Here is a 144179-nt window from a genome sequence, read left to right as displayed (position 1 = left end):
GAATTTAATTATCTCTTAAACGTGGCCAATACTGGTAATGTTAGCAGCATGGACAGGGTTAGCTTCGTTGACAAGGTTAGTAGCATGGATGGAGTTGGAAGCATTGACAAGGTTAGCAGCGTGAACGGGGTTGGAAGCATTGACAAGGTTAGCAGCATGAACAGGGTTAGAAGCGTTGATGATATTGAATATGATCAACAATTTGAAAATATTAGAAAATTAGAAAAGTATGTTAAGAATTGTGAAGAAGAATATAAAAATATACTTTCCAAAAATTCTTTTATTGGTAAGCAATCAAGTAGTTCCAACATAGTTCAAAGAGAATCGAATGTATCGAAACATGTTATAGATGAGAAAAGAAATCTTCTCAACAGTCTAGAAATATATGATAATTTATCAGAACCAAACAACATAAATGTTACAAGAAATAGCTCTGAACAAGGAGAAAAAAAAAAAGAAAACGACAAAAGAAATGGAAATAAAAACGACGCACTAATAAATAGACAAATTACTCAAGTTGATTACAAAGAAGAGAAAAAACAGGGAGACGAAGGCGACTTTAATATATGTCATAGAAACAAGAAAAGTTTATATATAAGCATTTCGGACGAGACGGACAAGGACAATATATATACAATCAATAAAAGTAACCTTACAGTCCTATATAACAAAAACGACAAAATACCAAATAATGATCTTCATGGTGATAATAATTCCTGTGATAATTATAATTTAACACATTTGAATTCTTCCGAAAAAAGAAATACAAACGATCTGGAAGATGAAAATTATGAAGATCTAGAAAATATTATGTCTACTATATTGAAACTTCGAAAAAAAGGATAAACAAACGAAAAATATGAGTAAATATATCATTTTGAAGGTTCTTAATTATTTATTCTATTTTTACGTTTCGCCCGATTTTACCATTTTTTCCTTCAAAACGATTTTTTACCCTCTACTTTGTATTGAATCTGAGTTGTGTTTCCCAAGTATTCTTCAATGGAAAAAGTTTAAATAATGGCTTCATGCATATGTACATGCATTTGAATACATAATTATATACATGGATAAAAATATGTACACATAAATATACGTATACATAAATATATATATATACATACATGTACCCATTTCTACATACTACGGCATAAATGAATAAATTTGATACAGACTTTAACAATGAGTGAAAAACGGAAATCTTTGCTTTATTATATTATCCCATTTTGTAGCTGAAATATTTTATATATAACGACTGAAAAAGGAGGTAACAAGAACATTACAAATTGTGTTTGTATATTCTCTTATTTCAGATTTATCATCAGAGTGAGAAAAAATAAAATAAACTGAAATAACAAAAAAATTAAATTATATAAAAAATGAAATTAAATTATATAAAAAATGAAATTAAATTATATAAAAAATGAAATTAAATTATATAAAAAATGAAATTAAATTATATAAAAAATGAAATTAAATTATATAAAAAATGAAATTAAATTATATAAAAAATGAAATTAAATTATATAAAAAATGAAATTAAATTATATAAAAAATGAAATTAAATTATATAAAAAATAATAAAATAAATATATAATACATATGTACCCACAAAACTATTATTCAATTTTATTTAGCACTTTTTTATTTTATCTTTAATATTAAACCACAAACATGAAATATTTTGAACAAAATGATACATACTTAAGAAAAATTTTTAAATTTGCACTTGAAATATTTATTGTATTTTTATTTTATATTATATGTCCCGCTATATAATTCATATATTCACTGCTATTTGTGTTACTGTTACTGTTATTGTGTATTATATTTTTTTTTTTTTTTTTCTTTCATTCGTTTGAGTTGTATACACATATTTATTTTTAAGTATAAGAGAGATATGTATATAAATTTATTTGTCATAATATAACGTAGATTTGTGTTCTTTTGATTTTTTTTTTTAAAGAATTTATTATCTTTCATATTCTTAATGAGCAAAATGGAATGCTTAATCAAGAAACTCAAGGATTTATTTCAGAACTCAATTCAGAAATGTTTTCCATCAATTAGTGAAGAAGTGGTTGTCACCTATGCCAACGCAAAGTTTGGACATTTTCAGTGTAAATAAAATAAACGTGAAGAAATATATTTTTATACTTATATACATTACGAATGTATAATGAGCGCATGCATTTTTTTTTTTTTTTTGCCATTTTGATTACACAAAACTGAGATTATCTCTCTTTAGATATGTTCATACGTTTGATGTAAAATATTCAAATAACGTATATGCTTTACCATATTACAAATGTTGTATATGTAAATATAGTGTATATGTATACGAGTGTATGTATAGATTTTTTTTAAAACCCACATTTCCGTTACCATGGAGAAATGAAAAATATTGATACTTATAGTAGTATTTGGATATGTGGATATTTCCTTAAAATTATGAGAGGAAAAAAAATAAAATTAATTTGTGCATATAGATGATTACTTCACTGGTTATCTGTTTTTTTCCTTTTCGTGTGTCTATTATTTTCCTCGTTCACGTTGTAATTTTGATTTTTGTCGACATTTCTCTGTAGGTAACAATGCCCTAAATATATACAAAAAGCATGGAAAGAGTTTAAATTTAGAAAACGCTCAAAAAGTATCACAACTTATAATAGAAAATATAAGTGAACATTTTTTCGAGGAAATAAATTCGTCTGCACAAGGTTTCATAACAGTAAAGGTATCAAAAGAATATATAGAAAAATCGTTATTAAAATTATTTAAGAATAACAAAGTAGATATAAGAGTAAATATAAACGAGGTTATAGATGGAAATATTGGAAGTTATGGAAATGTGTTGGTTGATTTTTCTTCTCCAAATATAGCCAAAGAAATGCATGTAGGTCATTTAAGATCAACTATAATAGGTGATAGTATATGTAGAATTTTCGAGTTTTTAAATGTTAATACGAAAAGAATAAATCATATTGGTGATTGGGGAACACAATTTGGAATGATAATAAATTATATAATTTCAAAGTACCCAAATTTTAAAGACAACATGCCAGATTTAAGTAATTTAACTGCCCTGTATCAGGAATCCAAAAAATTATATGATTCTGATAAGGAATTTGAAAAAAGTTCTAAAGAGTATGCTATAAAATTACAAAATAATAATGAAGATTGTAAATTTATATGGAAAAAATTATGTGAAAGTAGCATAAAAGAATTTGATAAAATATATAAAATATTAGAAATTAATATAGAATACATTGGTGAATCATTTTATATATCTATGATATCAGATGTTTTGGATATGCTAAAAAAGAAAAATATACTAACGAACATTGGAGAAGCATTATGTTATCAATCTGAAAATTTTAAATTCCCTTTATTTTTACAAAAAACAAACGGTGGGTATGGTTATGATTCCACAGATGTTACAGGTATATATTATAGATTGAAAAAATTAAACTGTGATTCTATTATCTATGTCACAGATAATGGACAATTATCTCATTTCGAAATATTATTTGATCTAGCCAAAAAAGCTGGTTGGACACATAATGATACCAAATTAATACATGTTGGCTTTGGTTTGGTTTTAAATAGCGATAATAAGAAATTTAAAACAAGAAGTGGAACAACTGTTAAGTTAATTAATCTGATTAATGAAGGCACAGAAAGAGCAAAGAAGGACTTATTAGAAAGAATTAAAATAAAAAGCGAGGAAGAAAAAAACTATTTTGAAGGTTTGTCAGAAAGAAGAATAAACTCTATTAGTTAAAAGAAGTATCATATGGAGGCTATATATATATATATATATATACGCACATACCGTGTACCAGTGTTTGTGGATATGTTTATTGCGTTCAAGTGTTTATATGCCAATATTTTCATATGGCAATTTATAAACAATTGTCAAATAAATGTTTGATAGTTATACGATAATTGACCTATTCATGCAAAATGGATAAATATTTTCACGGATTTCTTTCATATATGTGAAATAGGGATAAATTTTTTTTTATTTCCTTTTTTCCATCATGTCCTTTCACTTTTTTCATCTTTTCATTATTTTTTTTTTAGGTGTAGATATAGACAAACTGAGTGAAGCGCTATGTGTTAGTGCAATAAAATACTTTGATATTAAGCAGCACAGAAATACCGATTACAAATTTTCATACGATAGTATGCTAAATGTGAAAGGTACATCATCAATATATGAAAATTTTAAAATATTATTATTATTTCTCTTTTTATTTTAAATTTTGCTCATTTGTTATTATTCTTTTACTGTAGGTAATACTGGATTGTATATTATTTATGCGTATTCACGCATATGTTCCATTTTTAGAAAATCAAATAAAAATGTAGATGAGTTATCCAAAGGTACTAATATTATGCAAAATACACAACTGAATTATAAATGGTGGATGTGAATATGTTCAATTTTGTAATTTCCTTTTTTTTTTTCTTTTTTATACTATATTTTTTTATGTTCATTTTTTCCTAGATGAGTTAAATTTAGTTAACCAGTATGAAATAAATTTAGGACTACATATTATAAAGTTTCCCGATGTTTTTTATTTTGTCCTAAAAAATATGCTAATTCACAAGTAATGATAATATTATGACGTCCCCTGAAAAAAGAAAAATATATAAAATGAATAAATAAATATATAGATAAACAGATAAATGTATAAATAAATAGATAAATATATAGATAAACAGATAAATATATAGATAAATAGATAAATAAATTGATAAATAGATAGATAAATAAATAAAGAAAATAAAATATAATAAAATATAATAAAATATAATAAAATATAATTAAACATAATTAAACAAAATAAATCACAATAAAATAAAAGAATAAATCGAAAAAGAGCAAGTTTATACGCATAATTTAAAGAAAATGTAAAAAATATGAAACATGTGTGTTTTAAAATACACATGTTATTTTATAAAAACCAGTTAAGTATAGTTACATTTTTCTTTGTAAATTTTAAACGAATAATGCAATCATATATATTAATATAATAATTCATCATTTATTTTATGTATTTTCCGATTACTTACGTAGGCTGGCTGAATACACGTATGACTTAACGACAATATTTACAGCGTTTTATGAAAATTGTAAAGTTTTAAACAGTGAGAACGAGAATTCAAGACTGCTTTTATGCCATGTAACAAAATCATTGCTACACGTAAGGAACAAAAAGGAATAAAAAAAAAAAAAAAAAAAAAAATACATATATGTATATATATGTATCCCAACGGTATATTTAATTCTTAAAGTGACATAAAGTGGCACACCCACCTCACAGCCTTGATATAATATATACTTATGTTTAATACTTTGTCATTTTTATCTGTTATAATTTTTCTTTGCGCGCGCTACAGATTTGCCTGGAATTGTTGGGTATGAAGGCAATAGAAAAATTATAAATGCATAAAATAAATAAAAAAAAAAAAAAAAAAAAATTGTTTTATTGAAACCAGAACTCCATATGAAATAAGGGGAATTAGTTTAACCATAAATATTTTATATAAAATAATGATACTCAAGCTTTTAACCATAATCAATGGATTACAAAATTAAGTTTTAAGAAAGAACTCTTTAATCTTTTACAATCTTTTTTTTTATATGTGTGTACTACTATTATATTTGTTATTTCACAATTATTTATTTTTGGAATTTATATATTTTACCACTTTTTCTTATGAAAATATGTATCATTTATTTTTTTAGTAATTGTATAAGTGAAATTCTATTTGTGAATAATTGGTACAACATATCTTTACCGGCTTTTTGAGGATGCATGAATTTTTTTAAAAATTGATACTTCTGAAATAAATTTTTGTAAAATATAACCTTTGCTTATTAAGGGGGAGAATTTATATTAATAATAATTAATTCAAATATAATAAAATAATAAAAAAAATAAAAATTCATTTCAAACGTGTTTGGAAAAACTGTGAATATGGTTTTAAATTAATTAACTTTTTCTCTACTTAATGTATTTTCTGATTATTTTTTTGTTAAAGAGATAACTCACATGATGTGCAAAATGGTTTTATATAGTTTTCGTTTAAAAATATTTTTCCAATGTTGTAAATATGCAAATATAATTTAAAAAAAAGTTCTCTAAAAGGATTAAATTTTACCTACTAAGAATGTATTCAAATGAAATAAACGTTATAACGAAAAAAAAAATATAGCAAAAGTATATTATATTATAATGAGGTTAATATAAGGAAAAATATATATATATATTTCCTTAAGTTAGGTTTCAATGCTGCTTTCTGTTAGTATTGCTAATTTTATTATTAAGACAAATTCAATATTGTACTATTATCTTCTAGAAATTAAAAAAAAAAAAAAATATATATATATATATATATATGCTTATGTATATAGTACACACAAACATATATGCATATACATACACTTAGTGTTTTCTTCTTTTTGTACTTAAGTTACATATTCATTAATGAACATTTTCAACGGTTTTAGGTAAAATAATGGGAGAATAAAAACTAGAAATGTTTTACTATCTACAATAAAATAAAATTCTAAATAAAAAACAACGTCCACATAATTTTTATAAATATTTACTAAGGTCTATTTTTTTACTATTATATGTTAAAGAAAAAAATTTTTAGTAACTACAAATCATTTTAACCCCAAAATATTAGCATTAAATATTTCTTTTTCTATAATTCTCTTATTATTCACGAAATTATTATTGAAGAAAATTATTTTAATAATTTTTAATGTAAAATTTTTTCTATTTAAATATAAAATTTTTAAATAATTTAAAAAATAAAAATAAAGTACTTCAAAATGCAAAAAATATTAAGCGCGAAGTGGTAAAAAAAAAATTGCGTTCAAATTTTTTGAAACAACCTATAACAATGGAGTTATATATATTATATTAAATATATCATATAATTAAACATGGCATTTATATACATAAATATATAAATTTTAAAATATATTTTTTTTCAAATACTTTTTTACCTACCATAATCTAAAAAATTAAAATAAATCAAAAAAAAATATGTATATATATGTATATCATAATAATGAACAGCAAAAATAATTTTTTCAACAACTTTAAAAAAAAAAAAAAAATAGTACTACATATATGTATATATATATACTAATATTTTAGTATATATTTGAATATATAATATTGGGTATAATATACTATAAATTATATGCATGTTTTATAAAATTTCCTAGTGTATTAAAATTTAATTATATGTAGATTTTCCTTTTTTTTTTTGCAAATGTATGTATTTTATATGTATATATTATATATATATATATAATATATTTATATAGGGAGAATCAAAACTGTTAGTTTATGGACTTTTCATTTTTTAGTTTATTTTTTTTCTAGTATTTTTTAATAACAATTTCTAAAATGTTTTTTATAAAGTAAAACTACATATGTATATGTATAAATTGAATGATAGAAATATATTTCGACAACGCTGTTTTTATATGTATATATTTTTCAGGTTAATAAATTTAAGCAGGCGTATAAGAAATTCGATTTGTTTATGTTATTAACGAGGTTTTAAATTTTGTTTTTAATGCGTATTACTGCATAATTTTCAGTTATCGCATTTTTAAGTGTTTTTTATAAATATATTTTAATACGTATGTATTTGTATACGTATGTATATATATTTATATATGTAAATTTTTTTTTTTAAAGAAAATTCTTGTTGTTCCAACTTTACCCCGGTCTATTTCTCCCATTTTTGCCTTATTCTTCTGTTTAAATATTTATAAAAATGGAATATGGCAATGGGGGCGATAAGATATTCGACTTGAATTCAATAAGTCGAGAAAAATTGGAGTTAGTTGAAGTCTTTTATGACAAAATGAAAGATACAACAAACGCAAATGCGTTATATTTATATGCTTTACAGATATTTAAAATATGTAATATACATAATGAATTACCTCGTTTAGTAGTGTTCGGTCAACAGTCTATGGGTAAGACGACACTTTTAGACTTTATTATGGGTGGACCGATGGGGTATACGAGTTCGGATACAGGAACAAAGCAACCAATAGTTATTATACTAAAACCTAGTGATACAAATAAAATAGAATGCTATTTAAATAAAAAGAAAGTAAATATTGATGATTTGCATGAGAAAATGAAAGCTATCATGCTTAATCTAAACGAGTCTATTATATCAAAAGAATTAGAAGTAGAAATATCTATACCAGGTGGTATTTATGCTACTTTTGTAGACTTACCAGGGATAAAAGATGATTCAAAGGCTGGGTCAGAATTAACAAGAAAAATTGTTCGTAATTATGTTCAAAATTTTCCAAACGATATTTATATTTTAGTAAAAAAAGCATCTGATGATCCAGCCAATTGGCCCTACCATTTAAGAGAGTTCATCATGAAACCGAAACCTTTAGGTAATTATTCTGTGTGGGTGAATGTTAGTGTGTCTGCATGTACTATATTATTACCGTACATGTGTGTTAGTATGTTCTTGTGAACCATTTTTCGTGTGATAGTAGGTTTTTGTATCATCATACGCATGCACATACATATATACAAATATATATACATTCATACATGTGTATACCCCCTGCTTACATATGTACTCATTCTTGCGCGTTAATTTCCCCGTATTATAGGCCTTGGACTGCAAACTAAACAGTGCATAGTCGTAGGAACGAGAGCATTAGAATTTTTGAATAATGAATTAAGCACAATTAAAACATTAACAGAACTGTATGATAGGGTAAAAAAAAGAGGAATTATGGATAATAACGATAACATTTTATCACTTTATTTACTAGAATTGTTTTCTATACCCATTGAACAGAAGGAAAAAAATGATTTTTTAACAAATAGAATTTCAATGTATTCGAAAATTTTAAATGGAAGAAAAAATGTGTTAGATTTATTATTAAATAAGTTTGAAAACGATTGTAGTGATTCAATTAAAAAAGAACTAATAGATTGTTTTGATGTGGAAAAATTCAAGCAAGAAGTAAATAGTAAATTTATGAATATATTAATACAACAGTTACGAAAAGTAGAAGTGAAATTAGAAAAAAAAAAGGCCAAAATGGATTTTTATAATAAAAAATTAGAAGAATTATATAATAAAGGTAATATATTAAGTATAAGAGAACAAGTGAAACTTTATATACGTGAATTGGTTAATATAATATCTAATTTATTAACAGGAAATTATCCTATTTTAAACCTACCAAAAAATGGTGAAGATTTTTTAAAAAAATATGGTGGAACTTTGATGGAAAATTTAAAAGATGGAAATGACTTGGCTATGGAATTATTTGAAAAGCAAGGATTATATGATGAAAATTTTTTAAATTATTTAAATGAATATTTAAATAGGTATTCTAATGAAAATGAATTAAATAAATCCATGTCCTCTGAATTTAACTATAATATTAATGATGGATTAAATAATTCAAATATTAGTATGGATGATAGGAATAATGTTAATAATCATAATAATAATAATAAAAGAACTGATACGTATGATAATTTAGATAATATAGAAAAGAAGAATTTTTATGATAAGCCAGTTTTAGTAGAGGGACAAACAGTACGGTTTATATTAGCAAAGGAAGAAAGTAGTATGTTTGGTGTAGTTCAAAATACTCCAGCTGATACAAAAAGTAAAAATATTCTAGTTAGCTTTTTCTTTAGAAATAGTAATACTGAAGAACAAGTACAAATTAAATCAGTTGAAAAAGATAGATTAACAGTTATAAAAGCTGTGGAAACTTTAAATACTGGTCCATCCTTTTTAAACGGATTACAAGTTTGGTATAAAATGGTAAGAGATGATGGATGGGTAGGTTTTGATAAAGCAGAAATTATTAAAGTGTTCAATAATAATAGCAAAGTTAAAGATGTTCTTATAAGAAATTTATCAAAAAATGATGAAGTAATATCTATAAAAATTAATGATTTATATATGGATTATCACAATGATGAAAATAAAGAAAGTGAAGAAAATGAAGAAATGAAAGACAATGACGAAGATTTACTTAAAAGAATAGCAGGACCACATACAGATTTAAAAATTCTTAATCAGCTTGCAATTACCTATATTTGTAAATGGCTTAAGTACAATATAGCAAAGATTGAGCCTGAAAAGGATTTTTCGAATGAAGTATTATTACAAATGATGAGGAGTATTCATAATATTGTTGATCAAAGTGATTGGAAGCCTCTGGTAGTTGATTTACTTCAAGCAAATATAAGTGGAAATATTTTACATTTAACAAAATTGGCTAGTTGCAGTGCTGCTGTAGCATTGAAAAGAGTATTCAAAGCAGGTTTAGGAGAAATTAACCGAAAAATTAAGAATAATTATATTGATGAAAATATTTATTTATTAAGTACAAATCCGAAATTTCTAGACGAATTAAATCAAGCATTGCATAATTTTTGTAAAGAAAGAGCAATTAGTTGTGCTAGCGAAATGAAAGATATAGTGTTTGAGCAAACATATGCAGTTCATTTTGAAATTATAGAGGAAATATTTGATGGATGTAAATTATTTGAAGATAATTTTCTTACACCTAGTGGTGTTAAACCAACCATGTCTATAATTACAAAAAATGTTAAACAAAACCTAGCATATAGAAATCATCAATTATCATTAACTGATGTTAAAATTAATAAAAAGTCTAAATCAAAGGAATTAATTCAGGAAGAAGTTAAGCTACAGTTCTGGGCCATAAAAATGTTAATCTCCGTTCCCTTTGCAACCAAAATTTATGCCCACTTCCTAAATAATATTCTGCCAAAAAATAAGCATCTAGCAAATGTTCTGGATTACTCAATTGACTGCGAGAGCACTTTGGAAAAGTACATTCAAAGTAAACTGCTCAATAGGGAGGTAAACGGTAAGCTCGCTTTCATAAAAACTGGCAACTATTAGAAAAAATTGGGAATATTTTGGCGGAATTTTTGCCAATATTATACGGGGTGTTTTTCCCAAACATGATAATATCATTATCCATTGACCAAACGCTTCGCTGTCCAATTATGTGAACACATTTGTTTAAATATATATATATATATATATATATACATGTGTATATACACTGGTACATGTATACACATATATTCACCTCGTCATGTGTGTCCACATTTACAGAACTTTTATGTGTTCATCTTCATTTTAGGTGTCCTAGTACCAATAGACGACAAGGAGCTGATGTCGCATTACAACATCATTGATAACAGAGACAACATTTTAAGGAAACTTGAAAATCAGAAGAGGCTAAATCAATACATTACCATTGTTTCAAATTCGATTAAGATGCTAAAAAATAACGTAATAAAAATTAAAAACAGCAATTATTACATAAGGTTGCTTATATTTATAGTACCCTAAACTTTTATAATATATTATTCAGTTCTTTTTTCTTCATTATATGTGTTGTTTATGTCTTATTCCTTTTAGCATAATGTGAAATGATATAAAAATGTATGTTTTATTTTACTAAAATTTTTTTCCCCATTTTTCATTTTCAGTTATCAAAGGAGAGTACATTAGATTTTGTGACCAAGTTAGATTTTGGCCAAGAAAATAAAAAAAACTGGCATAGATTAGGTTAATAAAAAAAAGAAAAAAGAAAGTTTATATATACTTAAATTTTAACTTTAAATATGTTCCTCCTTTGTGCATATATATATATATATATATGTATAAATATATATTGATATATGTGCATATATACATTGATATTCATATATTTATATATATATAATTCGTAAACTTTTTTATTTGTAGATTCATATGAGGACTAGCGCCCAGATTTTATTAACCTAATTTATTATTTTTTTTTCCGTTAATTTATTTTAGTGTACATGTGGATGGAGTTTATAATCAAATAAATTGCACTTACACAAAAACACAATACACATTTTTAATTTTTTTTTTTTTTTTTTTTTTTTTTTTTTTTGTTTGTATATATTAATTTGTCAAAATTTCTTTTATATATATATGAAAATATATATCAATATATATAAATAATGAGCATATGCCTTAATGAACACAGTATGGTCCGCTCTATATATTAAAAAATTAATGAAAATGAAATCTTTATAATTTTATGGTTCCATCATATATATATACATTAATTTAATTTTTTTTTTACCGTCGTTATAATGTTATGTAATTAACGTTTAAATTACATACTAATTTTTTTTTACATTATATAGAACATTCTAAATATTAACTTTTTTATATGTATATAATACAAGTTATACATATTACGTGCATATTTATCATCATAATTAAAGTTTATTTTTTAAACATTAGCAGTACATATCCCTATACTTATACCCTATGAAATAGTGACACTTCTACATTTTAATTTTTGAACACTTAAGAAAATATAAATTATCAAGATTAAAAGGCCACAAGGCCAATTCATTTTCAAAATTAAGGCCAAAATTTACAATTAATACTTTTAAAGCTAACTTTTATTTTTTTTTTGTTTTTATTTTTCCCTTCTTATTTCATCTTTTTCTATCATTTTTTAGAGTAGAATTATATTATATAATTCAATGAAAAATAATTATGTTGAGAAAAATGCCTCTTTAATTTTAATAATTATTATGTAATTCCGACTTTGTTTTTCGTTCATTTTTTCCACCACTCATTTAGTCTTTTTCAAATATTATTTTAAAAGGAAAGAAAATACACTTTGCACATTAAATGTCATAAATAAATAAATAAATATAAATGTATATATAAATATAAATTTATATATGTAATAATTTTATTTTATTGGACATGTTATAATATTGTATAAACCCTTTTTCGAATACTTGTAATATAACACATACATACATACAATCACAAAAGCATACGTATTTTTTTTCCTAAAAAAAGTAAAATAAAAAAACACTACGTGAGTTAAGAAATAATGAATGATTTCTTAGCTTCAATTATAATGCCTCTTTTTTTTTAATTATATATATTATGAGTTGTTTTATTATATATAATTTTTTCATATAAAAAGGGGAAGTCATATTTAATATATTTTTAAAATAAATAGAAGAAAACAAGTTTCATGTATTATATTATTTTTATTAAGAACAATTTTTTTTATTTACTAATAACCTATTTCAGATTTCATACGTCCTTTTCTTTTTCTTTCTTTCTTTCTTTCTTTCTTTTTTTCATTTTTTCATTTTTTCTTTTTTTCTTTTTTCCTTTTTTTCTTTTTTCCTCTTTTCCATTTTTTCTTTTTTCCTATTTTTCTATTCTTTTTTCCCTTTTTGCTTCTTTTTATTATCTCTATTTTTTAGTTCCTACTTTAATGGTAGAGTTTAACTTGAATATACATCTTATAAAATTGCTTACGTATATGAGTATATCTTGTGTGGTGATTTTTTAATATAATAAAAAAATGGTATTTATATAGTATATTTTTAAAATATTCCATTTTTCTCTTCTTATCCTTTTTATGTTAACGTTTAAGTGGATTTTTTTTGATCTATTAAATTTTTTAATGAATGTATTAACTCGTAATATATATATAAATACATATTTATATATATGTAAGTATAAATGTATGCATTAATGTATGTATTAATGTATATATAAACCTATACAAATATTCGTATGTATAAGTATTTATGTATGTAAATAGTTCCTTTAACTTATTGCATACCACACTTTTTAATATTAATAAATATTTGCTAAAAAATTTATAAGTTCTTCCATGAAATATATTTATTTATTAATTTATGTATATATTGAACAATTTGTACCTCTTGTGCAATTTGTACATTTGTATCATTACTTAGGAACGATTGCACACAAAAATCTTAGTTATGATGAATGATCTTAAACAGAATATCAAAAAAAATGAAGAAAAAAAAAAAGATGATATTACTGCAGAGAGTTCAACTGTTAATGGTATAAATATAAATGATATAAACATAAATGATATAGAAGAAAATATAAATGATGACAACGAAAAAAAGACTAAAAAAAATGGGAATACTATAGAATATTATTTATTTGATGTAGAATCTTATAATAGTAGTAATAACAGGGGTGTGGACAGTTTCGTAGATTTAAGTTCGATAAGATCAAGTTATTTATCAGAAAATAGGAAAAAAAAAGCAAAGAAAAAAAGAGGGAGTTATCTGAAGAAACAACTAAAGATTTATAAAAAGAAATACAAAATATTACCTGAACATAATTTAGATCAAGATACGAATTATGAAAATTCAATGAAAAATGATATTAAAGAATATAAAATATATGACATGAAAGATATAAAAGAAGATAATGGAGTGAATGATTCTGTTCCATCAAAACGAAAAGATTTTATTATAAAAAAGGATGTATTTGTAAATGTAATAAAATTTATCATACTTGTTTCTTCAATTTTTTCATTCGGTACGTTTAGTACATCTATAACAAAATATATTATTTTTGTGAAAAAATTTAATTATACTCAAATTGTAACCCTATTCGAATTTCTTGTTATGTATCTTATCTTAAGAATAGTAGGAAAAAATCAGACCAAAATTTATATGCATGCATTTAAGGATGTATACGTGTATTATGTATATGCCTGTTTGTATGATTAAGCGCAAAAAAGAACGCATGTACTTGTGTGATATCAAAATTAGTGGAAAACCATTTTTATTTTCGTCACACACACACATATATATATATATATATATATATATATGAAAGGATACATATACCCATATTACGCCTCTCCTCGTTGATATGGTTCCCCCTAAAAATAAATTTTTGTATGAACTAATTTTATTTAGGTAATTTTCTTTTCGAAAGTGAAAAGTACAACAAATTTAACGCGGAAGGAGTATATAAAATATATCATTTCGAGTAAGTATCATAAATATTTTTTTGCATTACTCATGTTAAAATATATTGTTGTATTACCATTGCCTTGTTGTTACTTTTTTTTTTTTATTGTTATTTTTATTGTCAACAATATATGGCATGTTTTATTTTTTCAGTATCTGCGTTATCAGGACTGAGTGTTGTAACAGGAAATAGCGCCTATTCTTACTTAGAAATTCCAGTCATTTCTGTCATTAAATCGAGTTCCCTAATATTAATATATTTCTTATCAATTAAATTTGGTTCGTTTATTTATAGAAAAATTCAGCAATTTATTTTGAGAAAAAAAATAGTTGTCATATTATTTTAATTTTTTTTTTTTTTTAATTTTACCAAATTTATTTAGGTTTAAAGGAGTTCAAATGCTCACTATTGTGTTCAATTGTTAGTAAAATAAATTATATATACATATTTGTTTACTTTATATATAAATAGAATAGTTTTTTATAATTTAAAACACCTTTTTTATATCGTTTTTTGTTCAGCTAACAATATTATTGGGCGTTATTATGAGCATTACTACATTAAAAATAGATAGTTTATTTGGGTAAAAGAAAAAGATAAAAATGGAAAACTGCAAAAATGAAAGAATAAAAAAGTGAAAAAATACAATAAGATATGCAGAATTTATTACTTTTTTATGATTTTATTTTAATAAATGCTCTTATGTTAAATTTTATTATTTTAGAATTTTCTTGTTGGTAATATCTGTTATCGCATCATCTTTTAAGTGGGTCTTTACAAACGTTCTTTTAAGATCTACAACAATGAAGCCACATATAATTCTTTTGCACATCTATCAAGTAGCATTGTTTATTATAAGTAAGAATGTATATATATATTTATAAATAAGTATATATATATATATGTACATATATATTCTGGTGCATATCACAAAAATTTCACCTCGTGTCTTTTTCTAATATATATATTCAACTGAACATATAATTTTTTTATTCTTAATTTTATGCAGTAATCCCCACACTTCTCATTGATTTAACCTGCATTATTAAGGGTGAAGCAAAAGGAAAAAGGAAATTTCGATCATTTTATTTAATAAAAAAAATTTCAACAGTTTTACATATAATGTATTAATATATATATATACAATATGCATCATATTAAATTTCAGTATTATCCCTTTTTCTAATTAGATTACAACAGTAATCTTTTAACTATTGAGCAGATTTTTACATCACTGTTCCTGGTATCTGTTGGTGCATTAACTAGTATATTTTTAATTTTAGCTGAATTCTCCTTGATATGTAAATAATTTAAAAAAAGATAAAAATATATTTTCTGAACATACGTTGAAAAAGTGGAATAGTTCAATTAGAACATTTTTACTTTGTTTGGATATATGTAAACTTTATATTATATATATATATATATATATATATATATTTATTTATTTATTTATTTATTTATTTATTTATTTATTTATTTATATTTATACCCATTCTTATTCTCATTTGTTTTTAGCTTGCACTTCATCAGTAACACTGAGTATAGTCTTTATTGGAAGAGAAGCAATAATTTTGATTATTGGATCGGTATATAATACATAATAAGTATATGAACACACGGATGTACTTGAGCATATACGTGCAATATATATATTTATTTATTACTTTTTGTTGCTAGTGTAGTGCATTACACAGTGTATTCCAATTACATATCTTTATATACATATATATATATATATATACTTATTTTGTATATATGTACTCTAACCTTTTCAGATATTTTTTGGAGAAAATGTTAATTTTAGCTCATCTATTGGCATAGCCATATCCATGATTGGTACCATCCTATATGGCTATGCGTCCAAATAAAATTATAGGTTTTCATCAAAATAATACAAGGTTACATACATTGTATATGTATACATACGTAATACTCATATATATATATATATATATATATATATATATATATACATGCTTACATTTCTTTTCATTTTAAACCTATGCTGTTTTAGTTATTTGTAATACCTGCCATCTGTCTATACACGAAATAATATGATAATAAAAAAAAATACTCTAATAATGAAAAAAAAAAAAAAGATAAAAAAATAAAAAGATTTCCTTATATTACAAAATTATCGTTTTTATTCTTAAAGTTTATAGCATATTATATATTTTTTTTTTTTGGTTAATTTTTTATTTAAAATACATGTTAATTTTTTTTATATAAGATATAATTTAAAAAAAAAAATCATCTTAAACCTTATTAAAAACAAATGCTATAAATATGTTAGTCAAAATATTTATTTTTATTAATATATTATATAAAATATAACAATAGCTTGATAAACATATTACTAGTAAAAACTGTAAAAATTTCTTGTAAAAATAAAAGAAAAGATTTAAGCAACATATCTATTAACATTATAGGATAATGAAAAAAAAAAAAAAAAACAGTTCATTGGAATATTTTCATGCATACTTAAGTTGCATAAATATATGTAAAAAAGATTAAGGAGAAATTAGCAATGGGTATACAATAATATGTGTTAATCATATAATTGCGTTCACATTGGGCATGAAATAAAAATTAAAGTGAAAGGCACAAATACAAATACGCAATAAAAAAAAAATTGCTTTAAAAGCACAATAATGTTTTTTAAAATGAAAAATTTTAAAACGGTAATTTTATGCATGTATACAAACATATGTACATAAGTTTAAATACAAATATATATATATATATATATATATAAATATTTAGGCATATGTATATGTACGCATGGGTACACATAACTCTGGGTTACAATAAAAAGAAAAAAAAAAAAAAAAAATTGCAATGTATATCATCATAAGTAGTTATGTAAGCTAATTTATAAATTTAAGAATTTGCTCACATTTATAAATATAAGCACATACACATGTTTACAGGAATGCAAGATTACACAAACATGTATATAATACATATGTATTTTACATATATATGTATATTTACATAGGTGCAACTTGCTAACCACGAAGGCGGAAAGGCAAAAAGAGGAGCGTTCTAATAATGGTGGCACGCTCTCACATGTACAAACAAACGATAAAAATACATATATATATATATGCATATTATTAAAATGGGGATGTAGGTTTACAAATGCGTTTCATTTATATTGATATATACCCGACTCCGTTAAATATTTTATCCACTTAATTATTTTATAATTCGATTTTTCAAAAACCTTTAAATACCTTATATACATACCACTGGAGGTAAACATAGGAATTTTAAAACTTAGTGTTATTGGTAATTTGTACGTATTTAAAAATTTCACAGTATTCATATTTTTAACTTTATGTACTTGTAATACTACTTTGGAAAGGTCATCTACTTTTTGCGTATTATTCATATTTGAGTATATTTGGTTTTGATTTTCTAACGTTAAGTGTATTTTGATATGATGCTCACTAGAACTAGAAAATTTTTTAATTCTCCAAGTGACAATACTTTCAATATTATTAAATTCAGTTTTTCCAATTGATTTATATTTAACTTGTACATTTTCTGAGAATTTATAAATCGGTATTTTTATAACAACATCAGCAGCATGCATATTTCCTTTATAATTTGATTTAATGGTAACAGCATATTCATATCTGTTTGAATTTTTATATTCTCCATATATATTTTTGTTATTATTTGTTAACATTTTCAAGGAAAATTTCCTACCTAATGATTTAGAATATTGAAGTATAGGATTATAAATAGCAACAATATGAAATGGTATTTGTATATTTTTAGTAATTGTATATCTCATTAATTCGAATGAACCGTCAGGTGGTGTAAAAGTAATAAGTTTACTATTTTCATATTTAGAGAGTGTTACACAATGATGAAATATGCAATTATCAATAATAATATCCTCATTTTCTTTTTCATCATTCGCATTTTTTCTTCTACTATTAGTTTGATTTGACTTAATTTTCATTATATTTTTACCGCTACTCGTGTTATCGTTTTTGTTGTTCATACTGTTGCTGTTAAAGTTACTATTATGACTATTTGTTAACAAATTAATTTTATTATTTGTACTTAGCTCACATATAGGCATACCGGACAAGAAACACTTTAACGTCACTTTGCCATTTATGTGTGCATACATCAAATTATTGCTATTTATTGTTACATTTAATATCTCCACTATGTCTATATATATTTCATTTTTTTTATAATATATATTATTGTTTCTCCAAGTACAATTACCTGTTATATAATTAAAATTATTTGTGGGTTTATTATTATTTATAATTTTGTTTTTAATTCTATTTAACGTTTCTTTACCTATATATTTTAATTTATTTTTCTCATTTAAATCATAGCTCTTTGTATTTTTTATACTATTTTTTTTATAACTATCTTTGTTATTTGCATTGTAATATTTCATATGTAGAGTTTCATTCTGGTTTTGTATATTTGTATCGTGTACAATATCTTCAATTAAACTATTTGCGTTTCTAAGTTCACTTGATAATTTCTGAAAATATTTCGAAGTCCTACTATAATATTTCACTTTATTAAGTAAACTATTTTTTAAAATATTTACTTCTAACGTTTGTGGATATCCATAGTCTATTATTTCATCGCATATTTCATATATAAGAACAAAATTATTGACAATGTTTATTCCTGATATTTCATTATTAAAAAAATAATTTAATATTTCTATAAATTTATATATAAAATTAAAAATCAAACATATATTTGAATTACTTCTTGTCGAAACGGTTATAACAATTTCGTTAATACTCACATTTAGAAAAAATACGTTATTTATTTCTATTATAGGATGTTCAAAAAATCTTTTTGTTTTAATATATTTGTTTATATAATAACTTAAATCATTTTTTCTTGTTACATTTCTATAATTTCTCTGTATTAATAACTGCCCACTTATAAAAAAAATATATAAAGCATCTATCATTTTTCATCTACACATCAAACTTAAAAAAATTTTTTTACTTCTCTAAAGTCCATACATACATCTATTATTAATATTCTTTTGAAAAAGTGTTTTAGTACAAAAGGAAAATGAAAGAATATGTCAAAAAAATTTTAATACATTTATTATTCTGGAGTGTGTTTACTGGGCTTTCACTTCAAAAACGACCGGATACATACTGCTCCATATATGTATGAGTCGTGGACATTTGATGTGTACATGCCATATACATTCGCTGTGTACATTCCATATACATTAGATATGCATAAGCTTATATACACGCTATTCACTTTTATATATACGTTACACACTTATCTATATAAGTTTTAGCTAATATTTCTCAATGTGTTCACTAAAAATAGTGATTTATAACTAGTTGAAATAAAATTATAAAAAAATAAAATAGATGATATATGATAAATGATAAACAGAAACTAATAAACTCTTTATAAAAAAGTAATAAAAGGCTGAACTAATATCTAAATTGAATAATCTGTTGGTTATATGATTTGAAAAATAAACTGGGAAATAATAAAACGTAAGGAAATTTAGTTGTAATAACATTTTTATCTATCAGTTTTTCGAAATTTTACTTAATAGTTAAAGTTGTTTCTTCCCGTACATACATCCCCACGTATATATACACACACCTGACCGCTTATGCTATTTTTTTTTCTTTAATACTATGTTACTCTTATTTCGCAAGCTTCTCTCCCTTGTGTTAAATGTCTTCCTTTGTAACATTATTTATATGTATGGTTGTGTATCTTTTTATATGATATACATATAAAAACACTGCATACATACATACATAATACATACATACATACATAATACATACATATAATGTGTAATGTATTTTTTTCTTTCTGACTGCTTTTAAAAAAAAGTGCATGGATGTGCAGGAAAACAGTTAATCAGTAGGTTATATGAGTATCTTTTTATGATATTATAATATATGTAACATTTCTTAAATTTAATAAAAAATTATGAACATTAAAAAAAAAAACAAGAGTTTTAAACTAAAAAATTGTTATTACATTTTAATAAAATATATATATATAATTTTATTATTACTAGTGTTTAGCATTTTTTTAAAACTATAATATTACTGCATTTTTGTATTTTTTTTTTTTTTTTTTTTTTTTTTTTTTTTTTTTTTTTTGTATACGTAATTATTACTACAAAATTTTAATGTTTCTTTTAATTTCCCAAAATGCTACTATTATATTATTATTTATGATAAATTTATTAACATTTTTGTTATTCTTTATACTAACATTTTTCCTCATTGTTTTTGCTATTATTTATCATTTTATTTTTTTTTAAATTTAGTTATTGTGTTGAAATTAAGTTATATTCAAAATGAGTTTTCTCGTTCATTTTTAATATCTAATAAATATACTTTTTTCTTTTTCGTTTTTTTATTCTTCAATTAAAATAAAACAAAGTAGGGTATAAAAAAAAATTTGCTTAAAGATATTCTAAAATTAATGATAGCTAATAAATCTGAAAAAAAAAAAAGAATAAAGAAAAAAGAAAAGAGAATTAAAAAAAGAAAAGAGATTTAAAAAAAGAAAACAGAATTAAAAAAAGAAAACAGAATTAAAAAAAGAAAACAGAATTAAAAAAAGAAAAGAGATTTAAAAAAAGAAAACAGAATTAAAAAAAGAAAACAGAATTAAAAAAAGAAAACAGAATTAAAAAAAGAAAAGAGAATAAAAAAAAGAAAAGAGAATAAAAAAAAGAAAAGAAAAGAAAAGAAAAAAAAGAAAATACAATTAAATTCTTATTTTGCTTTTTCCTCCAATGGGTGTACAATATTTTTTCAATACAAATTCCAAAGGAACGCATTTTATTATACATTTTAATTCTTTAAATGTACAAATTTTAAAAATAAAACAATAACATGAAAAATATTCTATATAATCCCAAATTTATAGCAGAAATTTTTTCTATATAACACATTTATCTCATAACTTTTGTTCTCATTTATTTTAACATATATAACTAATTAGACTGACTGATGAACTTTTTTAAGTTAAATGTTTTTTGATTAAAAGGCATACTATAATATAATTAAAAATATAATAAACAGCGAAAGGGAAAGAAAAATGAAAAAAGAGAAAAAATATATTTTGAGGATGTTGAGGATGTATATATATTAACCACCACCTCCTAAATTAAAAAAATGGAAAGTACTGTTATTAATATAAAATTTTAAATAGGTTCGTCGTTGTCCATTTATTATTTAAGTGAAATATAAAATGGCGGCTTTGCATATATATACACATACAAGTAATACCGGTATTGTGACTCATATATATAGCAATAAAATTTAATTCATTTTGTTCAAAATAAAAAATGTAAAACGAAAATAGCCTATGATATTTTGAAAAGCAAAGCTTTTTTTTTTTTTTTTTTTTTTGTGCTCATTTAAAATTTTTACATATATACTTAAATAATAATTAGAAGGAACGTCAAGGCAAAACATTGTAACTCTGTTATTAAGTGTATTAAATTTTTAATAAAAGAAATATTAATCAGTTATTTATACATAAATGTAAGCCTTGACATTGTACGATATTTATAAGAAAATGATGACTTAAATTTTGAATTACTCTCAAAATATAAGAAAAATAAGAGAAAAAATTTCCCACTTTCGTGATATTTTAAAAGCCAAGCCATTTATTATTATCATTATTGTTATTACTATAAATATAAGCACGTAAAAATAGTGTGAGGTAAAATTAAGGAGCTGATTTTTGCCTGTTTTTCTTCAGTTATACTCTGTAGCAATTTTTATGTTGATATATATTGTATACACATATATGTATATAATTATTATATATGATTACTTTAATTTCATAAAAACTAAATGTTAAAAAGTAAAAAAAGCAGAATTCAAAAGATCATACAAGTACTCGAAAACAATGAAGAAGACGAGAAAACATTGATTATGCATATAAATGAAATAGAACAAATATTCTTCGAATGTTTTAACAATGAAAATAAAAAAAATAGTAGGATAATTCATATTTATGTTATTCCATATGTCAATTTATTATTAGAGCGTGTTCATAGCCATGATGGAAAAAATAATACTATATCATTTAAGGAAAGGCTCATTACAAGGATTTTAACCTTTTGTTGTTCTATTTTGAGAATTAATAAAAGTTATTCTTATTTAGTTATATCTTACTTTGTTAATTTATTTGAGGAAAAATATTATATAGTAAAAATTATTGAATATTTGAAAAAGATTATTATTTATTTGTTAAAAGGTTTATTATTTTCAAAAATTTGTTTATGCGCAAAAGATGATGATGATGACGATGATAATTATAGGAATAACAACCTCAATAACATTAAACAAGGATTTCATAATTATGTTATATTAAAATCAAAAGTTTTCAACGTGTTAATGAATTTCCACTTCTATAAATGGATAACGGATAATCCATATAAATATGATCTCATTAAAAATTTAATGTTAATTTTAACCAAGGAAATTTTATTTTTTTTCCATGTTTTAAAAAATAAAAAAAATATATTTAAAGAAATATTAAGGGAAGATAAACAAATTCACCATGTTATTAACGAAATATTTGATATATCTTATTTAAATGATGTTACTGATAAGGTGGACTTAAAAAATTATGATGAAATTATACTAATCTGGCTCGAACAAAATATTAGACTGCTTAACGATTTAATTCTTTTTAATCTTAGTAACAATGCAAATAACATTTTCCATCATGCAAAGGACGAAAATTTTATGAACGAAAACAAGGAAGATGGCAACTGGTCAAACGATAATTCTTCTTCAGCCAAAATAAAAAAAGCAATCGCATCAACATTTGCAAAACCAAGAACGACAATAAAAAAGGATATAATAAAAAAGAGTAAAAATAATAAAATAGAAGAAGAACAAAATATTAAGAAAGAACATGTAACTAAACAGGATAAAGTTGATGAGGAGGTAAAAAACGAAGAAGTAAATAATACAAACAATGACAGAACCAAATATGAAATTTTTAATAAGTTAATATATCATTTTAATTCAAAACATGAATTTCAAAATATTACGAATGAAAATGTGGTAATCACTGCCAACAGAAATGATTTGTTAACAGGTGAAAAAATTGTTCAGGAAAGGAAATACAATCAAGCAGAGCATTTTATGGATAATTATATGAATTATTATACGAATGATACCCATTATAGGAATTGCATGAATTATGTGAATTTCTTCGATAACTCCTTTTTTGATAATACACACAATGTAGGACAACAAGATGATGCTAGTCAAAATGCAAGTAAATATTTACAAAACTTGGGGTGTTTAATAAATAACATAGATCAAATAACAACAGATAACATTATTTTCCTTACGCATTTGATGAGAAATATTTTCTATTTAATTCGTGAAGTTCCCTTTGTACTAAATTTTTTTCTTGAAAACATTTTCATAATGATAGAAAAATTAATGCATCTAAAAGGAAATATAAAGAAATGGTTGAGATATCATGGAGACAGAAATTGTAATATTCATGTGGAAGATAATTTAAATATGTCTGATTCTCTTGATGAAGATATAGAAAAAAGAAAGGGGCGTGGCTCCAATTCCTTTGATAAAGGAAATAATAATTATAAAGAAAAACTTCTTCATTGTATGTTTTATTATATTAAAAATGAATTGTATATATTAATATGTAGAAAAAATGTAAATTTTTCATTCTATTATTCATATATTACTAGTCTATTAAACTTCATGGGGGAAGAGGGAACGACGGATGAACTAACAAAAAAAAAAATACAATCATTGAACAATGCGCTTTCAGGAAAAAAAAAGGAACAAGAAATAGACATAGACATAGAAGAAGAAGAAGAAGAAGAAGAAAAAAAAAAAAGAAAAAAAAAAACCAATGAAAACAATTTCAATTGTGAACATATGAACAAAACAATTCTACGAAAAGAGGATTATGGATATAAGAAGTTAAAAAATGAACAAGTAGATATTATGTCGTACTTGAAAGTAAAAATGAATGAAAGCGAAAATGAAAATCAAGATTTTAAAAAAGAAGAAAAGGAAAACATTTTTATAAATCAAATTATTAAAAAATTATATCTCACTAATTTTAAATTAGACAAAGAATTTTATGAAAATTTTGACTGTTCCAGGAAGAGTAACTTAATAGATTTTATACAAAAAAAAAAAAGAAAAAAGAAAAACACAGATATTGTAGGGGCAAATACAGGTGACAGCAATATTTGTGGTAGTCCTTATGGTTATGATTTTAATTCTAATTCATATGAACAAGCAGTTATGAAAATTGCTGAGGGGGGGATGGACCTTATGCACAACTCGAATCATATCGTTACATCTTATCAGAATAATAGTAACATGGAAAGTGGTGTAGTAGGACTAAATAAAAATAAACCCATTTTAAGGGAAAATTTTAAAGAGATTAATGATGACAGTATAGTGTATGAAAAAAGGGGCGATAATAAGGATTACAAAATCAGTGATAGTCAGTGGGAAGAAGAAATGATTTATTCAACGGATATGCAAAATAATATGATTGAACAGATGAATTACAAAAGTATGTATTCCAAATTTTTGAATAATGATTTAAAATATTATGATAATGTTAAAAGTAATGAACTTATACTAGGAACGGTTGATTTATATTTTTTTCTTATATTTTCACAAATACTTAATAACAATCTTGAAAACAGTGTTCAAGTTCTAGGTGAAAATGTGTTTATTAAAAAAATTAATAATCTTAAAATTATTAATAATATTATTAAAAGAATTATTATAAATAGCATGATGAAAGAAAGGCTAAAGTTTTTTTTTCTTACCTTATACTCTATAAAAATTAATTCTATATGTGTGTTCACAGGGGACACCCGTAACGATATTTTTCTAAATTATTCTACTGTATTTAAAATATTTAACAATTTGCTGTTTTACGCATATATCGATGAAAAGAAAAAAAAAAAGAAAAAGGCCAAAAAAAGGAAAAGATTAAATCAGTTAAAACGGTTGGAAGCGAATACGAGCTGTGCACATCTCTATTATGGTAACAACTACGACAATGACATTTTGGGCTACACAACCGTTTGTTACAATTACTTTTATAAATTAAAAAAAAAATTGAAGAAGAAGGATTGTGTGTACAGATATGAATTACAGAAAAGGAGTTTCAAAATAAAATGTAAATATGACGAAATTTTAAATCTTCTTATATTTTTTTTACACAGTGATAAACTCTTAGCAAATCATCGAGATCAATACATCAAAACATTTATAGAACAAATATTAGAAGCTCCTAAGTTATCCTTTTCGTTTTTTATTTATTTAATTATTTGGCTGAATAATATAGATATCCATATTGATTATAAAGGATATATTAATAGCACACATAATGATAACATGTCTTTTTTAAAAAATGAAGAGAAAAGAAAGGAAATAATAGATGAAAGAAAGAACAAAGGAAAGTTTTTAAAAAATAAGGAAGGTAAAATCGAGCATAGTTCTTTTTTACATTTTGTTGAGAAGGAATCGCAAGAAGACATGATAAAAAAAAGATATACTGATGAATTTTCAAGTAACCAAAAGAGAGAAAAGACTAGCAGACATAAAGAATTAGAAGAGGAAGAACAATGCTCCGAATATAATATAGCAATAAAAGAAAAATCTATATATGGTAACTCTTGCAGTACCCTTGAAAAAAAGAAGAGAATTAATAATGAACATGTTACTGGGGAAGAAGTAACTGATCATAACAATAATATGTATCTAATGTCTTCACCAAATGTTAATTATCATGATATCCAAAAATATTCTGATAAGGATGGTGAAAATAAGTATATTTATGATAGTCTTACATATAATGAATCGTCAGATGCGTCTTTTTCCCATTTTGAAATTGAATTAAGTGAAGAAGAAGATGAAGAAGAAGAATATAATAATGGCTGTATGAATAAAGAAACCAATAGAGAAGTGGCGTATGATGATAGTCCACAGAAGAAAGGGAGTAATAATTGCCATAACGAAACAATGGAAATGTTGAATTTTAACTATAATGATAATAATACCGCTTATGTCGATAATTCATTAAAAATGCCAAGAAAAATTAGTAATTCTAATACGTATCATATGAATGAAGAGATAAATAATGAAGCGAATTTGTACAAATACAGTGCTGCAAGTGCAAATATAAGTGTAGGTGTAAGCCAGAGTGAGAACAGAAATACAGATTTTAAGTACAATGATAAAGAAGCTATTAGTACTGCTAGCAATGAGGATGATGAGGATAATACTATAAAGGTTAGATGTAAAAAAGAGAGCGAAATGGAGGAAGAACTTTTTAATATCAATTACTATATAAAATATACCACAATGACTCAGAATTCGTCAAACTATTATATATTTAGCTTTTCACTAATTTCTAATTTACTTAAGAAGAATCAAAACATTAAGGCAAAAAAAACCATACTATGTATATACATTAATACATTATTTAAGTCGAGTAATGAAATAAGAGCCCTTTTAAAAAAACTAATAACTGCTTCAAAAGGAATTTATAATAATACAGTAAACTTTTTTACATACACGAAAAGAATATATTCTTTTTATCACAAAGTTTTTATTTTATTTTTGTTATATATATGCAGTATGTACATCCCAAATTTAAAAAATGATATTCTTTTTTTTTCACCCTTTGCATTTTATTTATGGCCAATAGAGTTAATTAATTTTGTTCATAATTTTTTGTTAACAAATTTTTCCTTTTTTTACAATGACATATTATCAATTTTTGTGAATTATGAACAAATTACGTTCTACGAAAAAAGGATGCTCTCTTTAAAAAATTATGCTGCAATTAATGAAAAATTAAATGAATATATAAAGGGTTTTCATCAGCCAAATATTTTCCAATCAGTGGAAGCGTTTCTAAAAGAAACTGATTTTTTTAATAATAGCAGTAGTTTTGGAAAAATTAATGATAAGGAAAATGAGCAAGCAATTAAAGGTAATAGAATGAATAAGTCGAATACGAAAAGTCATATGAAGACAACAAATGAAGAGGATCGAAATGGAGGGAGGCGAAGCGAAGAGGAAGAAGTTAAAGAAAGGCATAGAGAAGAGGAAGAAAGTGAAAAGAAGCATAGTGAAGAAAAAGAATGCCTACAGAGGAACGAAATATCACAGAAAATATTACTAGAAGAAATTTTCGTTGTCTTGTTCATAAAAACAACAGATTTAATGGAAGAAAAAAAATTGCTTGAGAAGATGAAAAAATCAAATAGATTTCTAAACTTTATAAGTATTGATTTTGTTGATGAATTGTGTAAATTTGTTTTATTCAATATTGAAAAAGGGTATGAAAAAAATAAAGATCATTTTTGGTTACATTTTAATTTACTTTTTAACGAAACGTCAGAAGATGATAAAACAAAAATAATGGATAAGTTTAAATATATAGAATTACAAGATATTTTGAACTTTTTCATAAATTCAGTTGATAACTTTTTGAGTATATGTGTGAGATCATCTATATTTTTTCATTTATATTTATTTGTATATAGTAATTGTCTAAAAAAAGAAGTAAGGACAATTTTGTTGAACAAGTTTATAGAGACATTACCTTTATTGAAGTCTTTATTTCATGAAGAGTTTTTCAGAATTTTAAAATATAATAACAAATTAAATGATACCAGTATTGAAAATACGAAAAGGCATGAGGAAAGGGAGAATGAAAAAGGAGTAGATGAAAAGGAGAATCAAAAGGATGATCAGGTGCAGAGAAACGACACAAATGATAGTAATACGAATACCGCAGAACATTCTACAACAGAACAAACGAAAACAGAACAGACACAAGATCCTACAGGTGGTAAGGAGCAAGCATTGGTAAAAGAAGAGGTAGGAAGTACAGAAAACGAAGAACAGAAAAATAAAGAATTATCCACAAAAGAAACAAATACTGTGAATGAAAATAGTGCATTTCAAGTTAATATAGAAATAATAAAATATATAAGCAAGAATTTGTATGATTGTCCTTCACATCCTGTAAGGGAGAGCCACTTTAATTTTCTAAACTTTTGTTATAATTTATACCTAGAAAATCAAAATATCCATTTTATTATTGAATTAATTGGATTTTTGAAAAAAGACCAAATTTTGCATATATTTAGTGAAATAATTAAAAATGAGATGGAAGAAAATATAAAAATTGAAATTTTGAAATGTTGCATTAACAATATTATTCAATTGCCTTATTCCTATATTCTAGAGAAACAAAACGAAAAGGAAAATGAATCTTATTACATAACAAATATTGAAATATTTTATTTTTATTATAATTTAAATAAAAATAAAAACATTCAAAAAATTATGTTAGATTATTTTGTAACAAAAGTTAATTTAAATACAGTTGATAATCAAGAAAACATTAAAATGTACAATGATATAACAGTGAAAGATATAGCAAATATAATTCAACAAATAGCGGAAAATAGTAATCCTATATTTCCTATATATGGAAGGTTTTTGTGTCAAATAACAAAAAATATAAATATATTAAGAGAATTTATTAGTAGTATTATTATGCCCTTACTGATACAGAAAAAAATATGGACAAATAAATTCATATGGAAAGGCTTTTTAATGTGTATATCTATGTTATGGTCCGATTTCAAGCACTCCCTTTTTTATGTTTTTTTTATGTTACCAAAGTAAGTATAATATATGGAAAAATAATTCTATCTTCGCATGTCAGAAAAGGCGCTCAACTTGTGCCTATACCTATTTATTTATTAGTACCTTTATTCACTGTATTTTTGATAATTTTTTTAATTCCTTTTTTTTTGAAGGGACGAATGCTTGATGCTTTTTAACGCTTTACAACAGAAACATTCCATACAAAGCGACTTAATGGAATTGATATCTTTAAACGAGCAGGTAAGTTCTAAATGCGAAATTTATTCCTATTTTTTCTGTTTTTTATCCAATTTGTGTTTATGTATATATATATATATATATATATATATATTATATATATATATATATATGTATATGTATATGATTAGTATATTTTCCGTTTATCTGATGTATATCAAGCTTAATTTAGTTTTTATTTTAATTATGTTTTTGTTTTTCTTTTTTTTCCTTTTTTCCATTTTTTTCTTTTGTTTCCACACTGTATAGGCAAAAAGAATGTGCCCAGATTATTTGAAGAACTTATTAAATGCTTGATAACATAATACCAAATTGAGAAAAAAAAAAAAATTATAAAAATTGTAAGAATGTACCAAAATTATTGCAAATATAATTAGGATTTGAAGTTATTTTAATTCGTAATTAAGAATTTTTATTAGTGAAAATTATTTTATCATACTCATTCAATTTTGTTTTTTATTCTTTTAACATAACATTTGTTGCATTGTGTTAATAATGTACACGCTGTTTACTATAATTAAAATTTTTAAATAAAACATTATATGTGTTATGTGTACAATGCACATATACACATAAGGAATAAACGTTTCCCTATTTAGTGTTATGAAGATAAAAAAAATTTAGCAATTTTCCAGTAGGAGTGCATTAATAGGTAATTCATTCTGTAGAGCATATTTGTGAATAGCATTTATCGTGTTTTGACAAAAATGCATGTTACAACTAAATAAAAAAAAAAAAAAAAAAAATTAAAAGAAATAAAATGTAAATAATAAAATAGGAAAAACGTATTCCTAATGTTTTTATCTACCTTTAAAAATTTTTAATTAATATATAAGAATGTTTCTTTCAAAAATATATATGAAGAGAATAATTAAAAAATAAAAAATTTTAACTGTATAACTATTGCTATCTATAATTTGATACGTAATATTCTTCGTCGTTATGAAAGCCTAGACTGGAGCTGAAAAGAAAGAACGAAAAATATTTATTCCAAATATATGCTTTTTTGCTAAAATAAAAATATAAAAAAGCAGAAAAAAAAAGTTACTTTACATAGCAATACAGACATCCAAGTATTATGACAACGATAAAAAATATTAAAAGACCAAGGGAAAGCTTTTTATCTAAAAATTAAGGGAAGGAAAAAAGAAGTTTCAATCGACATTTCTATATGGGTATATTCAAAGTGTGCGTATTTAAATATATATTGTATATAGACACATATATATTTACAGTATGTATATACATATTTATACATATATGTGCATTTTTTATAGTATTTACTATTTATTATCCACATGAAAAAGTTTGTTTTCTCATGTTTTCTTTTCCCTGACATTGTGTCATCATCTAATAAATATCCATCCTCATCCGTCGTATTCTGTTCACTGGATGAAGAAGGTTTTTCTTCTTTTTTTCCATCTTCATTTGGACCTATATTAAAATCACGCAAACAGAAAAAAAAAAAAAAAAAATGGAAGGAATTTAATTTAGCTAATTTTGTAGCTAGGTATTAGCATATGTATTTCCACTTCCATTTTTATTTCCATCTATATGTGTATTTTTTTTTTTTTTTTTTTTTTTTTGGATAATACCGTTCAACTCATTTTTACAAGTCTTAGGTTCACACTCGTAAAAATCCAAAAGTAAATGCTGATCGCAAAAAGCACTTTCATCATTCATACAATTATTATATCTGCACTTGTAGGAAAAGTTATCACTACATATGTTGTAACAGGGGGACCATCCAACCCAGTCAGTAAAATTTTTTACTATTTCTGCAATTTGGGGGATATAAAGAAAAAAAAGAAAAACATTATATTTTTAGTACAGAAGGAAAATAGATTTTATTTTTAATCAAAAGAAAAATGCTAAAAGAATAGCACAAAAAGAGATAAATCTTTTCTAATTTACTTTTTTTAATCTTTACAACATTCTTCATATTTTTATAATTTTTGACATATTCTGCATTCATAATTGTTGATGGGAAAATAATAATATCACTCAACACATGCGAAGTTATAACAACAAAATTTATTATTTTTTTTTTATTTTGGTTATCCTTATTATTATTTGAATTTTTATTCTCATCAAATGGCTTGCGTATTTGATCAGATGAGGAATTACATACTTGATTTAGAATAATATTTGTGAAGTCAAATTTTATAATATCATTTTCTAGTATTCCTTTTTTTATAATATATTCATTTTCAGAAAATGTAGGAATACTTTTATTCAAATCAAAAGATTGAGGTAATTTTAAAAATAAAAATCGTCCATGCAATAATGCAGTTTGTAGATGTTCAATTTGTACATTTTTTAAGTAATTAATATATAATGTATAATTATTATATATATCAAACTCACATAGGTCATTAGTAATAGCAATAGAAAATATTAATACTTTATTACATAACTCTAATCCCAAATTTTTTAAAAGATTATTGGTATAGTGGTATGTGTTTTCTTTATTCCTTATTTCGATAGTATACTCTCTATTTTCGAGTTTGTACCTTTTCTCTAATGGAGAATTAAAATTTTTGTGATCTTTAACTAATTTTGCACATATATTTTTTTCATGGCTTATTTTATTTATTTTATTATCTTCAAATACTGTTGCTTCCATAGAAAAATAAGGCAATACTCTATGGAATACAGTAATCTTCTCTTCATTCTTATGTAGTTTATTTCCTGACTCTATGGGACCTTTTCTTATTTTAAGTGTATTTATTTTTATTAACAAGAAAAAATAAATTAATTTTGCAATTCGAAATTTTAAAAATTTTTTATTATAGTCCATTTTAATTTCCATTATGGACTCATGAAACTGTGTTGAATAGATATCTAGATGGCTATTTATAGATATAATGTTTGTACGAAAAACGACGCTACTGTACATGCGAAAATGTGTGTACAAATACATGCATATATTCCGCTATACATTACTGTAAAATCATTAATATAAATAAAGATAACCACATGAAAGAAAAATAAAATATACTTTAATATAAAATGGGAAGAAATTTTTTTATCATTAGGAGTTAAATCAAGGCATTACGTTTTCTTTTTCATTTTTTTTTTTATAATTTTATTTCAAATAACTTATACAACAGTACATAAATAGGACAGAACAAGAAAAAAAAAAAAAAAAAAAAAGCAAGCAAAAAGAAAAACAAAAACAAGAACAAAAATAAGAACAAAAAAAATTAAAGGTAAAAAAAAAATACAAGTTGTCTTATTTTTATATGAAAAAATCACATACATGCTAATGTTTTGAAAACATTTATTATTAAGGATGCATGCACCAACAAAAAAAAAAAAAAAAAAAAAATTTTATATAATTCGCACTTTTTTTCCGGTTTTTATATAATACATAGATCAATTCGTTTTATCTATTTTATATCACTCGTTTTTTATAATTATTAAGAAAATTCGTGAGTTATTACACAAGTTTTTAAGTTTTTTTTTTTTTTTCCGTAGAAAGGAAAATGTGTAATTTTTAAGGACTATTCAATCAGTAAAAGAATAAGCATTATGATGTCTTAACAATAAGAAGTTCTTATATATACAGAATTATTTCACAAAAAAAAAAAAAAAAACTATTTAAAATATGTATTTTTTGCTTTTAATTTAATTATATACAATAATACTCCTGATTTAGTTTCTCGTGTTGCTTCCAATCAATTCCAGAAGTGCATGTAAAAATTAGTAGGTTCAAATTTAATTATATCTTCTCTATTTTCTTCTCTTCTTTTTCATGTTTTTTTCTCTTTTCTCCTTTATCATTTCCCTCTTTTTTTTTTTTTTTTTTTTTTTGGATTTTTCATTTTTATTTTATATGTTAAATAATTTTAACGAAATAATTATGATAAATATTTTTAAAATAAGTATTTCTTATACTTTTTTTTAATTTTTTTCGTGTATTTAGTAGTAAGTTCAATATTTACGCAACAATTTAGCCTATATAATGCTAGTACGATAAAGTATGTACACATACATACATATTTATATGCGTATGTAACGATATATAATCATTTATGTAGGAAGGATAAATTATAGTAGATGATACAAGCAGTTTGGTCCCCGTTCTTGCTATATCACATTTATACATAGGAGTACTTTGCAAATGTTAAAGGAAAAATACAAAAACAGTAATTATTGTTCATTAAAATAAAAAAAAAAAAAAAGATTGATAAGATATATTTGCTTACAGAACACGAAAAAAATTGAAGCGTATATTCTTGTGTATATCTATTTTGTGCCCACAGAAAAATTAAATAATGAAACACACATTAGAGTATGAGTGAATAAGTATTCAACATTCATCATTCTAAATTTTAAAATTTAATCATTCGTTATGTTGTCATTCTTTTTTTAGTCATCCATTATTTTGTCATCCATCATTTTGTGATTCATTATTTTATTACTTATTTTTTATTTTTATCACTTTATTTTCTATAATTAACAACTTAATCTATTTTTTTCTGTTTTTTCCCATTCCTCTTTAATTATGAAAAGGAAAGAAAAAAATAAAATAAAAAAGAGAAACCAAAAAATATATAAATTAAAAAAAAATTTCGTAAAGCTAAAAGTTATAATATTAAAAATAAGTTATCAAAAGAGGATAAAGAAAACAAGAGATATAATAAAATAAATAGTAAATGGATTAAATTTTGTGGAATATACATAAAAAATTCAAATACAAGAAGCAAACACAAGCATGCATATTTATACTATTTAATAGTTCGATAAATAAGAAAGAAAATGATTTAAAAATTAAGAACATTCCTTAACGTAATAGTATTGCTAAGGTGACAAAACATAAAAAACAAAAGGAAAACAAAAAAGAGTAATAATGTTATTCCCAATTTGCAACCATCTATATGGGAGAAGTGCTTGAAAATAAAGAAGGAAAAAGTCCCCCTTTCATATGGTATTATATGCGTATAAGTATTCGAGTTATATAATATGCACATGTATATATATATGCGTACGTTTGTATGATTATATATATACATACATGTATAAAAGTACGGATTTGTGGGCATATAACACTAAGTGCATATTTACATTTTAGGGATGATCCTCCAAAGTATTGTTAAAAAGATAGGATTATATATTTGGTTCGACGAACTAGCTATTTTTTCTTTTCTTACTCATACATAAATCTTCCAGCTACATTTTCGTATAATTCCTTTTCAGCTCCTTTTCTTTTGTAAAATATATGGTATAACACTCCTATTACCCCTATAACGAGAGCTACAGACAAAAGAATCATAAAAATTTTAAAGGCTGAAGATTCTTTATATTCAAATAATGAATTACATGGAGGTAATGGTATTTGACATGGCCTTGTTTCTTTTAAGTCTCCTTTGAAGCAGTCTCCCGTTGGATGTGCACATTTCCTTTCTCGAATTTGAATATTATCCTGATGTTCACATTCCATAGAGCATTGAGACCATTCACCCCATTCGGTATAAAGCATAGTTTTCTTTTCTATAATTAAAGCAGGTTTATTTAACTTATTTTCTAATACTGTGTAACAGTTATCTTCTGGTTTTAGTAAAAAAGAAATCTTATCTTTTACAAAAGCTCTCCATGTACCATTTTTGAAAAAATCAGTTATATTAATTCGAACACTTCCAGATGTTTTACTTATGGTAAATCTAATTGGACCACCTAAAATTTCAAAATCAGCAGGGTTCATAACATCACACGATTTTAAGAAAACAATATTATAATTATTATTATTACAAACACTTTTTGTATTTGATGGTATTATACTTAAAATCAAATTTACTTCATATGGTGAATTATTATCAACAGAGAAATTAAAATCTCCTATATAAAATGTTAACACTAAATAACTTTTACTATTTTCTTCTTTTAATGAATATAATTCTAATGATTTGTCATTCGAAAATTGAGAATTTTTTATAACCATATAATTATGCATTAAAAATTCTTTTCTGTCAAAATCGGAAAATTCCGGAGCTTGTAGCAAGTCCATATTTCCGTTACGTGTACATTCCGGTTCTAATATGATAATATTGTAATTTCCATTTTTTTGAAGTAGTTGTAAAACATAATCTGTACTTGGTTTTCTAAATTTTGCGATCAAATTTTGCGGAAATTTTCCTGATAATTTCCCCGACAAATTTTCTGACAACTTTCCTTTACAACACATGGTAAAAAGCAAAAAGATTAAACATATTAATTTACACATTTTACAAAAAAAAAAAAAAAAAAAAAAGAAAACTATAATATAACATATGTTACAATAGTGGCCAATGGTGTAATAACTATATGAACAAACAAAAATTATATATATAAAGCAAAGGAGGAAATAGTTATAATCGAGGAAGTGGCATTATAATATAGCTATTTCCTGTATCTTGCTTTTTAGGAGAATAAAACCAATAAATAAATAAATGATTATATAAATATATAATTATATAAATATATAATTATATAAATATATAATTATATAAATATATAAATATTTAAATATATAATTTAAATATATAATTATTTAAATATATAATTATTTAAATATATAATTATTTAAATATATAATTAAATAAATAAATATATATATATATATAAGAGAAGCATTAAATCTTGAAATACTTTAATTTAAAAAAAATTTATTAAAACAAAAAAAAAAAATATTGAAAACAGAAGATTCTTCGTAATACCAACATATTTCATAGAACAAAAAAATAAATTGGTGTATTTTAAAAGGTGGAGAAATTTCTTGCTAGTTATTTGCATTCTTATGTCTTAGCTTCTACTTGCTTTGCTGCTTATGTTGTTTTTTATGTTCCTGCTTACAATGTTACTTACGATACTGTATATTCATTTTTTTATCTGTTTTCTTTATAATGTGTAGTAAAATTAAATTTACCTTTTATATAGCTTTTCACACATTTCATATACTAAATAATTGATATTTGCAATAAGGTGTGTTCAGAAAATATGCACATATGTACATAAAAATGTACGTACATTTGTATAAAGGTAAAATTAAAATAATTGCTAGTTTTATGTTAAGAACCAAAAAATAATCAAAAAAAAATAAATGAAACCTTAAGAATGAGCGCATGCACGGCAAAAAATCAAAAAAATAAAATATAACAAAATAAAAAATAAAATAAACAAAAAGAATGGGCCCAAAATAAAATTCTTCTGAGTTAAGGTTCTATTGAAGTATATTTCGTCGAACCCCAATTAACAAAGCAATATATATTTTTTACTTTAATAACTCTAAATTATACACATATATATATATATAAAGCTCTACAAACAACAACCCAACAGTTGATTAATGCCTTAAATTATGAAAAAATGCAAAATGTGTAATAAATAAAAACAAAACAGTGGAAACATTAAATCATAGTAATTTCATCTTAATCTCTGATAAATCCTTAAATAAATAGAAAAAAAAAGGTAAAAATGTAATACAATTACGAAATTTTTTTTTTTTTTTATATACATTAGTGTGAGGATATATTCATTTTTAAATTGGAACAACAATTGAATATACAACTGCAACACTTTTTTTTTTTTTTTTTTTTTTTTTTTTTGCTATTATATACTTGTATATTAATATGGTTCAGGATCGAATAAAACAAAAAACTAGTTTATTAATTTTATTATGTAATTTTTTTTTTCTCTTTTCTTCGCCTTTGTTTCTTTTGTAAAATTGTAATAAGAAATATTATTCAGTTAATAATTTTTCTTTATATATTAATTGAAACTAAGAAAAAAAAAAAAAAAAAGAATAAGCACAGTAATAATAATAATATAAAATGATTTATGGTTTTAATAAAAAGAATAATTTCCACTAGGAATATATTATTTGTTTTTTAATTTTGGGATATACAATATATGCATTCTACGCTCCTCTTGTTCTTTTTTTTTTTCTTTTAAATAAACTTGTGCAATATTAATGATTTTACATTTTTATTCAAACATATTTTTCATTATTAATTTTGCGTTTTATGCGTAAAAACAGGTTACAATTTTAGTATATGTATAAAAAAATGTACACATATACACACATACACAGTTATGCACGCATATATATATATATATGTATACGCGTAATAATTATTTAACAATTTTGAAAATTTTCGTAATAGTTCCTTTATATCTGTTTTCCCCTTTAAAAATGTATGATTTTTTCCTTATAATATTACACTGGCACTTTTGCTTATTTCCTATATTTTTTTCTTTCATAGAAAACCCTCTTTCACCATCCAACCGATTTTCGTTCCTTTCTTCTTTTTCGATTCAATGGATACAAAAAAGTTCTAATTTTCTTTGCCAAGTCGTTAGTTTTATTTTTTGTGCATTCGTCCGAAATTTAGTTTTTCCCTAATGATTTTTTTGAATAACCACGTACCGCTATATATGTTTCCTACAAAGGTGCTAAAGAGTTTATTCGTGCATTCAATAGGTCTGATATGTTTGACAAAAAGTCTTTTTCTATTTGTGGATCTGAAATGATCCTATCTTTTATAATATTAAAAAAATTGAGATTATTTTTTTCATTCGTAGTATCTATGTTATCGTTTATGAACATTTCTGATATAAAAATAAACACATCATTTGCGTTACTATTTTTTTTACTGGTATATGAAATGTATTCAGATACATCCTTAAAATTCAAGGCTTCCATTTTAAAAATGGAACTGTCTTCATTTTTTAAAAAAAAATTTTTATTTATAAATAAACCTAAATGTTCAGAAAAGGCATGTTTATTAATATTATTTTTATCAATAAAAATTGTTAAGGTTTCTAAATTATTTATTTCGTCATATTCAACAAAACCTTGTAAAAATCCAAGGGAATTTAACATTTTATTATATTCACAAATAGTTAATTCATTATTAAATAAATTATAATGTTTTTTGTATATATAACGATTTTTTAATATATTTGTATTTGTAATTAAGTTATCAAAAAATATTTTTAAAGTATTTAAAAATAATTTTTTTTCATTTAAATCATATTTATCATTCTTTAAATATTCTTCTAATAAATTTTCTATTTTATTTTCATTAAAGAAATTATCTAATGATACACTTGGTAGTTTTGAATATTCTTTTTTTTCATCATTTTCATTATTACTTATACTTTTATTATCTCCAATACCTCCTTTACTGTTTATTGTTGATTGAGCATCTAGACCTGGTGCAATGGACGTTTGATAAGACTGCATCATGTCTAAGATTAACTTCCCTTTGCTAGTAGACATAACTTCATAAGGTGTGTTCAAAATATACTCAGGAATATTTTTGCCAACTAAGAAATTACAAACTTCATTTGTAAAATTATTGCAATTCCAGCTAATTAAGTTGTACTTATCAACTGTAAAATTTTGTTGAATACCATTAAGATATTCGTGAAAATGTGATTGTTGTAATTCTGTTGTTCCCATGCTTATTACGTTCACGGGTTTTATGTCGTAATAAGACTCAAACTCATTTGGAGCAAGACATAATATTCCTCCACCTGTATGGGTGGAAAATTAATACGTACACATACATATATATGCATATGTATACACAAAGACGTATATACACGTGCATATATACACATATCTTCACGTTCATTTTAACCAAAATGTGGAGCATATATGTACTAAATTCAATGTCCTTTTTACCGTAAAAGTATTCCATATCATATACCAAAACAGCTGTATGCCATACTCCATCTATTTGTTTTCCTATTAAAAGGGGGGACCATGCTTTTACCCTTCATTATAAAAAATAATGGAAAATATAAAGTACATAATTTAATTATATATTTTTTCTGACTAATACAGAAAAAATAAATTTCAGTGATTTATGGAAATGTAAATGTTACTTTTTTAAATATAACAAAAACTACCTTTCATATCATTTGCAAATTTGTGCAGATAGACAAAACTGTTATATGCAATGCATATCTGCCCATATACATATACGTACGTACGTACAAAAATACTCACGTACATACATACACTAGCGCAAAACAAATATAGATCTGCTAAAATGTTATCTCTCATGAAGCTCATTGAAAAAGGTAAAACATAAATAATGATTCTCTCTTTAAAACTCCACGCAGTAATAAACCAGAATGAAGAATAAGCGGCTTGTAAATACATAAACGGTAAAATATGTTTATATACTTAAAAAATTTATATATCTTATTTTTATAGATTATTACATTCCTCTGGATAAATCATATATTTTTAACTTAACGCTAAATGTTGAAGCCATGATAATTTATCCTTTTAAGTATATAAATCCAATTTAAAATCTCTAATTTACACAATTTTTTTTTATTGTTTATTGTACAACTTTAGTAATTATTAATGCTTAAAAAAAAAATTTTTTTTTTTTCCTTTTTTACACTTTATTACGCTTACAAAATTTGTAAAATTCCAAAAAAGAAAAAAAAATATATATATTCTTTCAACTCTTTAAGCTTTTGCAGACACGCGTAACAACTATGTATGTATTACTGCTCATTTAATTATGGTATATCAATTCACATAAGTAAATGCACACATATATCACATTTAATTAATATATACAAATTAATATATACATTTAAAAAAAAAAAATAATACATACATATATATATATATAACTACTTTTCTGTTATATTGTTTGGGATGTACTCTTTTTTTGGTTTTACAATTCTGTAAGTTATGTCTAAGCAGCTTTGGTTAAAATTTGGTAAAAGTAATTTTACAGTCTTTTTTTTTCTTATAATATATATTTATTCATAAAAAATTTGGCACAACACATATATATATATATATATTATTATGAGGACGAATTTGTTTTCCTATGAAATGTATAAATATATATTATATTATTAAAATCAGAAAAAAAATACGGTAACAAAATAATAAAACGAAAAGGAGTACTAAAAACATGTACACGTCTCTATTAGAGTTAACTTTTTTTTTTTTTTCCTTTATAAAATAATATTCTACAGTGTTTTACAAACAAAAATTTTTTTTTTTTAATTCTAATGAAGTCTCATTATATTTTCTTTAACTAAAAGGATATATACATACGTATGTAATGCATGTTACATAAATAGATACATATATATGTTTATATGTATAAATATGTACGTTTGAAATAGTGTTTCTTTTTTTTACATTTTAGCACTATAAATTTAGTAACACTACAGAAATCGCCCAAATGGAATATTTTATTCGACAAAAAAAATTTTGTTACGTATTATACGATTTGTACAAATAAAAATTATGAAAAAAATAAGCATTTCAACTTGTTAATGCTTAAAAGTACAAATAAAACACTCACATGTATATATTCATACATACATACAAACATACATATACGCACAAACTTATACATACATGCCATATCATACTCACATTTGCACTACTGTAAAATCGTCACTCCATTTTTATTGTTAAAACTACTGATTATGAAAAGAATTTGGTGTGCACATTTTCAAGAACGTTGGTAATATGAAGTGAAAAGTTTGAGGAAAAAAAAAAAAAAAAACATATATATATATATATATACATACATATACATGTATGCATTATGTATATTTTATGCAAACATATTTATTGTTAAATATATTTTTTTTATATTCAAAGAATAGAACAAACTTATTTTTTGTTTACGTACGAATGTAAATTTTTGTAAGAACAGCATACATTTTGAAAAATTGTATATAAAGTTATATTAATAATCATTTGTAACATATATCAGTATTTATTTCATTATATATTTCAAAAGATGATAGTTGAAAATAACAATTACGAGATTAATGAGTCATATAATGTTATATATGAAGAAGTAAAATTAGAAGATTTTGAGTTTGATGAAACAAGTAAAACTTTTTTTTACCCATGCCCATGTGGTGATATTTTTGAAGTAACCTTAGAAAATGTTTTGAAAGGAGAAAATATTTTAAGATGTCCAAGTTGTTCATTAAGAATTAAAATAATATACAAATCGAAAGATTTGTTAAAATATGTATAAAATGTGAGAAGCAGTAATATTTTTGTTGTAACGTTATAATAATAATTCAAACAGGTAAAAAAACAAAAATAAAAAATACATACATACTTATAAATACATACATACTTATGTATGTATATGTATACATATACATATCTTTTATTTTTATATCAAAAAGGAAAGGCATATTTGTTAATTGATTAAAATGAATAGAGGGATATTATAAATGTATTCGCCCTACGTGCAGCCCATCTGTTCTTATGTAGATATATATTATTATAATTGTTGAGACGAACCAATATTTTTCGTTTTGTTTTTTGATAAAATGACCTGTGGTTTGGAAAAAAAAGAACATGTTGTTTATCTGTTCCATAAATATATATATGCATATACGTATTACTTCTCATCTTTTTTGTCATTTATAAAAATTATTAAAAGCAATTTTTTTTTATCATTTTAAGATCGTAACCATTTGTTATTTTCTTATTTTGTATTTTCATGAAAATGTACTATCTATTACGCAATGTATGAAGAACTGTTTACATTTTTTTTTTTTTTTTTGCTTTTAAAACATATAAATAACATCACATGACACAAACAAAATAAAATTAAATGTGAAGATATGAAATATTGAATAATATATATATATATATATATATATATATATATAAGCACATATACTGTGGGGAAAATCCGTGAGGTTATATAACAGACCCAAATGGCATTTGTATTTTCTGTGAAAATTTTTTATTGTAGTTACGTAAAATGGATGCTTCGTGAAAGACATAAAACATTGAAGTTATATGATTAATAGAAAATTATTTGATTTAAAATTAATCACTATGTAAATATGTGCAAAAGGTAATATAAAAAATATTGTTTTAAAAATTTGTCAAAAAGTCAGAAAAGTTGTATATACATTTTTCAAAATTATTTTTTTTCCAAATTCACCTTTTTTCAAAAGAATTAGAAAAAAATGTACAAGGACACTGAAAATAAGGGCGTTGAAAAGAAGCAGGAGGAACAAAATGAAAAGATTATAATAAGAATAAAAAGAAAAATTGATGATACAACCATTCCATCCATTTATGTGAAGAAGTCAAATAAAAAAGTATGCAATGGTTTATTCTACAAACACATTGATACTGTAATTCCAGAAATAGATGTTAATAAAAAAAATGTTGAATGCATTAATATATTTTTAAAACACGAACAGTTTAATTGTAGTAACAGTAGTAGTGATTTATCATTTTTAGAAAAAAAAAGAAAATTTCATTCTATGAGAGGTTGTGAAAAGGATTTAAGGGAAACTATAAATAATTTAAAAAAGTATAAAATAATAAATCAAAATATTCAATATGTCGATTTAGACAATAAAGAGAAAAAAGGAAAATATAAAATAATTGATATAGATTTATTGCATGAAAAAGATAATAATGATAACAATAATAATATAAATTCTATAAATGAATTCAATGAAGAACGAAACGAAGACGAAAAAGAAGAGAAACAACATAATAAAACGGACAAAGAAAATTACGAATATGATTTGTATATTATAGACGATCAAAGATTAAACATAAATGATCACATAGATTATTTATATGACATTAAAAACAGTAACATTGATACATCTGAAGTCATAGTGCTAGAAGACGTGTATGAAAACAATACAAACGAATATGAAACCAATTCTTTTTCATCTTCCAGCTCTGACAGAGATACGAAAAAAGAAATGTCGGATTACCCTGACGAAAGTTGGAGTAGTGCAAATGATCATAGTGCTTGTATTGGCGATGATGATATTATGAGCAGCTACAGTTATAATATAAATTCTAATAGTGATTACTATGATAACAATGAGAATGGTGAGTGCTACGAGGAAAATATGCGCAGAGACGGTTATATCGAGAATATATCAAGTGACTGTTATGACCAGAATTTACCAAGTGACTGTTACGACGAGAATATACCAAGTGACTGTTACGACGAGAGAATGCACAACAACCTTTGCGACTCAAATTTGTGTAATAAATTTAATCAACACAGTGAGGCTGATTCTTTGGGGGAAAACATACAAATTGTTGATAAAGTTAATAAGAAAGCGTTTGATAAAAATAAAGAAAATTATTTTATCAATTTTGAAAGTTATGTAAAGCAGAAAAATTCTTTGAATAATAATAAGAATAAATACAAAAATAATGAAAAAAAAAAAAGTGCGAAAAAAAAATATATGCGTAATCAGAAAATTAATTCTTTAATTTTTGAAGAAAAAATAAAAGATGAGTTGGAAAAACGTTTAAAAAAAAAAAATGAAGATTTATTAAATGCAACATTGTCAGATAAGTTAAAAATTCTTGAGCAAATGGAAAATGAATATTATGACAACTGATAAAAAAAGAGATCAACATTTTGTAAAATTTCACTTAATGAACAACTAGCAAAAAAATGTACACACGCATATATGTATATATATATATATATATATATATATATATATATATATATATATATCGTATAATTTTAAAAAATTTCTAAAGTGGCGAAATATTGGTAAATAATTACACATTGCAAATTTGAAGAATGAATTAATTTTTCAATTATTGTATTGTTTTATGAACTAAACATTTTGTTATTTTTTTAAAGTGTTACTGTTTTTGTTTTAATTTACCTACACGCATTATGGAGCATGTGGGATTTATTATATATGAAGTATTAATACATATTTTTCACAAAAAAGTGTTGATATTAGGTAGTTTTATATATATATATATATATGTGCACATACATATTTTATTACGTTTTGCATTTCCAACTATGCTATATTTTTTTTTTATGTAAGCATTTTATCATATTTATAAAAAGTATAATTTGGACTGAAGACTTTGATCTGCCTTATGCGCGTATCTTTCCCGTAATGTTGACTAGATAATATACAAATCTGTAAGCAATGACAGTATATAAAATCTGTCTTTTTTAAAACTTTTTGGTTAAAATTGTAAAGATATGAAAAAAAATGGAATTTTTTTAAATCAATTATAAACCAAAAAGGATCATTAAAGGGATATTTATTTACATCACAAAAGGTACTGCAAAGAAACTCAAGATGATTTTCATCACTTCCTACGTTTATCGTTATTTCATATGGTGTATAAGATTCATCTAATGAGTAATTAAAAAGTAAACAAATTTTAGAAATTTTAGTAAGCTTTATAAATTGTATTGTAATTGTATGTGGCCCTAGGCTAGATGATTGCCAGTACGTATTAGCATTGTTGTCTTTTAAATTTTTCATATCAGATTTATATTTGCTACTTGATAATTTCCAAATACCTAAACGTCCAACTTCAACATATTTTTTACCTACTTTTATTTTTGGCAAATTATTTTTAACCATTTTAATATTTTCACCCAAATCCTTAGCACAGACAATATCATTTTTAAGAGACATATTTAGCTCACATATTATGTTACTTAGAAAATTATTTTTCTTATTTTTTATCGCTGTATTTTCCATACTATCAGAAATATCATAATCTTCATCATTTTCATCATAGCTACAATTTTTTTTTACGTGGTCATAGCAAAAGTTGCTCTCTTTATCATTTGGAATTTGACCTTTACCTTTAACAAAGAAATCATACTTACTTCTTAAACGAACTCTATCATTTTCTTTACCCTGGACACTTGAGCGGACTTCATAATTTTCATCACCCTCGCTATTTGAACTGACTTCATAATTTTCATCACCCTCGCTATTTGAACTGACTTCATAATTTTCATCACCCTCGTTGTTATCCTTGCCTCCTCTTCTATTGTTATATTCATGACATTGTACGAAATGTCCTACGTAGTTAACCTCTTGACTCTTGCGCATATTTTAAATTATTGTCTTGGTATGTTTTATATTGTATAGAACCACACATGTTACAAAAGACTAATAAATACATATGTATATAAAAAAAGGTTAAAAAATTAAAACTTACCTAAACACTGCTTACGTGATATGATATAAAGCGATCTGAATGTTTGTAGTATACGTGTTTACGTTAAAAATATATGTATCATCAATATGTTAAAATGCGTAAAATTTCAAAGGAGACTAATGAATAGATAAGACATGCATGTAAGTGAGCACATCAGTGTTATACGCACGCACATCACGTATATGATGCTGCTCTTTTTTTTTTTTCTTCTTTTCTTCCTTTTTTTTAAAAAATTTCATCATCTAATCTTATAATAATGAGAATGCAACCTATAATACATGTTAATGTGTCGTTAAAAAAAAAAAAAAAAAGACATATTTTTTATCACTTAACTATTACATATATTTCGTATAAAGAATTAGGAATGGGAGCATAAATTCGATAATTGAAAAAATAAAAAAAAATGAAGCAAAATTAAATGAAATAATAAATAAATTAGACAAGTTATCTTTGTTTTTAAATTTACAAAAAATTAAAAATATGATAGAAGAACAACAAAAGAAAAAAAAGTTTATAGGCATTTGTCATCAAGAGAATACCATCATATGTGGTTAATTTCTCATTTTATACATTTAATTGTTACATGAAAAAAAAAAACCTGTAATGTTTTCCTTATTTCGCCAAATTATTTTAATTTATAAATTTTCTTAAATGATAACACATACATTTTTATACAATTCAAATAAGACACTTATTATTTATGCGCACATAAACAAACAAGTATATCATATATGACCCTTAGCATAAAACACACATTATTTACTCCTAATTTCCCCCCTTTCTTTTATTATTTTTTAAGGTTGTATTATTTATAAAAACACCAAATAAATTTTACAAGAAATATTCCTTATATATTTCTTGTATTTATGAATAACGTGCCTTTATTTAATCAAACTTGTTGAAGAGCTTATATTCTCAAGCATTTGTTGAGAAGTTTAACAGATGTACTCATTATGTATGTTATACGTTAGCACACTATGCAATGCTCTTCACATTATAAAATGCACATTTATATATATATATATATATTATATATATATATATAATATATATATGTTTTTTTTTTTTTTTTAATTACATGATTTTCTTTGCTAAGGTACGTATAGCATATCCCCATTTTCCAATATTTAAATGGGGATGTATAATTAAAAATAATATTTAATAATATATATTTAACTCAATCCAATATATCGAAATAATATATTATATAATATTATATAATATACATCATTCGTAGGTAAAGATATGTCTCTATACTAAAAATCGTAATTGTTTATTTGTGGGCACTATAAAAAAAATTATATATCCTATTTATATATATATAAATAGAATATATACATATAAATGTACATATATTCCCTTTAAGGTGAATATTTTGTTAAAAAAAAAAAAAAAAAGGATAAAAAAGGAAAGAAAATTTTATCCCTTAAAATATTTTATAATAAAAGCATTACACGTAATAAAACATTATATATATATATAATAATGTATTATTATATAATAAAAATGTTTTAACTATAAATTTCGTGAAAAATACTAATATAAAATAAAACATTATTTTAAAAAAAAAATTATTATTTTAAAAAAAATTCTATAAAATTTTTAAAATAAAAAAAACTCATTTTTATGTTATATATCCAACTCACAAACTACTATATTATTTGATACTCATTTTTATTTACTATAAAATTAAAAGGAAATAAACAAATCACTAAATATAAACACTTTAAAAAAATAAAATAATATTACATACATTTTCAAAACAAATTTAAGTATTCTGAAAGAAGCTTCAATGACTAAGTCTATATTTTACGATAAGAACGTAAAACTAAAATATAGAACATAGTCTTTTTTTCTCTCAAGATAATATAAGGAAGTACTACCGCGCTATTAAATCTGGATATATATTATATAAATATATATATAATATATATTACAAAAATTGTTATTTTACATTGACTCACTCGGCTCTCATTTCACTCATATTTTTTTATCATACAATGGTTAATGTCTTTCTATTTCTCATTCTAATACTCATTATTCTCATCTCTTTTTCTTTCTCTCTTTTTTTTTTTTTTTCAAAATATCCATGCTGAAAAACCTCTTATTCCATTAACAGTAGAGTTTAAGACACAATTTTTAGTATACTTGGAAGGACCATCTATGTTATTATTTTTATTTGCATCTTTATAATTCGAGCACACGGACTCATTTAGATATTTCAGACTTTCTTCCATTATATAATCTTTCTTTTTTTTTTCCCTTAATCTAAACCATTTTGTTTTTTTATTTTTCTTTTCAAAGCATGATTTATAATCATTTATACTTTTGTTTTTATAATAAAAAAATTTACTTCTTTTATCTTCATTATTCATATCCTCCAAGTCTGTAAGGGAGCAGAACGTTTGATCCCTTTCGTAATCATACTTATCTAATTTTTTTTTATCATATGGGTAATATATTTCTATTTTATTACTACTATGCTTATATAACTTCAATCTGTGACAAGTTCTCATTAAATTATTATCATTAAACTCCTCATTGTCATCATCAATTACTTCGTTTTTGATTAACGCTGTTTTAATATTTATTTTACTATCCCTATAATTATCGTTATTCTTATTCCTTCTTTTTGTGAATCTTGTAAAATTCAAGCAGCAGTTATATTTTCTTTTATTTTGAAAACTATATATTTTTTGATCATTAAAGTTATCTAATGTAACAGTCATTATATATGCCCTTGTTTATATATGTTATTTTTTGCATAATTTAAAAAAATATATATATGATATATAATATACCTATTTTATTCTTATATATATTAAAATAAGATAATTATAAGCACTAAACTATACAGTGTGTACTGTTTTATATAAAAAATACATATGTGTTTTATAGTATAAATATATTTATTTATACATATGCACACATACACTTTCTGCTTAAAGTAATATGAAAAAAAAAAAAAAAAAATGCGTAATAATGAAATAAAAAATCAAATGGGAATAACACATATAATATAACAGTATTATATTTTTTATCGAAGATAAATGTATGTTTTAAAAACACAGAGATATCATTTTCAACAGTATATATATATACTGTGGGAATAGCGTAGCGTTTTTAAAACATGCTATTTTGTAAAAAGTATATATGTATATGTAAAAAAAATATAAAAACATATAATAATATCAATAAATGTTTAGGGATTTATAATATTAATTGTGCAATCAATACTGTAACACAAAATATATATACATATATATATATATATGTACACATAATAAGGTATGCGAAAAGTATTTATAAAAAGCACAATTTTATAAAAAAGCTGTTAATAAATTATAAAAAATTATATATATATTTTATATATGATGCAAATACAATTTTGAAATGACAGAAAAAATTCATTACATATATATATATATATATTTATATATTTATAATTTGATTGTGCTTTTTTATATTTTTTTAAATAAGGAATTAAAAAGCTATTGTGCATTATATAAATAATAATACAATAGATGTGGAAGTGATGAATATGTGTTAACATTTATGTATTATTTATATATGTAAAATTTTTTTTGCAATGAATATAATGTTTTTTAACACTAGCTTTATATATACCCTGGTGAATCCAACAATATATATATATTATTTTATATATATTTTTGCGCTCAAATATATATAATAGTAAAAAAACATCTTTATATATGACTATTTTTATTTTAAACTAAATTTTCACTAGGTAATTTTTTACAATTATTTATATATAAATGAAATAAGTATATTATGTTTTAAATTGCATTCAATTTGCATTTTTAAAAAAACAATAAGAAAATACTGTTTTGCAAAATTTAAATTATTATATATATAATTATAAATAAATATAAAATTTAAAACATATTAATATAAAATTATATATATATATATATATATATAATAAATTTTTTAAAATGAACGGTTTTTCAATAGAAAAAAATTTTTTAATATTATATAAAAATATAGTATTACTATTTTATATATATATAATCCCATTATAATATTTTTTTTATTATAAAAAATAATTTTTTTTACAATATATACTAGCAAAATATCCTTTAAAATTAATAGTAATATACATATATATATATAATAATATATATAAATGTATGTATTTATTTTAATAATACAAGATGTTTTAGAACTTTTTATTATATTTACTCTACATGTTTATGTACTAAAAATGGTTTTTCTATAGAATTTTTATTAATATTACAGAAAAAAAAAAAAAATTACTACTGATACAAGGAACATGCAAATACATGCAATTTTTTTTTTTAAAAAGAAAAGTAAAAATGCTTTATAGTGATTATGGAACCCCCTAATAACCTCCTTGAAGTATTTTTCAATAGGTATTTCAAAAAAATTTTAATTAAAAAATATTAAAATAAATTCATATAAAATATAAAAAAAAAGTTAGTTATAAGAGGGTATTATACTCATTTTTTTTTTTATAGTAATTATTCTTTTTTTGCGAGTTTTTTTTGAATATATATTCTATATACCTATAAATTTAATCGTCGTATTAATATATATAGTATCAAATAATAGTATATAAAATAATAGTATTATGAAATAAATATATATAAGGATAATATGATATATTACATAATATTAAAATAAAAGGGAAATATGAAAACATATAGTAAGAAAATGTAGCAAAAAGAAAAAAAAAGTGGGAGATAGGTTAAAAGTATTAAAATAATAGCATATTGCTCTAGTTTAAAATTATAGTTTTATGTACTGTCGTTTTTTTTTATGCTTTAAAAAAAGTATACTAATAAAAACACTATGAGTTTTAATACTAAATAATGTGTTCATGTATGTATTACATATATATATATATATATATATATATATATATAGATAGATAGATGTGGAACGTATAATATATGACAAATGCGTTAAATATGAAACCTTTTTAAAGCGTTTGCTACAGAAATTATGCTTTTTTTTTTTATATTACAAAATGGGTTCATTGAAAACAGTGTGGTAATTGTAAAAATGTATTTTATAGGTCATTAAGTAAAATGGAATAAAATTTTCTATGTTTGAATGTTATGTGGTGTGTTGAAAAATATTAAATAGTTTATATATAAATGCAATATGTACAATATGTATATGTATATATTATATATATATATATATGCATATATATGAGTATGTTCCATTTGTACTTTATAATGTTTTATTAAAATTAAAATGTATGCATTGAAATCTTTTAGTAAACGTTCTTTCGGAATTTAGAGCTCTCCACTGTGTACTTAAGTTTTGAAAGTGGCCTTAGATTTTATTAATTATTTTACATATGTTAAAAAAACCTTTTTTTATTTCTTTTTTTGTATTATTCTTATTCTTTATTGATGTGAAATATTTGTTCCTTAATATATTTTATTTTATAAAGAAAGAGTTTTTTTTGGTTAATAAGGCACAATTTTTATTAAAAATAAACTCTTAAAAAATATTAAAAATTTGTAAAAATATATATATACTGGTGGCCTTAAATTCATTTTTTTACGTGTATTATTTGCATGTTTTTTTTTTATAACTTACAAAAATATTTTATTACATAACAATTACAACTAAATTGTTATCAGGAAACGTAATAATTAACAGATTATATATAGTAAATTTGTTTTCATATTTAAGAATAATTTATTTAATCCAACGCTAATATTTTTGTTATATTTGAAAAGAAGGAAGTTCTATAGAGTTCATTTTTGTTCTTCTGAACAGATTAAAAGACATTATAAGAAATGACGTTAAATTTTGCGAAAAAAAGGTGTTAATTTGGTATTAAATATGTACATATATAATTACATATAGTATTACATAAACATATATATTATTTTTGTTTTAATTAATGTCCATTAGAAAAAACTTGTTTATGGAATATAACCTTAAAATATACGTATATAGATCAATTTAATCATACAAACTAAAAAATATGGGGGAGGGGAAAAGCTGTACGACTATTTTTTATATAAAAAAATGGCTACTGTTTTTTAAAAAAAATCAAATAATAATTGATTTTTGTCAATTAAATGAGTACTTGCGTAAAAATATTTATCCCCCTGTATATATATGTGTTCTTATTTATGTACATTAAAAATGTAATAAGAAAACAATACCATGGCTGATTAGTATCCTTTGGTTACAAGCGTTCAATGCAACCGTTACCATTAAATAGTAGATACACTAATTCAATTATTTTTATTGTTCGTTTATCAATTTATTCCTTATTTTTACTTCTTTTTAATTCTTTTTTTTTTTTTTTCATATATTTCCAAAGGAAACATATCTTTAAGCTATAACATAAATTAACTTTTTTCCATTGTCTTTTTATATGTAAGGTTCGAAAGTATAAGGAGAAAATGCATAAATATATTTTGCTTATATTTTCAAAATTGTAAATTGACTCATTGAATGGGTATGCCATAAAAAGTTGGTAGAACTGTTTTCAAAAATTATAGGAGTATACAAAAAAAAATGTCTTTACTTTTTTGTATTTTATAGACATTTTTTTTTTTTTTTTTTTAAATCATATTTTACAAATTTTCCATGTTAAATTTGTTTTTACATAAAATACATCAAAACAGAGCAAAAAAAACAAAAAATCAAAAAAACAAAAAAACAAAAAAACAAAAAAACGAAAAAACAAAAACAAAAAAAATATCATAATATAGTATAATTTTATATGTACATACATCCAGTGACGAATAGAAATTACAAGTGTTATAAATTCTACTATTTTTATTGAAATAATGTGCAAAAAGTACAAAAAAAAAAAAATTATATATCATATTATACGTAAACAAATATTTGTGCACACATACTTTAAAAAAAAAAAAAAAAACATCAAAAAAATTGTACTATATAAATAGTATGTAGGTTAAAAATATACAACTTATGAAATTATTCTACAATATATTTTTTTCAATTTTTGAAAAATAAAATAAGAAGAAATATGCATATATTTGTTGAAAAATATGTAAATATATAAACAAAACAATTGTATAAAATTAATAAAAAATTTTGGGAAATTTTTTCATTTATTTCGATATCTTAATTTTCCGTCTTTTCTTTCTCTTTTTTTTTTTTATAATTTTTTATATTAATATTATTATAGTTATTTTATTTTATTTTATTTTTTTATAACATTTTTTCCTCATCGCATAATTTTCTATTTTTCTTCATTGGCTTGTCCCCATAACAAGACAGTTGTAAATAATTGGAAAGCGAATTCTCTTTAAATCACCAAGAACGAATGGAGAATGAAAAATGTTTAATTTTGAACAGAGAAACGGTATTGAAAAAAAAAATGAAAAGAAAATAAATTGTTTCGATTATTTGAACAAGAACAGTGAAAAGAACAATGAAGAAATAAATAAAATGTTAAAAAATTTGAAAAATGAGGAAAGAGAGTTACGATTTCCTCTATTAGACTTTTACTTTTTGAATAAACAATTTAAATATCATAATTTAAAAGAGAGTTTGGAGTTAAAAAATAATGTCAATGAATACATTAACCTTAGACTTCTTGCGAAAGAAGTATACCCAAAAGACTCATTTTTTAAAAGGGAACAAAAAAATAGGGAAAATGCAGTATACAAGAAATTGATATCAAAAGGTATATGGACTAATGCGAAGAAAGATAACAGTGGTATTAAAAACGACTGCAATACTAACAATGGAAACAGCAATAGCAACAGCAATAGCAACAGCAATAGCAACAGCAACAGCAACATCAACAGCAACATCAACATCAACTACAGCAAGAGGTATAGCAACCCAAGTGATTACTTCAATTTAACAAGGGAAAAAAAGCGGGAGAATGAGAAAAAAGAAAATATAGTATTACCTGATTATATTCCTAAAATATGGAAAAAAAATGATATCATTGGAACATTTAACCCTATATATAACGCAAGAGACAAAATTGTGAATGATAATTATAATGATTCCATTCCTACCATTGATATATTTTACAATTCCTCAAAATTGCTTACAATACAAACTATTTTCGAACCAATTAATAATTATATATATTTATTACGTCTTTTACCAAAATTTTGCTTGCCTTTATATGATTCAGGTATATTACAATATGCATGTGAAGATCCTATTTTAAACCCAAAATTAAGAGGACTTGAAATTTCTTATAGATTATTAGTGCATGATATTTTATTTTATGCTTTTTTTTCATACTTGTCTGATTTACCATTTTGGGCAAAACCACCAATAGAACTTCTACGAATATATAATTATGAAAGTCTTTATTCCTTTAATGACTATGAATCTGAACATACAGAAAGATTAGTTTTTCATAATATAAAAAATATCTTATACAACTTCTCGGACACATTGAATAAAATTGAACTACTTTATCCTAAAAATTATTACATCACTATATTTCCAAATATTTATTTTAAAAATATTATAGATTTTTTAAAAAGTGAAAATTTTAAGCTAAAAAAAATTGTAATCATTTTGAAGGGGAAAAATTATATTGATGAAAAAATGATCAATCATATTAAAAGTAATCTTGAGAATTATAGAGGAATGACAACTGAAAGTGTAAAAAAAGATATACCCCATAATTATTCTTCCATTAAGAATTTTAATCAAAACAGTAATGAGGGAGAAAGAAAAGACACTAAAAGCGTAATAGACGCTATAAAAAAATGCTATGAGTCTAATGAAAATTATTTACCTTCTATTAAATGTGAATATTCGCATTCTCATGAGGATTCTATGAAAATAAATGGAAAAAAAAAAAAGAAAAAAAAAAATATAATAGAAGAAACAGGTAATGAAAAAAAAGCTGACAAAGTAAAATCTAACGTTTTAGAGAAAAAAAATAATGAAAAAGTGAAAAATAGTAACAACAGCAAACGGAGTGAATCGTGCGTAGAATCAGAGAACAAAGACAATCATGTAGAGAAAAATGGTAAAGAATATAATAGATATTACACGAGTAATGAGGAAAACTCGTTAAATTATAAGGGGATATGTAACACACTATGCAGTATCCCCACTAATGATTTAAATACAGATCTAGTTAATGAGGAGAAGCAAAACGATTGCAGCAGTGTTAGTAGTAGTTGTTTTAAGAAATCTTATTTGGAAGATAAATACAATAACGATGAAACTTACAACAGTGATAATAATACAGAATTCTGTAAAATAAAAAACAAAGAAAATGATACTAGTGATAATTCCTTTAAATTAAAAGATTATGTAGACATATCAGATAAATATAACATTGACACTAAAGTGTACAATATGTATTATCAACAAAATGATAACTACAAGAAGGAAAATACATCTATTTTTGAAAGGAAAGAAAAAAAAAATTCAGAAAATAGTAATTGTAATAACTCTTCCCACTCATCATATAGTGAAGATGATGATACAGACGATGAAAATATTGATGGTTTCTTTAAGACAAAAAAGTTAAGAAGTACAGTATATGACCAAAACAATTTTTCCTTTTCAAAATTTATGAATAAAATTATAAATTATGAAAAAATAATTGACTACTTAAGTAATGACCCTCAACGTCAAGAAAAAGAAGATTCAAAAATTAAGTTTTATATTAAATTATTGCTATTTGAAAAATCGAACTCAACCTATGACATTAATGAAAATACGAATAACACAAATGAAGTGAGACGTCTATCTTTGGATACAGTTAATGAAGAAAACGATGCAGTAAACAATGAGGAAAGACAAGAGATTGATATAAGTCCAACACACCATGAAAATGAAAATAACATGGAGGATATTGAGGTAACAGAAAAGGATGAACTTTCCCTTGTTGAGGATGTCACTGGCATAATTCCTAGTATCAATAATGATATGAAAAGTGACCAATCCATACCCATCGAAAAAAACTGTGATATATGTTCAAATAAAGAAGAAGAAAATGTTTTTAATAGGGGTATATATAACAGTACACAAAATTCATCTGATTACATTGGTAATCTAATAAGGAATTTAAGGGAAACATATGGAACTACTAATTTCTTATCATTTCATAACGATGCGGAAGAGACACAGGAAAGCGAATTCAACCTGGTCGACGTGCCAGATGCCCAATCCAGGGTGACCTTTAACTTTAACTAGTGTATCGAGGTGCATATATATGTATATATATATATATATATATATATATATGTATGCACGATTACATATGCGCTTATAAATAGTTATTTATCTTTCCAATGTATTAAGTTTTACATCTTTTTTTTAATATTTTTCATTTCCCCTCTCTTCATTTTTGTGGTATTCTATTTTTTAATTTTTTTTTTTTTTTTGCCTTTTTTTTATGTGTAAAAGGTTTTGACAAGCATATGGGTACATTTTATTTATTTTTTCATCTTTTATTAATTACAAAAGAAAAGAAATACCCTTGTTTTATACTTTTTTAAAGAATGTTTATCGATTTATACATAAATATATAGAAATTTTGGATGTTCTACTTTTTTTAAAACTTTGTATTTATAAACAAACGTATTTTTTTTATTAGATGTAACTGCTAATTGTTTTTGTACGAGTACATACACATATACATATATATATACATATGTATATACATGTTATAATTTTGATCCTCTTTTTCTCACAAAAAATAGAAGCTATTTACAAGATCACCCTTTCTGTTTCTCAGACTGCATTTTTGTAAAATTTTTTTGAATAGCTTCGATATCTAAGTTGTACTTATCTGGATTCTTGATTTTCTTTATAAGATTTCTTTTTCTTTTTTGTTTGTAATAAATTTTAATTGGAGTACCTTTTAAATTGAACGTTTCTCGTATCCTATTTTCTAAATATTTTGTATAATTCACATACGCACTTTTTTCAGAATTACAAAAAAAAACAAAACCTGGTGGTTTAACATGTGTTTGAAAGGCATAGTAAATATTTAAGGTTTTATTCTTTACAGGAATGGGCGGTCTAAGTAACAGTGCTTCTTTTATAATAGCGTTCAAGCTATTTGTATTTACTCGCCTTGTATAATTTTTATAAGTTTCTTCTGCGTGTTCAAATATATTAGGTAATCTCTGTGATGTTTTTGCTGAGATAAACAAAATATCAGCAAAATCAATTGGCTTCAAAAGATTCAGCACATAATTTTTAGTATCGTTAAATATATCATTTTTGTTATATATAAGATCCCATTTATTACAACATATTATACAACTTTTATTTTCCTGTAATATCTTTCTTGCAATATTTATATCATGTGAACTAATCCCATTAAATGAATCAATAACAAGTACACACACATCACTTCTTTTAATTGCTTTTTCAGTTCTATTATATAATAGATATTCAAATCTTGTTCTTTCATTAAATGATATATGCTTCTTTTTTTTCTGTATTCCAGCTGTGTCAATAAGTCTATATATTCTATCACTATCTTTTATTTTTACTAACACATCAATTGAATCAACAGTTGTACCAGCTATAGGGGAAACTATAAAACGATTACAATTTAAAATTTTATTTAATATACTAGATTTTCCTGTATTGGGTTTTCCAATGAAGCTAATATTTATTGTGTTTTTTTCATTTAATTCTTCTTCCAATTCATTTATTTCCACTTTTTTAATATATTTTATGCATTCGTCTAAAATTTCGGATAGGCCATTTCCATGAATACCACTGCATGCAAATGGGGTATCGAATCCTAGCTCCCAAAAATCCTGAGCTTTAAATTGACCATCTTTATACGATTCACATTTATTAACACACACAATAACTTTTAGCAGAGTATTAGTCTTATATTTATTATGAGCCTTATGTTCATCATTCAGTTTGTGTGCACTTTTATCATGATAATTTTTCTCGTCCGTTTCGTTACTATTTTTATTTGATATATTCTCATGAATGGAGTTATTTAATGGGATATTAATTAACGTATCATTCGTAGACTCATTTTTAAATAATACATCATGGGAACTAGTATTTTGGTTTCCCATTTTTTCTAACGTATTATAATCTATCTTTTTTACTGGACTTGTTTTTATCTCTTCATTTACTACGAATTGTTCATTAGATAATGAACAATTAATCTCTTCATTTTGTGTTATATTAGACACTTCTTTTTTATATTTATTTTTAAGATACTTCCTCAGAAATCTACAAATTTCATGATCTACTGGATGCACCCCATGTAACCCATCAACAACTAGTAGAACAACGGAAGACTCTTCTAGTGCTAACATAATTTGATTTCTGATTTCTTTTGTAAATTTATCATCTTCAAAAAGAAGACCACCTGTATCCACCAATTCAAATTTGTATCCATCCCATTCCACTTCCCCATAAAATTTATCTCTTGTACTACTTTCACTTAATACAATACTACCGTCTTGAAATTTTCTAGTTAATCTATTAAATATGGTAGATTTTCCAACATTTGGTCTCCCTATAATTGATATTAAAGGTAAATTTCTTATTATCTTTAAATCCATATCGATTTTCTTTTTTTTTTCTGTTTTTCTCATACCTTGGTTTTTGCATTCATAGCTATTTTCCCCCTCCTCTCCCTCTTTCCCTGCCTCTTGCTCCATTTTACCATCAATTTGACTACTTTCCTTGTAATAATCGACATCTTCCTTACTGTTACCCTTACTTCCTTCAACAGTTACATGGTTAATATCATCTTTTTCGGACTTATACACATTACTACCTCGGTCATGCTCGTATATGGATCTATTCTGTCCATTATTTTTGTCCTTCAAATCACCATTACAATGGGCGTTCAAAGTTGTATAATTCACTTTATGGGAACTTTCCTTTCCTTGCTCCTTCCCGAGGATATTATTTTTTTTTATGGAGTTATCTTGTTCATAAATAATTAGTCCACTATTTTTATTATCACCACATCGTTCGTTTTTCTCTTTTTCGTCGTTGCTGTTTCCGCTGCTGTTATATCCCTTCTCAGCACGTACTTCATCTGACTGGTCTTCTTTTAATATATTAACTACTTTTACACTCTCTCCATTTTCGATATTACTTTTTTCTTTTAAATTTTCATTGTTTACAAATATTTTAAAAGGATATACTTTTTTCTTAAGCTTGTTATGTTCATGTAAAAAAGGATTATAACATGAATAAATGAGTGAAGAAATTTTGTTTTTTTGGCTGTACGAAAAAAAATTGTTTTCAATTTGGACACGAAAGTTTTTAATAATGTAACTATTGGAAAGGGATAAAAAAAAACAAAGAAAGGAAATTACTACATGAAGTGGGAATTTATAGTTCATAATAAAAATTTTTTATTATGAAGCTACATTGTGTTTATTTTTTGAGTGAATCATTATGCTTGTATAACACTGCATATATATATGTTTATACATATATAATTTTACTTATATGTTATGGTACATGTAAAATACTTCTAATATATCAAAATAAACATAACACAAAATTATTTCAACATGGAAGATATAATCCACTTAAGGGAAAAACTTTACATAGTAAAATAAGCAGTCAAATATGTAATAGATCAGATAAAAATATTTTTAGAAACTTTTTTTTTTTTTTTTTTTTTTTTTATGTGTGCATATTAAGTGGACACTTAAATGAATAACATGGGAATAACGAAAAAAAGGCAAGGAAAACAAAATTGAATAATAATATAGTAACATAAATAACATTTAAAATAGAGTGCAAAATACTATTCTATAAAAATACATGTTTACATGTTCTTTTTAAGCTTTTAACTATTTGTGTACATATTTAAATTTTAGCAAAAAGAAGAAAAAAACAAAATAAAAAAATACCATAAATGGTACAATTTAAAAATTGTTATAGTGATGTATGAGCAGATAAAGAAAAATAGCAGTAGCAACTTTTTTAAGGTTCGTAAATGTCGTTATACATTTAAAAAAAAACAAAAAAACAAACATAATGTAGAAAAGTGCGAAAAAATAATATTCAAAAGGTGATAATTTTTTCTATTTTTTAAATTTAAAAAAAAAATTGGTTTTAGCAAGTTCATTTTGAAAGTATATTTAGCAAGTTTACCCATTCAGCGGCAAAACCAATATTTTAATTTTTTTTTTTTTTTTTTATTTAAACATAACATATTCATAGATTTTTGGTTTCACTGTAGGTGCTCTTTTTAAATATAAAAAATCATATCTGAAATAAATTGATAAGCTGTGAAAATGTAAAATACGTGTAAAAGCTAAAGAAAAAGTGAACATTTAAGGACATAAAATTATACTTAAAAGTGGGGAAAATAAAAAATGTGCTTTAATTAATGTTAATGGTATGTGTTATATATATTAAATAAGAAACATAAATATAGGTGCCCATATACACATGCATCATAATATAGGTGTATATAAATAAATGTACAGTACATACGCTTATGTACCTATGTAAATGTTCCATTACAAAAGTCATTTTAATAAAACGTGTGAATAAACTATAATTATTGGGATTGTTATTTTAAATATTTTTGCAATTTTTATTTTATACATGGGGATATATGCTCTTTATATGTTCTTTCCAAATTGGTTTTAATAATTTTCGACAGTTCATTTTACTTTTTTCACTATTATATTTCAACGATATGATCTTTTTTTTTTTTTTTTTTTATTGTGTGTTGTAATAATGCATTCCATTTGAGTGTGTATAGGTATAGCACAACTCCGTTCACAATTCTACCTCTATAACTATTTTTTCACATGAAAAAAAATATTTTTAAAATAGTCTAATCGAAATATGACATATATATACATATATATATATGAAAATATATATACATACATACGTGTATGTATTAAATATTTTCCAAATTTCCCAGAAGCTTCCTCTTCTTGGATTCACTCATTTCGTTGCTTTTTTTCATCTCAAACAGGGCTTTTCTTTTAGCTTGCTCTGATGTTATTACATTTTTGTTGTTTTTATTACTTCCCCCTTTGTTTTCCTCCTCTTTTAGTCTATCAAATTCGTTCATGTTTTCTTCAAATATGTAGTCATTTGCAAAATCTATAATGAGATGTCTTCCATACAAATGCGTATGTTGTAAGGAATCAATAGCTGCAAGACATTCATTCTTTGACATATATTCAACAAATGCATAACCCCTACTTCTATTGTAAGCATTTTTAGGAATTCTAACGCTTTTAACATTTCCAAAAGTTGAAAATAATTTTCTTAATTCTTCTTTAGTCACTTGAAAAGCTAAATTTTTAACAAGTAATTTTTTCGTAATTTTCTTTTGTTCCTTAATTATTTTTTTTTCTTGATTATTTTTGTCTGATTTTTTTTTAATTCGATTACGAGATAAACTCAACTCCAAAATATGATCATCCAAACGTGTAGCCGTTAATTTCTTAATAGCTTCAATTGCTAACTCTTTATTTTTAAATTCTGCAAATCCATATCCTTGGGACAAATATTTCTGTTCTGATAAAACTTTATTTTTATCATTCCCTTTTTGAGATACAGCTTTTTTACTCTTTACAATATTGCAAGTAATAAAACCTTCTAATTTTTCAAATAATTTTTTCAGATCTTCTTCTTTTGTATTAAAATTCAAATTCTTGATATAGATGCTGGCATGGGTAATCTCTTCTTCATCACTAGATTCATTTTCATATAATTCATTCGTCACATGTTCATGCAATTTCTTCGTTTCATTTTCTGCTGTTACATCCTCTGTAATAGTAGTATCATAATTATTTTGCACTTTACTTATGCTACTACTAATTTCATTTTCTTTTTTTTCAAACAAATTCAAAGGAGCCCATTCTAAATACAGTGGTAATTTTTTATATCTTATATAGGAATTAGAAATGAAGGCTTTTTTTGCATTTTCCGAATTTTCAAATTGCATTATGGCTATATTATTATATGGTGAGAAACTAAATTTTCTCAAAATTCCATACTTCTTAAATAAGTTAATTATATCATTTTTATTTGTATGCATAGATAAGTTTTTTACTATTATAGTGTCATCGCTTCGTTTATACTTTATGACTTTCTGTGAATCGTTTAAATCGTTTGAATTGTTAGAAGCACCATTTGGAAAATTTTTCCCCTCCTCTGATTTTTCTTTTTCTTTTTCTTTGACGCCTCCATCCTTGTTGTCCTTTCTATGTTCTATCTCATTTTCTTCTACATCTCTTTTCTCATTTCCTTCATCATTTGCATCCTTTTTTTTGTAAATTTGCTCAAAGGCTTCCAAATATATCCCCTCCTTCTTTATCCAATCTTTCATTTTATTAATTATGTACGTCTCAGTTAAAGAGACATTAACTGCTATGTTTTTATCCTTTATATTTAATACGGATTCGCGACTACAATTATTTTCTTTACAGAAATTGTAAATGCTAGCATTAATATCAGTGTATAGAACGTTCCAGATGTTTTCATTTTGACAATTTCTCTTTTTCTGAATTTCTAATATTTTCTTATAAGACGTTTTAGAGTCATTGGATAATTTAATGAATATGTTATTTTTATTTTTTTCTATATTTTCATAATCTCCTAATTTTTCTTTTGCATATTTGACACGTAAAATCTTCCCTCTGTAGATTGCATTATTTAAATTTTCCTTAGCCCTCTTACATGAGCTAGGAAACATAAAACTAACAAAAGCGTATGCCTTTACATTTGTAAGGTCTCTCTTTATTATTATATCTTTATGGATATCATTATGGTTATCATTATGGTTATCATTATGGTTATCATTATGGCTATCATTATGATTATTATTATTACTAATATTACTGTTAACTAGATTTCTTTTTTTTTTTTTTTTTTTTTCATCATTCTTTTCGTTTAACAATTTTATAAAGAAGTCATCATTCTCTTTGTTGCTTCTCTTCTCATTTGGATTTATATCAAGAGTTTCTTTTTTCGTATTCTTAAAAATTTTTACATCTACCGTAGGACCATATTTTTCACATAAACTTTTTATATCATGTTCATCTACAGGTGGCAAGTTAAAAATTAGAATTTTCCCTGTATTCATATTTTCGCTATCGTCATTTTCTGTGTCATTGTCCACCTGTATGTTTTTCTTTATGCTGCTTGCTTGTTTATTTTGATCGTTTTTTTCTTCCTCCTGGAATAAACTCTTTTTCAATTCCATTTTTCTTTTATCATTTTCATCTTTTTTTGAAATTTCTTTTAACCAATCAAGGGCATTTTCCTCCTTTACCATAGGGTTTATACATCCGTTGCTCTCAGCATTTGTTTCGGCGTTGGTTGATTCATTTGCCCCTACATCTGTACAATCATTTTCTGTGGTTTTCTGCTCAAGCTCCTTTTTATTTCCCTTTTGGGTATCATCTTTCGCATTATTTGTATCCACCTTTTCCATATGTGCCATTTTTTTTTTCTTCTTCTTATTTTCATTTTTCTTTTTGTTTTTTTTCTTCTTTCTATTCTTTTTTGCGTCGTTAAGACCTTCAATTGCACCTTCCCTCGTATTATCGTCTAAAAATAAAACATGATTTCTGGTGGTATTCATACCTGCCTTTGTTTTTTTAACTGGAATCTCTTTATTAATATAATTTTCGTTTTGTATAGTTTTTGCAGATGTGTTACCTTTCATTTTCTTAATATCTTCCAATTTATTTCGCATATATAGGAGTAAATTTTTATTATCATGTTTTGCATTATTTTTTGTTAAAAGGGGGGAAAAAGCATCTTCTATAATTATTTTACTAGTATTAATATAACTATTATTAAAAGATTTCTTAAAATTTTCACAGTCTATATTGCTAATAAATCCTATAAAACAGATTTTTCTGGACTCAAAATGTTCTTTATTCTTTACTATTTTTTTCCTTTTCATTATTTTTATATCTGTTATTTTAAAATCGTAATTTCCTTTCATTTTAAAAAAATGCTTTTTTAAATCAATTTCATTCATGTACTTTGGAACATTTTTAATAATAAGTCTTGTTTTGTCATAAGTTAATTCATTTTTAAAACGTTTGTTATTGTTCTCTCTAACTACAACTGTGTTACCACTATCGTTGTTGTTCATGATGGGAATATTCTGTTCAGTCATTGCTTCTTTCGCTGGATCTCAAATTATTTGTTGATTAATCAGACGACGTTTATTATTGCATTCATATATACATGTTTGCTACATATGCGTACATGTAGGTATATCTACATAAGCATATATATATATATATGTATACATATACTTTTCAAGAATATATTATTTTGTTATTTCGCTATAAATGAACACAATTCTTGCTTCACAATACTATATACATATAACTGATAGGGGAACATTTGACTCTTTTTTTTTTTTTTTTCCCATTTCTCATTATATATATATATATATATATATATATATATATATATTTCCTTAATTCACTTGTTCGCTTATTAATTCGAATGTTCACTTTTCACGTACTAATTTTCTTATTAAGTTTACTTCTTTTGATATATTCCTTTCAGTTTTTACATTTTTGATTTTGTTCCTATTTTAACTATATGTTCCCTAACACGTGCGAAGTGTTCATATGTTAGCTGTATGTACTAATATTGTGTATGCGTACAATACATGTATTTATTTATGAATGTATTCATGTATCTATTAAGTAAAATGAAAAAAAGGAATTTTCATTCAGCTTAAGTAACCTCCTTTATATATTATAAACATAAAAGGAATACTATTCTTTGTTTTTGAAAATTTAAGCTTGTCAGGTATTTCGAATAACAGAAAAGAAATAAAATTATTTCATTTTTATTTTTTTTTATATGTTACCATTATGTTACACTGCCATTTGATGAATTTGTTAACCAGAACAAATTTCAAGATAAACTTACTAATCTCTTTCATATATTAGCTTCGTAAAATAAAATAAAAAGAATTGCACTATATTTTCCATCTATGGTCTTTATACAAAAATATTTTGAACAATTGACAAAAGATGGCAAGAATAATTATAATTCAAAAAGAAGAAAATTGCCTTTTCTTTTTTTTTTTTTTTTTTTTTTTGATGTTGCACTGTTGCAAGTACATAACATTTATAGGGGGGGGAAAAAAAAAAAAAAAAAATGCGTTCTCACGTTGTCTGAATAGATAAAAATTATTGGAAAAAAAATTTTTGATTTTATATTATTTCTTATTTGTATCGTTAGTTTGAAAAAATTATAACAATATAATAAAATATAATATTATATAGTAAAAAAGGAATGAAGGATAAAATACGTATGTAATGGTTAAGTTGAATTATTCGCAACATTTTTAAACATATAAGACACATACGCTGCTATATGAATATATATATTTACATATATATTTATTTATTTATATTTATATTTATTTATATTTATTTATTCATTTTTATTTTTTTTGCTACCCTTTTTTGCTAATTAATAATTCGTTTTATGGTGCTTGCGGGATAGAAAAAAAATGGGATACTTGTGATTATGTGTCTTCACATTTTCACCAATTTTTTAAAAAAATTATGAAATTAATTTACCTCAAGTATATTATATCTCACGAAATGCATCCCAATTTAGGCGTAATAAATTTATTAGAAAAATATATCTTTGATTTCATTTTAAAACTAGTTGACAAAAAGAAAAAAAAAAAAAATTTATCAAAAGGAAAAATTATTGAAACAACAAGATTATTTTATATTATAGAAATAATATGGACAAATATAAACGACAATATCTATACAACATTAAGACAGATATTTTACATAAATCCTCAATTATTTATATCACAAGAAGTATCAAATAGAACTATTGGGAAATTAACGAAAATTATTAAAAAGCCAAGAGAGCTACTAAATATATACAATTCACCTAAGGGAATAATTAGAGGAAATATTCTCCTCAAGGAAACAAATTTTGGTTACCACTTTTGCAAATTGATTTGTGTTCGCACGTTCACATATACATGCTTTTGTACAAGTGCACATATATATATATATACACATATACATGTACATATACATATATAACTACCAACGTTCCAACTATATGAACATGCTTCTATTTTAGGCACATGGATTGACTGCATGAACACTTTTGAAGTCTGAGGAAAAAAGATAATTAAGATAACTTTTCTCCATTTTGAAGCATAACGTGTTTAAAATTTAATATTTATTTTTCCCTAATACTAATAATTTGAAAAATATACATACTTTCTTAGCTTATTTTCACGTTGCATATCTTTATGATTTCTATTTTTGTGTTTACATTGTTGTACGTTATATATTCTATTATATACGCTCTATTATATATGTTCTATTCTACACAATCCTATCCTGTTTGTTGTACCTTTGCAGGAAAGGGGCCATTTAATATGCCCATTTGGCGTGCCTGATATAGTAATTTCTCCTGATGTGAAATATGTTTTGATAGTAGAAAAAGAAACAATTTTTTATAAATTACTTCAAAGTAATTTCATAAATAAATATGGACCCTCAATATTAGTTACAGGAAAGGGGTTTCCAGGTCCTTTTTCATGAAACAGCAGAACGAATAAATAGAAGTATATTGCGGTGCATGTACGTGTATGTAGCTATATTAATGCACACATGAAAATACATATATATATATATATATATATGTATGCGCGTATGCGCATATGTGCATACCATTTTTTCAGACATTAACACGAGACAACTTATATCCAAAATTTATAGAAGAAATAAAAACCTCAAGTTTTTTTGTTTAACTGATTACGATGCTTATGGTTAATTGATATTGAAAATAGGCATCAAGAATAACAAAAAATTTGTTACTATATATGTATATATGATATATAAATAATTTTTTTTTTTTTCTACATTGAAAATAAAGAAGTATAAATGTTCTGACATGTTAATATGATATACATATATATACAACTTCAACTTCAACTTCAACTTCAACTTCAATTTTTTTTTTATTTTTTTTTTTTTACCTATGTCAAGGTCTTAACATCGCTTTCACCTATTCCTCAAAATATGAATCAAAAGTTTACTGTTAGTAACATCAATAAAAAAAAAAAATCGCTTTTATTTTTGTAAATACGAAGATATTTATCTTTCATTACTTTTGCAGCTTTTATTATTATTAATTTTATTATTATTAATTTTATTATTATTAATTTTATTATTATTAATTTTATTATTATTAATTTTATTATTATTAATTTTATTATTATTATTATTATTTTTTTTTTATTTTTTTTTTTTAATTATATGTAGATGTAGATGATATATCAATTGACAATATATGCTGGTTGAATCTTTTTGCCCCAGACGAAGCCATTAAAAAAAAGGTTTTAAAGGATATGGATCTTACTAAATTGACCCCAAAAGATATCCAAATATTGCACAAGTTAATATAATAATATTTGCATTAACGCGATGTATATGTATATATATATATATATATATGTATTTATATTTGTCATAATACACATATACATACACACTTGAGCGATAATGTGTTCCGTTTCGATTATATCTTTTTTTATATAGCATTAGCATGAAATTAAAAAATAGTACCAAATTATACACAGCTGAGATTAATCGTTGGATGTAAGTGAACAAAAAAAAAAAAAAAATATTTGTTTATATGTTATGTGTACCTATACATAAGTATAAAAAAATAATAATAATAAAAGACGATAATATACACATTAAAATAGGTTGCAATTGTGTAATTTTTTCACTTTTTTCTTCTTCTTTTTTTTTTTTTTTAAATGTTTTAAGAGAATACGCCAACAATATGAAAGATTCAGGTGTAAAGTATGAAATAGATGCAATCTCAGATATTGAAAAGCATTTGGGCTCAAGAATTAAAGAGCTTTTATAAATATATTTATGAGAAAAGTGTACCACTGTGAATCTATTTATGTAGACCTGAAAATAAATGTACACAGTTTTACTGTTTTGTTTATTTAAGTTTTTTTTTTTTCTTTATTTTATATCAATTTATTTTATTTTTTTTAAAAAAAATTATTATTTTAAATGTTCATTTCTCACTCAATGGTTTAATAAAAGCTAAGTTGTGATGAATTAATTTTTTCCATAACTCACGTGAGTATATACCCATTTATTCCTCAAAAAATGTATCATACATGTGTATATTTAAATTGTACACCAAAAAAAAAAAATAAAAAAAAATAAAAAAAATAAAAATAAAATAAAATAAAAAATTTAGCATAAATAATTCATTCCTTAATAATAAAGTAAAATATGTAAACTGGCAGATAAATAACTAAACAAAAGATAAAAAATTAAGCACACAAGCCAGTGATAGCTTCAAAAATTTAAACTTGGAAAAAAAGTATAAATATTGAAGAAAAAAAACAAATTATAAAAGCAGCTATTTTAAACATCTTATGAAGATTTATTAACTTATGACGTACTAGAAAGTGTTAATATTTTCATCAATATATAATAATTTTTTATTTTCTTAATTGAGAAAAGCAAATATTGTGGCATGATAATAAATAAAAAATAAATAAATGGTTACACACATATTTATATATATGTAGAAATAATAATTAGTGCGAAAAACTATAGATTCTCTTTTAAGCAATTAATATATTGCTTAAAGTGCACATATTTCATTTCATTTTCTTTTCATTTTATATCTTCTCATTTTCCTTTTTCCGCCTTTATGTTCATATTATGTTGAAAAACTGTTTCGAAAACCTATTTATATTTTCTCAGCAGTTTTTAAAAAATTATTATAAAATTAACTATGAAATGCTAATCATTAAAAGACCATGTTTTAACAGTAATATAATTCATAAGGAACACTGGGGGGGGTATCATCATATTAATGATGTACATCTGCATTTTTTAAAATATAAATTTAGCTTTATATTAAATAATAGAATAAGTACAAAGAGAAGAAGATATTTTAAAATACGGAAACATCAAAAGAAGAAGTACAAAAAAAAAAGAATGGGCTTATCTACCATCCCATGGATACCAACAAAAGAAAAAATCAGAACATATAAATTACCAAGACAGAGTAAACTAATCAATAAAAGATTCATGAGAGACAATAAAGGAGGTCGAAGATATCGTTTGAAAAAGCAGCGATGAAACGGACAAGGTATCATACATGTGTTAAGTACCATCATTTGAGCACGCTTTTATTTTGTTTTGATTTATTATATACATGTTTATATATATTTATGTATTTATTTTGTCATTTATTTGGTTGTTTATTTGGTCATTTGGTTGTTTATTTGGTCATTTGGTTGTTTATTTGGTCATTTGGTTGTTTATTTGGTCATTTGGTTAATTATTTGTTTATTTAATTGTTTATTTAATTGTTTATTTAATTGTTTATTTAACTGCTTATTTAACTGTTTATATAAATGTTTATTTATTTGTTTATTTATTTGTTTATTTATTCGTTTATCTAATTGTTTATATATTTGTTTATTTGTTTATTTATTTTTTTTTTTTCTTTTTTTCTGCAAACCCTTGAACAAATATGACTCTTTCCGCCCTTCTTCCATGGAAAACAAAGACGGTCTTTCCCTATATGTCCCTTTTTACTTTTGTGTACACATTTTTCTTTTTCTTTTTTTGTTGTTATTAAATTTATATTTATATGTATCTTTTTTCTATCTTTTTAACATCTAATTTGTTTTATTTATAATTTATCTTATTTTAATATTCAAATTATACTTAAAACTGAAAAAAAAAAAAAAAAAAAAAGTTGAAACTTAATATCTAATAAAAAGTATGAAAATTCTGTTCTAATAAAAAAAAAAAAAAAATTTATAATATGATATGACAATTTTAATTATGAAAATATGAAAAAAAAAAAAAAAAATGAAAAAGGAAAGATTAAATATGAATTAAAAGTTATAAAAGGTGTATAAATAAAAATTTAAAACATGTAAAAGTTTTACAAAACGTTTAAACACGTAATTCATAATAAATAAATAAGAAATGGTATAATTTTTTAACATACATTTCGGATAAAAAAAATGAATAACAACGCAAACGTGCACATTATACATATATATATGAACATATTTAAGCACATGTAATATATATATATATATATATATATAATGCTTAATTTATAAAGAATGAATCAGAGCTTGTAGTCAACTTTCGCTATTCAGCTATTTCAGAAGTGTGCAATTTTTCCCTTTTGGTCATTTACAATAACAATTATGAAGATGTATAATATTTACATGGTTATTTTACATTATCCTCATTCACCTTATAGATATTCCACACTGTTTTTGTCGAATTAATCATTTTTATTTTTTTTTCCCCTTCTACGTCATACATGGTTACGTTATCCATAATATTTATATAACTCCCCTCATACAGAATATTAATAATAACAATGGTAACATGCACATTTTAAAAAAAAAATTATACATATGCGCAAATGTTTGCTTATTAAAGCAGATAAGTAACAATAATAAATAATATATATTAAAAAAATAAAATCCTTTTTAAAGTGTCCTAAAAAACTTATTTTGCAGATTTCTTAGCTAATATCTGAGCTCTTAATGTTTTCATTCTAAATATAACTTCATCAATTGATCTAGTTTTTATTTCAGAAGAAACTAATCTTAATCTTTCTTTTATTGGTATGGATGCAGGATATTTCATTAAAGCTTTTTCTAATAAAAATTGTTCTTCGTGGGTCCACGGTTTTTTTCCTTCAATATTATTATTTCCATTTATATTATTATTTAATTTTTTTCCTTCTGTTTCTACTTCTTCTTCAGCGTTTGCTTCTTCATTTTCGATTTTTGATTCTCTTTTATCTAAGTTATCGTCAATTTTTTTCATTACTCCCTTATTCTGATTCTTGAAATGATCAAATGGCGTTTCTTCAATTTTTGTACTCAGATTTTTTAAAGTTTCATTCTCAAACATTTCTTTTGCTTTTTTTAAAACTTCTTTAACATTTTTGGTTTTTATCGTATTTGTTATAAGAATCCATCTGTTTTTGGTACCTCCTGGGTAAGCTTTCAGAGCTTTGGTAAGTAAGGAAATTTCATTCGTTGTCCATTTGCTATTTACATCTAATTCTTTGTTTTTTTCAAAATTTTCATTATTCCTTTTTTCATCATTTGTACCGTCCTTTTTTTCAACATTTCCGTAATTATCTTTTGAATCATGGTTAACTGCATTCATTTTTTCATCTACATCTGGTTTTGTTTTAATAATATTATTTCTGATCTCCATTCCTTCCGAATAAATATTACTTTCAATATTGCTTCTTAAATTGCAACCCTCTTGGGTGTTTACTTTTTCTCTCTTTTTTATAATACAATTAAAATCCTTTATATATTTTTTAAATATTTGTATTAACACTTCTATATTCTTTTCATCTAATTCTACACTTTTTAGATGACCTATGAACCCTGTACCTTTACTACTACTATAAATACCATCTGTGTTGTTAGAGATATTATTTTTTCCAACAGCTTTTTTATATTTATAATTTTCATTATTGTTCTTCTCCTCAGTGTTTGTTTTAGAATTATCATTTTCATAAAACGGATGTTCCTTTTTATATTCTAAATTGTTTAGTGTTTTATCCGAATACGATAAATTGCTATCCTTTATCTCCTCTTCTTTTTCTTCTTCGTTTTTGATAATAAAGTTTGATATGCCACGATCAGTTCGATCTACTCCTGAGTTACCATCCCTGTAATACTGCGCACTACTATGTGTGTACATATCACTACCATCAAAATTATTATTATCATTCTTCTTATTATTATTATTATCTCTACCAATACTACTACTATTAAAACCACTGTGATTCTCCTCTTTATTATCATTATCTCGTTTCAGCATAGTTACATTTTTACTACTAGTTATACCATTTTCATCTATCGTATCAATATAACACATATCACTATTATTTTTTACATTGTTTAATTTGTTCTTCTCATTATCGTAGTTATTCATCTTTATGTTGTTAAGCAGATTTCCGTTTATACTGTTAGTAATAGGTATTTTATTATTTTCATTATTTACCGCACTCTTTTTTGCATATGAAAAATTATTTAATTTGTCGGAAGATTTATTATTCAACTTTTGAATAGGAGATAATACATCCCCTTTTTGAAAATTAAAATTTAAGAATACATAAATTTCATATATAAATTCACATAAAGTTTCAAATGACAATGTAGCTAATTTTTCCTGTATCAAATCAGAATTCACAAGATTTGATAATTTAGTTATACATACAGATTTAATATGATGTTTCCATATTTTTAAAGCAGCTTTATTATCCTTATTAATCTTTTCTTTTGAAGAAACAACCTGAGTATTTGTGTTGTCTTTTTTTAATTCATTTATTAATAAAGAGTCGTTTCTTTTCTTCTGTTTTTCTAACATGGCTAATTCTTTTTTTTTTTGTTTTTCTAATTTAATTCTCTTATTTTCAGCAATTATTCTAGGATCATTATTATAAGCTAAATCGACTAATTTGATAATTCTTAAATTTTCGGCTCTTGAGGCTTTTTTCTGAATCTTTTTATTTTCTCTTTCCATCCATCTCCTTTCTTCTCTACATTCAGCCTCCTCATAGTCATATTCATTTTGATATGAAAAATCCCTCCAATTAACAAAATTATACCAGAAATCATAAAAATATTTTACACTTTCTATATGTGTATTTTCATCTCCTATATCGGGTACAGGCTTTTTAGCCGACCATTTTGCATTTCTTTTAAAAACTGGTCTTAGAAACTCATAAAAATTTGAAGCTTCTTCTAATTCAATTAATGTTGGTATATATTCATCAAAGGGGACAGAACTATCATATTGTTTTCTCAAAATTTTATCTGATAAAATAGTATACGAATCTTGAATTTTTAAGAACATTAATTTCTTTTCTTCTTCTGTTAATTTTTCTATATTATACTTTTCCATATAATATACCAAATCCTTTTTTGTGTCTGTATTATTATCATTTTTATTATTTTTTTCTCTCTTCTTTTTTTTTTCATTTTCATTTAAAAAAGATGTACCTTTATTCTTATCTGGGTGAAATATTAAGATTAATTTTTTATACGTTGATTTAATGGTTTCTAAATCATCCGATTCATCTACACTTAATATTTCATAAACATTTATATTGTTATTTATACATTTTTTAACCAAATTTGAGCTTTTTTTTAAACTTTCTTTTTCTTTTCTTTTTTTACTGTTTTTGTCATCATTTACCATGTCATTGTAGGTATCATCATGTTTTTTTCCTTTTTCATTTTTCATATATCCATCATCCTTATTATTATTATTATTATAGTTGTTACTACAATTATTGTTGTTGTTACTGTTATTGTTATTACCGTTATCGTTGTTATCACCGCCTTCCGCCTTTTTAATTTCATTTATGTAATTTATTTTATCCTTATATAAAAATATTTCATCAATATGCGTATATCTATTATTATCTTTTGACTTTTTCCTTTTTTCTTTTAATAATGCAATTTCATATTTAATATAGAACATAAATCCAGCTGCTTCAATTTTTTTTTTTCTTATGCTTACACTGTATTTTTCCGAAACATATGGAAGAACACTAAGTTCATTTGCATATTCTACATCATTTTTTGCATTAATGTTTTTTATACATAGCATTTCTTCATTTTTTTTTTGGAATTCATTATTTGATAATTTATTATCAACCATTTTGTTCGTTGCACTACGTACATTAAACGAAGGAAAATGGACTGATTAAATGGTGCCAATAAAAATAACCAAATTTATTTTCTCGAAAAAAAAATTACTTCAGCTTTTATGTATATATTTAAATTAAAAAGGAATGTAACACCATTAATGTATGCATTAAAAGGGTGTACATATATATATGTATATATGTTTACCTGCACATTAATATATACATTTGTTCATGTATGCGCGGGTTAACATATATGTGTTCCCGCATATATCTGTTTACGTGTGCTCATGAATTTCTTTATTCTTTATAAATAATAGTTTTCATCGATTTTAAGTGAAAATGTGCACACAAAATTAAACATAAACTTATACATAAAATTAAAAATAAACTTATACATAAAATTAAACATAAACTTATACATAAAATTAAACATAAAATTGTAATATAAAAATGTACTATAAAAATGTACCATAAAATTGTACCATAAAATTGTACCATAAAACTGTACCATAAAATTGTACCATAAAATTGTACCATAAAACTGTACCATAAAATTGTACCATAAAATTGTACCATAAAATTGTACCATAAAATTATACCAAACAATTAAACCATAAAACTGCTTAATTCACTAATACGAATTTAGTGTATGAACATTTTGTGCTTCCATTTCACGTACTTACATATATGTGTATATATTATTTTATGTATTCACATGTTACCCTCCATCTGTATATCATCAAAGAAAATATGCATAGTAACAATGACGTTAATATAATGAATATAATTATAGACTCAGTTAAAATATATAAATAAGTGATATACATGTAAAGGATTATACAGTAGGATGCTTTAAAAATGTATATATTCAAATTTTATATATAATAGCTATAAATTTACAAAAAAAAAAAATTAAAAGGTATTTTCTTTCTTACTTTCCAAGCAATTTAAGAAATGAATAATGTAAGGGAAATACCAATAATGTACATAAAAAGAGTTAAATAGTTATGAAAATGTTATAATTACGTACATATGAAGTACATAATTACGTACATACGTAGTACATAATTACGTACATATGTAGTACATAAATACATAGTATGGGCACAAATACGTACATATGATGTACATTAAAACGTATATAGAAAATACATAATATACATATGAACCTATTATCACTAAATTTTTAAAATATGAATACAAGGTTCATTACAAGATATAAAATATAACAGGATAAAATTAAGAATAACGAATATTGAAGCATATTATAAACAAAATATATGTATTATATACATATATATGTATATATATGTACTTGCGTACGTATATTAAAAAATTCCTTTTGTACGTAAAAATAAAATGTCAACTGATTAAAGAGATAATGTATTTTATTTTGTAAAAGAAAAAAAAAAAAGGAAATAAACCATAAATAAGAAAAATATAATATTAATATATTTAATTTTTTATTACTGTACCATGAATGGGCGATAATGCAGATTATTTTAAGTATTTTTCTCATTCTCTTTTCTCGTTTATGTATTTTTTTGACATAACTTTTATTATTTATCGTTGTTATTTATGTATTTATATATATATAATTAATTTGTACGTTTTAATATATGCATATTTTATGTACGAATGTTTATATAATAAAATCTACATTTTTATAATTTTTAATTTTGTGCAATTTTTTATTGTTATTTTATCGAAATTTCTTTTTCTTTTCTTTTTTTTAATACCTTGGTTTTATAGGTTTTTTTTCTCAAAATATAAATACATTTTTTATTAAATTTGACATAGGATCAAAAGAGATTGATGAAAAAATGGTGTATACGTTTTTATGACGTGCATATAACTGATATTAAGAAAATGTATATCTTGTAAAACATACAAATCATAATTATCGTCTAAGAAATAAAATTAAGTAAATTCAAAATTAACGCTGATTCTTCATTCTTGTCATTTATGGTGAATTTTATTAAATGCCTATATGAAACATTCATGTAAATAAATAAATAAATATATATATATATATACACATACATAGTGAAAATAACGAATAATTGAACTGTTGCTTACACAAAGTCAAAGGACTCCTTAAATATCATGTAACTCTTATTTTTTTTACGAATTGAATTTTCAACATGAATTTTATCTGTTATTATTAATATTATTTTTATTTTATTTTTTTGTCATATAGGGTTTGTAGAATGTTTTCATTATTTATGTTTCATTATTTATGTTTTATTATTTATGTTTTATTATTTATGTTTTCCTTAAATGGTTTATTTTAAAACATATTGAGTTACATAACATTTTGAACATCACCAAAGAATATTAGTGCAACTTGTAAATAATTACTTTGATAATTTAACAAATTTATGACCACTTATATGTGGAGAAGCATCTTTTTTTTCATTCTCATTTTATGTGTACAGTACATTATTTATATGCCCATACAAACTAAAATTATAAATGTTTCCTTTTCATTAATTAAATAAAGAACAATAAAAGTAAAAGATTAAAAATATAAAAAAAAAAAAAGGAAAAAAAAAAAATATGTAAGACAAACATTGGCTGAAAATGTCCATTTTAAAATATACTGCAAAACATTTTGTAAGCTACTTACGAATAAATGATTTATATATTTTTTTTTTTTGATCACCTTATAGATACATACAATAAAAGTGGAAATCATTTTTCACAAATTTTGGTTATAGAAGGGAAAAAGATTACGAACGTATTAATACAACAATTCTTTAGCATAATTTTATTTTAAACATGTTTTTTATTTTTAAGGAAAAAATTGAACTCTTTCTTATTTTTTTCATCCTAATGAATGAGAAAAAGCCTTTCCTTATGGCACTTTTGTATGTATATGTATATGTGAGAACGTCCATATATATATCTATTAATTTAATACGGTTAGATACAAGTATATTAAAGTAATACCCTCTTAAAAGCTGAATTTAATCTACTCCCTTTCTACCAAGTGTACTATTTCATTTATGTTATTTTTCCCCACACAGGAAACAAAGCTCATGTTTTCGTTTATAAATGGTATTGTCTACATAAAATTCTTTTAATAGTTATTAATAATATGAATAATATATATTAAAAGTAATTATTAATAATTATTAATAATTATTAATATTTATAATTATCTTTTATTTTCCTACTTGTACATATCTTTCAATTATTTTGTTAACAACTTTCCGTTACTAGAACAAAAATGTGCAGGAGCATATATTTACTGGACAACTTAAATAGCGTTAATGTAGTATTCGCTATATTTGCTGCAAACAGTTATGGTATATGAATAGTTCCTTTTATTTCATCTAACACTATAAATACATTACTTTTTAAGAGTAAACATACAACGGAGGAATATACAATATGGGTATATTGAAAAACAATCAAGAGTAATTAATTTCATCTTTTTTATTCGTTACCTTTATCCTTATTTTAAAGGTCATAATTGTATGCAAGCATACAGATGCACACACATTTATGCATATGTATATGTGTCTACAAAAATTAGCAAAAGGCAAAATGTAATTTCTTATATATAGTAAAATCCTTGATAAAAGTAAATCATATACAACATATATTTTTTATATATAAAGTTCCACTTTATTTTTTTGTCCTCCATATCAGTAATATTTTGTTATTCTTGGAACTAAAAAGTAAAATTTCATTTTAAAGAAAACAGAGTATTCTTTTTGATGCGTTCTTCTAATACTTCCATTTGAGACGAAATAATTTTTTCTATCCATATTTATTATTTATTCCGTTCGTTTTCTTGTATTTATTTATTAATTAAAAACTTATATATATTATAACAATATTATGTATATATATACTATAAATTATACCTTAATTTTGATAAGATGGCGAACAACAGCTATATTAGGAGTACACAATATAAAACAAAAAATATTTTATTTATTAATTTTCTAAAGATATTCTTAATTCGGATGTAGTGTTCATTTCCCATTACCATAAATATATATATATATATATATTCATACGTTAAATATTTAAAGGTAATTGATCTTTCCTCTCTACACCATTTTACAATAATTAATAAAAAATTAATATCAATATTTTGTAAATTACCCTTTTTATTTCAAAGTTCTATAATTAAAAGTTTGTTTATTTTGTTTATTGTAAATTATATTTAACTACATATTATATATTAAATTTGGCTACTCCGGGAATCGAACCCGGGACCTCTTGCACCCGAAGCAAGAATCATACCACTAGATCAAGTAGCCTAAGGCATATTTGTGCACAATTATACTTTAAATAATATAAAGAAATGTATACATTATGAAGTACAATTTTACTTGCGTAAATCTACATGCAGTGGCATATGAAACTCTCTTTCATTTTTATATTTGCCCTTTTTTCTCTTATTTGTAATTAGCTGCATACAGAATTCTATATATAAGCGTTTTTGCACATATATAACTCATTCATTATATGACCATAGCCTATAAATTATTTAGCAACATCTATTTATATTATCGAATCTTCGATTAACAGAAAGTTTGAAGGTACTTGTGTTTTTTTTGATCTTACAAATATATATATATGTATATTTATATATATATTATATATTTATATATACATTATAAAACAGTTTATCATCATTTGACTTCTTATTAGTATTTTTTTTAATGTAAAAAATGAATGTCATCCAAAAAATTAACATGTAACAAAAAGGAAACGTTAAAAAATGTTAAATCATTTATATATTTGTGATAAATAAAACGCTTTGCGTAGTTAATAAAGAGATCATAAATATAAGGTATTTAAAAATATATATACCTGTCAAAAAGAATTATCAAAACTTATATAATAACTTTTTGAAGGGACTAATAAAATTTTATGCAACAAAAAGGGAAAAAAGGGTAATAAAATGAATTAAAAATGTATCATTTTATTTCACATATTTTATAGGTGAAAATTATATATATTGAGCATGGGGGAAGAACTAACAAGCCTATAATGAAGTATAAATGGGTAGATGCACGTTGGAAGGACATGTGTACATAAAATGTATATATATATATTTATTTATTTATGTGTATACGCATGCACTGACTAAAGGTCAAATATAGCACAGAACAATAAAAAGGAAGGGAAATTCTTAAAATAAATTAAAATAAAAATAACGAACAAATATAGATTTACGCATAATGAATATAAGTCTTATTTGTTTGTGATCGACAAACAGCTACGATACCTAATGAGTGTTTATCAGATCTAAAAAGAGATAAATTGGTATCCATTCCTATTCCCTTTATTTTGCAACTGTTAGATTTCTTTGAGCAGTGCGTAAAATTACTTCTAGTTTTTGGAAAATTTGTATGAAATTCTAAGGAAAAACCAAACACTAAAGTACTATTTTTGGGACAAGTAAAATCGAGATAACCGTCTTTTTTATAATTATTTGTATTAACTTGATCCATGTTTCTTATTTTGCTAAAAGTTTGTATATCTTCTAAACCTTTTGTTGATTTGTCTATACAGGCAATATATATCATACTTTGCTTAAATTTACTATTTTGTAAAACTGCTAAGCAGCTAGTTTGACCAGTACGGCAAGGATATATGTCTACTTTATTGGCAGATGATGAGCCTTTACCTTTCATTAAGGCAAAGCCAAATAGTATAACCATATTACCAGGACATGTTGCTGTAACTTTAGGAGATTCTCCTTGTTGTACTACTTGTGCAATAAAGTCTAGTGGTCTTTCAGAACATAAACCCCATATCCTCATATCTGAATAATTATTTTCAAATCCATTTCCACTACATGATTCTTTCAACTGTTCACAGATAGTTATACCAGTAGTTTTATTCAATTCTTTGTTTTTATAAAAATCTAAATTTAACGAAAAACCCATCACAAGACTCCTTCCTATGGGACATGTTAATAAACCAGGAGGAGGACCAGCATACAGTTTTTGTTCGGCCTTTTCAAGATATTCACCAATAGACAATACAGTTTGATTATATTTTTCTTTATCAAATAATTCAATTCCATAAGTTAATCCATAAAAGGTTAATGCATCATTATATGCTTTTATCATATTTGGGTCATCCATAAAGAAACTGAATGGTAATAATTTTGTTCTTATTGGCATGGAATTTTTATTAATAGAATCAACCCACTTTTCAAAAAAGGTAGAATCTTCCACATTTAAACCTGGATTTCCCCCAAGAATAGATACACTTTTGGATGTACGAAATTTGTTTAATATTTTTTGCGTTTTTTTATTATATGATGACGATAGACCCATTTGGTGAAAATAAAAATTAAAAATAGTTTTTACATTTACATTTTTATCTTTCATTTTATTATATTCATTTTTATCCATATTCATTTTTACTGTTATTTTACCTCCCAAATAAATTTCATGAGCTATATGTGTACCATGGAGCTTAAAAAAAAGCATCCATTTATTAACATTTTTTTCACATTCTGTAGTGTTTAATTTCTTGATATAATATTCATATGTACACTCACTGTTTTCTTTTAAACCATCAAAGGTGGAAGGTAAATTCTTCAAAGCGTTTTTAAAATTATCTGTAAATTTCCAAGTTTTTGTAATCGGTATTCCAGTATGATAACGTAAACAATATATCTTCATCAAAAATATGACGGAATTTTGAACATTCAATTTTTTTAGTGCATTTTTATATTCTGCTGATGCAGAAAAGGAATAGGGGAAATAGGATGGTGTGCTCACTTTAACATCTGATGATAGTTCTAATTTATACTGCTCTAAATTTCTTATTTCTTCTACATTTTTTGATTGATTACAAGAATGCTCAGGAATTATCCAGGGGCTTAATCGTTGTTTTTTTTTATTATTTTTCTTTATAATTCTCCTGTTTTTGGTAACATCGCGGATGTTATTGTCACTACCACTGCTACTGTTACTATCTCTATTAGTGCTACTACCGCTATCATTTCTTTTGTCACTGCCACTGCTACTGTAACTGCTACTATTATCATTGAAGCTCATATCTTCGATATTTATTTTAAGCACTGGTCCTCTAAATCCTGGATCAATATTTAAAGTTGGATCCCCTTCTGGGTTCCCCATAATAATATCATAACCAAGACCCAAATATTTTATGGAGAAATCTATGTATGAATTATGAATTTTATCTTTCACTAGTTCTACATCATTTATATCATTTTCTATCATTCCATTATCTTCTACATTTGGCTTATTTTTATCATTATTCCTTGAATCTTTATTGTCCATATCTCTGGCAATTGCATCTTTTAAATCTAGATCTATAGAATCTTCTTCCTTTTCTATTGAATCACTTTTTTTAAAAACTTCTGTTTTATTATTTCTTAAATTATCATTACTTTCAGGCTTACATTCATTTTTTAATATATTTTCTAAATCATTATCACTTAAGTAGGAATATGTTTTATTTTTACTTTCCTTTGCAATATCGCTTTTATAATCGGTTTGTTTTATAGATTCAGTATTGCTACTATTAGGAACTGATTTTTCGTCTGTCTGATTATTTAGGACATAATGTGCTCCACTATGATATACATTTTCCGTTTCTGTTTTTTTATTATATACTGGATATTTTATTTGGATATACATTTCTTTTTCGAAATATATATTGTCCTTATTGTTAGTGTTATTATCTGAAGAAATTAATTCTTTTTTTTTACCCTTATTTTTGAGTTCATTATTTTTACCTCCTTTATTTATTATGAAAGCGTTATGAATACTAATATTCTTTTCTTTATGTTCCTTATTTTTTTTGACATTGGGTTTAGTGCTTTCAACATCCTTAATGTAATTAAAACTTTGAAATTTATGGGGTTTCAGTTCAATATATTTACTTTCTTTTTTTGAAATTGTCCCATATAAATATTTTTGCATATTTTGTTTATACTGTTCTGTTGTGATGTTGAGCATGCTATTATTATAAGTATTTTTATGATTTAATAATTCCTTATTAACTTCTTCTTTCAACATTTTTCTAGAACTTTGTTCTGCTTCTGCTATATCTGGGTTCCACGATTTGTCAAATTTTCTGCTTTCGTTTATATCTTTAGATTTATTTGTTGTATTATCATGCTCATTTATAATCATGAAACTAGAACATGTTCCATTAGATTTTGCATAATTTTTTTCCTCTTCATGCAATTTTGCATTTTCATTACTATTTTTACTAGTATCAAGAAAAGCTTTTAAATAATATTCTTTTTTATAACCATATAATGGATTGATAGATAATGAACTATAATTATTTACCATTCTTTTATTTTTACTGACGGAATTTAAGCCCATAATATAGGATTTTTCATTGTTCATAAAATCCGAAGAGTTCGATTCTCCGAAATTATTTGTGTCATCCTCATCGTAGCTCAGAAAATTTCCATTTATTTCACATTTTATATTATTTTTTAAGAAATTTGCTAAAAGCAAATGGAAAATTAGATATTCTAGAGATATTCTCATTAATTATAATTATTATATTATATTTTTTCTATTTTTGTCTATATATAGAATTATAGATTTATTACATAAATGTCCATGTTTTGTTTTTTTTTAATTTTTTGGTTCCCTTATTACAGAAAAATAGCTTCAATTTTTTGAATGATATAATAAATTAACCAGAAAAGTAAAATTTGATAATATTTAAAATAGAATAGGTTTGTATGTAGCAAAAGCGCTTTTCAATTAATAAAATATAAACATTGTATTTCGACAAAAAGAGAAAAAAAAAAAAAAATTATATATATATATATATATATATATATATAAAGAAAGATTAAACTTTAATTTTTTTTCCAAATTGGGGAAGCTTATATGCTAATTACCTTACAAAATACGTAAGACAAATGTATTGAAGTATATATATATATGTATTAAGAGTATTTAATAAAAAAGCTATGTTTTATGTAGAAAATAGACGAGTTTAATTTCCTATTTGTTATACAAATTTACGATATTGATTATTTAACTTATTTTGTTTTCATTTTATTGTTAAAAGTCATTATTAGTTATTTTTCTTTTTGAGAAAGAAGGAAAACTTGGAGAATCCTTAAGCACAATTTTTTTTTTTTCTTTTAAAAAGCATTGTATTATATAAAATTCCACTACGCGTGTACACACTTCTTTCTATTTTTTTTTTTTTTTTCCTAAAGAAACACTGTACTAGTTGAGACTCTATTTTGTGTGTATGCACATTTTTTTTCTTTTTTTTAATTTTTAAGAACTATGTTACAATAAGACATTTATTTAGCAGATAATTTTTCTATATTAAGAAAAATAAGGAAAAACAAATGTATCTTATTTTTTGGGTGTTGATATTTCCTATATGAAGAAAATACATTTTACTTGGTTTTCTTTTTCATGGTCTCGTTATAAAATCATGTTGTACCTAATATTCCATAAAAAAAAAATAAAATATACTCAAAAATATAGCAACGTGCGTATACTTTATTTGGTAAATTTCCCTTCGTAGTATAAAAATAAACAGAAAAGTTTTAGGTTATCTTTGTTAAGTGTATATGCATTAATACACGATACTGTGATTAAGTCAAAAACATGTATAAATTATGCGTGAGGTATATGGTATATTACGCGCCGTTCTCACATAAGAATATAAATATTTAAATGTATGTACATATAATGGGTGTTAAAAATGGAACATTAAATGGAACTTCACTGTAAATTATACTAAAATTGGTACAAAACATTACTCGTTGATATAAAAAAATTTACAAAGATTTTCATGTAAAATAAAGAAAAAATGTAGGCTGTTTTTTATATCATATATATATTTTTTTCAATTTTGATGATATGTAAAAAACTAAGCTCTCCGTAAACGTTTAAAAAATTTTATCAACTTGAGTGTGTTAAAAAAATAATACTAACTGTTGAACATTAAACGTAAATTTTTTAACATACACATTTTCGCTAAAAATGAAGTTATAAAAAAAAAATTGAGTTAAATAAACACTTACATACATATATATGTTTATACGTTCAACTTTTACATGGCAAAAGTGGCATCCCCACATTTAAAAGAATAACTTTTCACTTACACTTTTACTCATAATCTAGCTAACAGCTTTGATCTTTAATTGTTAATATATTTTAATTTGTCATCATGTGATAGTTCTGAGCAGCTGAACGATGACAACCATTAAATATAGAAAAATCCTTGATAATTTATAGCAATATAGTTTTTTTTTTTTTTTTTTTGTGCATGCAGAAAATTTATTTTACTTCACACCTTGATATAAAATATGAACAGTTCATAAGAATAAAATTCATGCAAAATTAAAACATATATAAGACGTATATTTAATTAAAGGTACTATGAAATATAAGTTTTTTTTTTTTTCTAGCTTTTTTTTATTGACCCTTTGAACTAAATGTATGACATGTTAATAAAAAAATCAGTAAGAGAGCAAAAAAACATCGAGAGTTCTTTGAATGTTGTCTTTACGTGAGCAATAAAAAAAAAAAAAAAAAGAATGAAAGAAGCTATAAAAAATTAAAAAAATTTGATCTTTAAAAAATATTTTACTTGCTGTCTGGACTCTGAAGTTGTGCATGTAACTTTAGCTTTTATGTTTATTTTATATTTTTGTTTTTATTTTATTACAAATATTTTTTTTTTTTACACCATTTTGTTAACAAATAAAAAAAAAAGGAGAAACACACAACATAAAATATTGTTCTTAATTTTAATTTGTAAATACCATTGTTTTCAAATAAAAGATTTAATTTAAATTGACATCATATTTGAATAAAAAAAATTTGTAACTGTCCTTTTATGATTACACTAATTTTATCATTTTGTTTTATGAAATAACTTTTATAATATATATTTTTCCAATATACATTTTTACACACTTATCATTTCACTTTATACAAATTAAAAATAAAATAAGGAAAAATGAATAAAGTACAAAGATTGTCCATTATTTCTTCCCTCCTAGTATTTCTGTGTTTTGTAAATGTTCTTTGCTTAAGGAATAAAAATGGAACGAGTGCTTCATCATCTCTTGAAAATGGAAGTGAATTTTCTGAACGTTTAAATAAAAGTTTTTCCTCATTCATTTCTGAATCTGCATCAGTTGAAGAAATAGGAAATGAAATAGCCGATAACATTGCCAATGAAATAATTAGTGCATTGCAAAAGGATTCAGTATCATTTTTACAAAGTGGATTTGACATTAAACGTCAATTAAAAGAAAATGCTAAAGTGGTGTTAAAGGAAGTATTAAAACAAGGATTGGAACCAATAGAAAATATAGTAGCTGATGCTGTTAAGCCACCACACACTAACCCGCAAGTATATCATTTATTATCTCCAGTATTGAAAACTCTCTTTAATAGAATGGAACAAGCAGTGCACGTAAACGTGCCTGATGCGATATGGGATTATGAAACAGAGGAACCATACGAAGGGGAAGAAGTTGAAGGTCAATATTCAGATGATTTTTTTAATTAAGATAAATTTATACGCATTTTTAACATGAAACAAAAAATAAATCATTCATTTGAATTACAATGATGCTTTAAAGGGCTTATATTATAACTGTATTATATATATACATATAAAGAGATAAGCGCAGTTATATGCCACTTAACACACTGATTTTTAATTTTTTGTTTTTTCCTTTGTAAGCTATATGTTTTAATCTTTCATTATTCATTATTCATCTTTTTTTTTTTTTTTTTCTGTAAATTGATTTCCCTTTGGTTAACGTATTTTTATATTGATAATAAAAATTTGATAGTGTATATTTTTCAGTATCTTTTTATATTATCATATTATATTTCTCTATGTTTTATTTTTTTGTCAATATCTTTTTTTTTTTTCATAAAAAGACAAGTATTAAGAAAATGTGGTAACATTTTAAAATACATCAAAATAATTGTGAAACAACTAATATCTAATAAAATGAAATTAATGATTTAATAAAATGCTATATTATTCATTAAGAATAACTATTGCATTACCAAAATATATTGTGCAACTGTTTGTATATGTATCTTTTCTACTTATTAGCCAAAAAAAAGAAATATATAAACAGCATGCGCTTGAATATATAAGTACATATATATATATGTATATATACATATATACTTTAATGGTTCCTAAATAGTTTTATAGTACACAATAAATGTACAATAATAAATGAAAATTATAATGTTAGAAAAATATCCTTGTAAGTTTTATTTTTACTTGTGTAAAACATACATATAGACATAAACAGAGCACAATTACTCTTCTAGCTATTGTATTTAAATAAATTAAAAAAAAAAAAAAAAAAAAAAAAAAATTGTGCATAAAAATAAAAGAAAAAAAATAAATAAAGATTTATATAATTTTCTTTTCTTATGCTTTTTTTTTTTAAAACATGTGTAATTACTCAAAATATTCCTGACCTTTTTTTGAATGTTATTATCCACGAGAAATGCTACAGAATATATATATATATATATATAATAGCTATTATTTTATAACAAAAAATATCAATAACACTAATACATTAAAATTGTAGAATTTGATTAAAAAACATGTAAGCATAAATAACTAAAATTAAATTAAAAAAAAAAAAAAAGGAAAAATCAATATTTATAATTGACACATTGCTTTAAAACACATAGACTATTTTACGTTGAAACTTTCTAAGTTATTTTTAGTATCTAAAATTACCTTTTACGGTATAATATTTGATAATTAAAATTAATGGTTTACGTGTATATGTTTCGAAATCTTATATTTTAATTAGCCATTTTATTAATATATAAAATCTATCATTTTTTAAAGAAAATACGGAAAAGGGGATATATGAATGTATAAGTTTACATAAACATATATATAAACACATACATTCATATATATAAACGTACAATAAGTACTTATTATTTTTACGTTTTAATAAAAGTAGCTCATTACTTCACAGAATAATGAAGTTTTTAAATTTTTCAATATTAAATATCTTGTGTCTATTTCACTTTTATTTAACTCTTCAAAATGTGTACTATGAGTGTATTAATACAGGAACTTCGCAAAATAATGGGAATCAAAATAATTTAAAATTTAATTCAAAGGATAATGGATTATCTACGGTATGGAGTAATAAGGGATATAATTATGCGGATCTAATGAAAAATGGATATTTAAAAAATACCCAAGATTTAGATGAGCTGAAAGATGATTTAGCTGATGAGTTAGCTAATAAGATAAAGAATAAATTAGGGGGTTATTTAAAAGAAGACAAAAATATAAGTGATAATGAGAATATAAGTGATCAAGTTTTAAATGATTTAAAAAATTATGCCAAGGATATATCTCAATACATAGGTCTGAGAGCAGCTGATTTATTGGATAGACATTTAGAAGAAGCGCTTAAACCTATTTTATCAAAAAAATCATATGAAAAATTTGAAAAAGCTTTGCATAGCCAAAATTCAAGTAAACTTAAAATCGATGAAGGTGACACAAACACCGAAAATGAAACAAATAACGAAAATGAAACAAATAACGAAAATGAAACAAATAACGAAAATGAAACAAATAATGAAAATGAAACAAATAACGAAAATGAAACAAATAACGAAAATGAAACAAATAATGAAAATGAAACAAATAATGAAAATGAAACAAGGAACGAAAATGAAACAAGTAACGAAAATGAAACAAGTAACGAAAATGAAACAAGTAACGAAAATGAAACAAATAATGAAAATGAAACAAGTAACGAAAATGAAACAAGTAACGAAAATGAAACAAGTAACGAAAATGAAACAAATAATGAAAATGAAACAAATAATGAAAATGAAACAAATAATGAAAATGAAACAACTAACGAAAATGAAACAAATAATGAAAATGACACAAGCCATGATGATATTATTGAAGAAACTGACAATTTTGTAAACGAATTAATTGAAGAATACGAAAATAAACTGCAGGAGGAATTAAAACAACACAAAAAAGAAATAAAGAAACATAACATTTTAGACTAAAACATACAAGGAAGAAATAAAATAAAAAAAAGAAAAGGAAAATAATATATACCTTTTTGTTAAGTATATCCCAATTACTCCAACGATACAAAGCAAAAATGTAGTGCTTCCTTAAAATGTGTATAAAGAAGTTAATTCACATACATTATAAAAATATAAGTTGTTTTCTTTTTTTATTTCTCTGTTTTTTTTTTTTTTTTTTTTTATGACTTTAATTTATACTTGAATAATAAGCTACGTTTTAGCTGCAAAATATAATGGGAATACAAAATTCATTTTTTTTTTAAGTTTAATTTGCGTGTTAATGTTTTATGTCAGTAACAAAATTCAATTTTATAAATAATTTTTTATATATAATCTTTAAGTTCTTTTGATTTTCTATTATCTTTTTATATCTATAATATTTATGTAGTTATTCTGCCAGCGCTATATTATCTTTGTATATTTATTTTTATCCACAAAACATACATGTATATGCTTATATATAAGTATGTATAGGAGGACTATAAATTATGAGTGAGCTATTTTAAGAATATGTTTAAAAGTTTAATTTCATCAATACATACATATGCTTGTGTGGTTTATTTCACTTTTTTCTTTTTTTATAAGAAATTTAAAAAAATTAAACACACACGTCTATACATTTTGCATTTAATAAAGTACTATAATTTTTGAAAAGCAACAGAAGTGATACATTTTATGATAAAAAGAATTTCCGTTCTAGTTTTATGTATATATGCTTTATTATAAAAAGAAAATTTGTAAAAATTGATTAAAAGTTTAATAAATGAACTTTTTTTTTAATGTCATTGTGTTAAATGTTTCTTCTTTAGCGAAATAGACAGTTGTGAAAAAAAAAAAAAAAAAAAAAAAAAGTGTATATGTAAAACTTTTTTTTACAATAAGAGAGAATTCCTTTTTCATACAACAATATGGACACGTGTTAAAATTATGTTAATTAGTAGATGTTATATGAAAGTCCTAAAAAATTTTTAAATTTTAAAATTTTAAAATTTTTTATCATAATTTTTGTTAAAATTGATTAGTATGTTCAAAAAAAAAAGAATATTACGTGGAAATGCATTTGCGCGCACATTTATTTATGAGTGCACAGGTAATACATTTATCTCCTTTTTGAGCACTTGAATGAATTGTTTTTATAAAAAGAAACAAAGCCGGAGGTAATTAAAAATTGCCAACTTAAATATTTTAATTAATTTATAATAGTTTATGGAATTAACAAAATAAAATATTTCTCTTTTCCATATGATGTAAACAATCATAAGAAAATTTTGTATAATACCAAAAAAAAAAAATACAACAAAATAAAAGTAGTGAAATGTGTTGAATGAATTAAAAAAATCAGAAAAACGAAAAATCAAAGTAATCAAAAAGCAAAATGATGAAAAAACAAAGCAGTAAGTAGAGTTACATAAATAAGAATGGGTGATTATTTCCTTCCCTTAAGAGCATTAAAAATATATTTAAGAATGGTTTGAACTAGAATGGTAATTAAAATTTTGTATAAATTATAAAAAGGCAAACACTTGAAAAAAGCATGATTTACGGTTACCGAGGCAATATTGTAAAAAAAGAAATAACAAATGTAATAAATTTTATTATGTGCTGAATTTTTTTCTTCTAAACTTTTGAGTGATCCAAATATTGGAAAAATAAAAAAGAAATAAGCAAAATATATTTTAAGAATGAAAGAAGGAAAAATTAACAATATTAGCTGAGGCATATAAATTAGTATATTAATAAAAATCTTTATATAAATTGGTAATTTAACACTTTCCACTACATTTTCTGTAATAACCGATTTTAAACATGTAAGGCTGAATTTTACTGTTTCATTCAATTTTAGCTTTTCTTTTACTATTTTTGATAACTTGATTAATATATTACTTCTTTCAGCATACTTCAAATTTGGATCCGTACCATTTTTTCCTTTTTTGTCTTCACTTTCTAATCTTATATTAAATAAAGAATATAAAAGAAAATCTACAGTACTTACTAAAAATTTTTTTAAAAAACGAACTAAAATGGACGATTTGTAATTTTTTAAAAACATAAATTCGTGTAATTTTTCGCTAATATTAATACATATAACAAATAATGTAAAATACTCAAACATAAAGGATCCTTTGTTATATTTGCGGAAAAAAAAAAATAAATTTAAGAACTTCAGAATGTTAATAAATAACCAATATTCTAATAAAATTGACACATCATAACAAATAACATTATTTTCATTATCTGTTTTTGATAAATCTAAAGATTCATAATTATTTTCTTTGTTGTCTATACATTCTATCTCCATAGATCTTTCAATTTTCATTTTTTCTTTTTTCTTCTTTTTTGGAATAAACTTTAAATTATCTAACTTAAAAGAAAATAATTTCTTTTTCTTGGAACTTTTTACTCTCGAGCTTATTTCATCTTCGTCATTTTTATTATTTTTCCTTTTGTCCATATTACTCACTTTTTTTCCTGTTACTTCGCTTGTTTCGTGCTCATCATTTGTGTACTTTGTTTCTTTTATCTCCTCCGCTTCCTGCACGTCATCTGTTTTTTCGTCATATAATGCGTCCTCTATTTTGTCCTCTACTTTGTCCATTACTTTTTCTTTTACTTTGTCCACTACTTCGTCCATAACTTCACCCCCTGTTTCGTTCTTTACTTCGTGCTTTACTTCGTTCTTTACTTCGTGCTTTACTTCGTTCTTTACTTCGTGCTTTACTTCATCCTTTACTTTGTTCTTTCCCTCGTCTTTAACCTCCTCCTCTAATGCAACCCTTCCTGCTATTTTTTCCCTTTTGTCGCTCTTACATACTGTTTCTTGCTTATCCTCTTTCTCCTTACGTGTTGCTTCCAAATTTTTCTTCTTTTTTTCTGAATGCCTATTATAAGAATCGTCATCGGAATGAATCAACTCAACAAATTCGTTATCATTTAAAATGCTATATTGCTCATTTGTCTCGTCATTTTTGCATTTTAATGTTTGTGTTAAGGCGTTAATAACACAATCGTTTATGGTTGGTAAATATATGTATTTTATAATTATAACAACTGAATATATGGACGGTAATGGAAAAAAGCAAGAATAAATAAAAAAGGAAATGAAATATATAGGTACCGTTTTTACCAATGTAGCATATAGCAGACAGCTGATAATATATGGAAATACATTAAATAAGAAATTATTTATTCCAAATACTTTTTTTAACAAGTATTTATAAAACTTGGTAATTTTATTTAAAATATAATTTATAATACCAGTGTAAACAAAGTAAAGAAATGCTATAAAAAAACATATCGTACTAAATATATATTTCTTCGTTTTGTAATCTAAATCTATATAAAATTTTTTTAATTCAAAAAACAACCATTGCATATATGGTTCAATAATAATAAACCACAAAAAGAGAATCTTTAGTAGTGATATTAATACTATTCCATATGCATGTAGCATATGATAACTTGATCTCATCGAAACAACTGTGAACATTTTTGCATTATCAAAAAATTCTAAAAATAAAGAGATAACATTTTTACCTGTACTTTCATAATTCATTTCTGAAAAAATGGGATGAAACATCTGACTAAATGTTTTCTTAACTTTATTAATACGTGTGTCCTTATAACTTACAATCTTACTTCCTTGGGTTTCCTTAATATCTCCAATATAATCAACAGAACAATAATCATCTGATAATTCACAGCCATTATAACTACCCTTGCTGCTATCACTACCATGCCTTCGGCTACGTTCGCTACTACTCCCTCCATTGTTATTTTCACTACTATAATAATTTACACCAACATTTTCGTACTTTACTTTATTATATAGCGCTAAAATTATACTAAATATAGAGATTATTAAAAAAAAGAAACACTTCTTAAACATTTTAAAATTCACTTCTTTTACTATTACTACTATTGCTATATATGCTGATTTATATGACTTCTATTATTTCATTTTTATGATGGTCAAATTTTATTATATAAAAATGCTCATGACAGACTTCTGAATCTCAATGTCTTATAAATTTTGTTTATTTTTAATGAAATTATCTTCATTTTTCTTATTAGATTACAATTTATCTTACTGGTTATTATATATACACATCATGATCATGTCTTATATTTGCACAAATATCTGACACACGAAATATGCAATACAAGATTTTTCTTCCTTTTATCCCTTAGAATGCGCAAAATGAAAAAAATAAATGAAACACTTAAAATAAAAAGCTTATATTAAATATTTTTATATAACTTTTTTTTTAATTATTGACTTTTCCAAAACATAATCTTCCCTTCTCAAGATTCACATGCCTCAAACACATTAATTTGCAGAGCTACGAATTTAGGAGTTCGTATATATATATACATGTACACATTCATGTATTGAATATTTGAGCAAAACTATTCTATATGGCAGCATTAAATCCCTTATAATTTTGTTTATAGCCTCACACGACTTTTATATATAAATAATAAATGCACATGTATATATATATATATATATATATACATATATGCATATATATGTTCGTATAAATAAATATATACATATATGTTGTCCCCTGTTTTTAAATTCAGTATAACTATATAAGGTATTAATGATATAATTTAAAAAAAAATAAAAAATATAGGACTTAAAGGAATTTTTAATACAAATGTGCTCTCTTTTAAAATTAAAACTTCCCTTTTAAATTTTAAGTAAATCTTAATATAAAAATATGTATATATATATATATATATATATATATAGGAATTATATTTTTCCCCCCCTTTTTTTTTAAGCATTATTAAATTTATATCTTATGTAAAATAAGACCATGAATGACTGGTAAACGATAAAAAAAAACAAAACATAGAAAATTAGCAAAATTAAACGCGCTCAAATTTTTTTAATAGGAATGAAAATTTATGCTCAAGGGCAATATTTGCTTACACTTAAAAAAATTTTATTTTTCGAATATATGTTAATCCATATATTTTTTAAAAGTGTTCATTAGTAACTGCTTTTCTTTTTTTTTTTTTTTTAACTGTTCTCCATATATAAATTGTCACAAATTTTCTGTTAAAGGGTTTGAACTCTTACAAGTAAAATTGTAATATAAACATTTCAACTTTTTTTTTTTTTAAAGTTCCTCCATATGCTTTTTTTCATATTATCAAATATGTTAAAATGTAAAATATAACGGTGACAAGTATGTATATATTTAAATATTTTTTTCTTTCCTCATTCTTTTCATTCAAGTAATTCAAAAATTTAAGAAATAAAAATTAAAGGAAAGGAAGAAAAGTTATTGTTAAGCATCTTTTCACAAATAGAAATATAAGGAATGAAAATCGCACTGCAAAGCAATAAAAATTTGCTTAAAATAGTCTTTTACATAGCATGACTTGTGTTGCAAATAATGAAGAAAAATAAAAGATAATAAGGATATAATTTATTTCTTTTTTTTTGAAATTTAATGGGCAATTTACATTTATATGTTGACTTATTTTTTTGCGTTTTATATTTGTTACCCCTGATGGTGGCAGATTTGTATATTTTCAAAAAAATTAAGATGTTTTAATTTTTGTCAAATATATTTTTTGTTGTATATGGATTACTACATTCCCTATTATTGATGGTTAATATAATACAAACTCTTTTTTCATTATGTTTCGTTTATATATAGATTTTAGGCACTATAACGAATACATGGTTTTACAATATTTATATTTAATGCTTAATTAGAAAAGTAAAAAAAGTAACCGCGTTTCTGTATGTACATATTTATATATATATGCCTATAAAGGAAGAATGATTAATCCTGAAGTAACAAATGTAAATGATGACGCTAGAGACTTTTCACGATGGAAAATAATATATCCCAATTATTTAAATAAAAAAAAAAAGGTAAAAGAAGGAAGACGAATAAATTTAAAGTATTGTGTAGTAGATCCATCAGTAGATGATATTGCACTAGCTTGTAAAGAATTAAATATCCCATGCATTGTAGAAAAAAATAAATACTATCCACGAGATTGGCTAGTTGAAGGGAGAATACGAATTAAGATGCCTGATACAGAAAATAAGACTTTAAGTAAATTTGCTTTAATGAAAGAAATTGGATTGAAATTACAAACTGTAAAAGCAAATGTAGATGCTAATGTTGTAGTTAATTCTAACAGCTTAACCAAAAAAAAAAAAAAAAAAAAAACAAGGATGAAGACAAAGATATGCCAAACTATTAACTAATTTTTGCGCATTAAGACCCTTTTAAAAAAGTGCTGATATGTAGTATATATGTGTGTGTATATACATATATATATTCAAAGAAATGAAGGTAAAAATTACGAAATAATAATTAATTCAAGATATTGCCCAACATTGATATTTAAATTTTATTTTTAATTTTAATTTATTCTGGTAAACACACTTACAACATACATGAATGTCTGTATTTAAAGATTATATTCCCTTAACTTCAATTCAGATTTTTAGTTTAATCCTTTCTTTTTGAGGTTCATTTGGTGGAAATAAAAATACATGTGTATTATTTACATAATATGTAATATTCAAGATACATTACCTAACTTATTTTTTGTGATATATTTTTTCAATTTTTTGTTGACAACATTTTCTAATTATTTAATCAAAACAAAAAATACATCGAACCACAATATTTTAATATATATATGTGCATATACATATATATATTTGTTAAGCGATAATTATATATTTTTTCACGTGTCTCCTTTTTTTTTTTTAATTTTTAATAAAAAATCAAAGAAAAATATATGAAGATGAATTATTCCAATTGTTTGATTTAAGCCACATTTATACTACATTAATTGTATTTTTATCTTTTAAAAAGAATAAAAATAATGAACAGTTAATAATGTACAATATAAGAATTTATCTGAAATAAAATGTGGAAGCAAAATCATGATTTATAGTAAAAATTAAACAAAAACATTATTTTACACATATTATTTAAGGTGATAGCCGTATATGATACGTGTGTATATACATATATACACATATAAATAAATACATACACGTGTATATACATACGTATATACATTAACATTTACATCAAGGGTTTACTGTCGAAATTGTGTAATTCATAAATGTTTTTAATAAATTTGTGGGCTCTTCATTTTCAAATGAAATTTTATGAAGAATCGTAAAAAGGGGAAATTCATGGGTTGCATTACTTTCTTTAATCATTTGGTAAACATATTTTAAAGTCACAGTTCCCTGTAAAAAGAAAAATTTTTTTTTTTGTTAAATCGAAATATATATTAGCTAACAGGTTACCCCCTTATGTGTGCTTACTATATGTATTTTTACAGCATTATTTTTATTCCTTATATGTATGTATGTTTATATGCTTATATATATATGTATATATGTATATTTTTTTTTTTTTTTCCTTTCAAAGTGCTTTGTGTGTGTACGCTTTAATTTATATATTTCCATATAATGAAAGAATCATTAACCTGTAATTTTTGCCCCTTGAGTATTTCATTCTCCAGTTCTTCCCATGACTTTTTCAACTGGCACCTTACAAACTCAGCAGAACATTTTGCATTCCTTCCCCCTAAAAAGGAAGTAATAATATCAGCAATTCCACAACTTTCAAGAAGTATGCTAACATCCGAGTAATTAAAAAATTTTTTTGCAAAAAGCATTGTTTCGTTAATTCCAATTCGTATAATTGCCGACTTGGAATTTGGAGAAACATTTAGACCATCACAAAATCCAGCTGCTAACGTTATAATATTTTTTAAGGCTCCACAAATCTAAGTAGCACAAAATATAATTCATAAGACATAATATACAACACGTGGTATATAACGTATAACACGTAACATATAATATATAACATATAATATATAACATATAATATATAACATATAATATATAACATATAATATATAACATATAATATATAACATATAATATATAACATATAATATATAACATATAATATATAACATATAATATATAATATATATTATATATTATGATAAAAAAAAAAAAAAAAAAGGTATCGTATTGCTTTTATACATTTGCAGTGTGTGCAACTGTTTGGTGTTTCTTTTTTTTTTTTTTTTTTCCTACTTCAACTCCAGTTGATTCATTAACGCAATTTATTTTAAAATAAGGCATATCAAAGACCCTTTGCCAAATTGGTAATGCGTCTTTGTCATCTCCTCCAATTGTAGCTTCTGAGAAGCATTCCATTGCAACATCCTGTTATATAAAAGAATTTAAATAGATACAAATTATATGTATATGCGCATATTATGAAAACGTAATATATCAATAATAAGCAAGCTCATTTACATAAGTATATATGCATTCTTTTTTTGTTGTTTTACAACGACTAATATAAATATATATGTATGCACTCTTTAAGTTTGTTTTACTTACCATAGCAATGTTAGCACCAGACAATGCACAACAAGGAACATCCAAAGAATTACTAATATATTTTGAACAGAGTATCATTTTATTATTTTTGACAATGAAACCCTTTGTTAATGATATGGCTTTTACATGTTTTTCTATTTTAATTGATTTGTCTTCTTTAATTAAATGTAATACACTTTCCAAATATTGTGATGGGATAATAAATATCAATAAATCAGCATTATTTATAACCTTAGACATATCAGAATAAGCCACAATATTATGCGGTAAAGGAACACCCTGTAAATATTTGGTATTTTCATGTTTTTTATTAATTATGTCCACCATTTTCTCTCCGTTTACTATTTCATCTCGAATCCACATTTTTACTTCATTTTCAAATAAATAATTGTTTTTTGCATTGGTACCAACAATCTTGCTAATTGCGCTAGCCCAGTTTCCGCTTCCCAGTATTGATATCTGTTCATAGGGAAAATGTGTACATATAAGCGTAAATATATATACATATATATATATATATGGGTATATATTAGTAAGTTATTTTCCTAAGCATTCTAAGCAGTCCCCATAACCACCTTTGTGAATGTACGTCCGTATAAATATACAAATAATTTTACGTACATTTGTAGATTTATCTATATAAATGTAATGTGACTTATTTCAGAAAATATACTAAAAAAAATTCTTACTGTTTTATGCTTTATTTCAAATATTATACAGTTATATAAAAAATGTTAATGCGCCATTGTGCTTGTTATATATTTGTTTATTTATTTATTCATTTATTTTATTTAATTTTTTTTTTTTTACTTCTTTTTTTTATTCTTTAATTTTACCTTAAGTGGGCCTTCTTTCAATATATCTAAAAGGTTTCTATACATTTTTTTTTTTTTTAACAAAATGATAAAATTATAAAACATACGAATAATATCCTTTTTACGTGAAACGTGCAGTTGCTGAAATTGTGTTTTTATTTAATATTCTGCAATATTCTTGGCATATATAAATAAATATATACATATATACATTTTTATATATATGTTTATATATGTGTATAATATATATACAAATATTTTCATTTTCACGTATTTGTAAGTTTAATTGTGTTAAATATATTCCTTATATATGTTTTTTTTTTTCCTATATAATAATTTTAATTTGTTATTAGTAAGGGGAGAAAAAAACAATTTATTCAAATAAATAAAATAGTATGAAGTGCTTCACCTATACAATATTTTATATCAAATGATATGGGAAGAGAATACCTTATAAAATTATATCACACCACCGACTTCTTGTATTTTTATTTTATACATTATTTTTATTATTTTTTTTTATTTTCTTATGTTTTCAATAAAATTAGTGTAATATTTTTGATTTCCTATGCATTGAACTAAGTTTTACGTACTAAAAGAATATGGTGTTTTTAATAAATGCAAAATATCATTCAGTTTTGTTTTAATTTATCCCGTTAATGATACCGTAACTTTTCGTATCATTGTGTATAATGTATAATGTATAAAATGTAATATATAATATTTAATATATAATATATAATATAGTGTTTATTTAAAATGAAATATTGAGCTTCGATATTGCACAGCCATGATTTTACACTTTTATGAGCTTTCTACAATTTTGTTTTCATCATCATGTTTACCTTTTATTTAAAAAGAAAAGCCACTGGTTAAGTTGACGTGTTCAGAGATATATGCACATTTATGCGCATGAATGTATGAACATATGAACATATGAACGTACGAACATATGAACATATGAACATATGAACGTATGAACGTATGAACATATGAAATTATGAACATATGAACGCATAAATATATGTATAATATATACATGTTTATGGTTTTTTTCCGCCCTTCTTCATTCTCAATTTTTCACAATTGTTACCTGCATTTTTTCAAGAAGTCATCTTCCTTTAGTTGAATTTTACACACGGCCCCGTGTTATATAAGTACCTCCCTGAACTGCTTCTATATTAGTTAATCATCAACATGTATTTTAACTTTTCTTCCCCTATAAATTTGTGCTTCACTTATTAGTAATAGGAGCAGATTAAGAATAACAACTGATATAACGATCTTATGTTCCTTAAACATCCATGCGGGTATTAGGCACTTTATATGTAAAAAATAGTAATTTAAGAGTAAGGTAATATATGATACACATAAAAGTAATATGCTATCCTTTGGAAAACTTTCACATAAGGATGATGATACTAAACCAAAAAATAATGGTATTAAGGAAGAGATAAAACGTAAACTATTACGTAAACCTTTGTATTTCCTATTGGGAGGTATTGCATACTGAATTAGTTGAAGAAATGAATTAAACCCACCATTGAACACTAAAAAACAAGAACAACAGTATATTTCTAATGTTAATATATCTCGTATATAACTTTCTTTATTCACTTCCGGCAATATATGAATTAATAATACTCCACTGGAAAGGGCAACTAAAAAAATATAATGAGTTATTTTGAAACCTATTGGTACATTATTTGTTCTTCCTTCTATAGGCAAATATTCAAACATTAATTTATTATGGCTATTCTTTATTTGTATATCAGCGATTTTTTTTTCAATTAGTTTGTTGTTAAAGTAAATATCTCGTTCATCTTCATACCTTGAATTTACATGCATATTTAAATTTAAATTTCTGTCATAATTTTTCCTTTTCTTATTATTATTTGTCTTAATATTTGAGAATTCCCTTTTTAAGGTATAACAATATTTGTAGAGCAGTTCATATCTTCTACTCTTTTTTTCGTATTTCTTAATTGTTGATGATACACAATTTTTTAGAAATGAATTCATCATATTATTACATAAAGGATGGACGAAAAAGGTGTATCATGGTGCGTGCACGCATACTAGATATGTACGTTTTTACATATGTATATATGTATATATATACATACATACACCCATACATACATACAAGTCCCAATTTTTTATTCCATTGCAATTTACTTTTTTTAAAACAAACTAAACTATTAATTAATAAATTAATTTAATTTTTGTTCTTTTTTTTAAATCTTCTTATTCGTTATTCGTGCTTAGTTTTATATGAAAAAAATGTATTGACAAAATAAACCTTTTAAAATGAGTGAAGTATACTTAAAAAAAAAAATGGAAATATATAAGAAATGCACATAATTAATAGCGTAAATTACAGCAACATTACATATATACATATAATTTGAGAGGAAAAAAAAAAATTAAAGTGTAAATCAAATAACGTCGTTATAAGTAAATTACAAAGTTGTCCTTACAATTTTGCTTACATATAATATTCTTCACGTGTACCTAAATATATGTGGCATGTGCAGAATAATATTGTACATACTATTTATCTAATATTTTTCACGTAGTATAATATTAAGGTTAAAAAGAAACTTCATCATGTTTCGTTAAAAAATGTGCTTTGGCTATGTTTGTTTAGTGCTGTAGTTTACTATTTGTTCATTTATTTATTATGTACATATATATATATATATATATATATATTTATATTTTATTTTTAAGAATATAGATTACGAACAGTCGTTTAAATGCAAGTTTTTGTAAAATATAAATCAGCAAAAAAAAAATTAAAAAGGAAAATGAAAAAATTAAAATCATACATATTGTAGAAATGAAAAAGACTACATGTATACTTATACAATTATGTATTTCCCAATATATGCCTGTTTTAATTTCAAGTAAAATGTTGCAAATGCAGGTAACTTGAAATTCTATATATTAAAGGTTTATTGTTGCTGCGTTCATATATCTTTGCAAGGGTTTAGGTATAATTAACTGATTTTGTTCGTTTTTTGAATTTCGTTGTATTTGGTACTGCTCTAATATAATTGCTAAAACCCTTCCGACAGCCAAACCTGATCCATTGATGGTATGACAATAAAAATTTTTATTACCTTTTTTATATTTTAAATGTAATTTCCTTGACTGAAAATCTAAACAGTTGGAGCAAGAAGATACTTCAATGAATCTTTTCTGACTAGGTAACCATGCCTCTATATCGTAACATACTGATGAAGAGAATGGTGTTTCACTGGAATTTAGTAGTACTAATCTGTATGGTATTTTTAATTTCTTTAAAATATATTCACAGTGTTTAATTAAATCTTTATAATAATAAGGAGATGTTTTTCTATCAGTAATAGCTATTAATTCTACTTTTTCAAAAATATGTTCACGTAATAATCCTTTGGTTGTTTTACCGTAAGCAAAATTTTTTTCTATTCTAAAACAGGATGAATGACTAACTAATTTAATAGGTAGCTTCTCATAATCTACTAACGAATTTTTAAATAAATTTAATAAGGAGACTTCACTTGTTGGTATTAAATAGGCTTCCTCATTTATAATTTTATAATTGCTATTAATTTTAAATATATCATTTTCAAACCTTGGTAATTGACCTGTATTTATTAATGCACTTTTGGATACAATTACTGGAGTTTTTACATAAGTATACATAAACTTATTTACATGAGTATTTATCATAAAATGTATTAGAGCTCTTTCCAATTTTGCTATATTATTTACGAGTATATTGTACCCAAATCCTATTTTATTAGATATATTTGAAAAGATACTATTGTTATCATATCTTTTTATAATATTTTCATGAGATTCTAAAAAAGTATTAGCTTTATTAATTTCGATATTTTTTATTTTATATGTCTTGACTATTTTATTATCGTTGGCCGTTCTACCCTCAGGGACTTTACTCAATAAGATGTTTGGTAGTTTATTAAAATATTCATCTATTTGCAATTTTAAATTTAATATCTTTGCTTCACTTAGATCAATACTATTGTTGATTTCGTTCATCTCGTTTTTAACCTTCTCTATTTTTTTCTGTATATTAACATTTTGTAAATGTTCATTTTTTTCATCACTACTTAATTCTGAGTGACGAGTTCGTATTTGTTCGTTTTGTTCCATCACATTGGAATTGTCGAAAATGTCATTTTGACTATTATTAAAATTGTCATTATTTAAGGACGATTCTGACTTTTTTTCCTTCTTAGGATTACACGAAAATTCCCTTTGTATTACCTTTTTAATTGTTGTGTCTTTTTGAGAAAATATCAAATTTTTAACATTATCTGATAATAATTTTCGTTTATTTCTGAGATCATTTCTTACTACTTCGAGTTTATTTTTTGTGTCTATTAAATTTTTTAATATCATTACGTCATTTATGTTTGTTTCCATACATCTTTTTTTTAAATTTTCTATCACTTTGTTTTCATTTATTTTTAAAAATTTTATATTCATACCGTATTCATTATATTCGACACTTTTACTTTTATTACTATGTTTTTTATTACGTCTTATGGGGTTATGCATTCTTTTTTTTTTTATTAAATTGGAGCACCCCAATTTGTAAGCAGCAGTGTGTACTGTATTAATGTATACTTTTTTGACTCTTTTGACATTTTTGCTATATTTTGTTGCTAAAATGTTATAAATGCATAATACTATATTTAATAAAATTAAAGTTTTTATATACATAATACATAGTTAACATGTCTGATATATGTCATTGGGAACTACCATGTTATTTTAATTTTGCGCATGCATCCTCAACACATAAGCATTCACATATATATACTGCACATGTGTATACAAGTGTATACACCTATATATATTGCATATATGTATACATGTGTATACCCTTATATATACTGCATATATGTATACATGTGTATACACTTATATATACTGCATATATGTATACATGTGTATACACTTATATATACTGCATATATGTATACATGTGTATACACTTATATATACTGCATATATGTATACATGTGTATACACTTATATATACTGCATATATGTATACATGTGTATACACTTATATATACTGCATATATGTATACATGTGTATACACTTATATATACTGCATATATGTATACATGTGTATACACTTATATATACTGCATATATGTATACATGTGTATACACTTATATATATTGCATATATTGCATATATGTATATATATATAGATAGATACCCATTATGCGTTGTTAATATAAAAGCAAAATTATATACTCTTTTCAGTGAAGTTCAATTTTTATTTTCCTAGTTACATCATTTCAAACTTTAAAAACTAGTAAATTATACGCACCAAGGAGAATTTTGTTTTATCGATATATGACCCAAGCGAACATAACAATATACAATAATGAACAAATGAACATTATAGCAACGATAATAATATTAGAAATACATAATAACAAAAATAACAGTTAGGCAGTAACTATATTAACATAAGTGTTACAATATTGAAGTGGTGATGATATTGCAGAAGTAATGATATCGCTACAGCGCTGATTATTAATTTGTGGGTAGCTTTTACAAAAAAAAATTGTACTTCAGGCTCTTGAAGTATAAATTTTAAAATATTTACAGCATAATTTTAAATAAAAAATATTAATCGATTAAAATAGTTTGTTAATAAATAAACACATAAAAAATTCAGATTAAGCTTGCTAGCATTATAAACGATAAAAATAAAATGGAAATTTATGTTTTAAAAAAAAAAGGAAAAAACAAAAATACAAGATAACAAATAATAAAATAAAAAAAATTTTAATGTAAAAAATAGAAAAAAATATAACTTATTTTTAAAGTAATTGAACAACACGATGTTTGTACAAGTGCCTTAACATGCAAAAGTATGTTCATACATACATATATATATACATATATATATATATATATATATATATATATATATATATATATATATATATATATGTATTATGTGATACGCAAATTTATTTAGGTATTTTCTAAGAGCCACGTTTCATTGACTTGTATTTCAAAATATAATATAACAAATAACAGATTTACTCGTGTCCCCGTGTAGCAAATGTATACATACGTGATTATTCATATATACATTCATAAACATATATATATGGTTGATATATTTATCTTTATATTTTTTATCAAAACAAATTAATAAATTATTTATAAGTAAAAAAAAAAAAAATAAATAATAATCTATAACGAAATTACAATATGAAATTAATTAAAAAAAAAAAAAAAATTCATTTTTTTTTTCTTCTTATTCTTGAATAAATGAATAAATTCGCCCGACAGGAATATATAAAATATACTACCAAAATTTGGCATCTAACAATTATTTATATATATATATATATATATATATTCTTCGCACTAATTTGTTGTACATTACTCCGCTCAATGTTTCTTTTGTTAGAAGCAGCTAGCAGCGTTCACGTAAAAACATTATAATACATTATATATATGTCCATATACATATATATAAGGTGATAAGTACTGACAAGCTCTATACGTATGTGTCCCTAGAACAATACACAAGTTAAAACTTTATAATTCTTACTTCTATTTCTGCCGTCCATTTCTGCCATTGCATTGTTTCCTTTTTATAGGTGCCTTCGTAACCTTTCCTAGGATATATCTTCTATGGAATGCTCGAAGTGCGAAAAGTCCTCCATTTCGTCCATATCTCCTATTTCAGTAAAATGTGAAATTCTTTTAAGTCTATCTGATGGTTTAAACAACATAACCATTGCTGTTAGGATAATTAAAAATAAACAGCTTATTATTCCTTCACTGAGATAACATTTTAAATTCCATATCGTATTATCTACAAATACCATTACAATGATATCAATAATAAAGGCAATAACTGAAAATATAAGTGTAAATATTAAAACGTTGAAAAATCTTTTAAACATATTTAACTTTTCATATTGCTTATCTTCATTCAATTGAATAATAATTTTACTAGCTGAGGTAAATACCCATAAATATATTATGGAATAAATTACAGTTACTGGAATAATACAAAAAAAGAAATAGATTGTATTGATTTCTGAATCTGTTAAATGCATATCTAAGAAATGTTTTATAAAATCAAATATTATAAAAAAAAAGAATAAAACTTTTATTTTGATAAATGTTTTTCTATCTAATGTTGGAATAACTAAGCCCCAACCTAATGATCCCAATAAAATTAAAAGGTAAGAACAAACATTCTTCAAAATACTTGAACAAACCGATAGGAATAATAAATTATTATTAATCTTTGCATGTAAATTATATACTAGAAAATAAAGAAATAAAAAGAAATTTTCCATTAAATATAAAAAGATACAAACTAGTATCCAAATTTGAATTTTGATAACAAACTGCTTATTTTTAACTAATAAATATATCCAGTTAAATAAATATATGGAATAAACTATCATACAGAAAACATATAAATTTAATTTAGATACCTTATCTCCTGGTAGATATCCATATTTATTTAATATATGAATATTTCCATGTAATTCTAACTCAAATTTTTTACTATCTAAACAATTTGATAAAAATAAAGCATACACATCTGTCTGATTAATATTGTACATATGTTTATTCTTAATTTTATTTAAAAATTGTTCCTGGTTTACTTCATTATCTGATAAGTAAGAATTACTATCGTGAATTTTATCTTTTATAAAATAAACTGGTAATTTCAATGAATACATATTTGACTCATCTACATATCTTTTTAAATATCCTTTACCCGGACATGTAAATATATCATTTCCATCCATACCATTTCCATCCGTACGACAACAAACATCTGTATCTTTTGGTAAATAATATTTATTAAACTCAGTCTCTTTCATAAGAACTAATTCTAAAAATAAATCAGCGGTACCAAAAGATTTGTCATCATCTAAATATCTATACTGTTTCTTTTTTCGCAGATAAGGATTATCCTTATACAAATTCAATTTAAATTTTTCTTTTTTTTCGTCATCATCATCATTGGCTTTATCTTTTTTTCCATCCCCACCACCATTACTAATACCTGTGCTGGATTTATTGTCTTTTTTGTTTCCACCTAATTCACTTCCATCCTTATTATTTATATTACTATCACCATCTTTATTCTCTGCAGCTCCAAAACTAAAATATTTTGTGTTTTTATTATCAACTGTACTTATACCTATGTTCTCAAAAATGGCGTGAGCTTCTTTTACGTTCATATCCTTTTTTTCCCCTAACAGAATATATGGCGCATCATCTTTTCCAAATATATATAAGCCCTTCAAAACGTAAAGAATATAGTTTGTGTTAATTTTTTGACCATCTAGTTTTATTAATTGACAATTTATAATTCTTATAAAAATCAAAAAGATAACGAAAAACTCAAGTGTTCTTTTAATTTTCTGATTGGACTTCCATATCATCATGTTAATAAATTTACGAAAAAAAAAAGATACCTTTTATTATTTACCTACGTGGGTATATTAAATACACAAGCGGTTATATGGGGATTAACGCATAATACTTCAGTATATATGTATCTATTGTATCAGTGAATTGTACACATAAAAGCATATATATATATATATATATATATATATAATCTATGTACAAAACAAAAGCATAAAAATGAAATCTCTTTTTTAGCATTTAAATCGAATAAAACCCATACAAGGCAAATTTAACTTATTTTCCAGAATATATCAATTTCATAACTACGTTTCCTTCTTTTTTCTATTTTTTTTTTTTTTTTTTTTATTAATACATTTGCAAAAAAATGAAGAAAAAAATTTACTAAATAAAAAAAAGGGTTAGTTTTGTATTTGCATGCTGCAAAGTTTGAATTGTGTATAAATGATATGTACTCTATGCATACATTTAAATATTTGCGCTTATAAGTACATAAAATACTGTGAATATATATATGTATACACATATAACAAGTATACATATATATGCATATATATATATACATATGCCCGTACATAAATGTATATAGCATTTGCTTTTAAAGTTTAAACATGGTAAAAAATTTTCTAATTAATTTTAGTATGTATCAATTATATATTACAAAAGGCAGGAATTTTTTTTTTTTTTTTTCCGTTATATTAAAAATTCTTATGTATTCAAGATGAAAAAAATAAAAAAAATAGTATGTATTAAGTTTCGATAAAGTTTAAAATTACCCAGATTTTCAGAATTTATCCAAATAAGAATTTCGAATAGTTTTGAATGTTAGGTTTATATTATGAAACTACTAATTATTATTTGATTTGATGATCTAATATTATAATAACAAGTAGAATTTTTTTTTTGAATATATTAAATTTAAAAAATAACACAAAATAAAGGCAGGGCTAAGGGGTAACAATAAATATTAAATCTTTTTTTTTTTTTTTTTTAACATATTTTTATGACGTAGTATAAGAATTACTACGTCGTAATAAAACATATAAAACCTACTCTGTGGTATCAGTTTTTATTGAGTGATAAAGTTTTCAAAAAAAAGAAGAAAAGATAGTAATTACGTTAACATGCAAAGAATTGCAAAAATGAATTTACAAATAAAAAAGTCATGAATAATGCACGTATATATATATATATATATATATATATATATATATATATATATATATGTATATGCGTATATTTATTCTTTCGTTCATTTACTTGTTTGATTGTTTTTATTAACACTATTTACCTGTGTTGCTGTGATAGCGATTCATGAATTTGGAACACGCTGTAAAACTGCAGTTTTTTTTATCTTTTTTATTTGGAGCATCTAAATGTATGGCGTAGGTGAAACCCTTTTTTGATAAAATACACCCGTACGTTTGTTCATTTGTATATTTGTCCATTCACCCATTTGCCCCTTTTTCAATTTTTGAACTGCCCAATTTTGTATTATTAAAAGATTTAGGTATTTCAATTTTTGCGCTAACATAAAAAAACTATTAAAATAACAGTAATAGGAAGCGCACAGACATAAAATCTGACTTTTTGAATGGTTCAAAAAAGGAAAAAACAAAAATTTTAGATTTAAACAGTTGAACAAAGACGCATGTAGCATATGTATGCGTCCTGTATAGACGAACGTACACAAAATGTATATTATTAGAGTAACAGTTGTGCTTCTGCATAAAAGGATAGTGAAACGACCATCGTGTCTCCTTTTTAAATGATGGTTTAAATAAACTATTCTGTTTGTTATTAAATAGCAAAAACAATTACTAATTAGGGCAATTTATATATATATACATATATATGTATGTATGTATGTATGTATGTATGTATGTATGTATGTATGTATGTATGTATGTATGTATGTATGTATGTATGTATGTATGTATGTATGTATGTATGTATGTATGTATGTATGTATGTATGTATAAACAAAAATACATTTATAATTATTTAAAATTTTTTTTTAAATTAAGGTAGCAAAAAGGGTAGATCATAATTTGATATTCCATTTCCTATATATATGGAAGCATAAAATGGGGTATTAAGCATATGATAAAATACGTAACCAGGATATAGACAATTGATGATAGATATTTTACTTAATTCTTTATTAATTTTTATATTCCATATATTAGTTGGAATATCAGAATTTATAGAATCTAAAAAGTTATCTAAAAAAAAAGTATTATAATTCTTAATTTTATCATATGTTAGATTTTTAGGATATCTAAAATGAACCCATGACGTTAATTTTAATGCATCTAAAATGTTTAGTCCAGTAAAATTGGAAAATTTCATTTCTAGATTATTAGTTATTTTAACTGAATTGTGAGGTACTATAAATGCATCTTCATCTATTTTTCTAATAACATAGGACAGTCTTTCAACTTCTGTAATATCTGTTAGCTTGTCATGATTTTTTTTTTTATCTCTCTTATTTTTTTTCTTCTCATATTGAATTTTCCCATATTCGCTTGGCTTGTTTTCAGAACTATCACTTTCATGTTTTTCGCTTTTACTTTTTTCACTTTCGCTATTTTCTCTACTACTGTTTCCACTTCCACTATTTTCGCTTTCGACTTTTTCATCTTCGCTTTGCTGGTTATCACTACTATATTTTTCACTCTCTTCCATCTCGCTGTCATCATCTTCATTTTTTTCATTTTCATCATGTATATAATTTTTTCTTTTTCCCGTTTTTGATTTACAACTTTTAGAATAGAAACTATTTGGTAACCCGTTAAACAAAGTAAATGGCTTTTTCTTTTCTATTTTTTCTATAAGAATATCATTTCCCTTTATTACTTCATGAAATTCGTAATCGTTATTACAATAATAAAATTTTTTTTGTGGAAAAAACTTTTCTTGGTTAAAATAGTACGTTATATAATAATCATTTTGTATGCCCTCTATTTTCCCCCATAAATAAATTTCCTTATTTATTTTATCTTCTAAATTTGTCATGCCATATAAGAGCCCCAGTTTTTCTTCATCATTGAAACATCTGTTAGACTCGCATAAATTTTCCAAGTGGAAATCTAGGTTCTTCAGATTTATCATTTCAGCTGAAATGGAATAAGAAAAAAGAGGAGAAAAAGGGGAAATAAAGGAAAAAATACGGAAAAAAGCATGTAGATGCAAGTAGGCATATAAGGTTCACATACTGAAGTTCACAAATGTATATATATACATATATATATATGTGTACGTTTTATCCCATTTTATAGCTTTTCCTTTTTTTAAGAATAAAATTCTTTTTTTACCTGTGTATATTCCCTTCAATTTTTAGGAAAAATATCGCATAGAATAACAATATTTAGAAACTTCTTTATTATCGGAAATAGGCCAATTTAGAACAACTTTTATTTTAACTTAGTGTCTACAGAATTATTACATGTACGTGAAAACAAAATTTCCAAAAATGTAAGCGAATATATATATATATACATATGTATATTCATATATAAACATAATCACAAAATGGAGGATGTATCTGAGCAAGATATTTTCATTTAGATAAGACAAAAAAAAAAAAAAAAAATTGCTAGCGTAGGTGTGAATATATTATATATATATATATATATATATATGATACCATAATATATATGTAATTTTTTTCAATTTAATTAATATTACATATATGGCTTTTAAAGGTCTTTTATTGCTACCCCTAGAAGTACGCTGTTAATAATAATTTCCACAGTACACATGTTTTGCTGAAATTTAGTTATTCGATTTATTTCTCCTGACTCAGTAAAGGGTTCGTGTATGTTCGTAAATGCTCGTAAATGCTCATAAATGCTTGTAAATGCTCATAAATGCTCGTAAATATTCGTAAATGTTAGTAAATGTTTGCAAATATTTGTATTTCATATTAAAAAGGTAAAGAATAAGATATTATATACATGTATTAGTAGTTACGTATGTATGTATTAGTGTCGATATATTAGTATAAGAATGCACACACGTCCTCATACATGTGTGTGTACCTGAACGCATATTAAAGATGCAAGAATGCATTGAGGAGGAATCTGCAATAACTTAGAATTTATTTCCTTTTTATTTTCTACGCAAAATGCATTATTTCGTGAGAAAAAAAAATGAAACGATTAACAAAAGAGACGATTTTATAACGAACAGTAAACTGATTAAAAAGAACGGATCAATAATAAATGATAATAAACTTGAAAGTGGATATGAAAAGAATAATCCAATTACAAAGAAAATTAATTCGGAAAATGCATTAAATGAAAGCACAAACTCCTTTTTGGCTAGTAGTTATATGGAAGAAGAGGAAAATTATTCAAAACAACCAAGAGACATAACAAATCTTAAAAGACTATCAAATACAAAGGATCATAAGCATAATCAAGACAAATGTCTAGACAATTCTAGTACTGACTATGGAATGAAAAGTTATAGTGAAAGTATGGAAAATGGATATTCTCAAAATTTAAACGTGTCAACAAGTTTTCATGAAAAGGAGGAAGACTATGTCGAAGAAGAGAAAATTGATCGTCAGCTTACCTTTAAAAACTACAATAAATTGAATTATTCGAATGTCGAAAATGCTGGCAATGTTGATGAAGCTGAAGGCGTTGACAATGTTAGTAATATTAGTAGTGTTGTTGACTCTGGCCATGTTGGAAATAATATCAACAAATATAAAGTAGATAATTCGAGAGATAATTTTACTTACATTAATTCAAAAGACAAAGTATTATTCGTAAATGTAAGTAGAGATTCGAAAAATAACATTATGTCATTAACAGCTAGTCAAAAATACAATATTCAGAATTCATCATTTTCAAATAATCTTAAAAAGGAAAAAGAATTAAAAAATAGTATAATGCTAGAAAATGAAAAACACAGAGACAATCAAGATGTGATGGAGGATATTAATTACAATTCTGAAAAAAGTTATATCAAAGTAAATAATAATAAAACTGATGATATAAATAATGCTTCTAAAAACATCAATCGAAAGGACGAAAAGTTTTATGATAAAGGACACTCAATAAAGAAGCATACCAAACTTAGTACAAGTGATCATCTGTTCATTTCGGATAATGAACAAGAGATTAATATAAACAATTTTCATTTTACGAGTAATAATCAATCAGAACAATCAAATGTAGAAAGGGAAAAAGGTGCAAACAAGAACTCAAGTGAAAATGATGATATAGAATATTTAAACAAAACCAAAAAGGACACAGGCGTAAATTACAAGAGGCAGAATAATCATAATAACAATTCGAAAGATATTGATGAACATATTAGTAGTAATGATAGATATTATATAGAAAAAAATGAGAAAGACGAAGTAGAACAAAAATTGAACTCAATAGACTTCTCTGATAATTATGATAACAAAGAAGAGTTTATTAATGATGAACAGTTAACAAATACAAAGAATGAACTTCATCAAAGAAACAAAAATGCGAATAGTAATGAGTTAAACAGTAGCTTTATAATGGATAAAATGTCATCTGAAAAAAACTTAAATATTCATAACAACAAAAAAAATAATATATTAGAAAAAAGTGAAAAGCTGAAGGAAAATGATTCCCACATAAATTATAACAGGTGTTTAGAGCAATCAGTAAAATCTAGAGTTACTCACAATAATTCTAATAGAACTTTCGTGGACACATCCATTGTATCAGTGAAGTCAAAAGATAGGTATACAACATCTGAGAGTAATTCGGTGGAGTCGAGCAACAGATTAGCTCGATCGAGTGGTAATTTAGCTGGGTCTGGTGATATTTTGGGGGGATCAAGAGCTTCCATGAAAGTGAATCACAGTTACATACTGTCAAGGAGCAATTTATCAGAGACATTAGTCAACGATGGTCAAACAACAAATAGTATGTTAACGCGACAAAGTGCTAAGATAGAGTCGGCATACAGTACAAATAAATCAAATAGCAGGCACATGGAATCTAGAAGAAGCTATACAGAATGCAGAGGTATCTGTAAGAATTCGATAAAAGAACATACAGAAATAGCAAAAAATAATTTAACAGATTATGAAAATAAGATGAAAGCATCAAGAAATAGAACAGTGGATCTGACTGCAAAATTGATAGACCCAATTTTTGATCAAAATAAACCCACATCACGTAGTATTACGGAATCAAGTAATAATGTAAATATAAGAAGCAATTCTGTAATATCAAAAAGTGGGAGAGAAAAGTGGACAAATAACTCAGAAGAATTATCTAATAATCAAACAAATGCGAATAGAGATATGGAATATAGAAACGGTCTAACGAATCCAAGCATGGAAAAATCAAAGAGCCACTACGAAAAAGAATCATATAATTTAGCCGAATCGAATATTGTTGGGGAAGAAAATAATTTCAGGGAAGCTAATAACTTAAATGATTCAAATTATGCTATGCATGCATCTATGGATACCATAACAGAAACACATAATACTTCAATCAGCTTGAATCAGAGTCAAAATGAAGAAGGCTACATTTCGAATGAATCTTCTAATAAGTTAAGTAAGTCAGAATACTATGTGAACAAATTGCGTAATAGGAATAACATACATTCCGAAACAGTAAATAGTGAATCGAGAAGGAGCATATCTAATTCAATATATAGTCATATAGAATCACATGAAAATACGTTAAATTCAAATAATTGTCTTGTTAGACAAAAACAAAGTTACAGAGAATTAAACAATATCCTTAATGAATCCAGTGATAGATTAATGAATTCCAAAGATAGTCAGATAGAGTCAGAAAATCATTTGCGTCAGATGAATGGTAGTACCTTACAAAATTCTAAATATGAAGAGAAGTTGATGGGATTAACAATCAATTTTGTAGAATCAACAAATAACTCTAATAATAAGGAGTCAAAAAGTTATTTAAATAAATCAGAAGATTATATAGAAGATTCGAATAACAATTTAATTAAGTATAACTTGAAATGTTCAAATGATGATTGTGATAAAGACCAACTATTTAACGAATTTGAAAAAAAGAAGAAACACATAAATGAAATGAACTATTATTATGGAAACAACAGAAGATATCATCTCAATATAAGTGAGAATATTCCTAAAAAGAATATACAACTAGATTATAAAAAATTCAATACTTTTGTAAAGAATGATGAACAAAAAGCTGATCTATTAGTAGAGTTTCAAAAAAGTATTAAAAAAAAGGGGATAATGATAAATCCAGAAGTTAATGACATTAATCAGAAATGTATATCTAGAAAAAATCTGGATATTCACAATAAATATCTGATAAATGACAAAACCAATAACTTAGTAGATTATAATGAAAAAGAAGAGGATTGTTTGAATTATTTTTTAATGGATAATAATGCAAACAGTCACCCAATGGATACATCTAATGGTGACATTGAAGAGGAATTGGAAAAGGGGGAATTCTATAATAACATAGAAGATAGTTTCGAAGATTTTGAAAAAAAAAATTATAATAATAGTAGCGGCCATATTAATAGTAGCAACCATAATAATAGTAGCGGTCATAATAATAGTAGCGGTCATAATAATAATAGCGGCCATAATAATAGTAGCGGCCATAATAATAGTAGCGGTCATAATAATAGTAGCGGCCATAATAATAGTAGCGGCCATAATAATAGTAGCGGCCATAATAATAGTAGCAGCCATAATAATAGTAGCGGCCATAATAATAGTAGCGGCCATAATAATAGTAGCAGCCATAATAATAGTAGCGGCCATAATAATAGTAATGGTAATAATGACATTAGTGCAGATTATAACAGTAATAATTGCGAATTAGAATTTTCTTTCAATCAAGAAATTAAGAAATATTCCAATATACCGAATGACTGCTCTACATCAATTAATAATAATTTTCAAAATTTTATGGATAATTATGATATACATACATCTAACAATTTTGATTTAACTATGTCTAATAATTCAAATAAAATTGTTGATACGGATAAGCTAGCCATGGAAAATAAATATAATTCTAATTATATTAGAAAATTATCTATGAATGATAATTTTGTTAATACTGATTTGCAAATATCATATATGGAGAATGAAATTCAAAACAGAATAAAAGATTTAGATGCTTCTCTAGGAAAAAAATTTGAAAATAAATGTGATGCAGTTCTTAACAGAATCGAAAAGTTGCTATCCTGTGATTTTTTGAGTGAACATTAAAGTTTCTCTTTTCATTTTGTTTCCTTGACCATGCGGTGTGTACATGTACATAAATTTCTACGCATATATATTACATCTATGACGTATATGCAAATATATATGCTTATTTACTTGAAAGAGTGCTTTTTCAACAGCAATTCATTTATATATGCATTTTTCAGTTATTCATTTGTTTTAGTATGTTTATTTTTTAAATATAAATACTGTAATATGATGCTAAAGAAAACTAAAATATGCCTTAACGTTTTATAAATTCAAAATGTTACATATATATAAGGGTTAATAAAAAAGTCAATTTTTATCTACAATCCGCTCTTTTTGGTAAAATGGGATACATATACATATATGAGAACGTATGCACATACTTATACAGTGAGAAAAAAATAATAAAATATACAAAATTAAGCAAAATAAAACAAAATAAATCAGAATACTTAAAAATCAGTAACTCTACAGTTGTGAGACCAGTCACCGAACATTGTTGGTTCATGTTTGTCATACTTGTATCCAAATTCTTCTGGTAATTTTTCTGTTGAATCTATCTCTTTTTGTTTTTCCTTCTCCTCTTTTATAATATCATTTAATTTTTCTTCTTTTTTGTCTTTATTTTGTTTTTCTGTTTTATCAGATTCGTTTGACTTTTTTTCTTTTTCATATTTTTTAAAATATTTATTATTGCCTTTATCTTTTAGTTTGTCTTTTGAAATTTCAACAGAATTATTTATTTCTAAGGTTGAAAAGCACTCATGAGAAAACCCATTTAATATTATAAAACTGCGTTTTCTGAATTGTTGAGCTACGATTTTTTTCTCCGTTCTATTATTATGATATGCGTTAAAATTAAAAGATAATAATTTATTTCTGCTAAGAGATATTGAATGAGAAAATTTTTTCATTATAAATTAAACGCAAAACTTTGAGGATATATAATACGCATAAAAAAATTACACATATACACTTGTAATTGAATATATATATATATATATATATACATACATATGCGTGTGCGTTTTATTTTCCCCTATATTAAAATATTTACTCTTGTCTTATAATAAAAAAGATATTAAAAAGGATTAATAAATAAATAAATATATAAATAAATAATTAAATAACAATTAAAATATTAATCTTTAAATAAAAATATTTTTCATTTCCTTCTTTTATTCATTTTTAAAAAAAAAAGTTTATGCATAAACAAAAAAACTTCCAATATATATATATTTTTTTCTTTTTGTGTTGTTTCTCTATATTTCTGTATATTTAATACTATACAAATTCAAAAGTGCGAACAAAATTTCACATTTCAACATGGTACACTAATTTACTGAAAGAGTACGCTATTCAGGTATTGTTTTGTTTATCTATGATGAAAGAATAATAGCAGTGTAGTAATATATATAAAAAAAATATATATTTAAATTGTATTACATTTTATACGTACACATATGTATATATATATATATATACAAATGTGTAAAATAAAAAGTTTCAAAGGAAAACTGCACAATATTTTATAAAACACCACAAATACAAAAATGGAAAAAGACTTTAATTTGATTGAAAAAAATAATCTTGACGAAGAGACCGTATGTACATATGCAATGAAATGAATTTACATAAACAACGTTAATTAATCTGCAAATTAAATGTACTAACATGTGCATAGATATAAATATAAATATATAATACATATCCATGCTAGTAAATTTTACCAATTCCTTATTAGAATAACTTGAAAGATGAAAATTCTAAATATATGGAATCGCACCCAGAACTAAAAGACTTACTAAACGATTTTATATCCTCTATCTTGTTACATACTCCAGTAATAACAATAAATATAAAACAAATCAAAGTAGTATTTATTCAAGAAAAAAATGATAGGATATTTAAAGTATGTTTTCTTTTGATTATTTATTTGACAGTTTTTATGCTCAAAATTGGATGCATTAAGATCTTATTTAAATTTAAACAATTTGTTAACTTTTTACATTATTTTTCATGAAATAAATTTAAAATATTTAAAAAATGTGAAACACATTAAAAAAAAAAGGAAAAAAAGAAAGTCATAATTACACTATGCACGTCCAATTCATTTTCACCCCAAATTTTTTATTCGTTTTTCTATTATTCTTTTCTTTTTTTTATTTTTCTTTTTTTAAATTTTTATTCCTATTTTCACGTAAAATTTGAATAATTTTACAGTCACTTTTTCGTTTTATATAATTCATTAATAAGATATATATTTTATAATATATGGTGAAGAATTTATATTTCTTACCTTTTTTATTTTTTTTATTTTTTTTTATTTTTTTGTTTTTTGATTTATTTTAGGAAGATATTTTTAAATACGCAAATGAATATTTTTCCTACTTTAAAAAGAAGTAATTTTCAATTTTTTAAAAGCACAGAAAGTAAGGAAACATTGAAAAAATGTTTCATTCATATATATATCCTTTTTTAATTCATGTATCTTAGTAGATTTTTTTTAGGGGCATTTTTTGCATATATATACATACATAATTATATGTATATAAATGTTTTAACTAATTTTTGCAGGTTTGTGTTAATGGATAAACGGTAGTATATATGGAGAATATTTACTTTCTCACGTGTAAACAAAAAAGAAAACCAAAAAAATGTGGAAAAAATAAATATACAAGTTTTATTTACCATGAATTTTGAGAAAACGAAGTATATTTTTTAGTGTACGAAAATTATTGTTTAAAGAATAATTATTGTAATTAATAACAAAGCTATAACTTCAAAAAAAAAAAAAAAAAATATATATATATATATATCATATGTATATATTTTGACACATATTATGAATTTTAACGCATCCGTCATATGTTAGAAGTTCAGATATATGCAGGTTGCGATTTTGTGTTATTTTAACGTTTAGAAAGTTTACTTATTTGTATTTATGTATACTTTTGTTTGTATGTATTTTTGAACATAATCATGTTTATATATGTATATGCGCAAGTACTTGTTGGAATAGACCTTTTTTGCACTTTTGTGGATTGATAAAACTTAAGTGCACATGATTAGTTTTTTCCATTTAACGATTGTATTTTTATTGTTGTTTGAAAAATTTATTGTACATTGCGTATGTATATGATACTTGTTTAAGAAATGTTTGCTTACTCAGGCACGTACAAAAGTTTTTATCAGTAATAAAATTATTTCATGCATATTATTAATTTTGGATGATATATATATGATAAAAAAGTATTATGAAAGTTTTCATGAATTTTTGAAAATTTATATGAATAAAAAATAAAAAGAAGGAAAAGGATTTTTTTTTTTTTGAATGACAGACAGTGGTGTATATATAATAATGTGTATGCTTATATAGATATACATATATATGTGTACACGAAGACATATAACGCTTAGTTCTTCTTTGTTTGTCCATCAATTTATGTGTACCCGTATTTTACGCGCCACTTGATGATTATACTTTTATGACGTAACAATGGAACATGAGAACTTAAAAGAAGATTCATCAAATGAAGATCAGACAAGGATTTACAAAATTTTACTATTAACATATGCAAAAAGATTATCAAAATATCAAGATCAAATAAAAAATATTTACTTTTATAATAGTATTATTTCAAACATAAAGGATGGATCACATGATTATTTGTTAAATGAACATGTGACTTCTCAGCATTATTTTATTGATACACTAGTTAAATCAAATGATAGTCAGGAATTTTTAAAAAGTATTCATTTAATTGAGGAACAACTAAATAAGAAGGAAAATAAGATAAACGAGCAAAGTTCTGATTCTTTTGGTAGCAATAATAACAATAATAATGGAGAGACAAATAATGATATGATAAATAATGAATCGAGTCAAACTGACCAAGTAAATCGAAGAACACTATTGAATAACTACATAATGGACGTAATCGAAAGATCACACATATTTTTATTATTAAAAATTTTATTTGTTTTATTTTTATTTGAAGCTAATTCGAAGATGTATTTTATTGTTTCTGGCTTGTTTATTTTATACAATAGGGGATTTTTTGATGTCCTAGTAAACAATTTTAGTTTTATGTCAAATAATGAATCGATAGAACAAGTTTTAAGAAGAATAAGAGAATCAAGAAATCTAAATAATAGCATGGAAAATGGAAACATTGTGGAAAGCTACAACTTAAATGAAGGTACACAGGAAAGTAATGAACAGAATAGTGAACAGAATAGTGAACAGAGTAATGGGATGAATAATGTGCAGAATAATGGACCGGATAATGAACAAACAAATCAAAACTGTTTAACTTCACAGGGATTCATACAAAAAGGGGAAGAAGGAAAAGAAACACATGAAATAAAGAATGAAAAAACGGCTGAAAAAACGGCTGAAAAAACGAATGTAATAAATGAGTTATCAACCCGCGTACGAATGGAAAGTAATCGTGAAAATAATGATGATACTAAAGGTGCGGTTGGAGAATGGAGTAATGATGGAATGTATGAGAAAAATGACGAGGAATTTATGGAAAAGTTTAATGATCAATTTAATTTAAAAATTACTAATAAAAATTTGAAAGAGACAAATGAAAAAACTGGTGTGAGTATGGATAACATGGACAATCAAAAGAAAAGTTCCTTTTTTTTGTTTAAAAAAAAGAAGCTAGATGAAGAAAAAAATGATGGAATTGAATTAAAAGTAAAAAAAAGTTCATATGACGAATTTAATTCTGCATTAAATGTAAATGAAAAAAAGGATCATAATTTAAAGGATGAAACTGATGATGAATTCTTTAACGGAATAGACGTTACTCATAATGATGGTGGTGATGTTGGGAATCTTGCAAATTCAGGTATTAGAAGAAGAAATATTAATAATGCAAATAATAAAAATGCTAATTATGTAAATACGACAAATAACACTAATGATAATGACAATAATACATATTTTCATGATAGTTCAACAACATTTAATAATTTATTAAATAATAGCATGAGTGAATTTATAAATTCATATTGTAATGACTCCGAAAAGAATTCAGACACTAGTGAATCCCGCTTAAGTAATGAGTCTTGCAAAAAAAAAGAAACGGATGTTCAAAATATTAAAAATGAAGAGGACAACAATTCAAGAATTGCTGCTAGAAGGAAACCGACGAAATTTGAAAAATTTATATATCAATCAGTAGTCATGTTTTTTATGACACTTTTGCCATGGTGGGTGCCCGATGTAGCTTACTTAGAAGATTAAAAAAGTTAAAGGGGATAGATAAGCGAAAAAAAATAAAAGCTAAAAAAAGGAAAAATAAGAAAAAAAAAGCAAAAATAGGATTAATGTAATAACGAATAGGTTAATTTAAAGGATAAATATTTAAACACATATATACATACTGTTACGCATAACGGGTACAGGAGGATTAGAGGAAGTCAACAAATTTATGAAGTTAACAGAATAAAATGAATGAACAACTAAAAACATTTTTATAAGCTTAAATTCTAGTATATCACAAATTAAAGCATACTTTTTTTTTTTTTTTTTTTTTTTACATTTAAAATTAAAAAAAAAAAATTTTTGTATATAATTTGACTCTTAATATATGTAAAATATTAGAAAATAAAATAAATAAAAGCATAGCCGTTTTTCCATATTTTATATATATTTTTTTTTAATTTTTAACAGTTTTTTTATTTAAATAAAATATTATGTAACTCCTATAATTTAGCCATTGAATTAGTAGTGTTTACGAGAATATTTTCATCTAAACACTATAATTTTTTTTTAAAAATAGTAGGCATTTACATACTTTAAGGAATATATTTGTAGAATTGTGAAATATATCACCGTGTGTGCATTATAGATAGATATGGTGGAACAGCGCTTAACAATTTTTTCACTTTTATTACATATTCTCAATATTTTACATGGATATATTTTTGTTTAAACTAGTTTTCTACACATATGTGGCATTAATGTACATTTTTATTTAACTGTAGTAATATAGTTTGTTCACATAACGTATCAATACTTTTAAATAAAATGTATGGAAGCCTAATTTTTTTTTTTTTTTTTTTATATGTATATTTGCTAATACTGTTTAACACGTTATTTTAATACGTTAATATGTTCTTTATTCCTAACGATTTTCTTATTTACACATGTATACATATATATATATATGTATGCGCAAGCTTATGCTATTTTCTTAACATGAAAGATGTTTTACTATTTAATATACTATTACAAATAAGCATTAAGGTATAATAGCTTAAATATATAGTAATCGAACTACGTGAAGTTGTAAAGTGTACATATATTATGTTAGTTTCTGCCCCCTTCATAATATTTATTTTCAATAATAAAATAATAAAGAAAAAAAATTACACTAAAATGTTTTGTTTCCTTAATAACTCTGCTCTGTCAAAAAAAAAAAAATAAATATTACATCATTTTGAAATAAGAAAATTTATTCATATTGCGGTAAAAAAAAAACATGTAATACAACTGTAAATTAGATAAAAAAATATTGGTATATTGTGTTATTAAATAAAAAAAAAAAAAAAAAAAAAATATTGAAAATAAAATTATTAACAAAAAAACTTAAAATTGATCAATTATAATATTTATGCGCTCTTATTTTTAATGGAAACATTCAGTTGCTGATAATAACCCTTAAAACGAAAGTTTTAAGAGTAACACATAAAAACATGTATATGCATATAAATATATATGTAGAAGCGAAAGAAGTAAAAGAAAAGCCCGCTAATCGTGTCGGAAAAATAAAAACATATGACATCAATGATATATAGGGTTCGACTAAAAAAAAAAAAAATAAAAAAAAATTAAAAAAAAAAAAATTAAGCATTTTTAATACGCGTTAAACGAGTATAACCCCAAGCACACTTGAATTTTTAAGAGGCTATAAAAAAATATAAATTATTAAAAGAAAGTATATTTTCTTCTTTATTTTTAATTAAAAATATTGAGAGCGTTGCATATACATAGGATTTCTGCGAAGATAAAATTTGGGTACAGCAGCATATAGTTTCTTTTAATGGTACTTTTATTATTACTGTTATAGTTCCTTTTTATTTTCCTTTTCCTTTTCTCTGCTTTTTTTTTTTTTTCTTTTTGCGTTTTTCATTCATTCCACGTAGAATTTATTTCGAACAAATTTAAAGTAAAATACAAGGAGGGAAACAATTCGTTTTTATTGTACAGATAATATAGTAACTAAAAATGGTAAATTGCTTATGTAGATAATATTATATGTAGAATAATATATAAATAATGAATACATATTTTTAAGGATAATTAGGAGATAATAAATGCATACGTATAGCAACATCTTGATGTACATATGTATAAGTGCAACTGTAACAAGCACAAAGAACTGCGTAAACTTGTTATCTTGTTCTTTCATGTGAAATTACTTGCATGAGTAATATTATATATATATATATATTTACACATATGTAAATATACGTAATGCATATTTTTACAGAGTTCTACAGTAGCAAAAAAGTTTGTTCCGTTAATGGATAGAATTTTGATTAGCAAAATTGTACCGAAAACAACCACAAAGTCAGGGCTGTTTTTGCCAGAAAGTGCAACTGAACCATCCTATACGGGAAAAGTAAAATTAATAAAAAAGTAGCGAAACATGAATGCCATTTGTTTAACCTACATATATATATATATATATATATATATATATATATATATATATTAGTTATACGTGTATACGTTTTTTATGGTGTGAATTATATTTAATGGCTTGTTCCCATTTCCAGGTATTAGCAGTTGGTCCGGGTAGAATAACGAACAATGGAAATAAAATACCTCCCAGTGTAAAAGAAGGTGATGTCGTCGTGTTACCGGAATATGGTGGTTCTTCTTTAAAAATTGACGGAGAAGAATTTTTTGTTTATAGGGATGATGATATAATTGGTATTATTAAGGATAAATGAAATGGAGGAAGAGAAATTTCTTATGTATGTCTTTCAAAAATGTGCCATGTAACAGGATATTTTGTGGCAAACATACATACATACAGACAGACATATATATATATATATATATATATAAATGTATATTGTTTTTATAACAAACATTTTGAATATTCCACTGCTATATTTTTAACATTATGTTTGCTGTTCACTGAATTTCTTCGTTTTTGGACTTTTTATTTTGGGATTGTTCATTTTTGAACTATTCGTTTTGGAACCTTTTCTTGTGTCTTCTTTAAAATACAGTGAAAAAATATAAATACTTAAAAAAATAAAAAAGTAGCTATGGTAAAGCACAAAGATGTTAAAATATAATAAGGTACATTATATTTTAAAATATGACATGTTTTCAGCCTTTTATATATTCGCCCCTTTTAAATGTGTGTGTATGGTGAGGTAAGATGTAACTAAAAGGAGTATGGAGATATATAAAAAAGATATAATAAAATTATGTCACAGAAAAAAAAAAAAAAAATTAATTTTAAAATTTGTTATATTTTACAAAATACACAAATAACCGAATAAACAAACACGCAAATTTGTGGGTATACAAAAAGATATAAAAAAAAAAAAATCCATTTCGAAATTATATATTTTTCCAAAAATTACATCCTTTTTGAAACTTCATATCTTTCCTGTAAGCTTCATTTTTTAATTTGAAATTTGTTCTCACCATTAATAAGAGATTGCTTTTGTGAGTCCGTTAAATTTTCGAACTCATTTTTTGATAAAATATTTTTATTGTCCTTGTCCAAAATATCAGTTACGTTAAAAAAAGGGGGGCCATCTTCCTCTAAATTCTTATATAAGCCGCAGTTAATAATTTTTACATCATACATGGGATTACCTAATTTTGTTCCGACATTTTCAATCTTTCGAATTATGTCCATACCTTTTAAAACAGTACCAATAACTACATTATGATTATGCAATATTGGCATAGGGGAAAAAGTTATAATAAATTGAGAGGAATTGCTATGAGGTCCTTCATTATATAAGGCAACATCACCATCCTGAACAAATTCCATATCAAAATTTTCGTCAGGAAATTTTTTCCCATATATACTTAAGCCTTCTTTATCATTTAATACATTTCCACCTACTAAACCAATTCCTGGGTATACTTTGTGAATATATGTATTTCTATATCCAATATATTTATCTTTAATTTTATAACCTTCCGCTAACTGAATAAAATTTTCAACTGATAAAGGTACTTGATCAGAATATAAACCTATCAAAACTCTACCTATATATTTATTTTCCATTGCAAAGTCAAAAAATACATAATCTTTTATCGATTTGTTATAATATATCTGTTTTTCTCTTGCTTTCCTTCTTTCGTTGTAGTTCCACATAGGTGGAAAAAGTATAGTAAAACCTATTGCTAATTTCCATGATAAATGTAGATTACCCCACCAATTAATGCATTTTTTTCCTACTATTTTTGTTGCCGTCAAACTTTTATTAAGCATTAGAAAAGTTAAAATAATGCTTATATGATAAAAAGGAAATTTAATATGTCGCTCCTTCTTTTGTACTTTGGTATATTTTTTTTTTTTTTTTTTTTTTCATATATGTGAGTTTGTACGTATAAATGTGCGATCTATTCTTGTTAAAAAATACGTACATGTAAAAATGGGAACAAATATAAAGAAAGTTCTTAAAAACGAAGATTGGGGAATGAAATTTAGAAAGGTTACTTTATAAAAAAAAAAAAAAAAAATTAAAAAGGCGGGTGAAATGAACAACATATGACTTCACTTTTTAAGATCTTAATCTGCTCACTTTTCCCTATATATTTATATTACCGCGAAAATCAATCTTAACACTCCAGAAAATTTTCCATTTTTGTGTTATTACAGTATTCAACCATTGTAAATCATGGTATTATAAAATGCACATGTATTTCATATGTAAATGTTTCACATTTTTTTTTTTTTTTTTCCTCTGTTCTTTTTGTAAACAAACATATACGAGTGTAATTTTATTTATAAAACAACAAATAAAATAATATAATAAATAGTAAAATAAAATAAATTAATGAATAACGAATAAGTACATAAAGTAAGGAGAAAAAATTGCGGTAACGAAAAATTTATATTCTTTTTAATATTTTTTTTCAAATCAAAGCTTTAACAAAACTGCAAGAGTTGCATATATATATGAGCATGATAAATTAAAATTTCATAATATATGACAATATCATGTTTGTTGAAGAATATGCCGCATGAATGTAAAAAAAAGTAAAAAGAGCGATCAGGATAAATGGAGCTAGGAAAGTAAAAGAATGCGGAAAATAAAAGGGAAGCAAAAATAAGAATACAAGAAAATGAAGGAGCAAACTTAGCTATAGATAGTTTGCATAAATAAAGTGGGGGACATGAATAAACATCATAAACTTAATGAAAAAATTATAATATACATATTCAATCATATATGTATACACATATATGATTGAATATGTATATATCATTGTTAAAGTGTAAAACCAAATGAGGTAGACAAAAAAAAAAAAAAAAAAAAAAAAAAAAAAATTTTTGACGAAGTTATACCATTTTACTTATATTTCCGTACGCATTTTTTGCCATGAACCTTTAGTCTGTACACACAAGTGTAGGGAGCACCATAATTTTCTGTGAATTCAAAAATTATTCTGCCAGAATAGAAAAAAAAAATATAATAATAATGAATAAAATTAAATAAATTGAATAACATAAAATAAAAATGGATAAAATAAATTAAATAGAATAAAATAATATAAATGGAATAGAATAGAATAGAATAGAATAAAATAAGAATGAAATGAGTTAAATTCTCTGATGTAGCTTAGTTCGTGACTTTCTGTAGTATACAAAAAGGATAATCGCCTATCAAAATGGCAAATAATAAGGACAGGACGAAATTCATCTTCTTCTCTACTTTTTTTTTTTTTTTTTTGTGTTTATTTTTTCAGCGCTTACCTCTTTATAGGAAAACAGTGTTTGGTAGGGTAACTGGATATTCTTTTTTTTCGGTCAAAGTAAAAATCACCTATATGTATAAGATTGGGGGTTTTATTATCTTTTAACCATTTTTCTAAAATATACTTTGACTGCATTTTTCCGTAAACTGAATGCAAACAAGAATATAAAGAGCTATTTTTAAAGTCGTCATAATTAATGTCATTATGCTCAAATTGTTCAGGCCAATTTAAATCAACAATACCATATACGGAAAAATATTTTGGTGTTGCATTTGAATTATTACTAATATTTTCATGGACATGTTGAATTGAAATAGATGTTACATCAATAGTAGCTGGAAGATGTATTGTTATTTTTCCTTTACTTCCGTTAAAAGAAAAACAATCACCAGGAAAATTTGATGGCTTCAAAATGATAGACGGATCCTTACCCATTGGTTTGATCATTCCATAAATTTCTTCTGATGGTAAAAAGGATGCAAGGTGATTTAAAAACTTTTCTATAAAGTCATTTCTATTTAGAGGGGAACTTGTCATTTTATATACAATTCTTGCTCCTAATGATTCTAAAGCCCAATCTATTTCATTGTAATCTAATATAAATTCATTATATAATTCATCTACTTTTTTATGTAAAATTTCTAATGAATCATAATTTGCTACACCATTTTTAGGAGTATATTCAGTATCATTTTTTAGTTGTTTTTTCTCTATTATAATTTCTAGGGATTTGTCTAAATCTTCTTTGATACTTTTCGTTTGTATCTTTATTTGACTGTTAATGGTTTTTAATAACTCCAATTGCATTTTTTCTTGCTTTTGTGTCATTCTTTTGTATTTGTCTTCATTATATATTACTTTTGATTCAGTAATTTCACTTATGATATCTTTTTTATATATTTCTAAATAATACTTAATTTTGTTTTCTACATTCTTTAATATTTTTTGTTCAATTGATGGAAATATAACATCTACGGAAGTAGAGGATTTTTTTGCGCTTTCCTTTAGTATAGCCAATTCTTTCTGTATATTTTGCATGGTATTTATATGTTCAGATATCCAAAGGGAATCAGCAGTTTCGTTTTGACTTCCCTCTTGTTCTTCATTTTTACGTTTCGCTTTGTCCGTTGTTACTGCCTTCGGTTTATCCGCATTTTCTGACTTCTCTTTGTCCGGCGTTGCTTCCATCTCCTTGTCTATCTTTTTATCCGCCGTTCTACCCTTCGCGAACACCTGAGTGGATAACTTAGATTCTATCCCTTTTATTTTTTTTTGTAATTCATTTATGGTTTCAAGTAATTCTTTTTTTTCATTTTCTACCTTATGAGAAACGTCCTTTTTTATGTCTATTTGGTTTTTGTTTATTTTCCTTTCCACGTCATATATATAGGAGTTTTTTTTATTCATATCTTTTTTGATAGTATCCATAGTATTTACATAATCCTTAAACTTATTTTGAAAAGATTCATAAATCTCTTGTAATTTTTTTTTTAAATTTTCTAATTCTATTTTAGAATTGGTTTTAAAATTATCTATATCTTTAGTATTAATTATTAGTTTTTTTTCTAATTCTTTTAGTTTATTTTGTAAATTTTCATTTAGTTCATATAATGTAGTATTTTCATTTTTATTCTTATAGTTCAAATTCGTGCTTTCTTTCATACTTTCTTTCATACTTTCTTTTACATTTTCTTTCATACTTTCTCTCATGCTTTCTTTCATGCTTTCATGGATGCTATTTTTAAACTGTTCTAATAATGCTTGTAGTTTAAAATTGTTGTTATTAACATCTTCATCTCCTACTTTTATATAATTCATAAACTTATTTATATCGTCATAATTATTTTTGGACGTGTTTAATTTCCAATTACTTTTTTGCTCTACTCTTGTATTCATGAATAGAGTAATCAAACCGGATATAAAAGTAATTATAACAGATAAAATAATCATAAAACTAGCTATATATGTCATTCCTTTTTTATCATTTAAAGTATCATTTATTAATAAACATATATAATTTAATATAGTTTCTATAAAGGATTTATTCTTAGAGCTTTCTAGTTTTAAATCATAAGTAGGGTCATCATTTTTTTCGACTTCATTCCACATTGCTGCTCTACTAGTAAGAAAATTTGTAGTATCTACTTTCTTCTTTTTTTTGTTCTTTTCACTATCATCATTTTCTTTATGAATTTCTAAGTCACTAATTGAAAATAGTCTTACTAACGTTTTCCTCATTTTACCTAATTGCGTTTCTCTTCTTTTATAAGGATTTATTTTTCCATAATTCATATTTTTTTTTTGAAAATCATCATAGCTGTGTAACACTTGTATTAACGAACTCTTTTCATTATTATCGCTCGTACTGTTACTCTCATTATATCTCTCCTTTATTACATTATCTCTATCATGTTTTCCCTCATCTATAAAATTTTGGTTACAGGTGTTACTAATGTTAGTAGACATTTCAGTTCTCTTTTTTTCTTCTATCCTTACATATGTTTTCGTATAGTTTTTAAGTATAGATTTGCGTGTACGTAAACACAAGGGTGTCTCTTTAACTCCTCATTTATGTATATAAAGCTACGTACATGCGCGCATACAAAACTATATGCGTGCATAACTATACGAGTAAATAAATAAATAAATATATATATATATATATATATATATATATGTATATTTAGTCTACACAGTGCTGCTTAACTTTTTCTTGATAACGTCCGTGCCTTTTTATACGATAAAAGAATTTTATTTTTTAACAAAACATAAAAATAAAAAAAAAAAAAAATAAAGGAAGAGAAAAAAGAATTTTCCCCAATACTTCAGTTAATCACATTTTAAAGGGATTATTAAAATTTTTTTCTCTATATGCAGAATTTTAATTAGGCGTATTCAAAAATTCACATTATATATACATTTGTTTCCCTAGTTATTCCTTTTACATTAATTTTTTTTACTTTAGTGCTTAACACCTTTTTTTTTTTTTTTTTTTTTTTTTTTTTTTTTTTTTTATTTTCCTAATTAATTTATTTATCTATCTATTTTATTTTATTTTTTAAGAATACTTTCGCAAATTTTAAATTTTTTGGGAAAACATATTTTGTAGTCTTATTTCTATAAAAAACAAAGAATTTCTATACATAAATATATATGTATATATATGTATATATATGCATGTGCATTTTATTCTTTTTTTTATCACTTTTGAATACTTTATACATCATTTATAGGAACATCTTTTAGTACCTATAAACCTTCACACTGTTATTTTGTAGATTTAAAATATGTATTAGTATCAATTTTTTACTTTTTCACTCACAATAGAAAAAGGGTTTTGGAGATATTCATCTAAAAACGTCGACTCTTTCTAGTTAGCAAAAGATGCATGACTATTTTGTATGCTTGTTTTATATATATACCTATACATATATTTACGTATGCATACATTTCTGCGCAATGCCATTATGGGTAAGAATTTTTAATGTTGCTTTTTTAACAGTACATGTATTTGTGTATGTAGATATATCGTATGGATTAGTGAGTTGTTCTTTTTTTCCGTATTGTTATAATTTTTATTTAAAAATTTCTCCCATTGATACTTTGTAAAATTGGACGAAATATATTGATTGAAATAATTATACCCAATTATTACCATATAATAGACCGTTAACCGAATGAGAACTTATAACAAAAAAATGGACTAGCAAAAATGTGTAGAATGAATATTCTAAAGTTTATTCATTAATGAGTTATAACGCATTAAAATTAAAAAAAAAAAAAAATTTTTAAATAAAAGAATATTATCCATTTGTTCGTGTATTGCTAAGCGTTTACAAAAAATGGCATTAATGACTTGTTTATTATTTATACATATATGATCTTACATATGCATATGGAGTAAGGGGTAGATACGCACATGTAGATATATCCGCATGCTCGTTTTATGATATATGTTTTTATTCTTTCTGCTTTCTTCTATTGACCTTACTCCGAATTGAGAATTTCCATGTGATATTTATGTCGGAATATTCCTCCTTTTTTTTTTTATTTTAAAAGTGTGTGCGATAAAAGAAATATTAATATATGTACACATAGGAGCATTTTTTAAAAGCTCTATTTTTTTTTATCCCTCATTTAAATAATTCAACAAAGATTCATTGTTCGGTTTAAATGATTTATCTCCTTTTTTCCAGTTGATTGGACACACATCTCCACTATTATCAACATGGATTATAGAATCTATTATTCTTAAGACTTCATTTACATTTCTCCCAATTGATAAGTCGTTCACAGTTTTATGCCTAATTTTTCCATTTAAATCTATTAAAAAAAGACCTCTTAAGGCAAAAGAATTTTCGTATAGTACATTATAATTTTTTGAAATATCTTTATTTATATCAGATATTAGGGTAAAATTGACATTCCCTATGCCCCCTTTTTCAATTGGCATATTTTTCCATGCCAAATGACTATAAACAGAATCTACTGATATTCCTAATAACTCCACGTTTCTATCTTCAAAAGATTTTATATGTTTATTGAATTCTATTATTTCCGTTGGACACACAAACGTATAATTTAAGGGATAAAATAATAAACAACAATATTTCTGACCAAAAAATGATGACAATTGTACATTTATAATTTCATTATTCTTGTTTAATCCTTGGGCGCTAAAATCGTGGGCATTTTTTGTTACTAAAGAAAAGGCTCTCCTTGATGTTCTGAACGCATTATTATATAACTTGTTTAAGATCTTCATTGTTTCGAAAAAGGGAATATATAGGATTAATAAGTATCAGTAAAAAAAAAAAAAAGAGCTCCTGTAGTGGTTATATATTTTTTATATATCTATTAAGTATACAAACGTATATTCATGTTTATAGTGTTCGAGATGAAGGAATAATAATGCTGCTTTTGTTTTGATTCTTTTAATTTTAAATTAATTGGGTGTTAATAAATATATGTATACTTTAGTGTGTGCTTATTAATAATTAAAAAAAAAAAAAAAAAAAAAAAAAAAAAAAAAAAAAACCTGCATAATAATATATGTTAATATGCGTACATGTAATGTTTGTTTGATTTCTTGGTTCACCCTATTTCTAAAGATTTGCTAAAATTTTAATTGGGGATAAAAATAATACTACGGTCGCATGTATGTATTTACGTATATTCATATGGATATTTATGTATCACTTAGTACAGATTCGCAATTATATTTCATTAAAAAACAATAAAATTATTTTTTCATTTTTTTAGATAAAAATATTTTGGCACATTCGTTAAGCTGCTTTGTTCAAATCTTTTAATATTCTTTCGTAAAAAAAGAAGCATTTCATAGCTAATGCGTGGATGCAAAATAAATGTTTCATTATTTGCAGTCTCTAGGACGGTAAATTGAAAGTCTTGAATTAAGTATAAAGAAATTCCTATTTGTTTTTTTTTTTTTAATAAAAATTTACATTAAAACAATATAGAACAAGTTTTATTGATTTTTTTTTTTTTTTAAAGTTTACACATTTTTTATGTTTTGCATGAAAATAAAAACAACATATAATTAAAATAAAAAATAAAAGGGAAAATACACCAATTATTATAAAAAGTAAAATATAAAACAAAAACAATAAACAACTGGACAAAAAAAAAAAAAAAAAGGAAAAAAAACAGTGAGAAATATATATGTATATATATTATAAGCATATAAAAAAAATGTTATCTTCCATTTTGTCATTATATTTTGATAACTTTAATTTTTACTATTCCATTTGAATTATTCTATATTTATTTTAAAACTTCGAAAAAAAAAAAAAGAAAAGCTGGAAAAAAAAAAAAACAGAAAAATACAAAAAATTGAACCTTTCAAACTTCATCATCAAATTCAGTAACGTTTTCTATTTTGTACGCCTCGCTCTGTTGCCTAAAAATTTCATTTCCAAAACCAGCCTAAATAAAATAAAACGAAAAAGGACAAAATTAAAGAATATAAAAAGAAAATAATATAAATATAACGAAAAGCATGTAAAAAAAATACTAAATTTTTACTATTCCTCCTAAAATGGCGCCCAAGGGAAAACAACAATTTTCAGCCTTCATCAATGCCAAGCGAATATGATGAGACGATTCATCTTCTACATCCAAAAGTCCAAAAATAAATCCGAATATTCCTCCCATTGTTATGGTGAATAATAATATCAAATACACCTGCGAAGTATTCACAAAACAGTGTACAAATGCATATATACGTAAACATATATATGTATATATATGTAGGTACACACTAACACATTTTCCGTTTTGTAACGTGTTTCCTTAAGCTTGCAAGTGATACCTGAGCTACGGATTCAATAAACGGTCTTGTTATCGATCCTTCAATAAAGCCTATTAAGTAATTTATCAAATCTATTAAGCTGAATGTTAAGGCAAAAGATATGCTAATTCCCAATATACAATAAATGGGAACTTTTGATAAGGGTGATAAGGAAAATAACCAAGAGCGATCAAAAAATAAGCATAAAATCCCCGAAAATACTATCTGAAAAGTGAAATGCAAGCACATATACATATATGCAAATACATACATACACATGGACATTTATTTATTTATACACACAAAATAAATAAACATATATGTATTGAATTGTACCAATGCTGCTAAGATCATCAGTTGACTTCTTCTATTTTCTGCTTCATCAATTACGTTAGCAGTTAATCTCCAGAAAATTATAATTCCAACTATTATAAATAATATACCAAAGTACTAAAAAAAAAAAGAAAGGGGGGCAGGCAAAAATAATATTATATAATACAAATATGCACATATATATATATATATATATATATATATTATACATATGTATGTATATATATATCTTCATATGCATAAAACTGTAAGAAAAAATCACACTGTTCAACTTACCATAGAAAAAAATTTCGATAAGGAAACTTCAACTAACGTACAGTTAACTATCAGTGAACACATTATACCTAATATCATACCAACAATAGCACTTATACTTCCCTTAAAAATCAAATCCTTTGTGCATTTAATTCTAAACCCTGACAATTTATCAAACTCTTTAATTTCCATATCCATTTTTTAATTAAATATGTAACATACAGGATATTAATAAATATTTGTAAGTAAAAATTTTTGTAAAAAAAAATATATACATAGAAAAATAAACGCATCAACACGTTCATAAATATATATACATTAATACAAACACATAAATACATTTACATAAATATATATGTACAATTATGTATATGTTAACATATATATCACAAGTTGCAAATACTCAAAAAATCTTTAGAATATTTTATATTAAAAATTTAATTTTTCATTTATTGACCCCTCTTTTCTTTATTTTTTTAAATACGTAAAAAAAAGGAAAAAAAAAAAAAATTAATATACGTGTATGTATTTTATATACGAATACTTTTGAATATAACCAAATTAATATGTAACAAAAGACTTTTTTTGTACATCCTTAAAAATTCTTTTACTCAAAAAAAAAATTTTTTTTTTCCTTTCTTTAAATGTAGCTTATAAAAAAAGAAAACCCGCATTTCTTAAAATTCTTTTTCATATATACATATGGAATTGTTACATATAGTTAGATTAACCTAAACTTGTATATATGTATGTATTTTGTATATATATATACTTAGGTAAATATACTATAGCAACAAAATGTGTTCCTGCGACTTAACAAGCACGATAGGATAAAAAAAATTTATAACACTACTTTTTTTTTTTCGTTGTTGTTCTAATTATAATTTTTTTCGTATTTTCGTTTTATTTAATGAAGTAAGGAATAGATGTTGAAAAACTGTTGATTTATTTTATTTATTTATTTTTTTTTTTAACACATGATATTATGATTCCTATATTTAATATTAAATCTAAAAAATTGTGTATTTCATTTTTATTAGAAAAAAATGCGATAATAAAGTGTTTTTAAATGTTATAAAAAAAAAAGAAAAAACATGATTAAAATTGGGGTATATCAAAAAGAAAAAAAAAAAAATATATAATAAATATATTTCTTTTATGATATAAATTTATATCATGTTTATTACTATTTAATTTTTAAGACCGTTCAACATGTAATTTTTGTATTATCATGAAAAGAGCAATAAAGGGAAAAGATGTTAATTTTTTTTTTTTTTTTCTTTTTAATGATATAAAGCGTGAAAGAAGAATAAAAAAATGGAGAAGCGTAAAATGTTAAAGCGGCTTGTTTAGGAATACTTTATATGGTTTGTTTATATGGACGAATTTAAATTTTGACTCATTTTATTTATCCTTTTTTTTGAATTTTGTAATAATAACACTCTTTTGCAAATCCATAATATAGTGTACATATATATATTTTTTTTTTTTTTTTCCCTAAGCTGATGTGAAATTCTATTTTGTGATATATAATTAGACACACCATTAGTTCCTAAGAGTAACTGTGTAAATGTTACGCATGCATAAGATTTAAAATTTCCTTTTCATATCTTCATAGTTCTACATTAAAAAAGAATTAAGTAGATTGAAAGTTTATGATGAAAAATAAATTGCCTTAATGAGTTTCTATATTTGTATGTTCATGATTATATGTATACGTGTCTGTAAGCATATGCTTTAATTCAATGATTGAAGGAAAATACTGTAGAACGCAAATTTTTTTATATATAAAAAGGAATTTGTGCATTTTTCTCAATCTGCTGCTTAATCATTCTTTTTTAAAAAATTTAATTGAAGCATTTTTCTTATTTTTCTTTGTTCTTACACCAATATATGATTAATCTTCTAACAGATACTCTTTAAATTCTTCCAACTCCGTATTGGGGAAGGTCATTGAGTATATATCGATACTTTTGATTTTTTCTGTATTATTACTTGGTATTTTGTATGTTATATTAATAAGCCAATCACCTATATCAACTTTCATCTAAAAGGAAGAAAATAAATTAAATATATTTTATGATGCAACTTTTATTAGGTGAAAGCGTTTCATGTATGCAAATAATTTTAAGGAGCAAATTTTATCATATTTTTATATTTCTGTTTAGTGTGCGCATTAAAAGTAAGAGGAGAAATATGTACATATATTGATTATTTTGTACATATAAAATATGGACAGAAAAAGAAAAAAGTCTTTTTATTAAAAAATTATAACACTTTTAATATTACAAAATTGAGAAAATACATATTCAGAATGCTGATATATGAAACATTGTTTTTAATTAAGACGAATATATTTTACTTTTTCAGCTGTGGTGACTTCAATGCGTGCTCTCATTTGTTGAAATCTTGTCTGTTAATAAAATAAAATTAAGAAAAAAAAATTAAAAGGGAAAGGAAGAAAAGAATGAAATGAATGGGAAAAAATGGCTTATAATAATAATGGAAAAAAAAAAAAAAAAAAATTAGGTGTAATATGTACATATGTGTAATATGAACATATACTGGTTTTATTGGCTTTAAACTTTGCGGTATGCTTTTCAAGCTATTTAAGTCCGTTAATCTTCTATATGAAAATATGGGATTGTAAGTGAGCAAAGTTATGAAAATAAAGATGAAAAAGTTTACCCTCATATTTGCTTTACTATTTCAAAATAATAAATAAAAGTGTATTTTGTAGCTTTTTCCTTCTAACTCTTGTTTTGTGAATATAATAATTTATATTATTGAAGAAGTTTAGAATAAAATTAAAAAAATTGAACTGTATAAAATTAATGTGTCTAATGAATTTTTATATAATTATATCTAAAAAAAATTTCATACGGATGTTTCTGTATTCTTGTTCTTTTCCATTTAGTGAAATTGCAATATAACTTTTGACATATCCAAACAAATATATGTGCACATTCACACACACATACTTGTACACATACATATGTACTCATTCATTGTTTAAAGCATGATGTATGTACACTACTAAAAATTACAGAAACAAAAAATATATATGTTATTTTGAAAACATAGCTATATTTCGTTTTTCCCTATATTAAAATAAGCAGTTTACATGAAAAGAGCTAATAAACTATTTTTTTATAACGTCTACACAGCTATTCAACAATTTTAAATAATAACAAATAGTATGTTAAGAACGATGATAAAGCAGGTATATTTTATATTTTATTGTAAAATTATTTTTGTTGATAGAACAAAGTTTTGCACTGTTTTATAACCTTTTATATAAAATATGCGACTACACTCAGGATTTTACTGTGCGTATATATATATGTTTTGTGTGTGTATGTACACACATACATTTATGTGGGAAAAACAAGGAGTTTAATAAAACTAAACAAGGTTTACATAGGGTGAACTATGAAAAGGGGACAAATGAAGAAAAATGTAAAGTTCTTTTGAAATGTTTTATTATGTGTTAAATTATGTTGTACTGCTATAAGGGGTGATAAAAAAATAAATAATATAATGGGGATGTGAATAATTTAGATCATCCGGTACAAACGAAAATTTATTATTATTATTATGTACATATATATGGATATATTTTCAAATTAAAAAAGTTCATCAAATTTCTTGATAAATGAAACGCATTTTTTTCAAATGAGTTTTATAAAAAAAAAAAAAAATAATTTCAAAAAATGGTATTCGTAATATTTCTAAATTGATCGTGATATATATATATAACATAAATTGTAGCGTCCCCACTTAAGGTTACAAAGGGGGCAAGTAATCCGAATCATCCACAACAATTCTATATAAGTAGGAATTGTAGTTCGCATAACTTTGAATATTGTTAATTAATATTTGTCCATACATTCTATTACATGCTAATAGGTAATTTTCACTTTTTAACCAAGTAGAAACAATAATATACTTACTTAAATTGTCTAAGTTATTTTTTCTTTTAATTATTTTTGTGTATAAATAACCTGGTTGCTTTTGACAAAATCTACATAGGTCCTTAAGCTTTTCTTCGAATACTTTGCTATGATTTTCATTGACTTCTAAAAATGTTAAATATGCGTATTTATTTTGTTTAAAAATAGGGAAAAATTCATATACTGTATCTATATCAGGATTTGCTAGACTATATGTAAATGCTCCTCCAATAATGAAACAAACAAATCTATTGTAAGTACGTATTCGAAAGGCATTATCGAATATTTTTCCTATCATTTTTTTCTTTTATATATATATATATGTATATGCTATTTACATATTTGTACTTATAAACGTTTTCGAATAATTATTATTATATATACATATATTCGTCGTTTTTGAGGTATTTTGGGTCTTAAGACGCTTGTTATTTTTTTCACATTTACTCGGTTTTACAATATAATGTACAAACACCCCTTGAAATGAGGAATATTAAAATAAAAAAAATTGTTCGGTTTTGTTTTATTTAGTTTATGTTTGTTTTATTGTGTTTTGGCATATTTTTACTTTATTTTTCCAGCTTCACAGTAATTATTATATTAATAGAAAGTTTTTTTTTTTTTTTGTTCCTTTTGAATTTAATATATTATTGTAGGTGCTTTTGCCTATTAAGGCTAACACACCTCTTGGTGTAATTATAAAATAAAATAGAATTTATACATATATATGTACGAATGTATTTATATATATATACATATATTCTTTCATAAGTCCTTATATTTTCTGCATATACTTCTTACATGTATGAAAAATGAAAGAACTATATCATGTTAAAAAATGACATATAAAGATAACAATTTATAATTGATCAAAGAAAAAATTAAAACTTTAAAATTAAAACTTTAAAATTAAAAAATTTAAAGAATTGTAATGGAATGAAAAAAACAAAAAAGAAAGATATTATATAGAGGTAATTTTTATTTCGCACCTGTGTTAGGGACTTAACAAATTGAGCATTTGTTGTAGCCTATATAAAAGATGTAAAAAATAAAAATTTACAATATTAATTTTTAAAGGCATATGGAGAAAAAAAGAACAGTTAAGTAAAAATCAATTACATATATCAAACCATATAACAATCTTTTTTTTTTTTTTTTTTTTTTTTATTAAAATTTGTTATTTGTATAACAAAAGTCGATTGTTTAATAGAAACTTTATTTTTTTTTTTAAATTAATATTTTACGAACGTTTCCTTTTCCCCTTTTTGTTTTTTTCTTTCTTTTCCATTAGTGTATTATTATAAAACAAATGATACATTTGGAGAAAGTATATAACGATTTTTTTTTTTTTTTACAACGTAATAATTAATATAGAATACATGTAGGGACTACGATGGACAAGATAAAAAATTATAAATTAAAAGTACATAATTACATAAGAGATTATATGTGATTATACATGTATGTAATTATAAGAAAACGTATTTCAAATTAAAGGAAGGAGGAACAGGAAAATGATTACAAGTAAAAGGATTATAAAAATTAAAAAAAAAAAGACATTCATATGTATATATACATATTTACACGCCCATACATATAAACCCAATGCATAATTTTACCCTTTGTAGAGTTTAGTTTTCTCAGAAAAAATAATACACTAAAAAGGGTTTTATTTAATAAGATTGAAAATAATTATATTTATTTTAAATTTATCAAAACTTTCACGACACAAAATTTTGATGAAATGTAAGCTATTAAGGCCTAAATGTGTAAACATAGAAGATATATATATATATATCTATGCATACATACCTACAACGTTTATGTGAGTATTATAGTCTATTTACTTTTTGTTAATTCATTGCATATATGCAATTAAATTATTTGTAAAAAATATATTTTATTTATTTTTTTTTTTTCTTCAACCTTCTCAAGTAATGTAACATTTGTAAGTCAAGACAATTATGAAAAAACAGTCAAAGCAAAAGTAGGAGATAGTATATTAAAAGTTGCTCATGAAAATAAAATAAATATGGAGGGTAAACTATTATATTAACCCAGTGAAAAATACTGCCATTTAACATATACGCACATATGTGTACATATATGTATATATTTGTATATGTATATATATATATATATATATAGATATAGATATATAGATATATTCATGTATATGTCGCCTTATCAAACTGATATTTTTTTTTTATCCTTTTTACCTTTAAAGGTGCTTGTGAAGGTTTTTGTGCATGCTCTACTTGTCATGTAATAATTGAAGAAAAGTTTTATGACCTTCTGCCGGAAGCTTTAGATAACGAAATTGATATGTTGGAGTTAGCTCCTTGTATAACTGAAACGTAATATTGTGAACACATATCTGTATATTCACACATATATATATATATATATACATATATCACAAGCGGCCTATATCACATTTGTGGACAACAGTTAATGGTGAACATCACCACTGTTATGGATAATACTCCACTTTTATACTATTATTTGTGTGAACTCATTTTTCCTTTTATAGTTCTAGATTAGGTTGTCAAGTTAAGCTAACAAAAGAACTAGATGGAATGAAAGTAATGTTACCGCCTATGACAAGAAATTTTTATGTAGATGGTTATGTGCCTACTCCACATTAATTTTTCTTTTTTTTTAAGTTTTTTAAAATTAATTATTTTGCGCATTCATTATTTATGTAATTAATTTAAAAGAAAAAAAAGAAAAAAAAAAAAAAAAAAATTGTCAAGAGAAACTAATTAATATTGTCATTTTATGTTAAAGATATCGCATCTATTTTAATTTGTCTTCACCTAACATTTTATGCGGTTCATAAAAAACAGAAAAAAATAAAATAAACGTAAAAAAATAAATGAAATAAGCAAATGTGAACATATATATATATATATATATACATGTGTGTGTATGCATACATTTTTAAAAAATGCTGAGATCGATGAAATCGCATATTTAAGGGGCCATACCTTTTTTTTTCTAATTTATAATCATATATGGGGTTCGTCCTTTTTACCTTAAATACCTTTTCAAATTGTATTTTCTGTATCACGATATGAACGTTTCCACATGAAAAGAATTAAATAGAAATCAGAAATAAGTCATATTTTGTGTTTTTTTCATTTAATAAGGAGTATTTATAATTTTCAATAAATAACAGATTAAATAAAAATTTGATAGGATGTTCATATAAAAAAAAAAAAATTTTTTTTTAATATCCTTTTATATTATTCCGTTACATTTTACAATATTTTTTTATGGTAGTTTTATTTTTGTATATATAATTCCTATTTCGTTTTTTCATTTTTTTTCCGCGGACCTATTTTCCTCCTTAAAACGTTTTTGTTGCTCTTCAAGCTGATATCACATATAAACAATTGGATGTGGTTATATCTAAGCTCACTTATATGTATGTGTTTAAACACAAGTATATAAATTTTATCCACATACTTATTATATGAATTGCTAATAATAGAAATGATTATTTTATGCATACTTCTCGTATTCTCGAGAAAACAATATCCATTTCCTCTTCGTTTGTTAAGGGTCTATTCACTGCATTTTCCGAGTTACTAGCATAATCATTCTTAAGATATCGTGTAAAAAAAGGAATAGAAAGTTCATTTTAAAATATTATGAGGAGAGAAAAACTTAGTATTATTTTCTTTTTCTTTTTTCTTTTTACTCTTATGTTTACTAAGTTATATTTTTAATTTGGAGTATTTTAATATATTCCCGTGAATTATCAACGCTGTCAGATTTTTTTTTTTTTTTTTCTTTTTATTACTAATACGGAATTTTCAAAATCATCTGAGAATATGTTTAGGAAAAAAAAAAAATAATAGAATAATATGAAGCTTTTATAACTTTTATTTTTATTTTTAAAGAAATATAAATTTAATTATAATTAACAAGAATATATAAGAAAAATGAAAGAAATAAAAAACGAAAAAAGAAAAACGAACCTTCATCCATTCTACTAATAGTTATATAAGGAACAGGTTCCCTATATCTACTTTCATTTTCATATTCTTTATCTGAGGATATATGTGACAAATCCTCATAATCCTCATTGGTAGAAAATTTAATTTCAAGGTCTAATTTTTTATTGTACTCATGTTCTAGCAGCGTTTCAAGCAATTTGTAATTATGTGTGCACGTACATATGTGTAGTTGGGATTGAAAGCAAGTATACATACATACATACATGCATACATAAACACGTACATACATAAACACATACATGTACGCACTTTCTTCAATTTAATGTGACAAAAAAATTTTCAAAATTTTAACCTGACTTATTTAAGTTTCTTTCGTCCCTCACATCATATAGTATATTTTCTAATTCTGCTAAGATAAATTTGGAATTTTCGTATATATTTGTTAGTTTATCATACGAGCAAAAAAGACTAGAACAATCATGTACGGCATTCTTGTTATAAGAATTAGTAGCAAAACATTTTATGATGAACGGAAGGTAGAAAAGAATAAACAAAGATACTAAGTGCATTCTTAACATTTTTACATCAACAAAAAATAATAGTAAAAGGCAATGTTAATTGCAAGAAGGGGGACGAACGACATGCCACAATATATATGTATATATGTGTTTATGTATATATATATATATATATATATGTGGGCGTTTAATCGTATGCATATATATATATATATATATGAAGTATACAATTTTATATTACAGACAAAATAAAAATATAATAGTGATATTAAAATGAAAAGGGAAAACAAAAATAAAAATGGAAAAATTAAAGGGAAAGGAGTTCAATTTAAGTTCATTCATAGTTTCCATAAATTTGGCAAGTAACCTTATTTTATTTATCCACATCTCTGCGTAATGACATATAATATACAAAAAGAACGCAAAGATTTATGCGTATAAACATACATATATATATATATATATATAATATATACATATCCTTACATTTGCGCATGTGCACGTATACGCTAAACCATCTTTTAAGCAGATAGGCCTTAACTACCTCTTATTATTATATGCTGTATTTAAATTTTCAGTAAGCTAATAAATGTGTGTATCTACACGTTTGAAAGAGAAAAAAAGTATGTTGTTTTTTTCATTTATTCTGTATATATCATTAAGTACATTTTCAATAGTGATAATGAAAAGACTAAATACCTTTATTTTATCATTCACCATTTGATGATAGTATTACTACATTTATTGCAATTTTTAAATTTACATCCTAATATGTTATTATTGAACTTTTATTTATTTGTTTATTTTTTTTTTTTTTTTTTTGTTTAAATGTAAATTTAAAAAAAGAAAGAAGCAACCTCCTACTTTTTTTTTTTTTTTTTTTGGTGTACTTTTAGACTTTAACGGTTTGACTTAAGAACTGATTATTCATTCTGAGCAATATTTATATACAATTATCTTAAAGGGAAAAAAAAGAAAATATCTTTTAAATGTTCTTCAATTTATATATTTTTAAGAAACTGTGAATATGTTGTTACATTTATAATTTCATAAGAATTCGCATAAAAAATTTTGTTTTTTAAATATATAAGTTTTTAGAAATTTTTTTTTTTTTTTTTTTTTTGAAAGTACTCGATTTAATTTCACTTTATTTAAAAAATATAAAATTGTAACTTATTGTACACATGTAATTTGGTATTCCTCCTTTTCTTTTAGGGTATAAAATTAAATACAGTTTAATATTATTAAAATTTTATTAAAATATATAAGTGAAAAAAAAGTATACTATTTTTGAATATTTAATTACGTGAGCTTTGCAATGACATTGTTTGGAACTATTTTTATAACATATATATATTAATTTTTTTTATTATATCTACATAATAAAAATAGAATAATTATACCAGGATCAAATGCATTATAATATTAAATTAGAAAAAATATAAGGAACAAATTACAGGTAACAGATAAGTATAACTTTTTTATTTTCTTTTAAATAATGGAAACAAAGGAAAACACCATTAAAAACAAGGAAGTTAATTTAAAAACTAGTTTGGACTTAAAATTAGCAGACGACAATCAGTATAATGAGAATATAATTAAACATAATAAAAATTCATTGATTCTGAGTAAACAATTTTATGGGATAATTGGTGGAATTACAGTTGGAATTTTGGGAGTTCAAGGTATTTATGGTTTTCTCTTGTTTTCTATATTTACTCTAATAGGTACACTAATGACCTTCTTTCATATTAGGACTAGTTTTAAATCCTTTTTTTTGAAAAAGTCAGATATCTTTGTCGGTGATTTCTTTAGTGGATTAATAGTAACATAATAGATGAATATACACATATTTTTGATTTGCGAACGCGTTTAGGAATATGTACGTACGTGGATATTTACGTGTCAAATTTTTTGCATTCTTTTTTTAAATGTTTAATTACATCGCGCATATATGTGCGTATATATGAGCATACATGTATATGTATGTAAATATATGTATATATAAATATATATTTTTCCCCCCCCCTTTTTTTAGACCTTTATTTTGTTTTGGACCCTATCTTACGACATAATATACATTTTTTAAGCGCCTTTTTTTTTTTTTTTTTTTCTTATACTTAATACCCCACTATATTTTCTTCTAACACAGCAAGTCATCACGTAACATATTGTTTGCTCTATCATAACTGCTACAACGGCTACTATCACCATTTCATATATTTACACATCTACTTCCACGGACACACATATCCCTTTGCTTATTTGCATGGGTTATAACATGTACGGACTTTTAAACGAGGAACTTGACCTAAACCTGCATGAGAAATATTTTCTAAACACGATAACTGAAAAATTAGGAAAAACATATAATGAGAGTAGATCATCTAACAAATACGAGTCCCTGTTTCTGAGTGGTGTTTTTTGGGTACTTAGCGGCCTTTCAATAATAAACAAAGATAGAAGAAATTTGAACGAAGTATTAGATAACAACATAATAGAGTTAATATACATATTAGTTATGCAATGTTTGGAAAAAAAAAAAATTAAGGAAAAATATATTTACAATTTAAAAAAAGAAAAGTATCTTTTATCAAATGAAGATGTTCATAATATAATTAATACATCTAAATATGATAACAATTTTGATAAAAAAAGTTATACAAAAAGAAAAAAATTGGAACGCACAAGAATTATCCATGATTCTACGGAAAAAAATTGTTCTGAGAAAGTAAAAAATATTAATAATATTGATATAGATAGTGAAGAAAATAGCAGCAAAATGAGAGAACCTAAACACTCTAAGTTGATCAATGACGGTGAAGAAACAACGTCTAAAAAAAGACCCTTTAGCAAAATTAATGTAAAATTAAATAAATCAATGAATAACTTGTCTTGTTCAGAAAAAAAAAAAAAAAAAAAAATTTATCGTAAGAGGCTTTAGTCCTTGCAATAAAAAATTCCTATACGAAGCAAATGTAATATCCACATTAAGTGCTATTCAGATTTTGTTTCTATTAAATAAAACCAGTGAAGATGACATAAGTACGAAAATTTTGTTAGAGATATATAATTTTATATATTTTATTTTCGATGCTGACAGAGGATTTTTTTATTTTTCTTTGAATAGTTTACGATATCGTTTTGATGGTGATATGCGTTTCATGTTTTGTTCATTAGCTATTTTATATTTTATAAAACTTTTATTGAAGAAAAGGAATATAAATATACATATATACAAATATAAGGAGAAATGTACACAATGGATTTCAAGCTGTTTTAACATAGATGGAGGGTTTTCAAGCCTTCCAGGGTCAGAATCTCATGCAGGAACGACATTTTGTGCAATTAGTTCTTTAAACTTGTTGAAGGGAAAAAGTTATGAAAATTATTTTTTAGAGAACAGACTATTAAAAAGGAGATTAATTAGGTATAAGAATAGGGTTATGAATATATGTCACCTGCACATATGTTCACGTAGAAGTGTACGTTTATGCATATATATAAATGTGCATTTGTGAGGATGCAACGTTTTAACCTTTGAATGAGGGAAGTAAACTGGTTACATTTACATTAATGATAATTTTATGCATCATTAATTTGTTATTAGTATTATTTTATTTTTTATTTTTTTTTAAATTTTTAGATGGCTATGTGATAGATATGAAAATTTTGGCATTAATGGAAGAGTAGGAAAAGATCATGATGTTTGTTATGCATGGTGGGTTTTGGGTAGTTTAGTTTCTTTGAAAACTAATTTAAGTGAACTATTTAATGTGAATATTTTAATAAATTTTATTTTGAAATGTCAGGATAGAAATAATGGTGGATTTTCAAGAGTAGAACAAAATGAAAATAATTTTAAGAAAGAAAATTTTAATTATTACCAAGAGGAACAATTAACATACAAAGAAACGGACCCATTCCACACCTTCTTTTCCTTATGCGCCTTATCACTTATATATTATAATGTTAATTATTACAAGAAGAAAGCAAAGCGAAAATGTGTACTCTATGATAATGCAGTGTTTCCTCAATATTTCGAACACGTTCTGCGAAGGCTAAAACACATACACGAATCTTTTGCAATGCCCATAGATATGATAAAGAGTCCCCTTTAAACCGTCAATGATATATATATTAATTTGTGCGTGAATATGTATATATATATGTGTATGTACATAATTAAGTGTATAACATTTTAGTGTAAAACAAAATTTGATTTTTTTTGTTGAATGTCGAGGAACCATTCGATAAGTATATATATATATATATATATATATATATATATATATATATATTTACATATGTTTGTGTGTTTATATGTGCCTTCTCATTTGTCATAGTC

At 23.9% G+C, this 144179-nt stretch overlaps 40 protein-coding genes across 40 annotated transcripts in view; 17 read left to right on the top strand and 23 right to left on the bottom strand.

Annotated features, from left to right (window-relative positions):
* MKS88_005587 (uncharacterized protein) overlaps nt 1-846 on the top strand; it is a gene marked incomplete at both ends in the record, with an annotated part of 1797 nt that extends 951 nt beyond the window's left edge. Inside the window, one exon of the mRNA XM_067218864.1 lies at nt 1-846. This exon is cut by the window's left edge and continues 951 nt beyond it. Within this exon, the coding sequence (XP_067070797.1) occupies nt 1-846 (846 nt within the window).
* A 1153-nt stretch (nt 847-1999) lies between these two features.
* MKS88_005586 (arginine--tRNA ligase) lies at nt 2000-5454 on the top strand (the record flags this gene model as incomplete). Its single annotated transcript, XM_067218862.1, has 7 exons — nt 2000-2120; nt 2589-3749; nt 4087-4206; nt 4300-4389; nt 4514-4616; nt 5087-5213; nt 5410-5454. 7 exons carry the CDS (start codon nt 2000-2002, stop codon nt 5452-5454), a joined length of 1767 nt encoding a protein of 588 aa, XP_067070796.1.
* A 2361-nt stretch (nt 5455-7815) lies between these two features.
* On the top strand, nt 7816-11660 carry MKS88_005585 (dynamin-like protein; the record flags this gene model as incomplete). The annotated part of the gene is made up of 4 exons (XM_067218861.1): nt 7816-8461; nt 8687-10942; nt 11225-11376; nt 11577-11660. The coding sequence occupies 4 exons, from the start codon at nt 7816-7818 to the stop codon at nt 11658-11660; spliced, it is 3138 nt and encodes a 1045-aa protein (XP_067070795.1).
* A 2232-nt stretch (nt 11661-13892) lies between these two features.
* On the top strand, nt 13893-16775 carry MKS88_005584 (triose or hexose phosphate/phosphate translocator; the record flags this gene model as incomplete). The annotated part of the gene is made up of 9 exons (XM_067218860.1): nt 13893-14420; nt 14850-14922; nt 15057-15182; nt 15287-15324; nt 15426-15487; nt 15629-15762; nt 16095-16205; nt 16423-16493; nt 16683-16775. The coding sequence occupies 9 exons, from the start codon at nt 13893-13895 to the stop codon at nt 16773-16775; spliced, it is 1236 nt and encodes a 411-aa protein (XP_067070794.1).
* A 1280-nt stretch (nt 16776-18055) lies between these two features.
* Nucleotides 18056-19873, bottom strand: MKS88_005583 (AP-2 complex subunit mu; the record flags this gene model as incomplete). The annotated part of the gene is made up of 1 exon (XM_067218859.1): nt 18056-19873. One exon carries the CDS (start codon nt 19871-19873, stop codon nt 18056-18058), a length of 1818 nt encoding a protein of 605 aa, XP_067070793.1.
* A 2896-nt stretch (nt 19874-22769) lies between these two features.
* Nucleotides 22770-30161, top strand: MKS88_005582 (symplekin domain-containing protein; the record flags this gene model as incomplete). The annotated part of the gene is made up of 3 exons (XM_067218858.1): nt 22770-29641; nt 29780-29867; nt 30114-30161. 3 exons carry the CDS (start codon nt 22770-22772, stop codon nt 30159-30161), a joined length of 7008 nt encoding a protein of 2335 aa, XP_067070792.1.
* A 609-nt stretch (nt 30162-30770) lies between these two features.
* MKS88_005581 (uncharacterized protein) lies at nt 30771-32763 on the bottom strand (the record flags this gene model as incomplete). Its single annotated transcript, XM_067218857.1, has 4 exons — nt 30771-30825; nt 31202-31298; nt 31460-31642; nt 31779-32763. The coding sequence occupies 4 exons, from the start codon at nt 32761-32763 to the stop codon at nt 30771-30773; spliced, it is 1320 nt and encodes a 439-aa protein (XP_067070791.1).
* A 2253-nt stretch (nt 32764-35016) lies between these two features.
* Nucleotides 35017-36051, bottom strand: MKS88_005580 (thrombospondin-related apical membrane protein; the record flags this gene model as incomplete). The annotated part of the gene is made up of 1 exon (XM_067218856.1): nt 35017-36051. The coding sequence occupies one exon, from the start codon at nt 36049-36051 to the stop codon at nt 35017-35019; it is 1035 nt and encodes a 344-aa protein (XP_067070790.1).
* A 2235-nt stretch (nt 36052-38286) lies between these two features.
* Nucleotides 38287-40132, bottom strand: MKS88_005579 (PPPDE peptidase domain-containing protein; the record flags this gene model as incomplete). The annotated part of the gene is made up of 3 exons (XM_067218855.1): nt 38287-39383; nt 39535-39626; nt 40080-40132. 3 exons carry the CDS (start codon nt 40130-40132, stop codon nt 38287-38289), a joined length of 1242 nt encoding a protein of 413 aa, XP_067070789.1.
* Nucleotides 40133-42842: 2710 nt separating this feature from the next.
* On the top strand, nt 42843-44258 carry MKS88_005578 (uncharacterized protein; the record flags this gene model as incomplete). The annotated part of the gene is made up of 1 exon (XM_067218854.1): nt 42843-44258. The coding sequence occupies one exon, from the start codon at nt 42843-42845 to the stop codon at nt 44256-44258; it is 1416 nt and encodes a 471-aa protein (XP_067070788.1).
* A 441-nt stretch (nt 44259-44699) lies between these two features.
* MKS88_005577 (anaphase-promoting complex subunit 10) lies at nt 44700-45743 on the bottom strand (the record flags this gene model as incomplete). The annotated part of the gene is made up of 1 exon (XM_067218853.1): nt 44700-45743. One exon carries the CDS (start codon nt 45741-45743, stop codon nt 44700-44702), a length of 1044 nt encoding a protein of 347 aa, XP_067070787.1.
* Nucleotides 45744-47930: 2187 nt separating this feature from the next.
* On the bottom strand, nt 47931-48581 carry MKS88_005576 (uncharacterized protein; the record flags this gene model as incomplete). Its single annotated transcript, XM_067218851.1, has 1 exon — nt 47931-48581. The coding sequence occupies one exon, from the start codon at nt 48579-48581 to the stop codon at nt 47931-47933; it is 651 nt and encodes a 216-aa protein (XP_067070786.1).
* A 4594-nt stretch (nt 48582-53175) lies between these two features.
* On the top strand, nt 53176-56022 carry MKS88_005575 (uncharacterized protein; the record flags this gene model as incomplete). The annotated part of the gene is made up of 1 exon (XM_067218850.1): nt 53176-56022. One exon carries the CDS (start codon nt 53176-53178, stop codon nt 56020-56022), a length of 2847 nt encoding a protein of 948 aa, XP_067070785.1.
* Nucleotides 56023-56546: 524 nt separating this feature from the next.
* MKS88_005574 (GTP-binding protein EngA) lies at nt 56547-59171 on the bottom strand (the record flags this gene model as incomplete). The annotated part of the gene is made up of 1 exon (XM_067218849.1): nt 56547-59171. The coding sequence occupies one exon, from the start codon at nt 59169-59171 to the stop codon at nt 56547-56549; it is 2625 nt and encodes an 874-aa protein (XP_067070784.1).
* A 1526-nt stretch (nt 59172-60697) lies between these two features.
* MKS88_005573 (multiple RNA-binding domain-containing protein 1) lies at nt 60698-63943 on the bottom strand (the record flags this gene model as incomplete). The annotated part of the gene is made up of 1 exon (XM_067218848.1): nt 60698-63943. The coding sequence occupies one exon, from the start codon at nt 63941-63943 to the stop codon at nt 60698-60700; it is 3246 nt and encodes a 1081-aa protein (XP_067070783.1).
* A 1456-nt stretch (nt 63944-65399) lies between these two features.
* MKS88_005572 (meiotic recombination protein SPO11) lies at nt 65400-67710 on the top strand (the record flags this gene model as incomplete). Its single annotated transcript, XM_067218847.1, has 8 exons — nt 65400-65754; nt 65905-65936; nt 66192-66360; nt 66515-66601; nt 66822-66872; nt 67098-67230; nt 67374-67433; nt 67608-67710. 8 exons carry the CDS (start codon nt 65400-65402, stop codon nt 67708-67710), a joined length of 990 nt encoding a protein of 329 aa, XP_067070782.1.
* An 821-nt stretch (nt 67711-68531) lies between these two features.
* On the top strand, nt 68532-68954 carry MKS88_005571 (uncharacterized protein; the record flags this gene model as incomplete). The annotated part of the gene is made up of 1 exon (XM_067218846.1): nt 68532-68954. One exon carries the CDS (start codon nt 68532-68534, stop codon nt 68952-68954), a length of 423 nt encoding a protein of 140 aa, XP_067070781.1.
* A 1401-nt stretch (nt 68955-70355) lies between these two features.
* On the bottom strand, nt 70356-73544 carry MKS88_005570 (DNA-binding chaperone; the record flags this gene model as incomplete). Its single annotated transcript, XM_067218845.1, has 1 exon — nt 70356-73544. The coding sequence occupies one exon, from the start codon at nt 73542-73544 to the stop codon at nt 70356-70358; it is 3189 nt and encodes a 1062-aa protein (XP_067070780.1).
* Nucleotides 73545-78728: 5184 nt separating this feature from the next.
* On the bottom strand, nt 78729-82046 carry MKS88_005569 (perforin-like protein 2; the record flags this gene model as incomplete). The annotated part of the gene is made up of 1 exon (XM_067218844.1): nt 78729-82046. The coding sequence occupies one exon, from the start codon at nt 82044-82046 to the stop codon at nt 78729-78731; it is 3318 nt and encodes a 1105-aa protein (XP_067070779.1).
* Nucleotides 82047-84498: 2452 nt separating this feature from the next.
* MKS88_005568 (cell traversal protein for ookinetes and sporozoites) lies at nt 84499-85056 on the top strand (the record flags this gene model as incomplete). Its single annotated transcript, XM_067218843.1, has 1 exon — nt 84499-85056. One exon carries the CDS (start codon nt 84499-84501, stop codon nt 85054-85056), a length of 558 nt encoding a protein of 185 aa, XP_067070778.1.
* A 1466-nt stretch (nt 85057-86522) lies between these two features.
* Nucleotides 86523-87584, top strand: MKS88_005567 (male development gene 1 protein; the record flags this gene model as incomplete). Its single annotated transcript, XM_067218842.1, has 1 exon — nt 86523-87584. The coding sequence occupies one exon, from the start codon at nt 86523-86525 to the stop codon at nt 87582-87584; it is 1062 nt and encodes a 353-aa protein (XP_067070777.1).
* A 1450-nt stretch (nt 87585-89034) lies between these two features.
* Nucleotides 89035-91494, bottom strand: MKS88_005566 (uncharacterized protein; the record flags this gene model as incomplete). Its single annotated transcript, XM_067218840.1, has 1 exon — nt 89035-91494. One exon carries the CDS (start codon nt 91492-91494, stop codon nt 89035-89037), a length of 2460 nt encoding a protein of 819 aa, XP_067070776.1.
* A 1914-nt stretch (nt 91495-93408) lies between these two features.
* On the top strand, nt 93409-93846 carry MKS88_005565 (signal recognition particle subunit SRP19; the record flags this gene model as incomplete). The annotated part of the gene is made up of 1 exon (XM_067218839.1): nt 93409-93846. One exon carries the CDS (start codon nt 93409-93411, stop codon nt 93844-93846), a length of 438 nt encoding a protein of 145 aa, XP_067070775.1.
* Nucleotides 93847-94686: 840 nt separating this feature from the next.
* MKS88_005564 (glycerol-3-phosphate dehydrogenase NAD) lies at nt 94687-96911 on the bottom strand (the record flags this gene model as incomplete). The annotated part of the gene is made up of 5 exons (XM_067218838.1): nt 94687-94851; nt 95094-95396; nt 95719-95850; nt 96031-96489; nt 96867-96911. The coding sequence occupies 5 exons, from the start codon at nt 96909-96911 to the stop codon at nt 94687-94689; spliced, it is 1104 nt and encodes a 367-aa protein (XP_067070774.1).
* Nucleotides 96912-98030: 1119 nt separating this feature from the next.
* Nucleotides 98031-98870, bottom strand: MKS88_005563 (uncharacterized protein; the record flags this gene model as incomplete). Its single annotated transcript, XM_067218837.1, has 1 exon — nt 98031-98870. The coding sequence occupies one exon, from the start codon at nt 98868-98870 to the stop codon at nt 98031-98033; it is 840 nt and encodes a 279-aa protein (XP_067070773.1).
* Nucleotides 98871-99794: 924 nt separating this feature from the next.
* On the bottom strand, nt 99795-101414 carry MKS88_005562 (serine--tRNA ligase; the record flags this gene model as incomplete). The annotated part of the gene is made up of 1 exon (XM_067218836.1): nt 99795-101414. The coding sequence occupies one exon, from the start codon at nt 101412-101414 to the stop codon at nt 99795-99797; it is 1620 nt and encodes a 539-aa protein (XP_067070772.1).
* Nucleotides 101415-103515: 2101 nt separating this feature from the next.
* On the bottom strand, nt 103516-105315 carry MKS88_005561 (serpentine receptor 10; the record flags this gene model as incomplete). Its single annotated transcript, XM_067218835.1, has 1 exon — nt 103516-105315. The coding sequence occupies one exon, from the start codon at nt 105313-105315 to the stop codon at nt 103516-103518; it is 1800 nt and encodes a 599-aa protein (XP_067070771.1).
* Nucleotides 105316-107320: 2005 nt separating this feature from the next.
* On the bottom strand, nt 107321-108412 carry MKS88_005560 (radial spoke head protein 9; the record flags this gene model as incomplete). The annotated part of the gene is made up of 1 exon (XM_067218834.1): nt 107321-108412. One exon carries the CDS (start codon nt 108410-108412, stop codon nt 107321-107323), a length of 1092 nt encoding a protein of 363 aa, XP_067070770.1.
* A 1015-nt stretch (nt 108413-109427) lies between these two features.
* On the top strand, nt 109428-113534 carry MKS88_005559 (uncharacterized protein; the record flags this gene model as incomplete). The annotated part of the gene is made up of 1 exon (XM_067218833.1): nt 109428-113534. The coding sequence occupies one exon, from the start codon at nt 109428-109430 to the stop codon at nt 113532-113534; it is 4107 nt and encodes a 1368-aa protein (XP_067070769.1).
* Nucleotides 113535-113968: 434 nt separating this feature from the next.
* On the bottom strand, nt 113969-114430 carry MKS88_005558 (uncharacterized protein; the record flags this gene model as incomplete). Its single annotated transcript, XM_067218832.1, has 1 exon — nt 113969-114430. One exon carries the CDS (start codon nt 114428-114430, stop codon nt 113969-113971), a length of 462 nt encoding a protein of 153 aa, XP_067070768.1.
* Nucleotides 114431-117015: 2585 nt separating this feature from the next.
* On the top strand, nt 117016-118776 carry MKS88_005557 (uncharacterized protein; the record flags this gene model as incomplete). Its single annotated transcript, XM_067218831.1, has 1 exon — nt 117016-118776. One exon carries the CDS (start codon nt 117016-117018, stop codon nt 118774-118776), a length of 1761 nt encoding a protein of 586 aa, XP_067070767.1.
* A 3400-nt stretch (nt 118777-122176) lies between these two features.
* Nucleotides 122177-123007, bottom strand: MKS88_005556 (peptidyl-prolyl cis-trans isomerase; the record flags this gene model as incomplete). Its single annotated transcript, XM_067218829.1, has 1 exon — nt 122177-123007. The coding sequence occupies one exon, from the start codon at nt 123005-123007 to the stop codon at nt 122177-122179; it is 831 nt and encodes a 276-aa protein (XP_067070766.1).
* A 784-nt stretch (nt 123008-123791) lies between these two features.
* MKS88_005555 (SUN domain-containing protein) lies at nt 123792-126963 on the bottom strand (the record flags this gene model as incomplete). The annotated part of the gene is made up of 3 exons (XM_067218828.1): nt 123792-123806; nt 124128-124188; nt 124496-126963. 3 exons carry the CDS (start codon nt 126961-126963, stop codon nt 123792-123794), a joined length of 2544 nt encoding a protein of 847 aa, XP_067070765.1.
* A 1660-nt stretch (nt 126964-128623) lies between these two features.
* On the bottom strand, nt 128624-129262 carry MKS88_005554 (thioredoxin peroxidase 2; the record flags this gene model as incomplete). Its single annotated transcript, XM_067218827.1, has 1 exon — nt 128624-129262. One exon carries the CDS (start codon nt 129260-129262, stop codon nt 128624-128626), a length of 639 nt encoding a protein of 212 aa, XP_067070764.1.
* A 1097-nt stretch (nt 129263-130359) lies between these two features.
* On the bottom strand, nt 130360-131593 carry MKS88_005553 (uncharacterized protein; the record flags this gene model as incomplete). The annotated part of the gene is made up of 5 exons (XM_067218826.1): nt 130360-130443; nt 130543-130701; nt 130829-131032; nt 131144-131257; nt 131417-131593. The coding sequence occupies 5 exons, from the start codon at nt 131591-131593 to the stop codon at nt 130360-130362; spliced, it is 738 nt and encodes a 245-aa protein (XP_067070763.1).
* A 1699-nt stretch (nt 131594-133292) lies between these two features.
* Nucleotides 133293-135646, bottom strand: MKS88_005552 (uncharacterized protein; the record flags this gene model as incomplete). The annotated part of the gene is made up of 4 exons (XM_067218825.1): nt 133293-133442; nt 133758-133808; nt 133961-134021; nt 135186-135646. The coding sequence occupies 4 exons, from the start codon at nt 135644-135646 to the stop codon at nt 133293-133295; spliced, it is 723 nt and encodes a 240-aa protein (XP_067070762.1).
* Nucleotides 135647-136862: 1216 nt separating this feature from the next.
* Nucleotides 136863-137996, top strand: MKS88_005551 (adrenodoxin-type ferredoxin; the record flags this gene model as incomplete). The annotated part of the gene is made up of 5 exons (XM_067218824.1): nt 136863-136872; nt 136977-137094; nt 137284-137387; nt 137576-137705; nt 137882-137996. The coding sequence occupies 5 exons, from the start codon at nt 136863-136865 to the stop codon at nt 137994-137996; spliced, it is 477 nt and encodes a 158-aa protein (XP_067070761.1).
* Nucleotides 137997-138669: 673 nt separating this feature from the next.
* MKS88_005550 (uncharacterized protein) lies at nt 138670-139891 on the bottom strand (the record flags this gene model as incomplete). Its single annotated transcript, XM_067218823.1, has 5 exons — nt 138670-138726; nt 138866-138955; nt 139157-139179; nt 139335-139490; nt 139666-139891. The coding sequence occupies 5 exons, from the start codon at nt 139889-139891 to the stop codon at nt 138670-138672; spliced, it is 552 nt and encodes a 183-aa protein (XP_067070760.1).
* A 1438-nt stretch (nt 139892-141329) lies between these two features.
* On the top strand, nt 141330-141665 carry MKS88_005549 (ER membrane protein complex subunit 6; the record flags this gene model as incomplete). The annotated part of the gene is made up of 1 exon (XM_067218822.1): nt 141330-141665. One exon carries the CDS (start codon nt 141330-141332, stop codon nt 141663-141665), a length of 336 nt encoding a protein of 111 aa, XP_067070759.1.
* Nucleotides 141666-142100: 435 nt separating this feature from the next.
* On the top strand, nt 142101-143952 carry MKS88_005548 (geranylgeranyl transferase type-2 subunit beta; the record flags this gene model as incomplete). Its single annotated transcript, XM_067218821.1, has 3 exons — nt 142101-142761; nt 142805-143261; nt 143478-143952. The coding sequence occupies 3 exons, from the start codon at nt 142101-142103 to the stop codon at nt 143950-143952; spliced, it is 1593 nt and encodes a 530-aa protein (XP_067070758.1).
* Nucleotides 143953-144179: the final 227 nt, after the last annotated feature.

The sequence above is a fragment of the Plasmodium brasilianum genome, chromosome 14 (assembly GCF_023973825.1).
Source record: "Plasmodium brasilianum strain Bolivian I chromosome 14, whole genome shotgun sequence".
Taxonomy (NCBI): Eukaryota; Apicomplexa; class Aconoidasida; order Haemosporida; family Plasmodiidae; genus Plasmodium; species Plasmodium brasilianum.
This window is presented reverse-complemented; position numbering and strand designations above follow the sequence as displayed.